This window comes from Sorex araneus, chromosome 5 (assembly GCF_027595985.1).
Source record: "Sorex araneus isolate mSorAra2 chromosome 5, mSorAra2.pri, whole genome shotgun sequence".
Classification (NCBI taxonomy): domain Eukaryota; kingdom Metazoa; phylum Chordata; class Mammalia; order Eulipotyphla; family Soricidae; genus Sorex; species Sorex araneus.
The window spans coordinates 82,153,394-82,293,182 of NC_073306.1; the positions used below are offsets into that span (position 1 = coordinate 82,153,394).

A 139,789-nucleotide genomic window follows, 5' to 3' on the forward strand; every position below is an offset into this window, starting at 1 on the left:
TGAGCACTGGGAGAACTACGCAGCTGGGGCCTTCTATGCCGCACTGGTCCTTCAGAGCCTCAGATCACAACCCAGGCCCCTTTTGTCCTCTAAGCACCAAGGACAAGACATAGAATGATCAAATGATGAAACTGTGCTTCTGGTGGGGACACCCATCCGCCCTCTCACCAGTACTTTCTCTTCCTAGAGCATGGTATTGTTTGACAATTTCAGAGGTGAAATTAGGCCTGGCTTTTATCACTGTTGGGTGAAAAATCGTGGGTCTATAAGTGAATCCATGGGTCTTTAAGTGTCACAGAGTGAGGCCAGGACCCACCATCACAAGTTAGTAAAGTCAACTAAGTACATGTCCCTGATATTAGAAAGCATGGTAATTGTCTATAACCTATGTATATCCTTTAAAATTTAGATCCTCTCTAGATTACTTATAAGTCCTTTTATAATGTAGGCATTATCTAAGGTTGTTATACTGTATTGTTTAGGGAATAATAATAAGGATAAGAAGTTTGTGCCTGTTCAGTACTGATGTGCCCACTGTAGACATTGCTATATGCAGTTTTGATCCAGAGTTGGTTGAATCCACAAACACTAAACTTGAGAATATCAGGGCCAGAGAGATAGTATACCGGGTAAGGTGCTTGCCTTGCATGAGGTGTGTACCGGGTTTGATTCCTAGCACCACAAATGGTCCCCAGAGCACCAGCAGGAGTGATCTTTGGCCACAGAACTTGAGAATGCAGAATGTTCACTGTATAAAGAGACACAATCTAGGGCTAAGGAGGTAGTTCAAGTTACTGGTGTACACGCTATGCATGCAGGAGGCCTGGGTTCAAATCCTTGCACTGCATGGCCCGCCAAGCACTGGGCCAGGGGTAGCTCTCAAAATCCATTGGATGCAGTCTCCCTCCAAAAATAGAGAGACAGGATGAAAAAGTGTGTGTGCACAATGTGCATGTGACATACGAGCATACACTTAAACAAAAATCAGGAAACATTCATCATTTCATGCTCCTAACAAGACATCTGATGAGAGGGACTTTTGTATCTTTCATGTCTTTGTTTCATATTTCACATCAGGGTTATCTGGAGTCACAGTAACTCCAGGGTACAGATCGAAGAGTGGGAATCCCCACAAATAGGAGCCAGCCTGCAGTTGAAATTCTTCCAAGAGGGGAGAGGAAAATCATATCCAGCATCATGTGGGCTGTGCAGAGAGCTGTCAATATCCAGGCAAAATGCACGTGACAGCTCTTCAGTTTTCCCATGTGGTGACCTAGTTTAGATTTAGAGGACCAAACTGAAGTGATCGTCAGTGTTATTTGGTTCTCTAGAACTAAGGCGTCTGCCCCCTCTGTGTGTGAGTACTCTTGGTGCTTCTAGCCTGCCACAGGATGGCTGGCCCAGAGTCACCTGCTGGCCGTGTGCAAGGCAAATACCCTACCCCACTATACTATTGCTCTGACCTCCAGGTCACTCTTAACCCCTTTCCCTTCACTCTGCTCTTGCAACATCAGCCACAGGTCTAAGAATCAACCTATGGAAACACTTTTGGGGCTACCTGAAACAGCTGCCCTTTCTCATTTTATATAGGGTTATAACTTTCTACTGGACTGTTCTAATTTTTTTTTTCTTTTTGAGTCACACCCAGCATTGCACAGGGGTTACTCCTGGCTCATGCACTCAGGAATTACTCCTGGCGGTGCTTGGGGGGACCATATGGAATGCTGGGAATTGAACCCGGGCCGGCCACGTGCAAGGCAAATGCCCTACCTGCTGCGCTATCACTCCAGCCCCTGGACTGTTCTAATTTGCTGAAACTGTGAGGGCTTGAGAGGAAGGGGGCAGAGGAAACTATGAAACAAATTAGTATCTTGTTCTTCTTTTTCAACTTCAGTTAAAATTATTGTAAAAAGCACTCAAAAACACAAAACCTGAAGGGGCCATGTCTAGTCCTAATTTGGACTAAGGGTGTCTGTGTCCATGGTCCCTCCCCTGCAGACCCCTTCCCAGGTACCACCTCTAGAAAGCATGGGAGCGAATTTAAGCCCTAAGAGCACCCAAAGTTCCATGATTTTTACAAGGACTCCTGATTTCGTGGTAGTAGTGCCAGGTGGTTTTCAAAAGTCCCAGGAGGTGGCTCAGTGGTTAAAAGCAGCTGCCCTACAAGCACGCCTCCAGCTCTGTCCCCAGACAAGACACGAGCACAGAACTTTGCTGGCAACTGAAGGTGGGTCTGGGCCAGCATCGGCACCGAAAACAAACATGAGAGATATGAGACCTAGTTCGTGGCCTGGACTGTGCGCCTGTCTAGCAGGACAACCAGGATGTGCATTTAATAAGGGTAACAGCAGGGGACCACCCTCTCCACACTTGTGTGTGACCCCCAGTCATTGCCACAATGGCAGCCAAGGGAAGGAAAAGGGAAACACAGAGATAGCCCCAAATGTGGAGGGCTTAGCCCTACGGAAGGTCCACACTTGACTTGTAGCACTGCCTAGCAGGGGAGGGAGGGGAAGCTGAGTGTTCTGGCGGCTGCAGGGTTGGGGAGGAGCCGGAGGGCTAAAGGCATAGAACTAGCTGTGCTTCTGGCTCCGCTCCCTGCAGTCCATCCTGAGCTGATGGGCAGGTGAGTGGGTCAGAACCTCAAGTCCTGCAGCTACAGCCCCTTTGAGATCTTTGTTGAGGGGCAAGGAGGAAGATTCCCATTCCTGCTCCCTGTCCAGAGTCAGGGGCTGGTGTCCAAGGGTGGGGAAATCCAGTGGTCTGAGGGTGGGTCCAGGCCTCCCTGTAGCCTCCTTCGGCTCCCCTCCCCCCTTCAGAGAATTGGGCTATCCAGCTCACCCCCTTCTCTTAGCTCCACCTTGGCATCTGCACCTCACTGCTTTAGGACAGCCAGTGGGGATCCAGCTGCCTTGCTTTCCAGGCTGACTTCAATATAGGGAGAGGAGTAATTTTGTGAAGTTTGCTTATGTAGGTAGCAGGAATAGGACTGTTTTTTTTTTCCCTCCCTTGGGGACGCGGGGGTGGGGAGAGAGATGAGATTTGGGGCTCATTCCTGGTGATGCTCAGGGGCTATTCTTGACTCTGTATTCAGGAGTGACACCTGATGGGGCAAGAGAGACTATATGTAATACTGTGGATTTGAACCAGGGTCAGAGTTCAAGCAGCAATATGCAAGGCACATGCATTTCTCAGGCCTCAAGACTGATTCTCAAACACATGTTTGTCAGATATTATAGTGACAGCTGATGGGATGTAGAGAGCTCTCTGCTCCTTTGTACTTTCTCTTCCTCTCCCCTTCTTTTTTTTTTGTTTGTTTCATTTTTATTTATTTATTTATTTATTTTTATTAGTGAGTCACTGTGAGGGTACAGTTACAGGTTTAAATATTTTCATGCTTTGTGTTTCAGTCATACAATGCTCGAGAGCCCATCCCTCCACCAGTGCCCATTCTCCACCATCAATGATCCCAGTGTCCCTCTCACCCCCAATCCTATCCCCCACCCCACCCCACCTCTGTGGCAGGGCATTCCCTTTTGTTCTCTCTCTCCTTTTGCCTCTCCCCTTCTTTTAAGAGGAAAGAGACAACTTGAGCAAGTTTCCACACAGCAAAGGATAAGATCAGCAAAAGAAAAAACGTACTGAATGGAGAAGACATTTGCAAATTATATATCTGAGCTATGCTTAAAGCTTAAAATATGTAAGGAACTTAAACAACTCAGTAAAGAAAGAACAATCTGATGAAAAATGAGCAGAATCAAGGACATTCTGAGGGCCATGAAGAGATCTGCAATGTCACTGGTCATCAGGGAGATGCAAATCAAAGCCACAAAGATACAGCACCCACACCTGCTAGAATGACCTTTTCAAAAGGACAAGGGGCGCCAGTGTGAAGAGAATGTGGAAAAAGCACTCTTGGAGGGAATGTCAATTGGTGTAGGCACTATGGAAATAGAACTAACTCCAGATGATCCAGCAATTTTGCTTCTAGGCGTCATAGTGGAAGGCTACAAAAACACTAATTCCAAAGGGTATTTACACCTCTGTGTTGATAGCATTATCCACAGTAGTAAAAACATGAAATCAATCAAAATTACCATGGACAAATTGCTGGAAATGAAGACTATACTGCTTGAAAAAAAAAAAAAGAAGCCAGAGCGATAGTAAAGCAGATAGGACATTTGCCTTGCACACAGCCAACCTGGGTTCAATCCCAGGCATGCCTATGGTCCCCTGAGCCTGCCAGGAGTGATCCCTGAGCTCCACTTAATGTGGCCCCAAAACAAAAGAAAACCTTGGGGGCTGGGCAGAGACAGGGTTTATGAAACATGCCTTGCACTCCACCAACCCAAGTAATCCAAGGCATTGGAGGCCCCGAGTAGCACTGCTTCTTTGAGTCCTAGCACTGAACCACTGATCTGGTTGGCTCCTAAGAACTCTTGGGGTTATCTCCTTTACATCACACACACACACACACACACACACACACACACACACACACACAAAGATGAAATGAGATGTGGCTCTGTGGCAAAGCACTTGCCTTGCAATGTGTGAGGTCTTGGGTTCTATCCCTAGCACTGCACTGGCCCCAAGCAATGCCAGGAACATCCCCTGAGCACCACCAGGTGTGGACCAAAATCAAAAGTTTGGGGTTGGAGATATTTCTCAACGGGTTAAACATGCTTGCAAGTGGGGGGTCCCCAATTTTGCTCCCTGGCACCACCTGGTCCCTGGAGCACAGAGCCGGAAGTGACCTCTGGCACAGAGCTGGGAGTAGTCCTTGAACACTGCCAATTGTGGTAAAACTGAACAAAAAAATGTTTGAAGTTTTTATTTTTCTTAATTTTTAAAGTTTTAAGTGTCTTCATTCTTTAAAGTCTTTTCATTTTTTGATATCTGACAAAGTGTCAAAAGCTAACAAAATTAACTCCTAGGCTCAGAGTAAATAATGGTGGGAACTGAAATAGTTACTACAGTGGGAAGGGCGTGTGCCTTGCACACAGCCTACCTGGGTTCAATCCCCAGCATCCTACATGGTCCCCCAACTTCAGGGTGGATCCCTGACTGCAGAATCAGGGGTAAGCCATGAGCAATACAACATGTGGCCTCCAAACTAAAACAAAACAAAAATAAAGAAAAATTATATAACAGTGGGTACCTGAGAGAAGAGAGGGTGACTGATGGCAGGAGGAATGGAGAATGGGTCTTTTTGGTGGTGGAATTTGGGTGGTTAGGAAAGTAAATATCATACATACATAGGAGTGTGAAGCTAACCCCTTAAAAACATACATTATAAACTAACAATAAAGGCAGCATGCTGGAATGCCAGGACATGCTTTTAAAAATATATAACTAAATATTATTTATTTTTTTATTTATAAAATTTTTATTTATTTATTTTTATTGAATCACCGTGAGATACAGTTACAATGCGTTCATGTTTGAGTTTCAATCATACAATGATCAAACACCCATCCCTCCACCAGTGCACATTTTCCACCACCAATGTCCCCAGTATCCACCACAATCCCAACCTTCCCTTTGCCTCTGTGGCAGACAATTTCTCCCATTCTCTCTCTACTTTGGGGCATTATGGTTTGCAACACAGACACTGGGAGGTTATCATGTTTGGTTCTTTATCTACTTTCAGCATACATCTTCCATCCCGAACGATCCCTCCAACCATCATTGACTTCGTGATCCCTTCTCTATCCCAGCTGCCTTCTTCCCCTGCTCATGAGGCAGGCTCCAGAGCACACTTTTGCTATAGATCTGGGGGTTCATAGTGGCAGTGCCTCTAGGATCTCACTTGGCATGGGGGTTCATGCTAGGGGTCAAATTCAGCCTTCTGGGTGCTAAGGCAGGCACTCCTTTACAAAGTTATCCTGAGGTCATATTAAAAATAATTATTTTTTGTATTTTAGGTGGTGCTCTGATTTTACTCCTGGCTCTGAGTGAAGGATCACGCCTCCTGGTGACTCTGAGGCCCCTAAGGGATGCCAGGGATCAAACCCAGGTTAGCCATAAGCAGTGCATGGTGAGTTCCTTTGCCTGCTGTACTACCTCTCCCACATACCTACAAAAACTTTTTGGGTTTGACAAATAAATTTATGCAATTTTGGGCTTGTTTTTGGGCTACACCCAGTGGAGGTGTTTTTGTTGTTGTTGTTGTTGGTGGTGGTGGTGGTTTCTTTTGCTTTTTGGGTCACACCCAGTGATGCACTGGGGTTACTCCTGGCTCTGAACTCAGGAATTACTCCTGGTGGTGCTTGGGGGACCATATGGGATGCTGGGAATCGAACCCGGGTTGGCTGCGTGCATGGCAAACACTCTACCCGCTCCCATTGTGCTATTGCTCCAGCCCCGCATAGTTTTCTTTTTTTTAAATTTATTTTATTCTTTAATTAGTGAATCACCATGAGGGTACAGATACAGATTCACACATTTTTGAGCTTGTTTTTTCCTCACACAATGTTCACAAACACATCTCTCCACCAGTGCCCATTCTCTACCACCAATAAACCCAGTATCCTTCCCACCCCCCAATCCCATCTCCCCCACCCCACCCCACTCTGCCTCTGTGGCAGGATATTCCCTTTTGATCTCTCTATCTTCAATTGGGTGTTGTGGCTTGCAATAGGGGTATTGAGTGGCCATTGTGTTCAGTCTCTAGTCTACTTTCAGCATGCATCTCCCTTCTTGCGCGGGATCTTCAACCACATTTTACTTGGTCTTCCCTTCTCTATCTGAGCTGCCTTTTCCCCCAGCATGTGAGACCAGCTTCCAAGCCATGGAGCCAACCTATTGGTACTTATTTCTACTATTCTTGGATATTAGTCTCCTAATCTGTTATTTTATATTCCACAGATGAGTGCAATCTTTCTATGTCTGTCTCTCTCTTTCTGACTCATTTCACTTAGCATGATACTTTCCATGTTGATCCATTTATATGCAAAGTTCATGACTTCATTTTTTCTTTTTTTTATTTTATTTTATTTTTTTTTTTTTGCTTTTTGGATCACACCCAGCGATGCTCAGGGGTTATTCCTGGCTTTGCACTCAGGAATTACTCCTGGCAGTGCTTGGGGGACCATATGGGATGCCGGGGATCGAACCCAGGTCGGCCGCATGCAAGGCAAACGCCCTACCCGCTGTGCTATCGCTCCGGCCCCATGACTTCATTTTTTCTAACAGCTGCATAGTATTCCATTGTATAGATGTACCAGAGTTTCTTTTTTTTTTTTTTTTTGGTTTTTGGGTCACACCCAGCGATGCACAGGGGTTACTCCTGGCTCTTCACTCAGGAATTACCCCTGGCGGTGCTCAGGGGACCATATGGGATGCTGGGATTCGAACCCGGGTCAGCCAAGTGCAAGGCAAATGCCCTACCCGCTATGCTATCACTCCAGCCCCTATAGCAGAGTTTCTTTAACCAGTCATCTGTTCTCGGCACTCGGTTTTTTTCCAGATTCTGACTATTGTAAACAGTGCTGCAATGAACATATAAGTACAGATGTCATTTAGATTGTACTTTTTTGCTTCTCTGGGGTATATTCCCAGTAGTGGTATTGCCTTATCACCTCTGGATAGATCGACAAGAATAAAACTCACCAAGGAAATACTGACACTGAAGGAAGAAGTAGAAGAGAGAGGCCAAATAGACCTATACAGGGCTTTACACCCCCAAAAGAAAGAATACACATTCTTTTCCAGTGCACACGGAACATTTTCCAAAATAGACCATGTACTGGGCCACAAAACATACCTCAATAGAATCGAAAAAATAGAAATTGTATCAACTACCTTCTCAGACCACGATGCACTGAAGATAGAAGCTAACCACACACAGACGCAAGAATCAAAGCAAACACCTGGAAATTAAACAGCTCAGTGTTGAACAGTAAGTGGGTCAGGAAGAAAATCAAGGAAGAAATCAAGAGATACCTCAAAACAAATGAAAATGAAGACACAAGCTACCAAAACCTATGGGACGCAGCTAAAGCTATGTTAAGGGGAAAATTTATAGCTCTGTAAGCATTCCTTAGGAAGGAAGAAAGGGCTTACACAGACAGCTTGACTTCACAGCTCAAGGCCTTAGAAAAGGACCAGAAAAAGGAACCCAAACCAGACTGGAGGAAGGAAATAATAAAAATTAGAGCAGAAATTAACGACATGGAAACCCAGAAAACAATACGAAAGGTCAATGAAACCAAGAGCTGGTTCTTTGAGAAAATAAATAAGATTGATAAACCACTAGCAAGACTCACAAAGAGAGAGAGAGAGAACCCTAATAAACCGAATCAGGAATGAAAAGGGAGACATCGCAACAGAAACCAATGAAATTCAAAAGATCATCAGAGACTACTTTGAATGTCTATATGCCACTAAACAAGAGAACCTAAAAGAAATAGATGAATTCCTTGACGCCCCTCGTAATTTTCTTAAAGGTAGGTGATAGCCCTGAACCCAAGCCCCATCCCTGACTGAGGCAAATAGGGTGGTCTTTAAAGCTGACTTTCTTTCCTGGGTCATTCCTGCATCTTCCTCCCAGCCTCCTGGACAGAGGGTCTCCCTTCATTGCTTCTCATGTCCTCCAGCCTCCCTGCAAATGGCAGTGTGGTCTCCGCCTGCCTGAGTGTGGGCTCTCAGTGCTGACAGCTCTCCTGCCGTGAACACCTCCCTGGGGGCGGGCAATAGCCTCAGAGGCAGGGGTTTACTGGGCAGTGCGGCTGGAAGTGACAACTCAAAGGCGGTGAGGGAAGAAGGCTCGGGCTGAGAGTATGCAGCATCCCCGCAGCCTCAGCTGAACCCACAGGGAACTCAGAGGCTGAGTTGGCCCTTCCAAGAGGTGCTGAATGGGAGGGAAAGAATGAGAGCTTGGGCTGGTTGCTGGGTGCAGTTCTCCATGGTGACTACTCGCCACTCCCTTGGGCTGAGAGCAGCTCTGCAGAAGGACCCCCCCATTGCTGTATGTCCCCAGCAGCAGGAGGAAGAGTGTCCACCAGCCACGGACATTCGGAGGGGCTGAGGCTGTGGCTTCTGCTTCCCGCCACTCCCAGTGAGCCTCTGGATCCCACTGTCAGGAAACAGGAGCAGAGGAGTTTCCAGGGAGGAGTTTCCAGGGAGCCTCGAGGCTGTGGGGAAGGAGGAGCATCCCTGGGCGCTGCTGGGTGGGCCTGGGCCTCAGAAGAGGAATCACAGAAGGGGTCCTCACCACCGCCTTCCCCCCAAGGGTAGGGCCAGAAAAGGCGCAAAGGGTTGGGGCCCCCTGCTCAAGCCCCTGTAGCACATGGTCCCTTGAGTCCTGCCAGGTGTGGCAGAAGTGAAAGGTTCAGTTTCTCTCTATACTTTGGATACATTCAATAATTCAACAGAGAACTGATTATTATTATTTGAAATATTCCCCCAACAATCAAACCTGCTGAAAAGGCTTCATTTGATAATTTGTTTTCCATTGCTGAGAATGAAGATTATAGGAGCTCTGCGGCTGCTCTTGCGGCCACGCGGTTTGGGATTTCTGTTGTTTTAGCTCAGCTCACAGTCTAGATGCCAAAATGGGTTAGTATACCTCCTGGATCATAGTCTTTAAGGAGCAGAGGGGCCGGCCGTGTCGTGCGCGGCTGCTCCGGATCTCATCTGGACCCCCCCTCTCTTCTGTCTCTCTCCCTCTTCTCTCTCCCTCTCTCTCTCTCTCTCCCTCCCCCCCCCTCTCCTTCCCACCCTCGCACCCCCCACCCCCCTCTCCTTTTAGGCATTGTGGTTTGCAACACAGATACTGAGAAGTTATCATGTATATCCCTTTACCTGGGGAGTGGAAATTTTGAAGTGTGAGAACTCCAAGGAGGAGAATGCCTGAGAAGTGCTCTGAGAAGGAATGTCCGAAACCAGGAACCATGTCACATCACATATCTTTTTAATCTTTTAATTATGTGTCTTTGCTCCCCCCAAAAACTTGAGTTACCCAGGATGCTTATCCAGAGCCCATCTGGTTCCCAGCTTCCTCTTGTCCCCCAGTTTCAGGACCACATCTTCCTTTCCCCCCTCCCTTGGAGGGTCCCAAAAGCGCTAGGAGAGAAGTTGTCACCTAACACTGCACACCTTTCTCTGGGGGAGTGGGGAAGGAGAGTGATTGGTTGGGGTGGGCAAACTGCTGGTATGGGGGGTGGGGGGAGGGCTACACTCTCCAGTGAAGGGCTCTGGAGTGCAGAATGGTTAGCGCTTCCCCCCCACGCCCACCACATGGCACTTACGATATAATACCAGCTTGTCATTATCTCCCAAAGTAACCTCACGGAGTGTTGGCTGATGCAACCCTTAGCCTGTGACACAGTTAGCCAGCCCCTGGCAACAGTGTTGAAAGTGTGACAAGGGTGAAATATTGCCCCACTGACTGAAAGGGTTTTTGCCATCAACAAAGAACCATCATGACAACAGGCAAGAGTGAAAGCCAGGCGCCTGCACTGTGTAGACAGGAAACGGCTCCCTCCCTCTGCCCTCTGTCCTCCTCCTTCCCCACCTCTCTCCTCTCTCCCTTGTCCCCTTTCTGCATCCATCCTTGACAAAGAGAGGTGTGAACGCTGACTGATGACTGATGCCTGATTTCCAAAACCCTTCACTTGGTTGGTTTTTAGCTCCCTCCCCATCTGGGCACTCAGGAGGGGCCTGGCAACTCTTGACTGCAGGGCCAGCTCAGGGACAGCGCCTGGACCTGTCGCCAAGTTGCTCTCAAGTGCAGGAGGAAGCAGTGCGTGGGCCCCCCGCAGCACCAGCCCCTCCTGGCTGACAGGAGGAGATTCCCTCCTGAAGTGGATGTGTTCTCTGGGGTTTTCATCCCAGCAGCATCAGCTGAGAAGCACGTTTCTCAAAAATCCACCCACCCCAATACTCTGAAAAGCCCCATTTTCTTCACATGCCACTGACTTCACCCCAAAGGATCCCTCCCTCTTTGCAGACAGACTTCTGCTGATCTTTCTCAAACCCTTTCCAAGGGCTCTGTGGCTGCTATCTTCCCCTCTCCTCCCTCCTGCCACACCCCCCACCCTCCAGATCCTGTCCAGCTCCAGGTGCCTCAAGATCCTGCAAATCCAGTCCCCTCTGCACCCTAGTTCAGGTGCCCAGCCCCTTGCCTCCCACTGTTCCTTTCTAGCTCTCCTGCCCTCTCACCTTCTGCCTTCAACCTACTCTCCACATAGCAGTGCTCATTCTCAAGAACAAATATCTGTCTCATTGATCTAAGGGAATCTCTAATTGCTAACATTATTTAACTCGTTCTGCACATCAGTACGGATAAAGTGCTGTGTGCTAAAACTCATTTGCATGTAACGCTTTAAGCAAATGATTTTTCCTCCCATTTCACAGAAGAGGACACCAAGGCCTGGAGAGGTTAAGCCACCTGCCACATAAATCATCAGGCGAGTTGGCTTCAAGTACCATCCTCATGAGCAACAAGTAGTGGTTTCTCAAAGGCTCTCCATAGCTCTCAGGATCAAGACTGACCTCAGACTCATCCATCTGCCGATGAGAAATGCACCCTTTACTCCTCCCACCTCTGCATGGGTACGGTAATGTTGAATATTTGACACTCTGGGAGGCAGGGCCCTGGTTTGTTGCATTTCCTACTAACCCCCCCTCCCGCCCCACCACCACCATGTAAACAGTGTGAGCACTGCAGATGTGGCCTAAAATATAAAAACCAAACAAAGATGAACAGTAAGAAAATACACATACCCAGCCAGCATTCCCAGGGTCCATCCGTTCCCATCCTGCCCCCATGCCCCCGCCTCTGACTCTAACCTGACTGACTGCCCACCAAGGGCTCGAGCCTTGACCTTAACCCAGGCATCAGATGTCAGCCTGGAGGTGAATGCCTCTTGAGCACCACCTCCCGTTGGCATTCCAAAGGCTGGACTGAAGGCCAGGGTCAGCAACTGACCATCAAGGCCGCTGGCCACTCTCCTGACAGGATCCTCTTGTCCCCTGCCTACCATAGCCATCCTTCTCCAGAAAATCCAGACACAGTTCATAGATTCAGAGGCTTTCTCTGAGGGACACCCCTGGGGGTTCCTCTCTCCGCTTCTCCTCTTCTTAACCCCTACACACACACTGTGTGTGTGTTTAACTTTTTGTATTGAATCACTGTGACATAGACCCTTACAAAGCTGTTCATGATTGGATTTCAGTCATACAGCATTCCAACACCCATCCCTCCACCAGTGTACATTTCCCAGCACCAGTGTCCCCAGGTTCCCTCCCATCAACCCTCACCCCCCCATCCCTGCCTGCATCTATGGCAGGGAACTCTCTCTCTCTCTCTCCTCTCTCTCTTTCTCTCTCTCTCTCTCTCTCTCTCTCTCCCTCTCTCTCTCTCTTTTGCATTGTGGTTTGCAATATTGATACTGAAAGGTTATCAGGAAAATCTCTCTCCTTACTTTTAACCCTCCGTTCTTGTCCAGCGTGATCATTCCCAGCTATTATTGTCATAGCGGTCTCTTCTCTATCTTACCTACCCTCAGCCCCACACACACTTGTGGTTAGTTCCAACCACTGACCAGTCCTCCCAACTCCTGTTTTTCCTGGCCATAGGTATTAGTCTTCTACTATATATTATTTTTATATACTAAAAAATGAATGCAGTCATTCTATGTCTGCCCCTCTTCTTCTGACTCATTTCACTCAGCATGATCCTCTCCATGTCCATCCATTTAGAGGCAAATTTCATGACTTCATTTTTTTCAAACAGCTACATTGTATTCCATTTTGTAGATGTGCCATAATTTCTTTATCCATTCATCTGTTCTTGGGCACTCAGGTTCTTCCCAGATTCTGGCTGTGGTGAATAGCTCTGCAATGAACATAGGAGTGAAGATGTCAAACCAGCCACTCTTTCTGGAACCTCATTCCCCTGGCATTCCATGATCATTCCTGAATGCGGGAGTTCTGCTCAGATGCCTCTTACTCAGGGCACTCTCCTTCCCCACTGACCCAACAGGCTGTCCACCCCATCAGCAGAGTCAGGACCCCAGGGTGATGGAGACCCAACAGGCCCTGGTCTCCTCCATTTCTGAACTCCCTGTATCCATGCACACTCTTGCCACTTCTTTCCTGGATCTAATAGTCTTGTTCCAGATTCAAAATCAAGCGACTCCAGCAAGCCTGTTTCTTGGTAACTACCCCAGAACACATGACTTTGAAAAAAATACATGGGCTGGAGTTGGAGCAATAGCACAGGGGGTAGGGCGTTTGCCTTGCACACAGCTGACCCGGGTTCGATTCCCAGCATCCCATATGGTCCCCTGAGCACTGCCAGGAGTGATTCCTGAGTGCAGAGCCAGGAGTAACCCCTGTGCATTGCTGGGTGTGACCTCTCAAAAAAAAAAATACATGGGCAAAAATAGTTCATTGCAGCACTAAGAAAAACAGTCACAATATAGAAACAACCCAATATGATGCAATATACTAACTATGAAATGACAGATGCATGGATGAAGAAGCTGTGGCATGCATACACAATGGAATATTACACAGCACTAAGAAAAGATAAAATTTTTGGCAATTTGCTGTAACTTAAATGGAACTGAAGGGCATTATGTTAAGTTAGAGGAAGAACAAACAGCAAATGGCCTCACTTTCTGTGGTGTTTAAAGAAAATAAGTGATAGACTTTGAAGTAATGACAAACCCTGACCTTGGCTTACAAACCTCAGACTAGGGACGGGGAAGAGGATAACGACAAAGTATGACATTTTCCCACTAGTCATATACCCAAGCCCCTCATTTAATATTTCACTTCATTATTTTAGTTTTGGGGGTGGGGAGGTTTGGATTTGGAGGCAGTACCTGGTGGTGCTCAGTTGTTTCTGTGCTCGGGGTCACTCCTGCTGGTGCTGGGGGACTATATGCAGTGCTCAGTGTTTGAACCAGGGTAGGCCATATCCAAGACAAGTGTCTTATTCTCATAGTATATCTCTGACTCCTTTAATATTTCATTTCATTTGGTGGGGGCGAGGGGACGATTTGGGTCACACACAGAGGTGCTCAGGGGTCATTCTTGGCTCTGTGCTCAGAAGTGACCCCTAGTGGTGCTCAGAAGATTTGAATGGAGGTCAGCAGCACGTAAGGCAAGTTTCTTAACTCCTGTTCTCTCTCCAGCCCCTCACTTAATTTTTTTTTCTTTTTGAGTCACACTTGGCAATGCACAGGGTTTACTCCTGGCTCTGCACTCAGGAATTACCTCTGAGGGTGCTCAGGAGACCATATGGGATGCCGGGAATCAAAGCCAGATCGGCCCCGTGCAAGGCAAATGCCCTACCCGCTGTCCTATTGTTCTAGCCCTTCACTTAGTGTTTTAAGGGAGTATTACACTCACTTGGTTCAGCCCCCTAAAATATAAATTCCCATATAGCAAATTCTTTGTCACAACCATGTCTTCATTCTTCCTACTTCCCACCCTGAACACAATGTAGTTAGACACTGTTTCATTTCTTTTTTATTTTAATTTAATTTTAAAAAATTGTTATTAGTGAATCACCGTGAGGTACAGTTACAGACTTACATTTCTGATGTATCTCTCTGGTTCTTGGTAGATCAAGATAGTCTTCTACCAAACAATGGTGCTCTGGCTTATTCAATAGAAAAGAAGACCCCTCACTCTGCCACACCTTGAGTGTATTGAGCTACCTGCTTCCCGATCTCAGCAGCTGCATAAATTCAGCCCTAAGGCCGGCCTCTCTCTCTCTCTCTCTCTCTCTCTTCTCCTCTCCCTCCCTCTCTCTCTCTCTCCTCTCTCTCCTCTCTCTCCTCTCCCTCCCTCCCTCCCTCTCTCTCCTCTCCCTCCCTCCCTCTCTCTCTCTCTCTCTCTCTCTCTCCTCTTCCCCTCCCTCTCCCTCTCTCTCTCCCTCTGTCTCCCTCTGTCTCTTCAGCATAGCCTTTGTTGTACTTGAATTTTTATCTGAGACACTTCTCTCTAAGTGTCTTTGTTCCAAAGTCCTGAAGCTTAAAGTAGATTGCATTACTCCAGGGCTTAGTGAATTGGCCCTGGTTAATCAGATAAGTACTAGAAAAATTCCCTGGAAATCTTCAACTGATAGGCTTAAAAAGATCCAGCACAATCAGTTTATCATGACAAGATTATGGCTGATACCATCAAAAATGGAAGGATCCTATGGTTATCTAAAGAACTGAGGGGGCCAAGGAGGAGAGCCAGAAGGAGGAGAGAACTCAGGGCTGAGTTTGGGCAGTACCTGTGCTCAGCCTCAGGCTGGGTGAGCCTCACCAAACCAGGACTCCCTCTGGATACCATTTAGGGGACCAAGCAAGCAGCAGGAATGACCAGCATTCCTGCCATCAGAAAAAAAAAAAAACCCTCAGGAAGCTGCTGGCTCCCTGAGTGTGCTTGCCTCTCAGTCTTGCTGACTGGACAGGCAGCTGGTCGCCTGGTCCTTATCAGGACCACGACTGAGATTGTCCAGGATAACGACTGACTAGACTGACTAGATCCCCCGGCCCGACCCTGCTCGCCATGCTGACTTCTGTGCCTTTGATGGCTCAGTTTGGTCTCATGGTCTGATCACACCAGAACTCTCCTGAGCCCCCACAGCCCCATACCCTTTATCCCCACAACCCCACACCCTTCTGCACACAAACACTGCACAAAAGATGTTGACTAGAGGACAGAGACTGCGCCGCAGAACGCAAGATTCAAAATTGCCAAGGAAGAAAGAGTCCCAGGGCCTGCGGGTTGAAGGTGTGGTGCAGGAGAGAGCACCGTGCACTGCAGTCTGTGGACCCCTGCACCCCACTCTGTACGTGCAACCTCTGGGACTGCCAGCAAGTGTGTGAGCCCCGGAAGCACCGCCACCAAGCGAGAGTGAGCAACACAGCGAGAGACACGTCACCCAGCCAACAACAAGGGAAAGGGAAGGGGGAAGCAATCAAACACAGAAAAACAAAGGTGAACAGGGACGGAAAAAGTCACGTTAAAGAAAAAAAAAATGGGGCTGGAGCGATAGCACAGAGGGTACGGTGTTTGCCTTGCACGCAGCCGACCCGGGTTCGATTCCAGCATCCCATATGGTCCCCTGAGCACTGCCAGGAGTAATTCCTGAGTGCAAAGCAGGAGTAACCCCTGTGCATTCCCTCCCCCAAAAAAAGATGAATAAAATATCTATTGAAAAAAATCCGTATTATTTTGATGTACTTTGCTATTTTTTTTTTTTTTGGTTTTTGGGTCACACCCGGCGATGCACAGGGGTTACTCCTGGCTCTTCACTCAGGAATTACCCCTGGCGGTGCTCAGGGGACCATATGGGATGCTGGGAATCGAACCCGGGTCGGCCACGTGCAAGGCAAATGCCCTACCCGCTGTGCTATTGCTCCAGCCCCTGTACTCTGCTATTTTGAACAAAATGACATGCAAGCAACATGCACCAGGATTTGCATGTCACCATTTCATCTTCTGAAATTAGACAGCCGTTAGTGTGTATTTGTTACCTCCCTGAATGAGTGTGGGAGGGCGCTGGAGCCCCTTCATCTGTGCTCTGCTTCCATGTCCCTTTGCTAAAGGCCAGGACCATGGTGGGGCTGGTGCCCTGCAGGCACTGCTGAGGGCCAGTGGGTTTGTAAAAGCAACAGGCGGTGCTGGGACTGGAGGGGGCTGGGGGGCAAGTTGGAGCCGGTTGAGAGTTGGGACTGAGATCCGCAGCAGCCAAGGATCCTGTTCTCAGAGCACTGTGACCCTTCCCCGCCAGCCGCCCTCCCCAAGCAACCAAGTGCCAGGAAGAGGGGCAGCTGGAGGCGCTGACCAAGACAAATGGCACAGGAGGGATAAGAACAGCTGCCCCAAGGCAGGTGTGCGGAGAGGAGGAATCTAATAGCCAGGCAAAGGGTGCAATCAGCACATGAGCAGCCCTGCAGCCTGGCCAGTGCGGTGTGGAGACCTCCAGGGCCATCTGGACGGTGCAGTACCACAGCACGGGGCTGGGGACGTTGCAGAGCTTTTCTGTGTCGGTCTGCTCGTGCCATACAAAACAAGCAGCCTCCCCTTCAGGCGTGGAAGGTCTGCAGCCTCAGCCCAGCTCCATTCCAGCTTCATGCTGGGAGCACCCTGATACATGTGTGCTGTTTCCCGGGGGAGCAGACACTGCCTCCTCCGCCTGTTAGGGGTGGGGGGAGGGGTGCTTTCTGCTTATTTGCCTAAACATAGATTTCTAGGGCCATGGAAGTCATCTAAGGGCTGAGGTCAGGCTTTGCGTGCAGGAGGCTGGGGTTTGATTCGCAGGACTGCATGGTCCGCCGGCAGCGCGAGGAGCAACCCTGAGCACCGGACTGGGAGTTACACCTGCTCACCCGCCCCTTCCCACCACCCAAGTACAAGAAAAATATGAAGGCAGATTTCTGAGGGGGTGGTTTAAATTTTTCTGAAAAGTCTGTGATACGTCAACCTGGGGACTTCTGACATATAGCAGCTGTAGAGCTAGAAGCCAAATGTCTGTCCAGCTGAAATTCTTTGGGAAGTTTCTTTGTCTATTACTTTGCGTTTCCTCCCTCCTGGCACATCTCAGCTAGTTTCCTGCCTCAAAGCAAGCATGTGTCTTGTTTTTTTGCAGGGTGTTGACATTTTCCACGTATTCATCAGGGACAAATGTTTTGCTACTTTGAAAATGTTAATAGGACATAAAATGTCTTCTGTGGACAACAGTCTGCCTGTCATACTGGTGTAAAAACCAGTGCTTGCACTGCAGGGATGGGGACACACACACACACACATCTCTCTGGAACACACACACACACACACACACACACACACACACACACACACACACACACACACACACACACACACACACACACACACACACACACACACACACACTAGCTTCTTCCTCCAGGCAGCCCTTAAATCTTAACTCTGAAAACAATCAAGTGTCCCTCCAGCAGCGGCGGTGACGTTTTATTTCGGCAAACAGGGCGGCTGAGCGATGGGGCTGTGGGAAGTGGCCCCTGGGCCCGAGGGAGGCAGGCAGCCCCCCCCCGCCCCCCCTCTCCCCTCCCCCGCCCTCCAGTGGGAGCTAGCCCTGGAGCTGGAAGCGCGATCTGATTAGGCACGGGGCCCCAGCACAATAAGAGGGCACTGAATGGAGGGGACAGGTTGACGAGGAAAAGGCCGGGAGGAGATTAGGTTTCAGCCCACGACCATCCCTGGGCGCCCGGGGGAGTGGGAAGCGCCTCTTTCTTTGGGGTCTCCAGTTTCACTAGTCTTGGCAGGAGGAGAAAGAGGCGGTGCTGGGAAGAGACAATGCAGGTTCCTCTTCCTCTGGCTCCCTCACCCAGCGCGCTGGGTCACCCGCCAGGGTGTTTAGGGTCCCAGTTCTCCCGCACCAAGCCCGCCTGCAGCAGTGACCGAGCATCCTGGTACCCAGGGGGCCTTTGCGCGCAGGCGCAGAGAGGCCCCCAGCCCCAAGCCTCGGGGTCCTGTAGGGTGAGGTCCGGGCACAGGCGCTCAAGACAAGCAAAGCGCGCAAAGGGCTCTGTAATTACCCCACACGCCCGGGGAGGAGACAGGCCGGCACAGACCCTAGAACTTCCCGAAAAGCACAGCTGGTGAGCACACACCCAGCTTGCAGCTCCCGAGCTAATTAAAAGGCAGAGCAAAGCGGCCTTTTGATTGCCGCATAAGCAGCTCTGCGGAAAGTATGTGGATTGCCTGGTGCACCCAGCGCTCCCTCTACTCTTACCAGCGACAGATTGGGCGATTCAGGTTTCCAGTTTAGCTTTCTGGAGAGCTGTGTTATCCCCTGGGTGAGATTTTAGACTTGGAAGGAGAAAGTCGTGCCCCCCCACCACCACCGTCATGCTCCACCTCGGATGCCCTTCCCCCTGGCTCCCCTTAGAGACAGAACCCATAGACCCAGGGCTCACATCAACAGAACCACAGAACTGGTGTAGCTGGTAAGGGTTAAAATAAAACAGAACCCTCAAACTCCAAACCCCTTGGGGGCATTTTATCTTTTCCCTTAGGGAGGCAGTTTTAACAGCCTAATCAATTCCTGTTTGAGTTTATAAACTTCCTTTGGAGCCAGAGTGGACCAAATCAATATCAATATTTTTTTCTGCTGTGCAAAACTATAAACATTCCTTCTCATTTGTTCCTCATCTTAAAACTCTCCAATTTCAAGAATCTTCCTGGAGCAGAAAGCCGCAGGGCTGAGGTAAAGTGGCACCTGGGGGCCCTTCCCTCTCCCTGCCTCCCCCACATTGCTGAGTGAGAGATGGGGTGTATAGGGAGTAAGGTCTGCAGAATGCCAGAGGGAACCCCCGCTTACGAAAGGGGCAGAGGCAACAGGCCCAGCTCTTTCCTGGGAAGGGCCCAACCAAAGATTGAACTTTGGCGACAGCGCTGGACAGGCTTCGGAGAAAGAAGCAGGTTACAGAGAGAGGACGTGGCTCGCACTGCCCCTGCCTCGCACGTGGCTGGCCCCGTTCAGTCCCTGGCGCCACATAGGAGACCACCCCCCCTTCCCCATCACTGCCAGAAGTGATTCCTGAGCACGGAGTCAGGAGCAAACACCAAAGCACAGTCAGGTGTGGCCCCAAAATAAAGAGAAAAAAGGAAAGGAGAAAGGCTTTTCTGAGCAAGATGCTGTGGTGTCTCAACTGTGTCTGCCCCCAGTGTCTGGGGGGATTGATTCTGAATCCTCAGCAGGACAACCCACTAAGGCAAAAGAACTACTGGAAGATAAAAAGAAGAGGAATGAGGGGCTGGTGTGATAGTACAGCAGGTAGGGTGTTTGCCTTGCATGTAATCCAGGTTCGATCCAGGTTCGATTCCCAGCATCCCATATGGTCCCCTGAGCACCACCAAGAGTAATTCCTGAGTGCATGAGGCAGGAGTAATTCCTGTGCATCGCCGGTTGTGACCCAAAAAGCAAAAAAAGAAGAGGAGGGAGGAGAAGAAAGAGAAGGAGAAGGAGGGAGAGGAGGAGGAGGAGGAGGAAGAAAGAAGAAGAAAGAAGAGGTGCCTCAGGTCTGGACGGCTCTGTGCTTTCTCAGGGGGACCACCAGGTGGGAGGTGTGTCACCCACAGTGGCAGAGAAAATGATGACGGCTCAGGCTTCAGGAGACTGAATGTGTATCTCTTATTCTCAGGATGACTGGAGCGGGGACCAGAAACTGATGCAAGCAGTAGTGGGGCTTGGAGCATGAGTGACACTCCTGGAGGGGCTCTGAGACAGAGGTGCTGTGGTTGCCAGGCAGAAGTCCCTCATCCCTCAGGACAGGAGTGTCGGTACACCGTGAGGGCGGGAATGACCTGTCACAGACACACGTGAAGGATTCCAAAGGTTACCATCAACATATCCAAAGTCCATCTGCGGGACAGACTTGCCTAAGAGGACATGGCACTGTGTGCAACAACGAACAACTGGACCTCGGGTTTATATAATATATATAGCTTCGTGGCAAATAGCATCTGCCTTACCAGCAGTGAGGCCATGGATTCAATCCCTGGTGCCTTCTGTCATCCTCATGATTCAGTGGTCTGGGCCCCCTGCCCCGCTAGGAGAGCACCCTCCCCAGAAAACAGCCAGGCAGGTGCCTAAGCACCACAGCTAACCTGTTTGGCTCCCAATGATGCAACAACTAAACTTGTGCAAGCACTGCGACCAGGACTTCAAGCCCACCCCAACCCACCCCCGACAAGCATGTGTGTGAGCACCACATCCAGAATGTACAGGGACATCACCATGTAAAGGAGTTCAACCCTGGGGTGCGCTAAAGCGTGCAGCCCCTGGCCACCAAGTGTATGATCACCAAAATCAAAAGGGTATGATTCCTGGTTATCACAAGAGTAAAGGAAGGGAGGGGGGAAATGAATTAAAATAAATTATTCAGGGACCGGAGCGATTGTAGAGCAGGTAGGGTGCTTACCCTGTACTGAGTCAATCAGGTTTGCTCCCCAGCATCCCATCCTGAGCATCACCAAGAATAATTCCTGAGTGCAAAGCCAGGAGTAACCCATGAGCTTCGCAGGTGTGACCTCCCAAGCAAAAATAAATCAATTAAATGGGTGTTTTAAATATCAACAAATTGTGTTTTCAGGACCAGAGACAGCAGCAGCACATACGCACCATAGAGGCACGTACCCTGGTTTAGGGCTTCCCTAAGCCCATGGATGTCATCCCTAGCCCTTATGCTGGTCCAGGCTTTCAGTGGAGAGAACAGCAGAAAGCCACCCATTCCTTTAGATCTGGAATGAGAAATCAACTCTCTCGAGTCCTGTCTCTGTCCAGTACCAATGTTTATTAAGTAGTGTAATCTTGTGTTATTATAATTTGATCCTTACAATTACCCAGTGAGATGGATTCTACTACTAGATGCATTTTGTGAAGAGAAAACACTATTACAGAAAGATAAAGTGACTCATTTGAAGTCACACAGGCAATCTATTTCCTGAGTTCATCCTCATGCCCCTGCCCCTACCTGTCATGGCTGAGTTCTGGAACATTGGATGTAAAATGTAGGTGAGATGGTCACTGTCACTGTCATCCTGTTGCTCATCAATTTGCTCGAGGATACCAGTAACGTCTCCATTGTGAGACTTGTTGCTGTTTTTGGCATATCGAATATGCCATAGGTAGCTTGCCAGGCTCTCCGAGAGGGGCAAAGGAATCAAACCCGGGTCAGCTGCATGCAAGGCCCTACCGCTGTGCTGTCGCTCCAGCCCAGGTGAGATGGTAAGAAACATAAATCTTCCCAGGATGCTTTGACTCAAGCAGTCCTCAGGGACCTAGAAAAGCCATCTGGGTTAATGCCATCAACTCAAGAACACTGTTTGCTATTAAGAATCTGCCTTTTCCACTCAACACCTTTATTGCAAACCACAACAGCTAATTAGAAGAGAGAACAGAAGGGAATGCCTTGCCACAGTGGCAGGGTGGGGTGGGGGGGAGATGGGATTGGGGAGGGTGGGAGGGACGCTGGGTTTACGGGTGGTGGAGAATGGGCACTGGTGAAGGGATGGGTTCCCGAACTTTGTATGAGGGAAGTATAAGCACAAAAGTGTATAAATCTGTAACTGTACCCTCACGGTGATTCTCTAATTAAAAATAAATAAATTTAAAAATTAAAAAAAAAAAAAAAGAATCTGCCTTTTGAATGAACCGGGAGCCGAGGCACGAGAAGCAAACCCTCCGCGCCTATTGACTGTGATCCTGAGGTCTCCTAATCCATTTTGGCACCAGAGCGGATGCTTGAGCCATGCATTTTGACTGTGAACTGAGCTACAACCTCGTGCAGCCCAGGGAGGGATTTTTTTCCCTCTCCACCCCATCTTTCTGAGCGAAAATGGCGGCAGCAGCAGCAGCCACGCGGTGAGAGCCACCCTCTAAGACCCCTCCACCAGGAGGTAGGACTCTCTTTAGTGACGTAGCCTGTAGGTGGTCCTGGGAGGGGGGGCATTCCCGGCGCACCTTCCGCCCAGAGATGAACCGGGAGCCGTGCCACGAGAAGCAAACTCTCCGCGCCTATTGACTGTGATCCTGAGGTCTCCTAACCCATTTTGGCACCAGAGCGGATTCTTGCAGCCATCCATTTTGACTGTGAACTGAAATAAAATATTAGAAACCCAAAACCGCGCGGCCGCTATTGCGGCCGCGCAGACTCAAAGTCTTCACTCTTAGCAATGAAAAGAAATTATTAGATGATGCCTATTCAGCAGGCCTGATTGTTGGGGAAAATTTCCAATCAATAATAGTGAGTTCTGTATGGAAATATGGAATGTACTCAATATATATCGAGAATAATGGGAATATCATTAGCTACTTAGATGGGGGGTGGGGTGGGAGGGGGGTGTATTGGGGTTCTTGGTGGTGGAACGGGTGCACTGGTGAAGGGATGGTGGTTTAATCAGTATTTGACTGTGACTTAAACCTGAAAGCTTTGTATTTTTTTTCTTGTTTTCATGGTGGTTCAATAAAATATTTCTTTAAAGAAGAAAAAAAAAAAGAATCTGCCTTTTGAGGTGTAGAGCAACAGTACAGCAAGTGAGGAGCTTCTCTTACATGCAGTCAACCCAGGTTTAATCCCTGCCCACCTATCTCGTCCCACAAGCCCTGCCAGAAGTGAACCCTGAGTGCAGAGCCAGGAGTTATCCCTCTCCTAGTGCTCATATTTTCAGGCTAATCTAACTTGACTTCTTCAGTTATATCATTTGACCTCAGTCCCACAGTCACCCTTCTCTATATGCATTTGGAAAGGTTGGCTGCTCCATGACTGGGGCAGCTATTGACTGAGTACTTACCAGAAAGTCTCTAGGTGCTGAGAATGCTGAGAAAACGTGCAGTCTGGTCTCTGGAGGCGCTGACTGTCTCAGCATGGGAGAAGGGAGGACCCTCAAGTGTTTGGGTAAGTTGTAGGCAGTGCTATGACAGGAGCAAGCCCAGGAAGCTGTACAGGTGCAATAGCTGATAGACAAAGAGGAGGAGGGGTGTGTGTGTGTGTGTGTGTGTGTGTGTGTGTGTGTGTGTGTGTGTGTGTGTGTGTGTGTGTGTGTGTGTGTATTGTGTGAAGTGCACCTAGGGGAAAGAGAAAAGGGCCAGGGGTCATGAGAACTGCCTGAGGTTTGGAATGATTAGAGTCAGGATTATTGTTGGTCAGTAGAGGAGCAGAGGTAAACTGGGGCAGGATGGAGTGGGGCGGAAGGAGGGCCAGATCATGAAGAAGATTGAAGGAGTCTGTATCTTGGAAATAACACAGCACCATCGAATGTTTGTAGCCCACAGAACACAATCAAAATTGGACTTTCAGTTTTGCAGTAACAAGGAATGAACCCAGGATCTCAAACATGGCAGGTATGTGCTCCACCACTGAGCCTTCCTCGGCCTTGATCTTAAGAACAATCACTCTGATTGCAAATCAGTCCAAGAGAAGATTAGGGGCCTGAGCGTGACACTGGAAGTAGGAGATACCAGGGCCAGGTCAGAGCAAAGTCTCGCGAGATTCTCACCTGCCTTATTCCGAAAGAAGAGTTGCTCTCTCTCAGGGCCACCTGTGACAGTGAGTGATCATGGCTGCCTGAGCTGAACTTTGTTCCACATCCAGGGGCAACTTTTATATAGGAAGGGTGATGTCAGCACTCTTGTCAGCATGAAGCTCTGCAACCCATTGTTTAATTTTAATCTCGCTAGTTATAGTCCCTCCTTTTAGGTTATTGATTTTTTCTTTGCCTGTTTTTATTTGGGGGGGGGCGGTGTAGACCCAGCAGTGCTTATGGGCTATTCTTGACTGCTCAGGAGTGACCTCTGGCAGTGCTCAGGGAACCATATGTATTACCAGGGATCAAACTGAGGTTGGCTATAACTTTCTTGACTCCTGCACTATCTCTCTGGCTCTAGACTCTTGAAATCTTTGTGCCTCGTGATTCACTTTCTTCATTTTTATTAAGGTATGGTCCTGAAGGACACACTGGTAATCAGTGGTGAAAACAACAGAGTAAACCCAGGTTTTCTGGCTCCTGAAGCAAGCACCCTGATATTCTCTCAAGGGAACTCATCTTAGGAACTGGTGGGAATCAAGATGGACTGACAGCAGCTTACTCTGGCGAGCCAGCTTTATGAGGCAGGAGGTGGGGACGGTGCTCCAGCCCTTGCTAATATTTCCTCCTAGCAATTGAATTGTGGTGTCAAAAGATCCAAGTCTGACTCCAGAATCAACAGGGATATTTGTTTCTGTCTTCTTTCAGGCAGCTAAAGGTCAGGCACCATTGTCCAAACACGATCATTGTGGCACTTGGATGGCCAATGTTGTGAGACTAGAGGGAATATCACAGAGTGAAAAAAAAAACACAAAACTCTTCAGAGGTAATAGAAGATTATGTTTAGCCAAAGCTCCTCTCTGGACCTGAAGAGCTCAGAAAAACCAAACAGGTGGATGGGAAGGCAGGAAGAGGGGTCAGAGGCCCCAGCACATGGAAAGCCTCCCTGAGTGAGTGCCCCAAGAATCAGGAGTCTGGTCAGACGTGGACCTGGTACACTTGGTATGAGAACCAGAGAACCAGTGTCCTGCCTCCTGCTGGGGGCTCCCCAGGTCCTGCTCTCTAGCCTCTGAGCAGCTTTCCCTTCCACTCTGAGAATAGACAGTGCGTGGGGTCTCTCAGCCCTGCTACTCTGGCAGGGGACCTTAGTCAGCCCATTGGTGGTGGGGGTTAGACCAATGGGACCCTGGGCCTTCCTTAGCTCTTTTCCTCTGCAGTGATTTGTCTTCACTGTTAAAGCTTTTCTCCCTCCCTCCTCCTCGTTTTAGTTTTATTTTCAACACAACAGCCTCTATCAGACCAACTCCCTCTCCGTCTCCCACAGTGAACATGGAATCCCCCTCCTCCTTCCTGCAGCATTCCAACCACACCAGTCCTCCCCAGAGCCCCCTGAGTGCAAGGCTTCCTTAGTATCTTCTGTTCATACACCAAATGTCTTTATGTCACCCAGACCTGTCAGATGTTCCAAGACTTTTTTTTCTTTTTGGGTCACACCTGGCGATGCACAGGGGTTACTCCTGGCTCCACACTCAGGAATGACCCCTGGCAGTGCTCAGGGGACCCTATGAGATGCTGGGAATCGAACCCGAGAGTCAGCCTCGTGCAAGGCAAACGCCCTACCTGCTGTGCTATTGCTCCAGCCCGGTGCAAAGACTTTTGATCTCTGGAAAATGAGCACGGGCGTGTCTTCCAGTAACTTGATTGGTCAAAGTTCTCAAAAAGAGTGAGCCAATAGGGAGAGGTGAGATTGGAGCTCAAAGGGCCAGCACAGATCCCACTAGCACCTGGTGCCCCCACCCCCAACCCCATACCAAGCAGGGAGTGAGCCCATTAAACTGCCTAGTGTGGCCTACAATCAAAATAAAAAGAGAGCCAAATGGGGAGCAACTCGAAGCTGCACTCTTCTAGGATCTTCTTTTTTTGGGGGGGGGAGGGGCGGGGCAGGACCTACATCCGGCAGTGCTCAGAGGCTACTCCTACAAACTGAGCGCTTGGCGGGGGTGGGGGTAGGGGGTCACTTACACGGTGCTAGGGGAATAGGTATCAAAGCATACATGCAAAGCCTGTACTCGGGTTGGTAATTCTCTCTGGCCCAGTCTCTCTCTACTTTTCAAATAACAGGTACCCTGAACCTCTGTTTACAAGGGGAGGTACAAACAAGGCCAGGGATACTTTGCTCTCTCTGAGCCCTGATGCTTCTGGGTCAGTCTGGAGAGTAAAGGCCAGGCAGTGGACTGGCTGGGGGGGGCTGACCACATCCCAGGCTCTGTCCCTATTCCCTTACAAAGCTCTTCTCTCTGCAGCCATGGTCCCAAATGATCTGCCTCAGGAGATCTGATGGCAAAAGCTGCAGAAAAGCCATGAGCTAGTGAATACTTTTCTAAAGCACATTTTCTATAGTTCTATCTGGTTTCTCACACATCTTCAGTGACACCTGAAAAGCTTTGTTGAAGTGAAATGCATTTGTCTGTGTCCAAGTTACTCATATTACCTCTCTTCCTTGCCAGGAAATTCCCCTTTCTGGCAAGGGGAGATGCCCCGTGTAAAGTCCCACACAGCAGGAAAGGAAAGCCCGCTGACACAGGGGACTTAGGGAGGATTAAACTTAAACCACATTTAAAAAAATAAATAAAAAGAATACATGAAATAAAAATGAAAGCTCACTCTGCATCCTTACATAGCACTGTAGGTTAAGAGGTGGTTTAACACCTCTTGTTATTGTAGAGGGTTCCATCCCTGGTAGCAGTTTAATGTCTTTTTTGAAGGTGGGTACTCAGGGTTTACTCTTGGCTTTTTTGCTCAGGGATCATTTCTAGCAGTGCTCAGGGGACGCTTTGTGGTGCTGGGATCAAACAGGCGCCAGCTGCACTCTCTCCCCATATTTCAGTGTCTTATCCTTTTTCTTTTTTAGTTTTGGGTCATACCTGGCGATGCACAGGGGTTACTCCTGGCTCTGCACTCAGGAATTACCCCTGGCGGTGCTCAGGCGACCATATGGGATACTGGGAATCGAACCTGGGTCGGCCGCATGCAAGGTAAACGTCCTACCCGCTGTGCTATCTCCAGCTCCACAGTGTCTTATCCTTAAATATCCCCAACTGGGCTCAGCACCCGCCACGCCAGAATCCTTCAAAGCCAGCAGTCTTACCTTAACTACAGTAGGCCGGTGAGTTTGGTACCCCAGTGGTGCCTCACCTGGAAAATCACAGACCACATCTGAGTCTGGGCCACATACATCTGGCCAGACCTTCTCTGCAGAATCCCTCCCCCTCAACCCCCTGGAAGCCAGGAAGCACCTGAGCCCCGACTTGCAGCTGCCCTGCCACTGGTGAGTTACAAAGTGATGTGCATAGGTTTGGAAGGTTTGTTGTGTGTGATCACTTTATAGCACAGGGCAGCTCCCGTCCAGAGGAGGAAGGAATGAGCAGTTTTCATAGGAGATGCAGATTTCTAACAAAATTCCTTTGCTATGTGCGTACAAGAATGTATATGGCAACAATGGGGGAAAATGCTTGCCAGTTAGGGACTGATTGAAATTACTGCATTTCCATATAGTGGGTTGAGAAAGAGGATCTGTATTTACCACTACAGTATTCTGCTGGGGGAAGGGGGTGGCAGGGGGCGGTCTACTGAGCAGACAGACTCTGAAACTCCCACCAGTGGAAAAACCCTGGCTGAACAGCGTGCTTCTCAAGTTTTCTAAGGTAGGGACTGCAGAGTCAGTACTTTAAGGTGCTTGCTCATGGCAGTGGCTATTGGGGCCCCCTAGGGCCACACTCAGTAGGATCTATGTGGTTCCAAAATTCAAACTCAGGTCCTTGGACATGCAAGGAATATATCCTTGATTATGCATCCAGAAATTGGTCAAGAATCTCTTTGTGTGGGCCCAGAGCCATAGTACAGTGGGTAGGGTGCTTGCGTTGCATGTGGCCTACCCAGATTTGATCCTCAATATCCCTCATGGTCCCCTGAGAGCCACCAGGAGGGATCCTTGAGCACAGATGAATACGGTCCAAAAACAAGAAGGAAGAAAAGAAGGAAAGAAAGAAGCAAGGAAGGAAGGAAGGAAGGAAGGAAGGAAGGAAGGAAGGAAGGAAGGAAGGAAGGAAGGAAGGAAGGGAGGGAGGGAAGGAGGGAGGGAGGAACTTTTTCATTAATTCAACATTAGAAATTAACTTTAAAATACCTTTACAGGGTTCATTGAGATAATATACCTCTCAATGAAGGGTAAGGTTGCACACGGCTGACCTGGATCAATCCCTAACACCCACAGGGTCCCCCAAACACTTCCAGGAGTGATCCCTGAGCACAGAGCCCAGGGCTAAGGCCTGAGTAGAGGCTGGCCCCCAAACTAAAAAACAAAACAAAACAAAAATACCTTCAGGGCTGGGTTCAATTCCCCAATACTGCATGGTCCCCAAATACCACCAGGAGTGACCCCTGAGCACAGAACTCCGGGACTTCATGTGTTCTAATAACAAAAACAAACAAAAAACCTTCATACGTTTCAAATTAGTTTAAAAAAAAAAGAAATCCCTTATGCCAATTCTTATTCAATCCCAGCAACACATATGGTTCCCCAAACCCCACCTGGAGCAAGCCCTGATTGCAGATCCAGGAGTAAGCCCTGAGCACCAGATGCAAGCCCAAAACAAACAAAAAGAATGCTTTTATGTCATTAAATATCTAGTATCACTTGTTGCTCATCGTATCACTGTTACTCATCGGTTTGCTTGAGTGGGCACCAGTAACATCTCCATTTGTCCCTGTCGCTTGCTAGTGTAGCCCAATGGCATCTGCTTGCTCCAGGAACACGGAGAGCATCACAGCCTCTCCTTACTTGTCCTTTCCAATGCTGCCTAATTGGGGCCTCTTTCAGGGTCAGGGGAATGGACCCATTATTGTTACTGTTTTTGGTATATCAAATATGCCACGGGTAACTTGCCAGGCTCTGCCGTGTGGGCGGGATACCCTCGGTAGCTTGCTGGGCTCTCTGAGAGGTTCGGAGGCTTTTAGGGCGGCCTCTAATCGTCCTTACAGGTGCTCCCAGTCTACCAAATGCAAGCAAAATAAATTTCTCCTCCTTCCGAGGGGACCCTGGTGAAGACAGGCTGGCACAGGGGCAGGAGGTTCTGCCTCACTCTCTTCCGGGAGCTTTATTTTATAATCTCTGGATCTTGGCTGCTGATGAGATTACATGGCGCCAGGGGCAGTTTGTGGGTGTGACTGTCAAGCTACTGGAAAATAGGGGATCTGGGTGGAGGAGGCCCAGTCCTGATCTGACCAGGCTTGGAGATCTCAGCCATAGGTCCCACATACCTGGGTTCCTCTGTCGTTTCCTTCATGTGTGAGGCTCGTCCGAGCATGTGGAGAGGGGCCTTGAGCATGGCTGTGGTTGGGTTCTGAAGTGTTTTGGCTGCCGGGGCTCTGCTTGGGGCAGGGAGGGAAACTCAACCCGCCCCACTCCAAGGTGCCCCGGTGAAGACAGCCTGGTGCGGGGGCAGGAGATTCTGCATCACTCTCTTCTGGGAGATTGCCCCCGTGCCAGGCTGTTTCCCTCCCCGCCCCAAGCAGAGCCCCGGCAGCTGAAAACCTCCAGAACCCAGCTGCAGCCATGCTCAAGGCCACTCTCCACATGCTTGGACGAGCCTCACGCATGAAGGGACTGACAGAAACCCAGGTATGCGGGACCCATAGCTGAGATCTCCAAGCCTGCTCGGATCATAAAATATCTAGTATATATTTAAATTTCCGAACAAGATCTGGATGTTCTAGACACTGTATTTGTTCACAGTGTCTGCTGTATCCATTTTAATTTACAGACCCCTCACCTTCAGATTTTTCCTTGCAAACTGTTTATTGAAGAAACCCTGTCAGTTGTGCTGGAGGTTTCTGCACTGAAAATATTGAGCATTGCCTGTGGTAGTTTTGTTTGTTTGTTTGCTTGGGTTTTTTTTTTGATTGTTTGTTTATTTTGAGCATGTTCCTCTCTCTATTGTTGTCTGAAAATAAGTAGTTTAGAATAGACTTGATCAGATAAAATCATTATTGCCCATAATCATTCTTCCTTTTCTGCCAGGAGGGAGTGAGGCTGTACCTGGCAGTGCTCATGGAAAGGGTGAGAGTCTTCTATGGATTGTCTGAAATACTGCAGTAAGCGTTACCCTGCCCAGAGGGAGAGTCCAGCAGGCTGGGTGCAAACTTTGCAGGTAGGAAGTTCCTGGCACTGCAAGGAGCCACACCAGGTGTGGCCCCCCAAATAAAACAAAGAAACAAGAGGCTGGAGCGATAGCACAGTGGGCAAGGGCATTTGCCTTGCATGCGGTGGACCTGAGTATGATTCCCAGCATCCCATATGGTCCCCTGAGTACTGCCAGGTGTAATCCTTGAGTGCAGAGCCAGGAGGAACCCCTGAGCATCGCCAGGTGTGACCTAAGAAACCATCGGGGAAAAAAAGAAATGTCCTCTCCTCATCTATTTGGCTATCCTGAGGTTCCATGTACATGGTAGAGGTTGAATTTTTATGCTTGCCTGTGATTCACCAGCATGCTCCAAATGGAACAATGATATCTATTTTCTCTTTTTTTTTTTTGTGAGCATCAGAATAAACTTGTGAGTTTTCAACAGGGTGTGGGGCACTTTTTCAGTTATTCAGTCCTACCCAGTTCATATTAAAATTGGCAAGTGGGAGCTTTGACAAGTCCAATTCTGAGTCCTGGACATGATCCAGGCATTTCTGGAATGTTGTGATGTTCCAGGCACACAGAGTGCAATTTCTGATTCAGACCAGAACCATCCATTGCTCCAAGGAGCTCTGATCACGTTCAGGAAGAGATACTATTCTGTTGCATACAGGTTTGCATCTGCTCAGTTAGCAGGTAGAACTAAGAGATCAGTTTGGCCCTAATGTCCAAAAGGAAAAGGAGAGAGAGAGAGCAAGAAGGTAAGTGTCTCCTAGAGAGGGAGGCTGAGGGTGGGGAGTGGGGGTATTGAGAGATGGCGGTAGGGAAACGGGACAAAGGTGGTGAGAAATGTACACTGGTGGAAAGATGGGTGTGGTCATTATATGACTGAAACCAATAATGAACAGCTTTGTAATGTCTATCTCATGGATATTCAATTAAAAAAAAAGTAACGGAGTTCATGCCCAATTCAACCAGCTTAATCAATAGCAGTACTCCTGCATTTAAAAAAAGAAAGAAAGAAAGAAAGAAAGAAAGAAAGAAAGAAAGAAAGAAAGAAAGAAAGAAAGAAAGAAAGAAAGAAAGAAAGAAAGAAAGAAAGAAAGAAAGAAATCGGTTTGCAGGGGGCTGGAGAGAAAGTACAGTGGGTAAAGCACTTGCCTTGCACACCACTGTGTGCACCTGGGTTTGATTCCCCGGCATCCCATATGGTCCCCCAAGCCACGGCCAGGAGTAATTCTTGAGTGCAGAGCCAGTAACCTGTAAGCATCTCCAGATGTGACCATCCACTCCTCTCCCCCCAAAAACAATAGAGAAATCAATTTTTCCAAGACAAATGTATCTTCATTTCTTGCTAATATTTTTTTTTCTGCAGTGTCAGGGGTGAAACCCAGGGCCTCACACGTGAGACACATACTCTACCACTGAGCTGCATCCCTGATTCTGACACCAACACTTTCTATTCAAATTTAAGATTATAAGATGTTTACTAAATATTTGTATTCTGCATGTGCATTTCTTTGTTTCTTATGGTAAAATTCTTAATTAACATTAGTGATTTGACTCAAGTCTATAATATACAGCTAATCAATTCAGAAAAACACCATTATTACTAGCATACATATAAAACATCTGAATTGGAACAAGCTCAAAATTGTAAAAAAAAAATGAAAAAGAGATAAAGAAAAATATTTTTGCACGTTGAGTTTACTGAGAATGTGGTCAATAAATATTTTTTTTTTGGCTTTTTGGGTCACACCCGGCAATGCACAGGGGTTATTCCTGGCTCATGCACTCAGGAATTACTCCTGGCAGTGTTCAGGGGACCATATGGGATGCTGGAATCACACCTGGATTGGCTGCATGCAAAGCAAACCCCCTACCCGCTGTGCTATCACTCCAGCCTTAAAAAAAGTTTTAACTAAGTTGTAAGTACCCACTAGTGAAAGTTATTCTAAGATATAAGATAACTCTCCCATAAATTCTTTAGATTTTTTTGTTTTAGAGTCCACACCCAGCACTGTTTAGGACTTATTCCTGGCTCTGAACTCAGGAGATCACTCCTGGTAAGCTCAGGGGACTATATAGGGTACTGGGGATTGAATCTGCATTGGCCACAGGCAAGGCAAGTACCTTACCCATCATACTATCATTCTGACCTCTCTTTTTGTTTTTTAATTTTAGGGAGTTTCTTTTTTCCCATTTAAGGGCTGGAGTGATAGCGCAGCGGGTAAGGCATTTGCCTTGCATGCTGCTGACCAGGGTTTGATTCCTCCGCCCCTCTTGGAGAGCCTGGCAAGCTACCAAGAGTATCTTGCCCCTACTGCAGAGCCTGGCAAGCCACCTGTGGCATATTCGATATGCCAAAAACAGTAACAAGTTTCACATTGGAGATGTTACTGGTGCCCGCTCGAAGCAACGGGGTGACAGTGATGATTTTTGTGTCAAATATTATCATGAATCCCAAACCAAATCTATAGAATAAGTCAGATTCAGAGAAATCTAGTTTGTAAGTCTATCTTTCCCATTTTATCCCTCCCTCTTTTGTCATTAAAATTATGATGTAGGGGCCAGAGAGATAGTTCAACAAGCTGGCACATGTTTTGCATGCAAGAGGTCTTGGTTCAGTCACTGGCACTCATCATCCCCCCAAGCACCACTGGGAGAAGCCAGAGCCAGGAGTAACCCCTAAGCAACCCCTAAGCACTGCCAGGTATGGCCCAAACACCAACATTTAAAATAGATATACAAATATTTTTCTATTGATTTTTAAAAAAGAATAAAACAGAAACAATGTCCTTGCTCTTTGATGTCAACAAGTACTTCCTTTAATAAAGGTATACAGCCTGATGAATATATATACAACATATATATATGAGCCTGGCAAGCTCTCCGTGGCGTATTCGATATGCCAAATACACTAACAATAACAGGTCTCATTCCCCTGACCCTGAAAGAGCCTCCAATCGTTGGGAAAGATGAGTAAGAAGAGGCTGCTAAAATCTCAGGGCTGGGACAAATGGAGACGTTACTGGTACCTGCTTAAGCAAATTGATGAACAACGGATGACAGTGACTGTGACAGTGATATATATATATATACATATATATACACATGTATATACTTTTGTAATAGATACAGATAAATTATATTTCTATTATTCCAGACAGTCAGCTTGTTTCACCCCCAGAGGCAGTATTCTGGAGGTAGGGAACAGTGTTCTGGAATAGCTACTACTTTAATTTCTAGACCAGAGATTCAGTTTTTCATTCTTGGCTTTTTCACAAATGTAATCACACAGAGCAACTTCATACAGAATGTTCAACTGACATAGTGCTCTTGGGTAGTGATCACACTCCTTGCCAAATGTGCCTGCTATTGGTTACTCACTGGTTTTTATTGCTGAGCATATTACACAGTGTGAAAACAATTTGTTGGGGCCAGAGAAATAGTAGAGTGAGAGTGAGTAGGGCACTTGGATAATAGAGTGAGTAGGCCAGGATTTCCCCAACATTCCATATGGTCCCTCTAACACAGCCAGGAATAATTGCTGAGCACAGATCCAGGAGTTACCCTTGAGCATTGCTGAATGTGGCACAAAAACAAAATAAAACAAATTAAAAACACATGCACAACTTGTTTCTCCCTTTACCTTTTTAGAGACTTTTGGACTATTTCTAGTTTTTGTCTCTTTTGAACAAAGCTGCTATGAACACTCTCATAGGCTTCACCTCTTTGTGGAAACACACACTCGCTTTTCCTGGGTGATTAGTACTGGTTGAAATGGTCATAGGTCTGGGTAGATCGGGGCAGTTCTTACCCCTGAAGCAAGACTTGAAATCTCTTATTTTTCCGATCCTACACCCAGATCTGGACTGACATCTGTGAATTTTGGTCCAAAATAACCTTGTCTGGGGGCTGGAGAGGGTGAGGTCCTTGCCTTATATGTGGCTGACCTGAATTCAATCCTCAGTATTGCTTTGAGTTCTCTGAGCACAGAGCCAGGAGTAAGCCCTGAGTGCTGCCAGGTATGGCCCCAAACGAAAAATAAAATAACCTGTTATTTCATTGTGGCAGCAACTGAAAGGACTTCTGCTATTTACTTATTTATTTATTTGTAACTTTTTTATTGAATTACTGTGAGATAGACCCTTACGGGCTGGAGCAATAGCACAGCGGTTGGGCGTTCGCCTTTCACGCGGCCGACCAGAGTTCGATTTCTCCGCCCCTCTCGGAGAGTCTGGCAAACTACCGAGAGTGTCGAGCCCGAGAGGCAGAGCCTGGCAAGCTACCTGTGCGTATTGGATATGCCAAAAACAGTAACAATAAGTCTCTCAATGAGAGACGTTACTGGTGCCCGCTCGAACAAATCGATGAGCAACGGGATGACAGTGACCAGACTCTTATAAAGCTGTTCCCGATTGGATTTTATCACACAGTACTCCAACACCCATCCCTCCACCAGTGTACATTTCCCAGCATCAGTGTCCCCAGGTTCCCTTTCATCACCCCCACCCCCTACCTCCTTCCTGTTTCTATGATACTCTCTCTCTCTCCCTCCCTCCCTCCCTCCTCTCTCTCTCTCTCTCTCTCTCTCTCTCTCTCTCTCTCTCTCTCTCTCTCTCTCTCTCTCTCTCTCTCTCTCTCTCTCTCTCGCCTTTTGGGCATTGTGGTTTGCAATACTGATACTGAAATGTTATCAAGAATATCCCTTATCTACTTTTAACTCTCAGATCTTGTCCAGGGCGATCATTCCCATTCTGCTGTTTTCTTAGACTGGTAAGTTGGGTGGCTCGCAGTCTGGGATAATTCCTGGCATGGAGCATGCCCGGAGCCAGGAAAGGAAGGACAGAAGTCCTAGGCAAGGGGGAGTGTCATCCTGGTGATGATGAGCTGGTGGGGGGGGGGAGAAAAGCCTGAGCCCTAGAGCCCTAGGTGCAGGCTTCAGTTCCCTGTCTCTGAGTGCCACCTGCCATGTGCACAGCACGCAGGAGCACTTCCTCTGTGGCAGGCACTGTGTGGCCACTGTCTACCGCCTGAACCTCAAATCCGCCTGCAGTTCTCTCTAACAACCAGGAGACAGCGCCTCAAATGGACCCGAGCACTTGAAGGTGCTCCTCACGAAGCCCCCCCTTCTCGAATCTCAGGAGCTCTCCTTAATAAATCATTTCACCTCTGCTCAGCGAAACCCTCCCCACACTCTGCTCAGATGTCCATCCCTGGGGACAGTCTTCGAAGGCGGCTTCTCTGGACCAGGAAAGCACACACCTAGTGACCCGCAACTCAGACTCTGGGAGAGGAGGGCTCGATGGATTATCTTAGTTCCTGAAAACCCCAAGGCTGGGTATGAACTCATACAGTCCCGAGTTTCTAACCCAAATCCCAGGTTCTGGTATTTTGGACAACAGTGGGGAAAGCATTTAAGGCGCAGGAGGAGGCTTGGGGACTGCACATGATGCGGGCAGAGGCAGGGAGTGGTCAAAGCAAACAGCAAAGTTTCTCGCAATCAGATTCAATTGTTGTAGATGTGGAGGGCTGGGTGAGGTGCTGACCGTTGCATGATTCCTTTTATAGGAGGCATGGTGAAGAAGCCAGAGGTTATCAGACTTAGCTGTAGCCAAGTGCCTGTGGGAGGAGTCCACAAGGACACATGTGCAGGCACTCACTGTCCCTTTATTTGTTCCCGGGCTTGTGTGAACACTGCTCGGGGCAGGCCATTCTTGGGACCGGGGCCGAGAAGAGAGGCTGGTCCTCCTGGGCCTGGTGGCACTGAGATGGTCACTCACAAATAAGCAAATACAGGACGTGTGGGGCCGACCACAGTGCAAGGAAGCATACAAAGTGGGGCAGGAGGACACAGTGCTGGGAAGGGCTGCTGGGTCCTCTTGAAGCTGAGAGTGTTCGTAGGTTGTGAGGGATGAGAAGGAAAGCCCGCTACACTGCTACCTGGATGCCCAGCAGGCATTCCCTCAGAGTTAGTCACAGGGACAGAAGGTCACCCGGAAATCCGAGCCTCTCCCTTCTGTGCTTTGCAGTGACTGGGAAGTCCTGAAGTTGCCCAGTGTCTTACACCAAGGGAGTAATAGCTTGTGGCACAGTCACATCTGTGGCATCCCCCACACTCCAGGTCCCCAGGCTGCTGACGTCTCCTCCACTCCCTCCTCTCCTGCCCCAGGACAGTTGGGGGCAGCTAATACCGGAGTGACTCAGGTTCCTGCTATCCCTGGCATTCACCTGAGATGCAGCTCCACCCCCAGTCTCCTCTCTACCTCATCTGCTCGGAGCAGGTGCTCCCCTCCCCCTTTCCCATTGTAGCACCCCTGAGATCCCCTTTCTTCTCCCCCCACATGTCCTTGGCCCTGGAAGGCAAAAGCTGCCTCCTCTCACAGCCTGCTGAAGCCATTTTAATAACATTTAGCACTGAAAGTGTCTACAAGGTAGAAAAGTCACAGAAGGCTGCTCCCTCCCACATCCTGAGTGCCCAGCACTGGTCCTGGGGCCCTGGTGGCTTCCGTGTCCTCATTCATGAAAATGTCCTTGGAGGGTCAGGTTGAGGTTCATTGGTAGCACTCTGAGTGGATCCCCTGCTCTGCCTGACAATGTACCCCAACACTGTTGGGTGTGACCCCGGTGACTCGTGAGCCCCTCCACGGGACACCCCATATTAATAGTGACAACCAAAATATACATACTCTAAGTTCTGAGCCAGCCCCCTCATCTCCCCCCTGATCCACACCCGGACAGAACTCGGGGTCTCCCATACGGTTATCAAGACCTGGGCTCCAAGGGTAACTTCTCCAGGCTCACCATCACCATGAGGAATGGCAGAATCTGGCTGGTGAGTCTTTTAGCACTCCGGCCTCACAATCCTTGGTTTCTTCACATGCAGTGATTCTTTTTTATTCCAATTTTACTTTGGGTCCTGCGGTTGACAAGACTGTCAATGATCAGGTTTCCCGTAGTGACCAGTCACCCGTAGCACCAAGGGGACAAACACAGAGCCAGAGAGCACAGGGGACAGAGCCCCATGGGAAGGACAAGACAAGCAAGAAACCAGGGGGTGGGAACTGAGATCGTCTATTTCTTTGGGGGCCACACCCATGTGTGCCTATTCCCAGTTCTGTGCTCAGGAATGACCCCTGCGTGTGCAGTGACTGGAATATGAACCAGGGTTGGCTTCATGCAAGGCAGGCACCTTTTCTCTTGTGCCATCTCTCAGCCCAGGAGCTAGAAACAAAGCTCTATTTTGTTCCCTAGAAACAAAACTCTATTGTGAGAATAAATTTGATACGTCTTTCAGATGATGGTTCAGCAAGTTCCAGTTTAATTCCCCCCTGACTCCTCCAGGGGCAACCCTTGAGGGCAGGGCTGAGAGTAGTCCCTAAGCACTGAACAAAAACAATACAGATCAAAAACTAAGAGGTCACAAGGCTGGAAAGATAGAGGATAGAGACTGGGTACTTATCCTGTATGTGGCCAACCCCAATTTGATCCCTGGCACTGCAGAAGGCCCCCTGAGACTGCCAGGAGCAACCCCTGAGCTTAAAGTCAAAAGTAGCCCATGAGCACCAGCGGGTGTGACTCTGACCTCAACCCCTCCCAGAAAAAGTCACTCAATCTAATGAGAAACGAGAAAATTGTGACTAAGTGATGATTTTGTCTAAAGAAAATGACTGTACCCACATTACTAATCCTGCAGGAAAGAATAAAAGAGGTGTGGCCGGCCTCAGAGAAATGGCCATTCTCTGCCTAATAGTATCCTTTGCATTTACAAAGCATTGCTGTATGTTTGATTTCATCTTAACTCCAAACAATCTTGTCCAGGCCCCCCTGGACAATGACTCAGGCCCACTGTTGAGTAATTGCAGCATCAGTATGTTGGGTCAACCAAGTCCGGCATGCCCAAACAGTGCACCAGGGCCCAGGGCAGGCCAGGAGGAAAAATAGAGGCATGGAGGACGTGGCTCAGCCCCATAAGGTGCAGCTGACTAAACGATTTGCCTTCAGAAACATTGAGTGAGCAGGAATGGGGTACCTCAGTGTGCTGGCCCTGGCTCTATGCCAACGCACCCTGAAAGGAACTTGTCAGCTGGCATTCTGATCATGGACTGACAGTGATAACAACAGCTGCCAGTGTGGACACATGCCCCGTGCCAAGCACCATGAAAATGCTCTACACATGCCTGCCTCTTACTCTCCATACAGTCATGCACGTTATTCTGCCATCCCTGATTTGCAGATGGAGCAGGGCACTGGGAGGATGATCTGCCTTAGCTGGTCGCACAGCCAGCTAAGTTCGGGTCATTCCCAGCTCTAACCAGCCCACTGTCCTGCTCCTGTGTTAAATCTACTCTAATGCGCCTCTGCATCTCATCTCCCCTCACTTTATTTCCCCATCCTCTTCTCTATCTTCCTGCAGTTTGGCTAGTTTGGGAGGCGATTGCTGAGAGCTGTGGGGGTTGGGCCATACCTTACAGTACTCAGAGACTATTCCTGGCTCGGTGATCATGAATGACCCCTGGCTGAGACTATTCTTGGCTCTGTGTTCTGGAATGACCACATGGTGCCAGGGATTCGAACCAGGATTGGTGGAACGCAAGGCAAGTATTTCAAACACTATGCTATCTGTTGAGCCCATAGATTGGCTGGTTTGATAACTACTTTCACCTTCTCTTTGTTTCCCACTGAAAGATTTATCTTCTCCATGATATAGCAACTGTTAAGGCCAGAGACTTCGGTATTCAACTTTATCCAAGTCCATGAGTTTAGAGCATGGAAGTTTGGGGCAGGATATGGTTTCTGGGGACATCTAGGAACTGTTGGAACCAAAAATGACTTTCCCCCAAAGCCCTGAGAAAGCACTGAATACCAGGACTGGAGAGATATAGTGGTAAGGCACTTGCCTGGAATGCAGCCAATCTAGGTTTGATCCCTGGCACCATATCTGTTCCTGAATCCTGCCAGGATCATTGAGCACAAAGTCAGAGAAAGCCCTGAGCACAGCTGATTGTGGCCTCAAAAATAAAATAAAACAAATTAATGAATAACACCAAATGGAAACCTGATGTGAAATTTAAAGATGAGAGAATTCAGGAAAGAGGAGTGCCAAAGGCCAGGCCATGGGCAGAGCCGATGTACAAGGAAGCAAGATGAAGATGGACAAATAGGCAAAAGAAAAAGAAACAATAAGATTTCAATCATGGTCAGTCTTGAAGACATTGGGCCAGCCTGGATTGAATGATCCTGGTCAGGGCAGACAGGGATAAACTCCTCTGGGCTGCCTCTGTGAACCATAATACTTCTGGGCACTAATGGGCATAAGAGGAGGATGGCACAGATGAGTTCAGATATCACCTAGGGCCAGAGAGATAGTACAGCAGGTAGTGAATTTGCCTTGCATATTGTTGTCTTGGGTTCAATCCCTGGGCACCATGTGTGGTTCCCTGAGCCCTGTCAGGAGTTATCTCTGAGTGCAGAGCCAGGGGAAGCCCTGAGCACCACTGGGTGTGGCCTAAAGTAAAAAAAAAAAGATGTCACATCTGATTAGCTATATATAGATAAAACTCCAAATCAATTCTATTTTAAAAAATTTAAAAAAATTAAAATGGGGAAAATATGTAAACATGCATTTCAAAGAAAATATGTATCAGCAAAAACTAAGAAGTTCAACAATATCAAAGGATGTGAAGTATTTCCATTCTAGTGGAATATACATTGGTTCAAAGGTAATTGTTCCTGCATTAGAGTTGAAACCATAAACACCTTACATAAATACCTATGATTATTCTCCCCCACTGTAGATTCAAGCTAGTGTCTCTGTAATGTGAGGTCTAACATAACTGACATCTTGAACCAGGTAATTTTTGTTGTGGGTGCTGTATGGGTATTATAGAATATTTTACAGCATTCCTGGGCTTCAACTCATTCGATACCAGTAGTAACACCTCCCTACCTTACACAATGAAACCAAAAATGTCTGGGACATTTGCTGAACTTCCCTGACCGTTGGTAAAAATTTCTTCTGGTTGAGTCACTATCAAGAGCTCAGGTGCACTTAGAGTTCTGTAAGAATGGGCAGGCAACCCCAGCTCAAATTCCTAGTGCCTTTCCTGAATACAGAGACAGGAATAACCCCTGAGCACCCAAAAGAAAAAATATTGGGCCAGAACAATAGTATAGAGGATTATTCACTTGCCTTGATCCAGCCAACCCCAGTTCAATACCTGGCACTGCCTATGGTCTTTGAAATACTACCAGGGGCAGTCCCTGAGTGCAGAACCAGGAGTAACACCAGGTATAGCCCTAGTGTGTGAGCCTGGGTTCACTGGCTGGCACCACATGCTTCTCTGAGCACCATTTCGAGTGGCTCTGATACTGCCAAGTGTGTCCACCTCCCCCAAAAGAATGTTCATTGTGCTACAGAAATCTGACCAAGAAGCATGTGCAAACACTTGAGAGATTAGAGGGTAAGCAAGCTTTAATTATGCAGCCAGCCTTGAATTGGCTAATATGGAAATGGATTGAGCTCCAAATTCAGTTAGATACAGGTGATACAGATTCTGTGAAAATAGTTTTCTCATCTAATACACAATGGTTGCTAACATATGTGATGCTTGATACAATCAGTCGTCAATTCATTCTGTTTTAAGTTCCATACAGACATTTACTGATATTTCCATGACCCTATTCCACTCCTGCTCTAGCAACCAGACCAGTCTGGCTCTTCTGATAGGCTCTGGTCATAACTCTATGATTTATGATTGTTCATCTTTGCCCAGGTCCTAGAATGGGTCACTCAGAGTTTCTGCCTCTAGTTTCCCATTTCTGCTCCAAATTTTCCTAGTGCAATAGTGGCAGGGTTCAAAATGACAAAAAGCATAAGCATGCAAGGAAAAAAAGTAACAGGAAACAATGTAAATATCCAACAACCAATGGATAATTAAACTGTGGTAAACAAATGAAAAGAAATATTGCACAGTTGTAAAAATAAATATGCTTATTCCTACAATGTACATGACTCTCATAATTATTGGCATGACATATTTATGGAAAATATATTTAGTATAAATGTTTCTAAGAAGTTAAAGAAATCCAGTGATAGTGTATTTTCTAGGGACACCTACCAAGCAGGTGTGGTAGATTATATTTTACTCAAATAGCTGCAATAATAATTCTGGCTCTACCTACCCTTCCAGAACCTTGTCACTCTCCCTTCAAGAGGTGGAGTCACACCAAAATTTAAAAACAGACCTCTTGGGGCTGGAGCGATAGCACAGCGGGTAGGGCATTTGCCTTATATGCAGCCAACCCGGATTTGATTCCCACCATCCCATATGGTCCCCAGAGCACCGACAGGAGTAATTCTTGAGTGCATGATCCAGGAGTACCTGTGCATCACCAGGTATGACCCCAAAATAAGCCAAAATAAATAAATAAATAAATAAATAAATAAATAACCTCTCTGTAACAACAACATAAAACTATACAATTGTCAGGTTCCAAAACCAATGCACAAAAATACATGCATTTTTATATGCAAACAACAATGTTGAAGAGAAAAAATTTCAATAATTTTGTATTTATTAAAATAAATAATTGTGCCCATTTATATTGTGTCAAAACCCCTCACTCTACTCCATCCTCACCACGTACCAAAGAACAAACTTAACGAAGCAGGTAAAAGGCTTAGTCATTGAAAATGGTATGTACTGCTGGGGGAAAAAAAAGGAGAAATGAGACAAAAGGAAAATTTTTTCAAAAGTTCCATTTTTGTGTGTTGGAAGAATTCACAACGGTAAAAATAACTATCCTATCTGTAGTATTGTGCAGATTGAATGCAATCCTTATCAAAAGTCCAATGATATTCCTCAAGGACAGAGAACAAATACTACTATAATTTGCATAGAAACATAAAATTCCACCAAAGGCCAGTGTAATCCTGAGAAAAAGAACACAGGCAGTATCACATTACCTGACTTTAAATTATACTGAAAAAAAATGGTAAGAAGCAAAAGAGTGTGGTACTGTAATAAAGGCAGATTCTGACGTCAATAGAATGAAAAGTAAATCCTTTGACTTATAAACGGATTTACAACAAAAGAGCTACGATTATAAAATGAAGAAAGAAAAGTCTCTTCAACAAATGGTGGTGGGAAAAATGGGTAACCACATGCGAAAGTATGAAATTAGACCACTACCTCACATGATACACAAAAGTTAAGAAAACGAATCAAAGGCATTGGTGTTAAACCCAAATCCATAACGTTCATTGAAGACAACATAGGGAGACAGAGAATTTTGTGATTTTGACTTTATTGGTATCTTCAGCAATTCTACTCCATTGGTGAATAAAACAAAAGCAAAAATAAGCATATGGGACTAAATCAAACAATTTTCTGCACTGCAAATCAATTCACATTTCTAACATCAGGGAATGAAGTTTCTTTTTTTTTCCACATTTCTTCCAGCACTGATGTGTGTGTGTGTGTGTGTGTGTGTGTGTGTTTTGTTTTGGGAACCACACTCCGGGGTTACTGGCTCTACACTCAGTAATTACTGCTGGTGGTGTTCAGGGGACCATATGGGATGCTAGGGTTTGAAACAAGATTGGCAAGTGTCCTACCAATCAAACTCTACCGTCATTCCAGCCCCAGTGCTGGTTGTTTTTGAACTTCTTGATCCAGACCATTCTCACTAGTGGCAGGTGAAATCATACTATCATTGCTTTCCCCTGATACAGAAAAAAGAGACTTCATTCCCTGATATTAGAAATGTGAACTGGTTGAGTATTGAAGAAAACAGAGTTACTCTAAGATCTAACAATTCTACTAGATTTTTGGTACTTATTATGAGATTACAGAAACACTTATTTGATAAGCTAAATGCAGACAGTGTCCACTGTAGCACTATTTATGATACCCAAGGTGTGGAAGTAACACAAGTAACCAAGAGATGAGTGGGTGAAGAAGTCATGTTCACTGGGCTGGAGAATTGCTCAAAGCATTCTTTGCCTGCTGGAGCCCCAAATTCAATCCCTGGTGCTGCATAGTTGTTGGGCACCACTGGGATATACCCCCAAGCATGAAGCCAGAAGGAGCTCCCAAACACATTGGGTTTTGGTTTAAAACAAGAAACAGGGGCTGGAGCAATAGCACAGCAGGTAGGGCATTTGCCTTGCACACGGCCGCCCTGGGTTCGATTCCCAGCATCCCATATGGTGGCATGACATATTTATGAGCACTGCCAGGAGTAATTCCTGAGTGCATGAGCCAAAAAAAGCAAAAAAAAATTAAATATATATATATATAAAAACAAGAAACAAAAAAGGAGGAGGGGGGAGAGGAGGAAGAGGAGGAGGAAGGGGAAGAGAGGGAGGAGTAAGGAGGGGAAGGGGATTGAGAGGGGGAGGCGGAGGAAGAGGAAAAAAGTTGTGCTAGGGCAAGAGAGACAGCTCAAAAAGCTAAAGAAGCATGCTTTGCATTCAGGAGACGGAGTTTGATCCCTGGCACTTTATATCCATGAGCACAGCCAGGAGTGGTCCCTGAGTGCCACTAACGTAGAGATAAACATGAGAAAAATAAACAAAAACTTGTGTTATGGCCAGGGATATGGCTGATCCGTAGAGCACATGCTGCACATGTCTGGCTTCCCTCTCTGCCACCATCCTCTGCCAAAAAGCAAAAGCAATTACACGCACACAGTGAATACCACCCAAGTATAAGAAATCCTGCCTTTTGCTACAACAAGGATACAAGTAGAGCTGCTCATACTAAGTGAAATAAGTCAGAAGGAGAAAAACAAACACCGGATGATCTCACTCCTGCATGGTATATAAAGAAACAAAGTCAGGGAACAAACAACTCCAATAAAAACAGACACTTAGGCACAGACAATTATAGGGGAGAGGTTACAGGGGAGGGGGAGAAGGAGGGAGGGAGAATGAATTAGCGAGGGATGGAGGGAGGCTGACACTTGATGTGTGTGTGAGGGGATGGGGGGATACTCTGGCAGAAACAGCCACACTATTGCAAACTATGTTACCTCGATCCAATTGAATTCAAAAAGTGGTGTGGCCAGAGCCCCCAAAGTTCAATATTCTTTGTCCAGATTTTAGATTTCTCAGAGCCCCCTCTGTAGAGTATGTGCCTTGCTGGAGTCAGGCCCAGGGTTGAATTCCCAGCAGCAAGAAAGAGAAAAGACAGCAACCCCGAAAGAGGAAGAAAGTACCAGTGATGAGAGAGGGCGTCCCCAGGTCCTGCCTGTCGTCCAGAGCTAGGCATACCCGAAGCTTCCGAAATGGGCCACTCTACAGAGCCTTCCCTGAAGCTGTTTTGGATAGACCAGCTCAGCTGGAACACCAGAGCCTCCTACAAGCTTTGCTGCCAGGCACAGCATGGCAGGCCCAGGGATTTCCAACCAAGTCAACGTGGCTGAGAGACTGAAGGTGACTGCGAAGTTTCTGCTCACATGCACGTACCCGCCTCCTTCCATCTGAAGTACTTTCTCCCCAGAGTACAATCAGGGAGAAAGTCTGCCTGGAAGTGAGTAGCTGCCTTTCCCTGTGTGGGTTCACCCACTTCACCCTGGACAAGGAACCGGTGCTCAAGGACCAGATCCAAATGGTGGCCCGTCCTAAGGACCTCATTTGCAGGATCATGGATTTTTGAATCCTGACCTTCTTAGAATCCTACCTTGCCTTGGATCACCAGAATCTCTTGCCCACAGTACCTGTGAGGTTGGGTCCAGCTCAGAAAGCTCAGGTTGGGCCAGCCTGAGGCTGCCACTGTTAAATTTGTCTCGTCAGCTACATCAGGATGGTCTTCAGTGCTGGCTGCACACAATCCTCACCAAGATACTTGCTGGCTCCTGACGTGTGCTCTCCCCACCACAGTGGTATTATTCTCAGCTCGGAACACCTGTTCTCAATTCTACTGTTGGTCTGAAAAGACACTATTTAGAACAGTTTTACTTAGTAGCAGAGATTCTTTCTTTGCTTTTTTTCATTTTTTTAAAGATTCATGTCAATTAAGCATTTTTTAAAAAAAATAAACCGCTGTAAGATACAAAGTTGTTCATGATTGGCTTTTTTTTTTTTTGCCTTTTGGGTCACACCCAGCAATGCACAGGGGTCACTCGTGGCTCTGCATTCAGGAACCACCCTGGCAGTGCTCAGGGGACCATATGGGATGCTGGGAATCAAACCTGGGTCGGCCGCGTGCAAGGCAAACGCCCTACCTGCTGTGCTGTTGCTCCAGCCCCCATGATTGGCTTTTTTAAAAATTAAAAAAAAATTTTTTTAATTGAATCACCGTGAGATAGTTACAAGCTTTTATGTTTGCGTTTCAATCACACAATGATAAAACACCCATCCCTTCATCAGTGCACATTCTCCACCACCAATGTCTTCAGTATCCCTCCCTTTCCAACCCTCCCCCTGTCTCCATGGCAGACAATTTCCCCCATACTCTCTCTCTACTTTTGGGCGTTATGGTTTGCAATACAGATATTGAGGGGTCATCATGTTTGGTCGTTTATCTACTTTTAGCACACACATGATTGGCTTTTGATCACACAATATTCCAATACCCTTCACCAGTGTACATTTCCCACCACCAATGTCCTCAGTTTCCTTCCTTCCACCCCCCACCCCCAGTCTGCCTTTACAGCAGGTACTTTTCTCCCCCTCCCCCCTCCTTCTTTCTAGGAATTATGGTTTGCTGTACAGATAGCACTGCACTGTAGCACTGTTGTCCCGTTGTTCATCGATTTGCTCGAGCAGGCACCAGTAATGTCTCCATTGTGAGACTTGTTACTGTTTTTGGCATATCGAGTACGCCACAGGGGGCTTGCCAGGCTCTGCCATGCAGGGGGGATACTCTTGGTAGCTTGCTGGGCTCCCGAGGAATCGAACCCGGGTCGGATACGTGCAAGGCAAACGCCCTACCTGCTGTTCTATTGCTCTGGCCCACTGTACAGTACTGAAAGATTATTATGTATATCCGTTTACCTATTTCCAGCATTCAGTTCTTGTCCAGAGTGATCATTTCCAACTCTCATTGTCACAGTGGTCTCTACTCTATCTTTTCTCTAACTCCCCTCTACTCCCAAAATTGTGGCCAACTTCCAGTCATGGACAGTCCTCCTGGCCTTTGTTTCTACTGTCCTTAGGTGTGAGTCTCATACTATGCTTTTATATATCCCACAAGTGGGTGCAATCATCCTATGTCTGCCCCTCTCCTTCCGACTCATTTCACTCAGCATGAAGCTCTCCATTTATAAGCAAATTTCATGACTTCATCTTCCTGATGGCTGTATCCTGATGGTAGTATTCCACTGTGTAAATGTATCATAGTTTCTTTATCCAGTCGTCTGTTCTTAGGCACTCAGGTTGGTTCCATATTCTGGCTATTGTGAGTAATGCTGCAACGAACATAGAAGTGTAGGTTGTGTTTCTGCTGGTTTTTGGCCCCCAGAGTATATTTCCAGAAGTGGTATTGCTGAGTTGTACGGTTTGGATTTCTCGGTTTTTGAAGCATGCCCATATTGTTTTTCAAAAAGGACGGACAGTTGGCATTAAAATACCTTTAAATTCCTTTCTCCTGGCTTTCATGCCAGCACTGTTTATTCTTATTCTTTTTGATGTGTGCCAATCTGAGGTGTGAGATGATATCTCAGAGTTGTTGTACCTCCGTGATGATTAGTGTCGTAGAGTATTTATTCATGTGCCTTTTGGCCATTTGAGTTTCTTCATTGAGGAAGTTTCTGTTCTATTCTTCCCCCAATTTTTTGATAGGGTTGGGTGTTTTTTTTCTTGTAAAGTTCAACCAGTGCCTTATATATCTTTGATATTAACACTATCAGGCAGGTATTGGGTAAATAATTTTTCCCCTTCCATGGGCTCTCTCTGTATTTTGATCACCATTTCTTTTGAGGTGCAGAAGCTTCTTATTTGTTTATCTTTGCTTCCACTTGTTTATCTTTGCTTCCACTAGCTTGGTCAGTGGTGTTTCATCTTTGAAGGTACCTTTAGCTTCAATGTCATGGAGAGTTCTGCCTACATTTTTCTCTGTGAACTTTATGGATTCAGGTTTGATATTGAGGTGTTGAATCCATTCTGATCTGACATTTTGTGCATGGCATTAGAAAAAGTCTGAGTTCATTTTTTTGCACGTAGCTGCCCAGTTTTCCCAGTTTTGTTGCAGTCTTCCTTTGCTCCTCTTCATATTATTTGCTCCCTTATCAAAGATTAAAAGATCATATATTTGAAGTCTGATATCAGAATATTCAGCTCTATTCCATTGGTTGTATTGGAGGCTATTTCGGTGTCAGGTGAATGAGGCCGATTGTTGTTACTGTTATTGGCATATTGAATACACCACGTGTAGCTTGCAAGGCTCTGCCATGCGGGCGGGATACTCTCGGTAGCTTGCCGGGCTCTTCGAGAGGGATGGAGGCTTTTAGGGCAGCCTCCAATCACCCTTAGAGGTTTCACCATGGTTCACACCATATTTGAACCCCATTAAATGTGGTGCGGGAATAATGGGTATTAAGTGTCTTATGGTGTGGCATGCAGTCCAGAGAGCAGCCTGGAGCACAGCGGTGGCTGGGTAGTAGATGTAGTGGGGGTCGGCCAGTGAGGTATTAATCTGGCTTGGCTAGGGTGGGGCGTCTGGGTTTGACCCCCTCCCTCAGATGCCAGAGATTGGAGGAGGCAGACAGAGGATCTTGTTTCCAGGTCTCGTTGAACCTAGAGTTCAAGGTCGCAAAGTTCTGCTTACCTGGTTTTTTGGGGCTTCACTCATGCGTGAGGTTTGGCCCAAGTGCCCGGAGAGTGGCCTGGAGTGTAGTGGTGGTGAGATAGTGGATGAAATTGACCACATCATATTCAATAGAAGGTTTTGCCTGACCGATGTCGCTGTTGTCTCCAAATTCCAAATGGGATTAGACCACTGTCTCCTTCGTGCAAAATTCTACTTCACAGAGTGGGGAGGAAGGTCTGCAAAATTTAAGTCTAAGAAGGTAACTCCCAGAATGACCACCAACTGGGAACTTTTTGGCACTATTGCAGCAACGTGGGAAGATGCCGTCCTTGACAACATCAACAAAGAATATGATCAACTGGTTCAGCACCTCCATGACTGTTCGAAGAATGCTGAGAATGAGAAAACCACAAACAGACATCTGTCTTCGGAAACTCTTGAGCTCATTCGTCAACATGGTTTGGTGCGAGCCTCAGGCAACCACAACCTAACATCGGAGCTCGAAAAGCTGTGCAGAGATGCGAAAAAGGAAGACCTCAAAGAGAGAAGAGCAGCAGTGTTGGCTGATGTGGCAGAAGCCAGGAAAAGTATTCGCAACACTTGCCTATCCTTCGCCAACTACAAGACCAAGATGCTCCGACGTCCTGATGGATCTATCACATCTTCCAGAAAGGCAATGGAGAGGATTATTCACGACTTCTACTCAGATCTCTTTGACAGCACGTCCACCTGCCCACATACCAAATTCCACAGGATGGATATGTCATCTCCAACGTCCTCCCTTCCGAAATCTGACACACCATTTCATTGGTAAAGATGAGTACAGCACCTGGTCCGGACAAGGTCAGACCCAAATACCTGAAGAATCTGCCGCCAGTACTCATCAATACACTGGCTCGGCTCTTTACACGCTACCTGTCTGAATGCAAGGTTCCATCTCAGTGGAATACCAGTAGGAATGTTCTTTTATACAAGAAGGGAGACATCCACGACATCAGCAACTATCGCCCAATCTGCCTGCTGTTTGTTGTCTACAAGTTGTTCACTCATGTCATCCTGAATAGAATAGGCAGAACACTAAACGAAGGACAACCATGCTAGCAAACCGGGTTCCGAAGGGGATTCAGCATGATAGACCATATCCACACAGTGACCAGACTTATTGAAGTTTCGCAAGAGTTCAAGATGCCGCTCTGTCTAACGTTCATCGACTTAAGGAAGGCCTTCGATTCTATTGAGACTGAAGCAGTCATCGAAGCCCTAGCCAAACAGGGCGTCCAAAGTCAGTATATCAAAATCCTCCGTGAGCTATATTGTGGATTCACCACCAGGATCTCACCATTCTACAAGGAAGTGATCACTGATGTAAAGAGAGGGGTCCAGCAGGGTGATACCATTTCACCTAAACTCTTCAGTGCCACCCTCGAGAACATCATGCGATGACTGGAATGGGAAGGAATGGGAGTGAAGATAGGCAGTCGGCAATTACACCACCTCTGCTCGCTGATGACATCGTTCTCATAACACCAAACATTAGCCAAGCGGCACAAATGCTGGTCGACTTCGACCACGAGTGTGGAAAGGTCGAATTGCAGCTGAATCTCAACAAGATGATGCTCATGAAAAACGAACTAGTCCCTGAAGCTCCATTTTCAGCTCTCCATTTTCAGCTCTATTGCTCTCAGTAGAACGAACATCTCCGAATGCAGCAGCTATGTGTACCTGGGTCAAGAAATCAACATGAGGAACGACCTGACACCAGAACTGTGTAGGAGGAAGAGAGCAGCATGGAATGCCTTCAAGAGCATTGAAGAAGTGGTTAAGAGGATGAAGAACCTCTGACTCTGGGCACATCTTTTCGATTCCACCGTTCTTCCCGCACCAACAGAGACCTCAGAGACCTGGGCCCTATGCAAACAGGATGAGAACGCTATTCAGGTATCCCGAAGAGGAATCAAAAGAGCTATGCTAGGAGTATCACATCTCACTCAAGTGAGAAGGAATCTGGAGTTCTGACCTCCATCGATAGTCAAGAATCAGGGACGCTGTCTCGTTTGTCAATGCATCAAAAATCAGATGGGCTGGTCATGTAATGCGATTCAGAGACCACCGCTGGACTAGAGGTGTTACTGACTGGATTCCACGGGACATCAGAAGACCGCATGGTCACCCACCAACTAGATGGTCAGATTTCTTCGTCAAATCCCTGAATGAACGGTTTGAGGCTCTTCCTGTTCCTGGAGCGAGCAGATGTCATTGGGCTGCACTAGCACTTGACAAGGACAAATGGTGACGTTACTGGCACCCGCTGGAGCAAATCGAAGATCAACGGGATGACAAGTGATACAAGTGATTCCATTGCTTAGCAGCAGAGATTCTAAAGGGAACACAATTGCAGACCACTGTTGAAAAGACTAGCTGAAAAATGCACTGACTGCTATTTTGTGACTTTGTATTTATGAGTGCACATTGGAAAATCAAAGAAGCTTTTTGTCATCTTGGGTAAAAAAAATGTCTTAACAAGGGGGAAGCTTGAGAAAGATGAGGCAGAAAGACCAGGGGTCAGAATCCGTGTTGATGCTGCTAGTCACTCTGCACATAGGAAAGTCACTCCCCGAGGTTTTTACTAAAAACCAGTTTTGGGAAGCCAGATCTGATGTCAGATTCTTTAGGGGTTTTTCTGATTTTGTTTTTCATTGGGGTGGGGTGCAACGGGCAGTACTCAGGGCTTACTCCTGGCTCTGTGCTCAGGGGTCATTCCCAATGGGGCTCAAAAGACTATATGGGGCGCCAGAAATTGAAATTGGGTCAGCCATGTACAAGGCAAGCGCCTTACCACTTTACCCACTGTTCTATTTCTCCACCCCCATGGATTCTTTAGTTTTCTTTAAATCACCCTTGGGGTGAGCTTTTCCTCTCTGGAGAAGACCCTGTTCTGTTTTGAATATAAATATCCTCCTTTTTCCCCATTCACACTTATCTCAGTGAATTTCTTTCAATAAAAAATCTTGCTTTGGGGACTGGAGCGATAGCACAGTGAGTAGGGCACTTGCCTTGCATGCAGCCGACCCAAGTTTGATTCCCAGCATTCCATACAGTCCCCAGAGCACCACCAGGAGTAATACCTGAGTGCAGAGCCAGGAATAACCCCTGTGCATTGCCAGGTGTGATCTAAAAAGTTAAAAAAATATTTTTTTTGCTTCACTAAAAAGAATTTCAAAAATAATAAACTACCACTGGGATTTTGAATTATCCTTATATATATTTTATCTTATGTAATTTTCCTTTTCACTTTGAGTAAAAAGGCTCATATCTTGCCTGTGTTAAAAATAGTTCATATGGTGGAGAAGGAACAATGGGACCTTGTTAAGGGCTAGTGAGTCTCTGGTTCATCTCTGGTGGTGGGGGTGATGAAGTACCGTTGCAAGCATGACACAATAATATGGGAACTGTTGTCAACCACATGTCTCAATAAAAATGAGGGAAACCAAGGGAGAACTTTTTACTTCTAGAGTTAATATTCTAAAACAAATTTTAAAAGTACTCTTCTTTTGTTTTATTTTTGGACCACACTTAGTAGTGCTCAGGGCTTACTCTTGGTTCTGCACCCAGAGATCACTGGCAAGCTCAGGGAACTACATGGGGTGCCAGGGATTGAATCCAGGTCTGCTGCATGCAAGGCAAGCATCCTACCTGCTGTACTATCTATTCAGCCCCAATACGTATTCTTTTTTGTTGTTGTTGTTAGCATATACAGACATGGATTTATAATAATGTGTAGCTGAAATTTATGTAATTTATGTACACTGAAACTTACCTAATGTTGTAATGCACTGTTATTTTCACTGTCACTGTATCACTGTCATCCCATTGCTCATCGATTTGCTCGAGCAGGCACCAGTAACGTCTCCATTATGAGACTTGTTGATACTGTTTTTGGCATATCAAATACGCCATGGGGAGCTTGCCAGGCTCTGCCATGCAGGCGGGATAGTCTAGGTAGCTTGCTGGGCTCTCCAAGAGGAACAGAGGAATCGAACCCGAGTTGGTCACATGCAAGGCAAACACCCTACCCGCTGTGCTATCGCTCCAGCCTACAGTGTTATTTTACTAAAATTATTTTTAAAACAAAACCAAGGTCTGGAGACGTGGTACAATGAGTAGGGTAGTTACTTTGCACACAGTTGACCCAGATTCAGGCCCAGGCACCACATAGATCCCCTGATCCTGCCAGGAGTGATCCCTGAGTGCAGATGCAGGAGTAAGCCCTGAGTACTGCTGGGTGTAACCCCAAGACAAAACTATTTAAATTAAAAATAAACCCTCCAATTTTTTTAGTTTAAGTCCTGAGCACATCCAGATGAGGCCTCAAAAAAACAAAATGAAATCAATACCTATTTTAGAGATTTTTTTTTGTTGTTACTTTTTTGGGTCACACGCGGCGATGCACAGGGGTCACTCCTGGCTCTGCACTCAGGAATTACCCCTGGCGGTGCTCAGGGGACCATATGGGATGCTGGGAATTGAACCCAGGTTGGTTGCATGCAAGGCAAACGCCCTACCTGCTGTGCTATGGCTCCATCCCCCAGCAATACCTATTTTAAATCTCTGTTTTGGTGAGTTTTTATGAAAGTATATGGCCCTACAAATATTGCCTCAGTTTGCTTATAAAACATTTACATTATCTCCTAAATATATTTGTCCCATCACTCCTACCCCAAGCAACTATTAATCTGCTTTCTATCATATAGCTTATTTTTGCCTATTCTGTATTGCACATAAATTAGAATAATATGTTATGTTCTTTTTTGTATATAGCTTCATTCATGCAGCATGTTGATTCAATTCATTAATGTTGCCATGGTACCCCTAATATGTTCCCCCTTATTTGTTTTATTGTATAAATATACAACAATTTGTTTATCCATTCATCAATTGATGGACATTTGGGTTGCTTCCCATTTTAAGTTCTGTGCATAGAATAAAGTTGTGATGACCATTTGTGTACAAAACTTTGTGTGGGAAAATATTTTCAATTCTCTTGGATAAATACCTAGAAGTGGAATTGTTGGACTCATTGGTAAGTATGCTTTAATTTTGTAATTCATTTTGGAAAAGTGTTTCCATTTTGTTGTAACAGTTTTCATAAATTATTGTAAATAAATGATCATGGGTTTATGTAAAGATAAAGTGACTTGGACATTCTTCATGTTTGTTTATAAATTTATTCATTAATTAACATAAATAAATTTAAATGACATAAACCCACACTGAGGAAGATGGCAAAAAGGAGGCAAGCAGAAGACAGATTCCAGCAAGGGTCTTGTGAATGAGTCTGAGAATATTCACTAAGGCAGCAGGAGGAGTATGTTGTGGGCAATGAGGGTTTGTCTGTCCACACATACAGAGGGATGTCTCAGCCTGGAAACCGGAAGGATCCCACAGATTCCAATGGATCCCAATGGATCATAATGGCAGGAACAAGGAACAGGTTGGAAGTTCCCAAAGTTCATGGAAGCAGCAGCCACCTCCTCTGCCCAGATTTGCAGGCACCAATTGCTCTCTCTGGTGAAAGCGTTGGAGGGACGGACTCCCTGGGGTAATTGGGACACCCGGTGGAGGTTGGAAGTCCAGAGTGGGAGTCTTCTGATTTCCTGCCTTAAGGGACCCTTAAAAGAACAATAAAAAGTCTCCCCAGAGAGAGATTTGATGGTGGACAAGCCCTGGCTTTGTTCCTCAAACTTCTATTCAGCTTCTGTAGTACCTCAGTCTTAAATAGAAATGAAAAACCAAGAGTAAACAGACCTGGAAGGAAAATCTGCAGTTAGAAAAAGTGAGAAAACAGAGACCAGGAGGCTAACGTAATTCTAGAGGAAACAGGCACAATTCGTGGAGCGGAAGAGGATTAAACAAAAACTTGTAAAAACTTCAGAGTCTGCAGGAAAAAACCTATCATGACGGTAAAACAAGAAAGAGACAACATGAAATGAAAGGGCGATGAAAAAAAAAAAGCAATCCAGGACAAGAGTTCTTTGACATTGAAAATGTTTATCAATTGACCTGGGGTTGGGGGCTGGCAGGGCATTTGCCTTGCACCTGGCTGACCTGGGTTCAATCCCTGCATCCCATAAGTTCTCCTGAGTAATCCTGAGTGCCAAGCCAGGAGCTCACCTGAGCATCTCCAGATGTGGCCCCAGAACAAACAAGCAAACAAACAAAAATAATTTTTAAAACATTGACCTGAGGTTGGTTCAAGTGGTAGAACATCTGCCTTGTAGGCTTGAGTTCCACTCTCTGCATTGCGCACTGCCACGTGAGCAGTGACCTTTTTGCCCCTGCTCTTTGGGGTCCCAGATCCCACAGCCAAATACCATCGTCAGTGCTATGTGATAAAGGCTGCATCCCTACAAATTTGGCAATTAAAACGTGTGCCACCCACAGTTATCGAAAAAGACACAGTGAATGGAAGGGGAGAAATGAAATTTTCATGAATGTAAACAAAATTTTCCAAATTAATCACTAGATTAGGTAATATCTACCAGCAAATCTACCAGCTATAGGCATTAGAGCAAATATATTAGACTAAACTGAAACAGAAAAGACATAAAGCAATGATCAATTTAAAAAATAGGCATCATTCCCACCCCTCCATCCCACAAAAAAAGAAAAGGTCAAAACAAAGTTTTAAAGGAAAAAAAGTGGATTCTTCTCCAAAATTAAGAGGAACATGTGTCTTTGATTACTGGGGCCTATGTACTGTTCAGAACAATAGAAAAGAGCCAGGCCTAAACCCATCATCAGAATCTGTCTGAACACCCAAAGAAAAGAAATTCTGCTTAAGAGATATGTATGACCTAAAATTTAGACGGGCTGGAGCAATAGCACTGCGGGTAGGGCGCTTGCCTTGCACTCAGCCAACCCGGGTTCGATTCCTCTGCCCCTCTCGGAGAGCCCAGCAAGCTACCGAGAGTATCTAGCCCACACGGCAGAGCCTGGCAAGCTCCCCATGTCGTATTTGATATGCCAAAAACAGTAACAACAAGTCTCACAATGGAGATGTCACTGGTGCCTGCTCGAGCAAATCGATGAGCAATGGGATAACAGTAACAGTGACAGTGATAGAATTTAAACACATCATTTTATTAATCAAGTAAAAAGCCGAATAAAGGCATTTTCCATCAGAAAAGCAGTTATACTCCCAGGGAGTTACCTGAGGACATGTTCCAGCAAAACAGGGAAATAAGGGAAGACAGAAGCAGCAATTGAGTCTTGGGGAGAGAGTCTGCTGTTGAATGCAGTGCGTGGAATGCATTGAGACAAGGTGGTTCAGATGCTGAGACAAGAGTAGGAAGAGAAGAGTGACCCGCTGCAGGGAGACATTTTTTGGTTTGTTTTCCGATTGGAGAGGAGATGTAAAGGAGAAAGCTGGGGGCATGGGACATCTTACTGCTACGCGTGTGCCAACCCCAATTTCATCCCTGGCACCACCACATGGTCTCCAGTACAGTCCAACACCCCATCCTGGAGGAGGAAAGCTGAATCAATAGACTAGTGAGGATTGAGAGCATGGGAAACAAGATGTGAGTAAAAGATAAGGAAACTAATATGGGGGGCTGGAGTGATAGCACAGCGGGAAGGGCATTTGCCTAGCATGCGGTCGACCTGGGTTCGATTCCCAGCATCCTATATGGTCCTCTGAGCACCACCAGGAGTAATTCCTGAGTGAAAAGCCAGGAGTAACCCCTGAGCATCGCTGGGGTTACAAAAAGCACAATAAAATAAAATAAAATAAAATAAAGGAAACTAGTACAATGTCCAAAAAAACAGAACTTAAATTTGTCCAAGAAACATTCTCTATTGAATAGGAGGAACGCTGGTACCATTAAAAAAGAAGAAGAAAGAAATATATAACTCATTCACTACTTTGATCCACTGTGAACTGTTTCCAGAACCCCAATAAAATATTGTTTTCTGGCCTTCACCTCTCAGAATCAATTTTAGAGAAACATAAAGAGTAACAATGATTTCAGAACAAAATGTAAAATGTGAAGATGCTGACAGGATTGGGAAGAGGGAGGGAGGGAGGTGGAGGGCAAGGTGGGAGGCCCGTCCTACCTCACCAACGGAGGGTAAGAGATAGCATCAAGGGTTGATGGAGCAGGAAATGAGAGTTTAGCTGTGTCCTTTGAAGTTGAAAAGGAGTCCAGGAAAGCTCTAAATATAGTTTAAGAACAGAGCTTTAACTGTATTAGGGAAGTGGGGGAGGAGATAGGAACGAGATCAAGATGAACTAACTCCCAGTCCATCACAGTGAGAAGTCAATAGACAGTTAAAAAGTTGCTGTTAATAAATAGCATCTTATTTACAAGTATGGAGGGAAGGACCAAATAAATTCTAAGTAGAAGTGATTACAATTCGTCTCAGAGAGCAGGACGGAGGGAGAGGGCATGGGGCAGATAGCCTCTGTCTCCCATGAATGGATCTTTGGTATTATTTGATGAGACCATTGGCATGCACTGACCTATTGAAATCTTTAATGAGGAATTTTCAATATATGCAGTTTATAAGACTGTACGGAATACAGTGCCAAGTGAAAGTTAGAAAGATGACAATCAAACTGGGATTCAGAGCAATCTAGGGGTGTAAATGATGTCATCTTTTCATAATGCACACATCCGCAAATCTTCTAAAGACGTCAGATGTTTTTACTCTTAGTATTAAAAACAAAACTTTCAAAGATTAATGCCTTAAGTTTCTCCTGGGTGGTAAGAGCTGATTTGAAGTGCTCACCCCTCCAAGGCCCACCCGCCTCTCGAAGACTCACATGGGCCAAGGGGCACAGGGCAGTCCGAGGCAGGGTTGGGGTCAGGAAACCCAGGACTCCGTCTCAACTTCCTCAATAGTTATTGAAGCCTCACTGAGAGCCAGAGAGATGGTGCAAAGGTTACGCTGCCTACTTTGAATGTAGCCAGCCTGGGTTCCATCCGAGGGGCCACGTGGGAGTGAGTCCCCTGTGCAAAACTGGGAATTGTTCCTGAGCTTTCTGGGAGCAACCCTAACCCCCTTTCCCAATGAATACAAAATAAAAACTTCCCCTGCCTATTACACCTCTGTCTCCATGCTGGGACCACCACCAGCAGGCCCTTCTCACTGCCTGAGCTGAACCACTGCTCCCCACCCCTGGCTCCTGCACCCAGAGAAGCCAGGGGCTCCTCTAAGCAACAGGCCTCTGGCTCCTACGGAACTAGGGGACGTTTCACATAACCTTTCCGGCATTGGACACACAACCTAGAGCCGGACATCAGTGTGGGATTCATCTCACTCACCTGATCATTTTATGACAAGGAACCAACAGTTTTGACCGAGTCGAAACTCAGATCTGATGCCTGGGGTTTGTTGGATTTTCTATACTAAAATTTTGATTTGGGGGTTGGGAGGGAAGGGGCCTTCCTAGCAATGTCAGCTGGCCCCCTACCCCCGCCCAGCAGAAACCATTCCCCGGAATATCTGACCCAACTGTTTGAGCCTGATGGTTCAGAACTTGGGTCCAGTAGGACTGGTGACTACCAGGACCACACTGGGCAATGCGGGGCAGCATGTCCTCTAGGACGGAACTCCAGGTCTCATGCATGCAGTGTCTCCTGGGGCTCTCACTGGGTCGACTCAGATTCTCTGGAGCAGTTCTCAGAGACAAGAGGCTGAGCCCACACCAGGGCAGCTAAGCCCAAGTGGGGAAGGACGTGGCTCTAAATGCTTTGGCAGGGGAGATGGGAGAGGCAGAGGGTGGGTGACACTCTGACAAGTATTAAATGCTTCTGGCCTATGCATCCTGCCAAAGACATATTTAGCATTGTCTATATTTTGTAGTCAACGGGTTGGAAGCTTGTATTGGAGATTGTACAGGGATAAAGTGCTTGCCTTGTATATTGCCAACCCCAGTTCAAATTTCTGGCACCGGGGCTGGAGCGATAGCACAGCGGGTAGGGCATTTGCCTTGCACTCGGCCAACCCGGGTTTGAATACCAGCATCCCATATGGTCCCCTGAGCACTGCCAAGGGTAATTCCCGAGTACAGAGCTAGGAGTAACCCCTGTGCATCACTGGGTGTGACCCAAAAAGCAAAACAAAACAAAACAAAACAAATTTCTGGCACCACAAGGTCCCCTGTGTATCACCAGGGGTCTCGCCTGAGGACAGAATAGTTCTTGAGCATAGCTGAGTGTGGTCCAAACCATTTCCACACACTCCCACACACAAAAGAGCCAAGGGCTCAGTGTACAGATGGGCATAAGGCTGCTCAGAAATAGACTCGCAACTGGTGGGAGTTCCTTCCTTTGTGGAAAGCTTTGCTCCTGCCTTCTTCTCTCTGATGAGAGCGTAGCCTCTGGGGACAGGGTCTGGGCACAGGCCTCGGCTCTCCCACTTGCTGTTCCTCAGGAGGAATGGTAGGTAGTAAAGTGTCACTGTGCAAAGTCATCGGTCCAAGGGCTGTTCTCTGCATCCCTGGAACAAGCCTGGGAAGTGACTTATAGCATCTTGCCCTAGGAGTGCCATCCTTCTTCCTGGTGTGGGGTTTCCACCTGGAATCCACAACAGCCACTGCTCACTGGCTCCTAAGAGCTGTGGCTTGAGTCTTCGGAATTTTGCAAATTGGCTGCCATCATGTGTGTGTGTGTGTGTGTGTGTGTGTGTGTGTGTGTGTGTGTATGTAAATTTTAAAAATTTTATTGAATCACCATGAGATAGTTACAAGCTTTCATGTTTGGGTTACAATATAACAATGATCAAACACCCTTCCCTCCATCAGTGCACATTCCCCACCACCAATATCTCGGGTATACCTCCCCTTTCCTACCCTTCCCCTGCCTCTAAGGCAGACAATATTCCCCATACTCTCTCTTTACTTTTGGGCATTATAACTTGCAACACAGACATTGAAAGGTCATCGTGTTTGGTCCATTATCTACTTTTGGCATGCATCTCCCATCCCAACTGGTTTCTCCAGTCATCATTTTCTTAGTGATCCCTTCTCTATTCCATCTGCCTTCTCCCCTCCGCTCGTGAAGCAGTCTTCCAGCTATGGGGCAATCCTCCTGGCCCTTGTATCTACTGTCCTTGGGTGTCATGTGATGCTATCCCACACTCCACAAATGAGTGCAGTCCCTCAATGTCTGTCCCTCTCTTTCTGACTCATTTCACTTAGTGCCATCATGTATATTGGTTGCTATATATAAGCTAGTGGATGTGTGGATTGTGTGCGTATACGTGATTATGAGTGTGACAATGTGATTGTGCATGTCTGTGGATTACAGCACGGAAATCGACAAGTGAAACCAGGCCGCCTCTCCTCACCCCCGTCAGCTCCACATTTCCCAGCACAACACTCTCTGCCTGCACCCGCTTCCCGCCCGCAAGACTGTCCCAGATGTTCATGTGAAAGCTCCCACTTAACTTTCAATTATAAACATCCTTTGAATATGTTTAATGGGTTTTTAAAATATCTTTGCAAATGTGAGTGCTTCTTGTCAATTTCGGTAGTAATGCTAGGCCCGAAGCCACCGACAACAAATGGAATCTTTGTGTAACGCAGTTCCCCCATTAGCTGTGAGTCTTAAACTCCCCTGTTCTCCTTGCTCTTACCTCACACCCTTATCTCAGTGGAGTGGGTGGCTGGGACTTCCTATCTGACTCCACTGGCCCCCCAGACCCTGTCCCTCCCGCTTTCTCTCTGCTCAGCCTCCTGAAAGCTCTGCCTCTCTGGCCTCTACCATAAGCTCTGCATGGACCCCAAACATTTCAGATTCCTGGGTCTTGGTCTCCCACCTACCCTCGGACCCCTTATTCTCCCAAGGGATGAACCCAGTTTGCACCTTGTCTTTGCACACCTCCAGCTTTCCTCCCACCTCTTCTGAAACCCAGTCTCAGTGGTGTTTCACCTAGACCACTCCTTTTTTTTTTTCTTTTTGGGTCACACCCAGCAATGCACAGGGGTTACTCCAGGCTCTGTACTCAGGAATTACTCCTGGCGGTGCTCAGGGGACCATATGGGATATCAGGGATCGAATTGGATTGGTGGCATGTAGGGCACACCCCCTCCCCTCTGTACTATTGCTCTGACCCCTCAAGGTATCTTTTTACATTAGTATTTTTCCCTGGGAAGTGGACAATGATGAAGGGATTGGTGTTGGAGCACTGTATGCCTAAAATCCAATCATGAGTAACTTTGTAATTCACAGTGATTAAATTTTTTTAAAAATCGCCCTGCTGCCCCCAATGTCAGTGGTTTGACCATCTGAAAGGGTTACCTGGGCGAGGCCATGGGTAGGGGTTCCATCCGTGCCAGAATTCTGTGTTTCATCCCTTTCTGTATTTGGATTCTGGGCTGGGAAAGAAAGATAAGCTGTTAAGGAAGGGAACTGCTTGGGATGTGACTCTGAGCTGTCCGTCCGCCCCCTCCCACTGCTTTCCCCGCGGCACGGAGCCGGGCATGCGCCGGTCCTGGGCGTTGTTGAAGGGTTCCAGCCGTTCCTTGTACACTGTGCCCTGAATGCTAAGCTTTTCTAGTGTCGCGGAAATATATCCAGACCATCTTTTGGTGGTCTGGATCACAGGAGGTGATACTGCATCCGTGGCAGGGTAGCTCACGTAGAGTCCACAGTGCTCCCCTGCCCCAGGCCGGGAAGGGCTTCTTGGCGCTCTGCCCAGGCAGGACACAGCCCCTTTGTGAAGGCTGCCCTCTGCTGGCTCTTTCCCACATTACAGCAGCTCTGGCTGACCAGAAGCCAGGAGTTGGCCTGGCCAGACAGAGACCCTGGTCACTTCACTGACTGTGAGACCCTGGGGACATTCTTCATTCTTGCTGAGATTCGGGTTCCTCATCTGCAAAGTGACAGTGAGATCCCCTAAACTGCTTCCCTCTTAGGGGTGGTTCAGTGTGAAAGATTCCAACCAAGGGAGGCGTTTTTGAGCTGACATTGATACTGACTGCTGTACCCAGAGGTGGCTGAGTGCCAAGGCTGTCCCTCAGGACTCACGTCCTCTTGCTGCAAAGTCTCCAGTGGGTTCCACATTTTGGCAGAGCCGCCATGTTGAAGAAGCCTCATAGGTTCCCATAGGGGCATCTGGCCTTAGTGCCTCCACCATGGCCCCCCCAGGAGAGCACCCCAGTCTATTGCACCAGCCCCTGCATCTCAGCCTATTGTACCAGCTCCCACTGCTGCTCCCCAGCTGGCAATGCCAAAACAACCATCATAACTCGGCCAAAATATTCAGGAACGCAACAGGAGTGAGGGCAGAACCAAGCAAAATCCTCCAAGCTCTCTTGGCTGTAATTATACAAACAGGTGTTCTACTGTGTTCTACTGAGGTTCTGAAACTGCCTTCAGGGCCAGTTGGGGAACCAGCACGGAAGGAAGGAAGGAAGGAAGGAAGGAAGGAAGGAAGGAAGGAAGGAAGGAAGGAAGGAAGGAAGGAAGGAAGGAAGGAAGGAAGGAAGGAAGGAAGGAAGGAAGGAAGGAAGGAAGGAAGGAAGGAAGGAAGGAAGGAAGGAAGGAAGGAAGGAAGGAAGGAAGGAAGGAAGGGTAGCTTCTCTGCCTACATGCAGTGACATAATCCCTACCAGGACGCCTCAGCCATCTTGCTTGCTTCCTGTTGGCCCTCCTCATTCCTCGTCTCCCCCCATCCCCATCCTGTTGAACCAACACTGTCCTGGGAACGGGGTCCCAGCTGCGATTTCCCAGCGTGCCTGCCATCTTCAGCAGTTTTATTCAGCATTATCTGCAAGTGGGCACTTGCACAGGAGGAAAGGAATGAGTGCCAGGGCCTCAAAGCTGTGGTTGAAAGGGACACCCCCGCACCTTGCCCAGCCTGGCATGCCCTGGCCTTTGTTCCCAGCTCTTGGGGCTGAGAGCCAAACATTCCTGTGGGTATATTCCATGGTTTTAAACAGCGACCATTTTTTTTTTTTTGAGCACCATGCTAAGGGGTTGGCATATGTTACGGAATTTTTTCACTCGATTAACTTCACAGCTATGCAGTGATTTTCCCCCTCACTGCACAGAGGATGAAATAGAGCTCCAGAAAGGTTGAGTGGCTTGTCCTTTCACAGACTGAGAGGAAGCAGAGACTGAATTTGAACTCTGGCTGCCTCTAAAGCACCTGTGCTCTGAGGCATCAGCCATCCCCAACCTCAAGGGCTGCTGCTCTCTCCTGTAGGACTGATTTTCTGGTCCCCTGGTCTGGCCTTTAGCCATGCGCCCCTTTCTGATTCCTCGATGCCACCAACAGTGCCGTGTAACTTTTCAGAAGCTACCACTTTGTCTCCGTTCAGTCAGAAACTCTGAGCATCCATGTCTCTTGCACTATTTCCCTGAGCCAGTAGCTCTGTAATTTGCACATGAATCCAGTTTGGTAATTGCCTGGTAACCCGGGAAAAGCATCTTGGATGACTACTCTCAGGTTTAGGGTTCTTTCCTGAAAGTAAGTCTTTATCAGACACCTGTAGTGGCTCCTACACCAGCCCGATACCACTCCCCCCTGCCCCCTGGGCTAGCAGAAACCCTCTTCATAATCAGGAAATGTAGCCCAGCTGGCCCTGTGCTTCCTGGCCATAAGCATGGACATGCCGTTGCCTTGGCAGCAAAAGGAAGGGACTCCCAACCCAGACCCCTGAGGACCAACAGGACCCTCCCCCTCCCTGCTATCCATTCCTAGGGAAGTGCTGTGGAATCTGGGGACACTTGTGGGACAGAGGGGGCAGAACTGAGGGACAGAGGGACCATGGAGGATGAGGGAAGTGTCTGAGCATTGGTTCCCGGAAGACTGAACTCCCCTGATCTTCCTGGTCAGGGGCTACTTGTTGATGAGGATGATAATTGTAGGCTAGAAAGTGGTTCACGGGGCTGGAGAGCATGGCCAGCATGCACAGCGACCTGGGCTTCATCTGGGGCACCCATGGCCTCCGAGTACCACCAGGTAGGCGTGGAGCACCGCCCCCCACCCCCGGCACCCCTGGAGAAGTCCCTAAACAAACCAAGGAGATGATGATTATCTCTTGGGCTCTGCTACCTAAACCATCATTTTCCTGTTTCTTAGGAGACAAAACAATAGAATCAAAACTCTCATTTTTGCATTTGTGTGAAGGGGTCATACCCGGCTGTGAGCTCAGGGATCACTCCTAGTGACAGGATGTGGTGGCGGGAACTGAGCCGGAGTTGGTTACGTGGAAGGTAAGGTGTTTAGCTTACCCCCATACTATCACTCCCTTCCCAATAAGAAAGCTTTTCAAATGACTCACATGACAACGTTGACATGTGTGAAGCTTCTCGGGTGTGTAGGAAGGTGAGCGGGCAGGGCTAGTGTGCTAGAAAACAGCTAGAAAAAGTGGTCTGTCCTGGATGCACCAGCTCAGAAGCCCTTAAAGACTATTGTCTACTTTGGAAATGCCGGAAGAAACATATGCTGTGCTAAAGTCATGGCAGACGCACAAAACGACGGTTTCAGCTCTGTGGTGGCTTCCAGAGTGGGGAACACTGGCCCTGACCAGCCTCCATCTGACTGAGAAGCTCGGATGACTGAAAACAGTCTGTTATCACACCCGAAGCATCTCATTGTTCACTCATCCATCACCTCTGACTAGCAGGGTCACTTGATCTAGGAGAGCCGGGACAATGGCTTCTTGGCTCTGTCCTAGGAGGCTTCTGGGCCAGAAAGATAATACAGGAATTAAAATACTTGCCTTGCATGTGGAAGCCCTGTTTCAATCCCCTAAGCACTGCCAGGAGTGGCCCATGAGCTCAGAGCCAGGAGTAAGCCCTGAGCACTGGAGATCGTGGCCTTAATGCATGCCCTCCCCCACACACACACCCGAATTGACATCACTATAACGCACATTTGTGGAAGGGGAGACAGTACGGTGGGTAGGGCACTTGCCTTGCTCATGGCTGACCCAGGTTCCAACCCCAGCACCACATTTCCCTGAGCACCACCAGGTATGATCCCTGAGCACAGAGCCAGGAGTAACCTGTGAGCACTGCCAGATGTGGCCCCCGTCCCACCCTAAAGTCTAGGACAACAAGACTTATCCTGTGAATAAACAACACCCCAAGAATAGTCCTGCCGGCACGCCCAGGGCAGAAGCCTCTTTAGTCTTTCTGCAGAACTCCCAGGCGCTGCCACCCTCTGGAGGAAGGGTCTGGGGCTCCTCATCCTCCCCAGGTCCTGGGAAACCCACCCTGAGGGCTGGACTGGGCCCTGCTAAGGAACCAGGGCCAAGAATCCAAGAATCCCGCAGCAGCTCTGCCCAGCCACCAGCGCCAGCGGTGCTCAGCCTGTGTCCCCGGGCTCTCCTGACTCCTGCTGTCCGCCTCCTTCTTATCGGAGCCCCTTTCTCTTTTCTCACTTGACTCCTCCCTGGTTTCCTGTCACCCTGACATCTTGTCTCCTCTCCCCACCCCTCAAATGACTTTTCTTTTTCTGCTGTTAGCCCTAAGCTGCCTGCAGGGCCTTCTTCCTCCTTATTTCTGCAGAAAAAAAAAATTAAAAGTGTTGGCTTGATATAGAGCACAGGCCTCAGGGTCCTTCCTCTGAGTGCCTGGGGGCCTGGGAGGGAAGATTCTGTAGGGAGGCGGCTGGGTCCATCTGTAGCTCCAAGCAATGCCACACTAGGCTGTGCTCCTGGCCCTTCCTCCTCCCTCCAGCCACCCTTCAGCACTTGCCGAGCTCCCGAGGTGGCCTGAGCACTGGAACCTGTCTTCTGGGTGACAGGAGTGGCTCAACCCCCAAGGTCAAGTTAGAGCCAGAACACCCGGAGCCCCACTGCTTGTCCCCAAGTCCACCTGGGGATGATGGGACTTTTTCAGGGGGTTCTTTTCACATTTCCAGGGGGTTCTGTGCCAGAGCCTGCAGTGTTTTGCATGTTCCTCTCCTTCCCACCTGCACACACCGCCGCCCCGCCAGGCAGCTATACAATCCACCCCACCAGCAGCCCGCCCAGGAACTGGTCTTGACCCTTTTCTGCATTGCATTTAGGAGAAAAGTAACCTTCTCCCTGGGCAGATTCTCCCTCCTGCTACCTGGGCGAGGTGACGAGTGTTGTGGGTCTAAGGGCCCCCCTCTCCCCCATGCTAGAGGAAAACAACCAAAGCATTTAGCAGGTCCGGTTTCAGTGCTAGAGGAGGTGGCTCAAGCACAGCTTGGCATGTGGGAACCCGGGTTTGGCTCCCCAGCATCACTGGGAGTGAGCACCAAGCTTGAAGTCACCCCCAACACCAAATGAAATAATAATAATAAAATGCAACAACAGTTCTGGGTCCTCCAGTCAGAGAGGAGCGGAGGTACCTTGGCAGGAGACGATTGTCTGGTCGCCCTTTTGCAGAAAACAATGAGGATTTGTTTTTGTTTTTCTGTATTTCTGCCCACCCCTTCCAATGGTGAGGTGCCGTTTCTCTCTGTCCCTGGCCTCAGTCTCCCTCTCTCTCTAGGACTCAAGCTCTGAGGGCTGGAAGGAGAGCTGATAGCCCTAGTTCCCAGCCAGCTGAGGAGAGGGCCGGCTTTACAGGTGGGAGCCAAATGAGAGGGCCCTCCTCTCTCTTTGCCTCAGTTCTGTTCCAGGCAGCCCAGGTATTCTGGCCCTGGAAACTAGTGCTAACTGGAACTCCAGCCAGAGCCCTGACTAGCAGTGGGTCCACAGGCCAGAGACCCCTATTTCTTCTTTTAAAAAAATTATTAGAGAATCACTGTGATGTACAGTTACAAGCTTATGAACTTTGTGTTTGCATTTCAGTCATACAGTGATCGTTTACCCATCCCTCCACCAGTGCCCATTCACCTCCACCAATGATCCCAGTATCCCTCTCACCACCCCACCCCATCCCCCACCACCCCACCCTGCCTCTGCAGCAGGGCATTCCCTTTTGTTCTCTCTCCTTTTGGGTGTTGTAGTTTGCAATAGAGGTATTGAGTGGCCTTCATGTTCAGTCTATAGTCTACTTTCAGTTCGAATCTTCCAACCCGAATGGTTCCTCCCAACATCCTCTACTTGGTGTTCCCTTCTCTATCTCAGCTGCCTTTTCCCCCAGCATGTGAGGCCAGTTTCCAAGCTGTGGGGCAGACCTCCTGGTCCTTATCTCTACGACTCCCACTCTGTTATTTTATATTCCACAGATGAATGCGATCTTTCTATGTCTGGAGAGACCTCTACTTCTATCATGCAGCTCTAGCTTCTAGTTTGGAGCTGTCTTCAGCTTTCAAAGCTCCTGAAAGGAAGTGAGAAGGAAATTCTTTCCAGGATTTCCCATGTGGAAGGAGCTCAGCAAATAGCTGGAAAAAATGAAAATAAAGAGGAGAGGAGGCCTTCTGCCCAGAGATGAACCAAGAGCCGCGGCACGAGAAGCAGAGCCTCCGCGTCTACTGACTGTGATCCTGAGGTCTCCTAACCCATTTTGGCACCAGAGCAGATTCTTGCAGCCATCCATTTTGACTGTGAACTGAGCTAAAATATTAGAAACCCAAAACCGTGCGGCCGCTATCGCGGCCGCGCGGACTCAAAGTCTTCACTTTTACCAAGGAAGAGAAATTATTAGATGATGCTTATTCAGCAGGCCTGATTGTTGGGGAAAATTTCCAATCAACAATAGTGAGTTCTGTATGGAAATATGAAATGTACTCAATATATAGAGAGAATAATGGGAATATCATTAGCTACTTAGATGGGGGGTGGGGTGGGAGGGGCGTGTATTGGGGTTCTTGGTGGTGGAACGGGTGCACTGGTGAAGGGATGGTGGTTTAATCAGTATTTGACTGTGACTTAAACCTGAAAGCTTTGTATTTTTTTTTCTTGTTTGCACGGTGGTTCAATAAAATATTTCTTTAAAAAAAAATAAAGGAATTTTGATCGAAAAAAAAAAAAGAGGAGAGGAACGGAGGAGAAACGAGGGGTGGTGGCAAGGAGAGGGGGCTGATTTGTGAGGGCTGTGCTACAAAATGACGTCTCTCTTCTCCCTCCCCTCCCACCCCCCTCCCTCCTCTCCTCCTTTTCTCTCTCCTCTAAAGACTCATACCCTCTACCATGGATCCAGACCTTTCTTTCCACCCTGTGTCACTCTGTGAGTTTGTCGACATTTCTACCTTCGATGCGGCTGATGCAAGTGTCCACGGGCATCGCCTTGTCGTTGAGCAGTAGGGGCACTGGTGAGGTGGAGAAGGCTTCTCGGCTCCTAAAAACATAGTTCCTGCTAGATCTGCACTTGGTTTGCTCCCGCAGGAAGTGGGCACGCTTACCGAGAGCTGCTTGCTCATAAGAGCGGCAAATATGCTGCCAGGCCTGAGAGAGACCCTGGGAAGCCCATGACCTACACAATCGTCACAACCTTAGTGTCTTCGGGTCAAGGAAAGGAAGCCTGGTGAGGGAAAGCTTCTGGTCTTGCATATAAGAGGCAGCTGAAATGTCAGCCTGGGCATATCAGCTGGTTCCACACCCTGTCCCTACCAGACTCTCTGCTTTTGACACGCTCATCCCAGGGCCTGGAGCAATCATGCAGCAGGTATGGAAGTTGCCTGGCACATGGCTGGCCCTGGTTCAATCCCTGCACCACATATGACGCCCTGATTCCCTGAGCACTGCCAGGAGTGATCCCTGGCAACTACCGGGTGTGTTCCCCCAATTAAACAGCTTCATTCATTTAACATGTCTTTAGTGGTGGTAGTGGTGGTGGTGGTGGTGGAACGGGGGGAATGTTTTTAATTAGTATAGCAGCACATGCTTGGTCTTCATGAGCACAAACTCAAAAAGTTTCAGGGTAAGAACACCCAATCATTTTGTGATTTTTCCCCCCCTGCATGCTGTCTTGGATTATTTGCTTCTTGTTTCATATGCATCGAAATTTGAAGTCTCACTGAGAGTAAGGTTTGTGTCTGAAACTACTTTTTCTCGACAGAAGACCCAAATCTCTCCTTCTTAAACGCACACGGAGTGGAATTAAACTGGCACTCCAACAGCCTTCTCCTTCTGCAGAAAAGCAACACTAATGAAAGTGCATAGAAGTGAAAGTAGATTCCATAATTTGGGTGAAAGCTAAAGGTACCCCCAAGTACTGTAAACAGAACATAGTAACTTAAAAATAATCCTGCTGTGCCAATTTGGGAAGGGCTTGTTTAGACTTCCAGAGATGTATAATTTGAACTTTAAAATACCAAAATGAAGAAGTATTTAATTTAGGGCTTTGCAGTCTCTAAATTGCAAATTGCAGATGGGTGGAGCTGCCATGGCAGCAAGTGGTTATAGTCTATGCTTTGGCTCCCTCTATCGGCAGGGAGGGTGCATTTTCCCCCTCACTTAAGGAATTCTTGGTTCAAGTCTGTGGTTGCTATTGACTGTATGTAGTGTCCAAGAACTCTTCGGTTTATAAAAGGGAGAAACAAAATCTATTGGACCCTTCTACTCAGATGGTAATTATACCATTTTAATTCTCTTTACAAGATAATGTTGCTACCTCCAAAGCCAGACTCCGTAAAAAGCGTTTGTTAATGGTGAGAAAACATGCAGTGTTTGACCTGAGGTTGCTTTACTAGTTTTCTAACACTGTAAGAGGTAAAAAGCACAACACGGGGACTCAGAGATCATACACTGTCTAAGTGCTCACCTTGAGTGGCCAAAACTCAGGTTTAATTCCAGGCATCACATTTGGACTCCTGAGTATGGTGAGGCATGATCCCTGAGTGCAGACAAAGCCAGGAGTGAACCCTGAGCACAGCCAGGTGTGGCACCAAAACAAAACAAAACAAATAAATAAATAAATGTAAAAAAGTACAATGCTGATTTCTCAATCTCTCTCCTACGTCTGTTTTCCCCCATACTTTGGCTAATCCTGTGTTCAGCTAATGTTTTCCATGACCCAGATACAGACAAAGGGGTTTGGTTTGAACTAGTAAAAGTGACCAAGTATCTAAAAATTCTTTGTTTCATCAAGTGGAATTAAGGACGGTGGGTGCGAGACAGGATGTGCGTTGGTGAGGCACGCTCCTTGTGTGCAGTCAACCTGGGTTCCATCCACAGCCTCACCAGGAGTGATTCCTGGGCAGAGTCTAAAGTAAGAGCTGAGCACTGCACATCGTGGCGGGGGGCAGGGAGAGGGGACAGCAAAACAAGTGGAAGGAAGGACATACACACATTTCCTTTGCATGCAGGTTTACCCCAAATCCCTCTTTCAGAAATTTGAGCCAGAATCATCATGTCAACAACACATATTTGGGGATTTGGCTCTAGTCCTCCTTGGTACATTTCCTTTCATGGTGCTGCCAGGGCCAGTGGAGAGGGAGGAGACAGAGAATCTCTCAAAGCCTGCTGGGCCATTTGCAATTCTAAGGAACAGTGGAGAGGTGCCACCCATGTCTGACACATTGAATTCTATTCTTTATTATTCTATTCTTTATTTTTGCAGCAACACCTGGAGGTGCTCAGGGGCCCAATATGTGGAATGAGGGGATCAAACTTGTGCTCTCTCATGCATAGCGTGTGTTTCCACCCTTGAGCTATCTCTCTGGCCCAGTGGATTCCTCTAGAAATAAATACAGTTTAAATTTAGATCCTAAGTTAAGGGCTAATTTTATACTTGTGAGAATTTCCCCTCCATGAACATGAGGACATTTGTTTAATTTTACTAATTTTAAAGGAGGTGTAACTTTGTATGTTATAATTTTGCTATACATAAAATGCTTGTCATTGAGGAACTTCATTGTCAATGCTGGTGAGATGAAACAGATGGACCTGTCAGCAATTGCAGCTCTGTCATTTCCTCTTTGAAGAAGCAATCCACCATGGACCTTGGCACCCTCGCTGATCTTGCTGGCTTTGTCAAGATACAGCTCCTTGAGGGGACAAAGTCCAGGCTTATTTATCCCCTTCTGTGAAAGGGTGTCTTCTCCAAGCTCCCAGTCTTCTCCTCCACTATAACCCAGTTTCTGTGCAGTCATCCATCAGGCCCACCTGTTTCATTTTTGTTTGAACTGGGGCTCAGGGAGACACACACACACCATACACTGACACTGTTACTTACTTTCGCCATTATCTCTAACCCAGGAGTCTGTGGTACCCTCTCAGCAAAGACCAGCGGACAAGTTAGCATGCAAAAATCTCAGCATTCTTTATGGTTCCGGACACTTACTATCTGGGTGACCCTAACACAAATTAACCAGCATCTCTTTTCCATATAAGGGGGACGATAGGACTTGCCAGATCACAGCTTGACTATGAGTTAAATTCAGTAAGAAGACAACGACCCTTACAAGTTAGACTCTCGCCGCTTTAGAGCATTGACAGAGGCTGCTTTGCTTTGATACCCGACGACACCGGTAGAGAGGGAGGGAACAGGATGCGGGCTGACCTTGTGGACCTTACACTGGCCTTAAAGGATGCGCGCGGCCTCAGCGCCCAGATCCTCGTCGGTGGGGCTCGAAAGCGGCGATCTGATTGGAGGAGGGAAACAAGAGTGGTTCGGCTGGAAGTAGCTGTTGCCTAGCAACCCCGTCTTCTGAAAAAAATATTCTAGTTTGTCTATTTCGAGTGGCTTCGGGGTAGTGTTGACGGGGATTACTGGAAACCCCATAATCCACCCCTCTGTTTCCCGGGGGTGGGTGAGCAGCGCCCTACCGAGTATCGCCAGACCCTCTGCCCGTCTCCACCTCGCCCCGCCTGGTCTCGGGAACTTGGCGGGCGCGCGCCCGCACACGCGCGCACACGCAGAATCCGGCGCGCACACGCAGGCCCCGGCGCGCGCGCGCGAGCCGTTTCCTCCCCCCCTGCCCCCCCGCGCCCCTCCCGGCTGCTTCCCACGCAGCCGCGTGCCCCGAGCGTGCGGGATTGCGGGTAGCGCCGGGCTTTCGGCCACGCGGTCGGCAGCTGCCGCGGCGCGAGGTGCGTCGCCCTCCTCCCTCCGTGCACCGTCACCCGGATCTCTCGGAAATTCGTCTCCGGGTCTGTGTGGGCGAGAGCAATGCAACCCCAGTCCGTTTTCCCGACCCCTGCGCCAATAAACACGCATAAGCACGCACACAAGACGTCGCCGCCGCCCGCGTTCGGCCCCGGGACTAGCCGGGAACCCGGGAGGGGCTGCGGCCTCCGAAAGGTGCGACGGGAGTGCCCGGAGCTACCGGCCAAGGGCCGCGGGCCGGAGACACCCGGTAGGCGGGGACGGTCGGGGCAGGAAGGGAGCCGGGGGGGAAGCGCGCGGGCGTGGACGGCGGTGCCCGCTGGAGACCGGGCTGCGGAGCGGGCGGCCGCGGCGCTTTCCCCGGCCCGCAGGACCCGGCGGGGTTCGCCCGAGTCGGGGACAGGCGGCCGCCGGCGGGGGCAACGGGGGGCGCCCGCAGCCCGCTGCCCGGCTGGCAATGCCCGGGCCTCGGCAGCACGGACGCGGAAAGCTGCAGGGGCGCTGGGGAGGGCGCCCCGGCCGTTGCCTCTGGCTTAACACGGCAGATGCGCCGAGACTCCAACAGGTGGCTCCGTGGCGCAATGGATAGCGCATTGGACTTCTAGAGGCTGAAGGCATTCAAAGGTTCCGGGTTCGAGTCCCGGCGGAGTCGCAGTTTTTTTCCTTTTTCTTGCCCCCTCTTTGCCCATCACGTAATTTCCTTCCGACCCCCATCGTTTCTCTCCGTCTCTCCTTCTCCCCGTCTGCCCGTCCCCGCTTCCCCGGCTCTCCCCGCTGCATTCAGCGCCTGCCGCCCCCTTTGTCTTTGCCGTGAGCCGTTTTCTCCTTCCCGGTTCCCAGGTGGCTCTGGGCCGGTGTCCGACCGCCTCCGGAACCGGCTTCCAGACGGAGCGAGGCCCTGAGGTTTTAGCCGAAACGAGAGCGCGCGGGGTCGGGACCCGGAGCCCGGGGACTGCCTGCGCCCCGCGCCCACTCTCCCCTGGCCCGCAGCGCGGCGGTGTCGGCGAGGAAGGGGCGCGCCGAGCGCGAGCAGTCGCCCCCCGCGCACCCCCCCAGCGTGGTCTGCGCGGAGATTGCCCCGTGGGATCGTGCCTGGAAAGCAGATTTCTGGGCGTCGTTCCGGAACGCTTAAGGGTCGGGCCCGGGAATCTGCATTTATCTGAGGACACGCCCTCCCCTTCCGTGTGCCAAGCGACTCCGGGCCTGCAGGTGGGGACCCATTCCTGCAGGCGAGAAGGACGCGGCCCTCCCCGCGTCCGGAGCCAGATCAACGCTCCAGTTGAGTGCAGAGGCTGAAGATTCACCTTCAGCTTAAATCACTGCAAACACCCCCCACACTCAGGAAAAAAAAAAACACTACAGTTGATACTTGTTCAGCATTTTTTGTTAAACAGGTACTTAAGTCTTTAAAGGTAAGACCTATCTATGCATTAGGTTTTAGCTATGCTTTGTTCAGTTTTTTTGGGGGGAGACACCCACTCTGCTTGGGGCCCAATATCTTGTCTTTAGCTCCTGTTCTCACCACAGCAGGAAGATTACAGTCTCTATGACTCCACACACTATGCCAAATATCCTGCGGATGAAGTCTTTCACTTGGCACGTGATTTTCAAGATTTATTCTTGTGGCATGAATCAGTACTTCATTCTTTTTTACTGCAGAAGAATATAATATTAGCACAAATATACCTTCTTAGATTCTCCAGTAAGCTGAATGACTTTTGGATTTGTCTGCTTTCTGGCTACTATAACCAGTTGTATAAATTTTTGTGCAATGATTTTTTTATACAATGTACAAATTTTTATACAATGATTTTTGTACAAATGAACCTGTGATTTCATGCTTCAGCCAGTCTTATTCTACCAGTCTTCCACCCCCCCCCCATCACACCTTTTTTTGGTTAGTCAATGTGGACCCATTGGTCACGCTTTCCTTTGTTTTGGCCATACCTGGTGATACCTGGGACCATCTAAACCCGGGATGCCACATGCTCCGGCCCTTCCAGTCATCTTCTGGACCCCTACATAGCTCTTCTGTTGGCATGAAGTACTTCTTGCATCCTAATTAAGCCCTAAAATATTCAGCAGAGTTTAATAATAAACCAGTCATTGAAGAATTTTGTGTTTTGGGCCACACCCAGTGGTGCTCAAGGCTTATTCCTGGCTCTGTGCTCGGGAATCACCACTGCCTGGGCTCAGCAGACCCTATCAGGTGTCGGGGTTTGAACTCTGGTAAGCTGTGTGCAAGGCAAACACCCAACCTGCTATACTATCTCTCCAGCCCCATTTAAAACCTATTTAAATAGAGTTGCTTTGCTTTAGAAAGCAAGACAAATACAAAGACGGAAAGGAACTAAGACTTTCATCTGACCTTTACAATATTAACTTGATACTCTACTAAACTGGCTTACTAAAAGTGCACATTTTACAAAAAGGAATCCAGCAGAATGAAAGTCTAATTATTGAAAATAATGTGAGAACCTCTGAAGTTCTGAACCAGAGCTGGACCTGGCAGTAAAGTAGTGTTCTTTTTCCCATTGATGCCTTTATTCCAGAAAGCTCTTGCGTGGCTATGGAAAAATTAAGTGGTGGCTCACCTGGGTTTCCTACAAAACGTGCTAGTTTTTGTCAAGTATTGGCCTCAACTGCAGGTTTGAGTCAAAATATTCAGCCTGTTCTAGTATTCATGTGTTGGAAGCCAGCATGAAAATCAGATGCCTTAAGCCTGAGAAAAATGTCTTTGATTGTCTGTGGAGAGTAAAATGAAGTAATTGGCAACTTTTGTCTATTAACAGAAGCCAAAGAAACATCTGAGGGCTGAAGTGATAGTAGGGTCTTGCGTGCAGCTGACCAGGGTTAGATCCCGTGTCCTGCATAGTCCCCTGAAGTGATTCCTGAGTGCAGAGCCAGGAGACACCTGAGCACCAATGGGTGTGTCCCCCAGCCCCCGAACAAAATTAAAAAAGAAATGTCTGTTGTGTTTTCTGAAAATTCTAACAGGTTCATTTACCCAGCAGAGGCAAAACTTAATAGTGTTGAATATTTTTCTTGCAATACCAGGAATTGATCCAGGGTTTTCCACTTACCTCATCCTAAGTGCCCTACTGCTGAGCCCCATCGCCAGTCCCCAAGTATTTCCACAAAAAGCCTAGATACGTATACTTTCTTCACTCTACCCATGAACAGCAATTCTTCTACTACATTGTTTTTATTCCTAAATGAACCACAAGATTAAAATTATTGAAATTTTAAGGAAGAAAGGGTCACCATATAGGGTAGAGGAAGCAACAAGAAATGCCTGGTACTCCTTGTGTGCCCCATAATAGCTTAGCCAGCTGCACACCTGTGCCACTTTAGATATGCTGTGGCACTGCTTCCTGGTCCAGTTAAAATATTAATTTAACAGTAGTTCACCTGGAACACAATACTGTGTCTCGATATAATCTGTATTTCTTCCTATTCCAACTGTCAAGGAAGAAAAAGATCTCCTTTGCTGCTTCTACATTTAACTCAAACTTTCTTAGCCTGTCTTATAGTTTAAATCTTTTTCTTCGTTGTAGCTTTGTCAAATATTCAGACTATTATTTTTATGTTGGCAATAGGATCCTAACCTCTCCAATGACCTACATCTGCACTTGAAGCTAGAAAAAGGGCATTTCCTGCCTAGTTTCTCCACAAAACACATTTTACACATTGAGCACAAGATTTAGATATCTTGGATTATATTTCTTTTCTGAGTATGTCAGCAATCTTTGTATTTTCCAAATGTAGTGCAGTGGTAGAGCACCTGCCTTGCATGTGTCAGGCCTTGCGATCAAACCCCAGTGTTACGGGAAGAACCAAAGGTCTACCAAGCATGACTGGGTCTTTTGTAGACAGACTTATTTTTGTTGCAGTGGGCATGTGACTGTCTCAGTCATCTTTTCCCCAATAAAATTTCAATGTAAAAGGGCCGGTATATTTTAATTTATGTGATGGCATTAGTCTTCAAAAACATAATTAGTAATAAATAATGATGAGACTGTGATTTTGCTTGGCAAAGTTTAATTTCGAAATTTCTTCTTCTTCCGAAACTTCTTTCCTGCAGCATTTGCTGTTTTCTCAGCCATGATCTCAGAGTATTTCCTTCGGTTATATCTAAAATGGAAAACCAAATGTTTCAGTTCTAATGAATCACACACCAGACAGGAGATGTTAAGGTGGCCTCTGTGTGTATATTTATGTCTGAGAGAGCCTGTAAACAAGCTTCTAAATCTATTTACCACTTTTGGAAGTGGAGCCACTAGAGACCCACACACTAGACTGTTACCAGACATCGTTAAAAGCTTTTAACTTTCGGTAGAAGTGTACAAAGACTTAGCAAAACCAAAAAGCTAAAAATTACCTGAAAACACACATTTATTTCTTAGAACCTGAAGAAATATACGAGTGGCCAATGATTTTCAAAGTCTGGGATATATATGAGAGCCTTTCAAGGGGTCATTATAGGTAAACCTATTTTCATAATACTAAGGTATCAATAGCCTTTTCACTCTCATACACAGTGAAGTTTTCCAGAGGTAATTATTTGTGTGGTCTCTTAGAATAATGTAGAAGCAAATCAACAGGTTCCAAATGTCTTTAAGTCAAACAGTTAAGAGTATTATTTATATTCTTGTTCACGGAAGTATTTGCTAACATTCAAAATATTTTGAAATGAATATAAAGTTCCCTCATCTGAATTTACATTAGGATATTGACAACTAATCCATGAAACAAAAATGCCTTAAATCTTTAATATTTTTTTTTTTTTGCTTTTGCGGTCACACCCAGCAATGCTCAGGGGTTACTCCTGGCTCTGCACTCAGGAATTACTCCTGGCGGTGCTCGGGGGACCATATGGGATGCTGGGAATCGAACCCGGGTATGCTTTGTGCAAGGCAAACACCCTACCCACTGTGCTATTGCTCCAGCCCTCAGATGTTCAATAATTTTTGGTTTGTTTTGGGCCATACCGGGTGAGTGCAGTGGGGTCACTCCACTCAGGGGGAACCATGTAGTAAAAGAGACAGACCAGGCTTCCTAATGTAGTGTATATGTTCAGCCCTTTGAACTATTTCTTTGGCCCAGACCTTCAATAATTCTTTACGCATTTCAAGCCAGATAGAGTACAGCTTGCCTTTCACATGCCTGATCCTGATCCCCAGCATTCCATGGCCAGAGCCAGCCAAAACAAGAAGCAAGCACTCAACACAGCTGGATTTGGCCCAAAACACAAATCAAAAGCAACATTTTTTTTTTTTTTACTGAGAGTTTAAAAGAATCCTCAGAGCAAAGAATTGTTACCACATACTGCACTTTTCTCCAGTGGGCTTAGAAAAATCATAAGCATAATTTATTACAGAAATGATGCAGTGGTTAGAACTCTCAGTATTTTAAAGAAGGGCCATCAGTAAATGGAAGAATCAAACATTCCCTAAACTGGGCTGGAGAGAAGTACAGCCAGTAAGGCACTTGTCTTACACATGGCAGACCAGGGTTCAATCCCCAGCATCCTATATGGTCTCCTGAGCTCTACCAGAAGGAATTCCTGACTGCAGAGCCAGCCCCTAAGTATTCCCAGGTGTGCTCCCCTTCGAGCCCCCTGCCCCCCAGTCCCTAAACGGGCCCACCAGAGTGACAGTACAGTGAATAGAGCACTTGCCTTGCACCCTAGAGCCAGGAGTAAGCCCTGAATGTGTGGCCCAAACCCCTCATCCCCCAAATTCCTTAAACACAAACAGCCTTTATTCAAAAGCATTTTTTTTGTTATATAATTCAAACCTGCACTAAAGCTAAGAATAAGCTCATATTCGAAGTGTCCACCAAGTAAAGGATGCTTGAAGGGCCCACTATGGAGGGAAGATGTGGCTGAAAGTAGACTATAGACCGAGCATGATGGCCACTTAATACGGGTATTGCAAACCACAACACCCAAAAGGAGAGAGAGTAAAAGAGAAATATGCCTGCCATGGAGGTGGGGTGATGAGGGGTGATAGGAGGGATACTGGGAACATTGGTGGTGGAGAATGGGCACTGGTGGTACTCGATTATTGTATGACTGAAACGTAAGCATGAAGGTTTGTAAATCTGTAACTGTACCTCATGGTGATTCATTTAAAAAACTTTTTAAAAAATTTAAAACAACAACAACAATGAGATATCATCTCACACCACAGAGACTGGCACACATTTGAAAGAACAAAAACAAACAGTGCTGGCATGGATGTGGGGAAAAGGGGATGCTTTTTCACTGTTGGTGGGAATGCTGACTGGTCCAGCCTTTCTGGAAAACAATATGAACAGTCCTTCAAAAACTAGAAATTGAGCTTCCATATGACTCCGCAATACCACTTCTGGGAATATATCCCAAGGATGCAAAAAATCACAGTAGAAATGACATCTGTACCTATATGTTCATTGCAGCACTGTTCACAATAGCCAAAATCTGGAAACAACCCAAATGCCCTAGAACAGATGACTGGCTAAAGAAATTTTGGTACATCTACACAACGGAATACTATGCAGCTGTTAGGAGAGATGAAGTCATGAAATTTGCTTACAAATGGATAGACATGGAAAGTATCATGCTAAGTGAAATGAGTCAGAAAGAGAGAGACAGACATAGAAGGACTGCACTCATTTGTGGAGTATAGAATAACATCACATGAGGCTGACGCCCAAGAACAGTAGATACAAGGGCCAGGAGGATTGCTCCATAGCTGGAAGCCTGCTTCAAGAGCGAGGAGAGAAGGCAGATGGAATAGAGAAGGGATCACTAAGAAAATGATGGCTGGAGGAATTAGTCGGATGGGAGATGTGTGCCGAAAGTAGATAATGGACCAAACATGATGAGCCCAAAAGTAGAGAGAGAGTATGGGGAATATTGTCTGCCATGGAGGCAGGAGGAGGGTGGGAAAGGGGGGGTATACCGGGGATATTAGTGGTGGGAAATGTGCACTGGTGGAGGGGTGGGTGTTTGATCATTGTGTGATTGTAACCCAAACATAAAAGCTTGTAACTATCTCACAGTGATTCAATAAAATTTTTTTTAAATTGAAAAAAAAAAAAGAATAAGCTCATATTCTTTCCTATTTTTGAAATTATTTGCTCTGTCTCATACCGGGGGCTGGAATGATAGTATAGTGGTAGGGCATTTGCCTTGCACAGCTGACCTGGGTTTGATTCCTAGCATCCCATATGATCCCCCGAGCACCACCAAGAGTTAGTTCCTGAGGGCAGAGCCAGGAGTAACCCCTGTGCATAACCAGGTGTGACTCCCCCCAAAAGTATGATACATTAAATACACTCAGTGAGTTAAACTATTAAAACCTTTTGAGGATGTTAAAAAGGGATTAAAATATTTTTACAGATGGATGGGTTTTGTGTTTCACATTGGTGGTATATACATTTCTGTGGTAAGTAGAAAATATGAATTTTATTGAGTCAATTTACATAAACAAGACAAAAATAAAAGTTATAGAGTCTCAAGTTGCATTAAAGAAGCTAGCAATATTTGTATATTTGTTTCTCGCTTAAAATCTCTGAGTAATAACCCATGATGGTTAGTTTTATGTATCTATATTTTCTAGGACTGTTCCACAGGGGGTTGCAATGTCATCATTCTGACTAGTTCTGTGAGGATATCTCAAAAAGAAATTAATATCCCTTTTGGTCACATCCTACAATGCTCAAGAATTACTCCTGATGGTGCTCCTGGATCCATACGGGATGCCAGGGACCAGCCTGAGCTGGCTGTGTGTAAAGCAAGCAACCTACCTGTGGTACTATCTTTTTGGCCCAGTAACATCTGAATTTTTACATGGAGTAAGGCAGGTTGCCCTTTGCCCTCCACAATGATTCATCAAATCTGTTGAACATTTGAAATGTAACCAGCCAATGACCTCTCTCCAACCCTTTCCCTACTCTGTCTCAGTCTTCTAACAGACTCCTCTTCGAGTTAAATACCTTCATACTTCCCTCTGAAGCAGAGGGACTAAGTGCTACCCTGGGATTCATCTGTCCTGCAGGGCACACTGGGAAATGTCTGTAACATTTTTATGGTCATGAATGCGATGGGAGAATGGCTCTACTGACAGACAGTGGTGGACAGAGGTCAGAGGCTAGAGATGCTGTTAAATATCCTACAGAACTATACCCCCAATAAATAATTATCCCATGCAAAATGTACACCATACTGCTATTAAGTAATGATTAACGGCTCTTCAAGCCCATGATCTTTCTTAAACATGTATGTCACTCACTTGTCTCTATGTCTTGGTTTTTTCCGCTCTGGAGAACCCCGATATTCTCTCTTGAATATATACTTTCTCTCCCCTCACATCTTTCTAAATAAGTTTAAATTAAAAAAATAAAATCTACTACAAATGGACAATGATTACTGGAAATAAACCCTTGGGTTCTGACAACAGAACTGAGGTTGATGTTGGCTGTGGAACAGATGGACAGGATTGTGGTGAGCAGAAGGGGTGGGTGTGGCGGGGAGACAACTACTATAAAACAACAAAAAAAGAAATTATGCTAAATCATTTTAAATATGCCTTACAGGTGCTGGAGTGACAGTACAGCGGATAAGCAGCTTGCCTTGCACGTGGTGGACCCTGGTTCAATTCCGGCATCCCGTATGGTCCCCCAAGCACTGCTAGGAGTAACCCCTGAGCATAGCTGGATGTGGGCCTCACCCCACTCCCACTCCCCACTAACCCTTATAATTGAAAAAGGGCAAGTAGAAAAAAGGTTACAAGAAGCCTTGGTCTAAAGGAAAGTGTGCATATTAAAAAGTGAAACAAAGTCTGATACCTTCTGAACTCAGAATCAGCCAACAGCTCTTCCACAATAGTTCTCTTCCTCTGTTTCTTGGGAATTCGTGAATGGTAGAAGTCAGCTGGATTGTCAGCAATAGTTCCAATCTATAAAAAAAAATTCAAATAAGTCACTGAGCAGCTGGATGACAAGTTGGTTTATTTCAGGGAAGCTGTAAAAAAGATATTCACAGAAAGGAACAGAAATGAAAAATAAGCTTGTATTATCACTGTCATCCCGTTTCTCATCGATTTGCTCGAGCGGGCACCAGTAACGTCTCTCAATGTGAGACTTTATTGTTACTGTTTTTGGCATATTGAATACGCCACGGGTAGCTTGCCAGGCTCTGCCGTGCGGGCTCAATACTCTCGGTAGCTTGCCAGCCTGTCCGAGAGGAGTGGAGGAATCGAACACGGATCTGCCACATGAAAGGCAAATGCCCTACCGCTGTGCTATGGCTCCAGCCCAAGTTTGTATTATATCAGTATAAAAATTAGGCATGCCATCTTTTAAAACAAAAGTAGCCTATTAGATCTGCACATTTGGTCCCACTAATGACATTTCCGCATTAGGCCTATAGTAGATTCAAAATTCTTTATATAATTTAGCAGCAGCAGAGTAAATTCTTGATGAAAAGAGTAATTCATAGAAAACCAAAACATGTATTGTTTTGCTTTACTTTCACAATTCAGTAAAATAGGCACAAATTCTACCACATACCCATTTGAGCTCTTGGATCAATGTACTTGTAAATACTTAGTGACTCTTTTGCATTTGTTTATACCTGGAACACAGTGTCTACCAGGCAAACATGCCAGGTGTCAAGGAAATAAAAACAGCTCAGGGGGCCAGAGAGAGTACAGTGCGTAAGCGCCTGCTAGCACAAAGCCAACCCAGGGACCCAGGTTCAATCCCTGATATCCTGTATGGTCCTCAAGCTCTTAAGTGAAGAGCCAGGAGTTTTCCCTGAGCACCTCAGGGTGTGGCCCCCAAACAAACAAGACAACAATAACTAAAACCAAAGCCCATCTGGTCCCAGACAGTAAGGAACCCAGTACTATGGGAGATCCACATACAGTAAACTAAAAACCTACCTAAGGGGTTTTGCATAGGACGACATTTTAATTTGGATTAGATTGGGTAAATTTTTTTGTTTTTCTGGCCTACATTCAGTGGTACTCAGGGCTTGCTTCTGGCAGGCTCAGGGGATTGAACCTGGTGCTGGGGATAGAACCCAGGTAGGCTACATGCAAGGCAAGCATCTTACTTGCTGCACTATCATTCTAGCTGCTGAGTGGGTAAAATTTCTTAATTTTTTTTTTTTGGTGCCACATCTGATGATGCTCAAGAGGTTATTCCTGGCTCTGCACTCAGGAGTCCATAAGGAATGTGGGATTGAACCTGGGTAGGCCACGTGCAAGGCTAGAACCTTAGCCACTGGTACTATCTCTCTGGCCCCTAAGTAAAATTTCTTTAAGCAAGCATTGCAGGGCCAAGTCCATGCAAAGAAAGAATCCCCTTAGTCTGTTTATTCTGAGAAGACCAAATAGTGAAATGTACTAGAACCAGGTCTCTCTACATTGAAAACTTTTACGAAACAGGGTCTGTCTAATCAGGTTTTAAACTAGGCAACTAAAGAAAGTCTGATGAATCACCAATCATGATGATTCATATTAGGTGTTTATAGGCCCATAAAGAATCAGTATAGGTATCACTAAATGTGGCACCCAAACTGATTCTCTATGATATTCATGATATCAATGAAAAATATAACAAGAACAGATGTTTTATGCTTTTTTTTTTTTTTTTTTTTTTTTTGGGTCACACCCAGCGATGCTCAGGGGTTACTCCTGGCTTTGCACTCAGGAATTACTCCTGGCAGTGCTTGGGGGACCATATGGGATGCCGGGGATCGAACCCGGGTCGGCCGCGTGCAAGGCAAACGCCCTACCCGCTGTGCTATCACTCCGGCCCCAAGAACAGATGTTTTAAAACAGACAGCTGGCTACAATGTGGAGGATGGATAGAAGGAGGGGGAGACTAGAGCAACAGCACAGCAGGTAGGGCATTTGCCTTGCACGCGACTGACCCAGGTTTGATTCCCAGCATCCCATATGGTCCCCTGAGCACCACTAGGGGTAATTCCTGAGTGCAGAGCCAGGAGTAACCCATGAGCATCGCCAGGTGTGGCCCAAAAAGGGGGAAAAAAAAAAAAAAAAAGAGGGCAGCCCCAGAGGCAAGGACTACTGAATAATTCAGATGAGTAGTAAAAAATGCAGTCAAGAACAAAATGTACTTAATGAAGAGGGGCCGGAGCGATAGCACAGCGAGCAGGGCGTCTGCCTTGCATTTGGCTGACCTGGCTTGGATCCTGGTTCCCCATCTAGTCCCTGAGCCCACCAGGAGTGATCCCTGAGTGCAGCGCCAGGAGTGTAGAGCCAACTTCATACCCTGGGTGGGCATAGCTGGGTGTGGTAAAAAACAAACAAAAACAACAAAGACAAAAACCAAAGAGCTACTAGAGTATGAATCAACTAGATTTTCTTTTTTTTTTTTTTTCAACTAGATTTTCTTTTGAATGCACACTGAAAATCAATTTTTAGCACTTTTAGAATTTAACTGAGGATTTTAATTTAATGAAATAATTTATTTCTCTATCTTGAATAAAAGTTTGTTACAAATGATTCTCTCTTTCTGCTTTCATTATGCAAGGATTCTGCTTAAGTAAGAACTATTCATAAGCGGTACATTATCTTGATATGGAAATTCAGTTGATATGGTAACCCAGTGAGAATTTGCAACCGTCTCTCTACACTGAAAATCTTTATAAAATAGTGTCTAACTGGACTTTACCCTAAACAGATAAAAACCATACTAGACATTTGCATCATAAATGGTCATCTATTTTAAGAGAAAACCGAAAGCTCTTTCTAAACTAAAATCCATAGAATATGACCACTACAATTCTGTGTACTTCATACCTGGAAGTATTTGGGGAAGCCATCCCTGTCATTTTTCTTATAAAACCTTTTTGGGTCCATGCTAGCTCTCATCTTCAGTGCTTTGAGATCATTTTTTAGTTCGTCTGTCAATTCTGGAGCTTTCATGCCAAACCAGCCATCACCTGCTGTTTTTTGTTTTTCTTTCTGAAATTCAGATATTAAAAAAATAATTAACCACCAGAATATAAATTATACAGCCCCCCCTCCCCTAAAAACACAGAAACTCCCACGAATTAAAAACATGATTATGAGCTAGTGGGACATCTCAACAGTTTCAATCCTGGGAACTACATGGTCGTCCCTCCCCCCTCCCTGCCCCGCCAGAAGTGACCCCTAGCCCTAAAGATACACAGGATGGTAGTAATAAAGATCCAAAGGCAACATAATGGGAGAACTGGTCTACATAACTGATTTGGGGGGAGGGGGATCCTGACTGTGGGGGTCCTTAGGACAGGGAGGAGGAACACTGGTGATGGGGGTGGTGTGAGAATTACTTGCATAAGGTAAACTACAGAACCTCAATTTTAAAATAGTAACCCCTGCAGAGTGCTGCGTATACCCCCAAAACATCACCTCCCCCAAAAAAGTGAGGTTATTTATTTTATAGTATGGGTTAGTCTCCAGAGTCATTTTTCATATAAGAAATGAAATAATGAGTGCTTTCTATGGTTTTGCACAGCATCATCAGCTTCATATATGGAGGCTCCTCAGTCTTTGATATTTTAGTAAAATGTACAAACTTGCTGGGAAGTAACTCATTAGCTTCAACTTTTACTGTGCAAACCAAGTTTATACAAAAGATAACATGGGAGAATGTTTGCAGTGGGCCGGGAAGTCAGCATAAAGGCTGGAGCACACATCCGCATGAGGTAGACACAGGTTCAATCACCAATACTGCATGGTCCCCCATACCACCTAGAGTGGCAAACTTGTGCAAATGCTTTCACTTTGAAGGTTCATCTATCATAGTTGAACCCCTAAGTGACATTAACACTTTTATTAGTTACACTCATAGTACAGAAATTGGTATTTTTAAAATTAAAATTGCTTGTTTTGGAAATTCCTAGAAAGATATTTGTTTGCGTCATTCATGGGATAAATACTGAGTGTCTGCCGTGTGCCAGAATGTGCTATGTTAGTGACCAGGCATTATCTGAGCACTACCCTCATTTCCTACAAGCTCTTGGTAACTTCTTTATGGTTACTAACTGAAACAGCAGATTTAATAGATGAGGGCAGTGACTGTAACCTTTGGTGCATTACAAGTCAAGAAAAACACCACTATTCAATGCATCCCCAAGCTGTGAAGTCTCCAAAAGCAAGTTTATCTAAGTATTCATCAGGAATCCCTCGTAATCTATAGTAATTTTCTTTTACGATGGAAAATAAGTAATAAAACAACGTTAAGTAAGAGTCACCATACTCACCCTGCGTTTTTTCTGAAGTTGATACTGTGATTCACGGTATGGTGGGACAGTGTAGTTTTTCTCAAAATCAGGTGTGATGACAGCTTTCTGCAGAAGCTATTAAAACATTAAATCGGCTTTTAAAATAACATCAAAATATCATTTAAAGTATTTTTGCCTTATAGCAGGAATCCCCCTCCCCCCACTGAATACTACTACAATTACAGTAAACTTTGCTTGTGTAGGCTAAGATCCTCAGATGCTGATGTGGTCTCAGCCTTAGTCACCTAACTCTTGAAAATACTGCTGAGCCTGCTAAACAGCTGCCACACAGAAATTCTGTATTATAGCCAAAGTTGTCAGACTTCAGCCTAGTAAAGGTGTGTGTTATAACTTATACATATAAGCTGTTGTTGACCTGGATTAGTAACACTTGGGGGGCTAACACCCAGTTCTAGAACACCACTGAATAAGCCACGTGAATTACAACAATGGCTCCTTTATAGCAGGTTCTTTCTCTGACGAAGGACTACAGCTCTTAAAGTACACTCCAAAGTACTTTTTGGAGGAATCATTCTGCTTTTAGTTGAAAATAATGCCACTGGTGCACTGTATTCTCTCAAAAGCTTTGGATGCCGTGTTCAAAAAAACTGATGATCAAGCAAATAGATTCTCTGAAACCAAAACCCTAGAGGAATGAAAAGGAACAACCTAAAAACTGTGAAGCAGGGCACTCTGAGCTGGGAGGAGTCCTTGAGTACTGCTAGGTGTGCCCCACTTCCCCCTCCCCGCACCCTGAAAAAGGATCAAGACCTAGTCATGATCTACCTGTAAACATCATTAGGAGACCACTGTGAAACAGTATCTGGGAACATCAGGTATGATCCCTGGCATTCCATATGGTACCATGAGCACCACTAGGAGTGCTCCCTAAGCACAGAGTCTTAAGACTGGACCCAAAAACCAAAAACAATAAATTAAAAACCTGGCTCAGGATGGATGGTTCCCTAGATTAACACCTTTGAGCAAATAGCAGAGTTAGCCTCTCTTGGGCTTTAATGTTCAGCCTATCAGAGAGTAACCTGCAAAAGAACTTCCTGCCTTTTCCTAAGGGAAGGTGGTATTAGAATGAAATCTTTTTCCTGTTTGCTACACCCAGAGATGCTGGGGAATAAAACGGTTCAAACCTAGGGCTCCTAAATTTAAAGCATGCACTCTAGCTCTTTGAGGTATCTCTCCGGCCCCAGTAATTTTCTTCTTGTCCCACCCTCTGACTATAAAAATCTTCAATTTTAAGCACTGCCCTTGCAGAACCTTTCTACTTGCTAGAAAAGGATGCTAACGGATTTGGTAATCATTAATACAGCCAATTAGATCCCTGGTGAACATAAACAAAAAGTAGAGCAATTTAACACAAGAAACACAACCTTGTGATAACTGGTGGGTCCAAGGGCAATAGTGATCCTGTGTTTTTCAAGCTTTTTTTTGAAAAGAGGGCTTGCTTTTTGTTTTGGGGCTTCATGCAGAGGTAATGAGAAGCTATTCCCAGCTTGCTGTTGAGGGACCACGTGGTGACAGTCTTAAGCCTGGTCCCCAGCATGCAGGGGATAAGTGTCCCACCTCCATCCCCAATACCAAGGGGTGTGGCCTGAGAAAAATAAAAAGATTTGCAAGGGAAATAATTGGAGTACCTTAAGCCACCACAGTGTAGAAAATTCAGTTTTGTTTTTTTTTTTATCAAGGACTAATAATTTCTGGAAATGATTAGGTTGGCACTGTGAAAACCAATTAGGACATGTAATATAATTTACCTCATCTTTCTTTTTTTCCTTAATTTGTGTCAGGGTTTTCTTATTTGACTGTAGCTTATCTGCATTGATACTGATGTATAAACCACCCAGTTGCTTGATACTTAGACCAGGGTCTATGCTGCTGCTTGTCAACTTCAGGCTGAAAGAGAAATGATTAAAGTAATTAGATAATGAAGTAATTAAGTGATCAAGTAATTAGATAAAACAGAAACAAAGAATGTATACAATTTTTGTTTTAGAAGAGATGCAACTTGGGACCTCATACAGCAAAGCATGTAAGCTATAATCCTAGTCAATTAAACAAATATATCTTTTTTATTGGTAAGGAACATGGAAAGGGATATGGCTCTGTAGTTAAAATGTATGCCTTGCAACCATGAGATCCTCAGCACCATATATACACAAATATATTGCATTTAAAAAATCATTTAGAATTCTGGGATGAATAAAATATAAAAACAAACTTTTGAGTAACACATGCAAATGTATTCCTCAAATTTCCTTAAAAGACTAAGATTTCATAAAGGATTCTGATGGAAAATTACAGAGGGGTACTGGGCAACATTTGGCAATTCCTGCTACCTCACATGTAGTTAGTAAATATACATATCTCCAAAACAAAAGAGAAAGACAGGTTCTCCTTCCTATACTGAACTTTCAAGTTAACCAAATTTAGGTTTGAGGTTTTTTTTGTAAATAAGGGCAACTATTAATGCCTATAAATCAGTGAGTTGTTTTTGCTTTTTTGGAGGAGGCCCAGAAGTCACATTTATTTTTTTATTTTTTTTTTTTTTTTTGCTTTTTGGGTCACACCTGGCAATGCACAGGGGTTACTCCTGGCTCTGCACTCAGGAATCACCCCTGGCCGTGCTCAGGGGACCATATGGGATGCTGGGATTTGAACCCGGGTCGGCCGCGTGCAAGGCAAACGCCCTACCCGCTGTGCTATCTCTCCAGCCCCCAGAAGTCACATTTAGCCAATAGAGCTTGTGGCTGAATGCCAAAACTTGAGGATGCTTGGGCCCTGAGGTGCACGGGTGCCTCCAGGGTCACACTCAGTGAGCTTGCGCAGCCACTAGGTGCTTCGTTCCTCAGGAAGGATGCCCTAATTGTGGCTCTATCTCCTGGCCCAAACATTACCTCTTTTCAACCAGCAATAGAGTGCCAGAACAATAGTAGAGTAAATAGGGTGCTCGCCTTGCATAAGGTTTAATCCCTGACATCCCTTAAGGCCCCCCAAGCACCACCAGGAGCGATCCCTAAGCACAGAGCCAGAAGTAAGCTCTGAGCAGTTAGGTTTGCCCAAAACCCAAAAATAAATGAACAAAAAATAGGTGAGATTACAGGTAAGCCCATGGCAGTATCTTCAATTATAATTTTTTACAACAAATAACAACTTAAGTATGTATCAAAGTTACTGGGGAAAAGGGGGAAGAACTTACAGTTTAGATTTTGTGTTATTGAGTAAGTCATCTTCATCACTAAACTCACTATCTTTACTTTGTTCATGGTCTGATGATTCTTCACTCTTTTCATCCTCATCCCCCTCTCTTTCTTCCTCATCTCTTTCTTCCTCAGTGGCAACAACCTCACTTGCCTTGTCTTCCCCATCCAAGTAAAAATTTTTACCAGAACTCAATCCAGGAGTTTTATCAATTACAAATAAGGCATTGTCACATGACATATTTTCAGAGTCTCTAGTTAATGATTCTTGCTGACCACAACTGTCAACAAAACACACAGTATCCTCTTCATCCTCACTGTCTTCAGACTGCTGGCTTTCATCACTGCTGAGAACTAATGAAATAGAACCATCTTTATTCTGAGGTGTGTCCAACTTCAAATTATGGAGCTCAGCATCACACTCAAAATCTGTATCCCTTTTTTCATATGTGGCTTCACCAACATCTATTATTGTACACTCTTCTTCATCACTCCCATCCTCCTCCACTTCTTTATCATCCCTACCCACTGCCATTTCTTCATCACTCCCACCCTCGTCCACTTCTTCATCACTCCCACCCTCGTCCACTTCTTCACTCCCACCCTCGTCCACTTCTTTATCACCCCTACCCATCTCCATTTCTTCATCACTCCCACCCTCCTCCACTTCTTCATCACTCTCACTCCCATCCATTTCTTCATCACTCCCATGCTCATCCAATTCTTTCAGGTCACTTGATTTCACAGTGGTCATTCTTTCATCAGACCCTCTGTTCATTTTGGTTTCAAATGTTTTAGCTAATGACTTCATTATTGTAGTACAGCTTGAATTTGAGGGTTCTGGTGTGATTTTGCTATCTGGGGGGGTTGAATGCCTTTGAGAAATTAACTGTTGCAAGTTAGTATTGTTAAGTTCAGACTGACTCTTTAACTGAGAATTCTTCACAATCTCTTTTTTACCATCTATTACTTCTTTGGCTTCTTTATCTAAAATCTTAGAATTCTGACTTGTTATTTCTTTAAGAGGTGCATCATTAGCTTCTTTTCCTCCTCCCATAATAAGAAGTTGGCATTTTTGTCCTGTTAGCTTTTCCCCTGAATTTCTGAGAAACTTGTTATCAGAGGCACAATCATGAGATGTTTGTCTGGTATCTGAATCTCTTGAATTCACAGGTATTTCTTTGTTTGGCTTTTCATTTCTTAGTACTGTATTTTGTTCCTCAGGCTGTAATTTCTGCATACTCCTAGTTGATCTCCTAGTTGCAATTCCAGAAAATGAAGAAACATCTGAGCATGATGACTCAGCATCAGAAATTGCTTCCACATATGATTCCTGACTTGGATTTATTAAGGATTTGGCGTTACTTCTTCTAGTCCTTGTAGATTTTACTGTGGAGGTCACAATTCTAGAGATACCTGAAGTATGTGATTCTGCTTCAGAGACGACTTCCTCAGTATTAGACTGACTTATAGGAGCATCTTTCACTTTTTTCCTCACGCTAGGCGTCCGGGGGCATACAACTAAAATCTGCCTTCTCCTAGTTATTCTTAAAAATGTCTCCTGAACCTCAGACACAGAGGAACAATCGGACTCTGCTTCAGAGATCTCTCCTTCAATAGAGGGTTTGGTCCTTTCTAGTTGAGAACTTGTATTTCTGCTCTTTCTCATTCCGGACCTAGGAGGACTTTTTCGAATTGGACTTTGTTTCTCAGTGGTCTGAGCCTGCGATTCAGCAGTTCTTGGATCATTAGACTTAGTTTCTTTTCCACCTTCTGGATGTACTTCATTTCTTTTAGCTGCAGAATTCTGTAAGCCAGAAGAAAATACTGATCTTCAGGGAGGGGTTAAATGAGTGTGCAAGGTCAAAATTAGCATACAGTGCTTCAGAAGCAAGTTAGTGTCCAAGCATTGCAACTAACTGTATTCAAACCTTGGAGCAGTGCTGCTAGGTGTTTGAGCACCACAGACACATCAACCACCACCACCAACGAAGGTTAAGGGGCTGTTAGCATTGCCCTGTAACCCTCAACAAATACTGAAAAGGACACTTAAATAAACGCAGTAAACAAAACACAAGTGCAACCACCACACTAGACATGGGGGTAGGGGGGTGGGAAAGTCCTCAACTTAAAATACTGGATCTGACTAGCTTTTGCAGGACTCTGTCTTATTCGCCCTGCGTAATGCCGGGAAGCAAAACCAATCGCTAAAAAAGGAAGTAATCTTCACCTCCAGTCAAAATATATTCAGCAGCTCCCCTCCCCGATCTGAGTGGCGGGGAACTGCAACCTGAGATCCAAGATACTGCAGAATCGCCGTCTCAGGACAATGTGGAAGAACTACAATGAGCCCGCTTAAGTCTAAAGACTGACACCGAAGGGTTTTCACCGACACTCATTTTTTTTTCCCCCTTTTTGGGTCACGCCCAACAATGCTCAGGGTTACTCCTGGCGGACGATACGGGATGCCGGAGATCTAACCCAGGTTGGCCGCGTGCAAGGCAAATGCCCTACCCGTCTCTACCGATACTCCTGAGTTTACACCCTGCCATCAGAAACAATCAGCGACGGGCGTCCTGGCGGTGTCCGCCTAGCCAAGGCCTGCGAGTCCCGCGTGGAAAAAGGGGCGTCTTTCTCCAAACACACTGGTTCACCCACGGTGGCCCAAACCCGCCAGCAGCAGCAAAGTGAAAGGCGACGGAGCCCAAGGACCCCAGGCCGTCACCGCCGTGGTTTCCACCAAGTGCTGTCTGCAGACCCCACAGTGCAGAAGCCCGGGCCGGTCCCGTGCAGCCCCGCACCGCATGCTCAGACCCTTCCCGCGCGCCCGCCCGGATCCTGGTGTTGCTTCGTTTCCTGGCACCGCTGTAGGAGCAACGAGTAGAGAAGGGGGGACCTCCCGGCTCCTACCTTCTGCCTTGAGTTTTCCGCCGGCGTTTTCTGGATGCTGGCCCGTGGCCGCGCCGACCTGGTAAGCACCATCTTGCCGGCTTCCCGGCAGCTGACCCGGCTGGCGGCCGGCTGTGCTGGCGCCCCGGAAGTGCGTCGTAGCAGCGGCGCGCGGGTTTTGCGTGCAGTATCGGAACTCGCGAGAGTTTGTACTTGGCTCCGCCCCGCCCACTCAGGCTCGAGTTGTGTGGTTTCCCCCGGATCCGCTCTCGGAGGCTAGTGCAGAGACCGACCTGCTGGTGTGGGTGGTCTGTGCAGGGATGCTCGGGCTCACAGAGGACAAGGGATGGGAGAACGGCATCTCTACCCCACGGAGCTTGTCTTCTCTTGTGTATAGCACTTTTTTTTTAATTGAATCACCGATCGAGCATTACAAAATTGTACAAAACTGATTGCGTTTCAGTTACAGTGTTACAACACCCATCCCTCCACCAGTGTAATTTCCCAGTTCCAGTATCCCCACTTTCCTTCCCACCCTCTCTCATTTTGGGCATTATGGTTTGTGATACAGATGCTGAAAGATTATCATGTATATCCTTTTACCGGCTTTTAAGACTTAGTTCTTGTCCAGAAGTTACCATTTCTAATTAGTGTTGTCATAGTGGATCCTCTAGCTTACCTACCATCCATCTCCCACGTCATTGACCAACCATTGACCAGTCCTCCTGGCCCGTTTTCCTTGGCATTGGGTATTAGTGTCATACTGGTACAGCAATTCTTAAGGTAGCAATGGGTGTGGCTACATGAGACGTGCATTATTTTATAATACTTTATTTCCCCCAAAGTACTTTTGTTTTACTTGTGATGTTAAATATAAGTAAAGGCTTAGTGGAGTTAATGGTTAGGTCTCAGAAACAGACACTAAAGGCCAAGAAAGGACAGCCTCTAAAGGGTGAGATGTGGAGTGGGGATTGGAAATAAGCAAAACAGAAATGTTCAAGTGTGAAGGAAAGAGATATCTGTATTTCTTTATATGTCTTGTATGTTTGATGTAAAGGGAAGAGAATGCCCAGCATGAGAAGTCTTTTTATTCTTGTTTTCATTGAAGGTTGGAGTGCTGGAATACTCTGTATTGGTTACTTAAGGGAAGGAAAGTTACAAGGGATACTGTTGTAGGTGGGTAAAGACAGTATCTCACCAAATCTTTACTTCTTTGGTGGAAGGCTAGGGAGCGAGTGGGATGCATGTGGTGTCAGGATTCAGCTAACACCTTACCCATTCAGTAGTGCTTTGTGATCTCCAGGGCTAAACCTGGTGATGCTCTGGGGGCGGGATGCCATGCTGGATCCTACAAGTGGCCCACTCAGGCAAGATATGCTCCCTAACTCTTGTACTATCTCTCTGGCCCCAGTCTTTTGTTTGTGTGTTGGAGGGCCACATGCAGCGGTGCTCAGGACTTAGTCCTGGCTCTTCGCTCAGGGATCAGTCCTGGCAGGGCTCAGGGGACTCTATGTGGTGCCAGGGATTGAACCTGGGTTAGACACATGCAGGACTAGGACCTTACTCTATCTCTTCTGCCCCTATATGTTCATTAACAGCTGATGAGAGAGCAAAATGGGCTGAGTGTATGCTTTGCAGCTGGAGGCCATCTCAATCCCTGAGAATCCATAGTTTCCATGAGCACTGCCAGGAGTAACCCTTGAGTATAGAGCTGCCCTTGACCACCTCTCCACCAACCAAAATAGTGTCTTTCAAAGAATGTGGATTTGAGGGGGGTTTGCTGGGGAAGTGGGGGATTGCACCAAAGAGCTTTGTAGGTGGGCCAGAGAGATAGTACTGAGGCTAAAACACTTGCCTTGCATGCCATGAACTCAATTCAATCCCTAGGACTGATCCCTGAGTGCTGCCAAGTATGGGCTCCAAACCAGATGAAACCAAAATCAAAGAGAAGTTTTGCAGATGGTGCAAAAGGCCAAGTGAATGTTTGGGATGTGGGAGACCTGGGCTCAATTCCTACTACTGCATAGTCTTCCAGAGCACTGGTACTCTTGAACCAAGAGGAACCCTGAGTGGGGCCAGAGCAGTAGTACAGTGGGAAGGGCATTTGCCTTGCACACAGCCAGCTCAGGATAAACCCCGGACACCCCATATGATCCCCCAAGCACCACCAGGCCACCAGAAGTAATTCCTGAGTGTAGTGCCAGAAGTAACTCATGAGCTTTGCTGGGTTTGACCCAAAAAGCAAAAAAAATGTAACCCTGAGCACGACTGGTGTGGCCCAAAACCAAAAACCAAAAACAAAATAAAGTTTTGCAGTTTGCAGCCAATTTTAACTCCCTACACAGGAAAATAAATTGAAAAATTCACCTTAAAAATGAAAACAGAGGCTGGAGTGATAGCACAGTGGGTAGGGCGTTTGCCTTGCACGTGGCCGATTCCCAGCATCCCATATGGTCCCCTGAGCACAGCCAGGGGTAATTCCTGAGTGCAGAGCCAGGAGTGACCCCTGAGCATCGCTGGGTGTGACCCAAAAAGAGAAAAAAAAACTCAATCAACCAGAGGAAAAGACATTATTTCTGGGAAAGGAAATCCAGCTTTTCATCAGCTGGGAAGCTAATGGAATAGCATCTGCAAGCTGCTGAGGCAAAGTGGAAACCTTTGAATTTCGTAAAGTCAAATAATCATTTTAGATTGAGAACAAAATAGACATTTCTAGACAAACAGGATCCTGAAAGTGCCCAAAGGCTTGGGGCAAAATAATTACTAAAAACATACTGAATAAAAGAGTGAACTTAAGTAGAGTAGGATGCAAGAATCAACTGACTGAGCAAACAGGGGAAACAAGAGCACAGCCCAAATGTGCCCTGTGGGTCTCAGAGGAACAGTCTAGTACCCAAGTGTGTCTGCCTTGTAAGCATATGGTCTTGAGTTCAAATCCTCAGTGTCCCATGTGTGCCAGGTAGGAGCCTGGTAGCTCTGCTGCCTGCCATCACCAGTGCTCCAAGCAATTTCTACCCAGACCATAGCCTTGTGTAAGCACCATCAAAAAAGGTGTGACTCCTGGTGGAGCACAGAGAACCCAGCTAAGCCCCACAGCCATACCTGTGTGCTTTAGCCAAGAGTGTGACCTACAGGGGAAAAAAGTGCAAGCACAATTAAAAGGAGCACAAACCTTGGTGAGCACCATTGCTAGGTGTGTGAGCACACCACAACCTGATGTGTGACATCCCCCTCCACCCTTCCAGGCACCAAAGCTCAAGGTACTGCAAGTCCCACAGCCCTGAGTGTTCAATCCCCAGCCATCCCATCACAACAGTGTTAACAACAAAAAGAAAAGGGGGAGAGGGCAGGGAATGAGAAAAATAAATCGTGTGTTGCAATATATGAACATTCTTAGAAAAGTGGGTCAACAAACACACCAACATCTTGTGACTTTTTAATCCATTTATTCATTGCTGAGGGATACATATAAATGTTTCGTTTGACTTCTCTGGTAGTGAAACACCTTGGACAGTACAGCTGTACTGTAATTGTTTAAACAAATAATTGTTTAAAAATGACCTTTTGAGCCATCCTGACACTTTAGGGTAGTTTGGCAAGTTCTAGTCTCTTTCAGCCCAATCTATTCAGCAGAAGTCATTATCTTATGATATCGACCAACTCTTGAAATGTCCTTATTCAATTCCTAACGTTTACATACAAACTCTATCATTCACTGCCTATGAACACACTAGGCAAACAACAGCCTCTGCCTGGAGTCCCTACCTGTGCTTCTGATTTCTTTTCTAAGACTAATTTCGTCAGGACTTTGTCCTGCTACTGCAATTCAACCCCGTTCCCTTCCCACAGAGCCCCATCTCTGCTCACATCTACTTCTACAAATGCAGCCTTTCATGCTCTTTTCACATATATATTGTCTCTCTCCTCCTCCCAGTGATAAGCTTCTTGAAGACGGGTTGTTTTTCATCTCTACCTTCACGCACCTTGCAGTGTCTGGCATGTAGGAGGCATTCAGTAAATCTTCGCTGACTGTGTAAATAGCTTTATGGCTTGGATATTTAAAGTTATCCATACTTTATTTTAAATCATACCCAGTCTGAGATGAAGTAGTTAAAAATATATATATAATGTTTCAGGATCCTTCCAACCATTGAAATTACTACACATACAATTTCACACACTAAATTCATAATATAGACAAATTTAAAACTATTATAAACATGTAATGCTTTATATTTGGCCACTACAGATGCATAAAAGTAGAATTACTTAATTAAAATACGTCCCTTCTAAGTATATTTCTAATTCTAAAAAATGTAAAAAATTTAAGTTATCTTATATATATTTCAGAAATAAAACCAATATCCCACCACCAACTTTATGGGAAAAGTTTTATAAGTTTGGTACATTAGTAAGTTAACTAGGAAGGAAAAACAGATTTATGATCATAAACTGGTATATTTGAGTATGAAGACACAAATGGTTAAAATTTTCTAAATTTCTCTAAATGTGCATTTGGCAAGGAGATGAATTGTTGGCCAATATATTACAAGCATATCAACTCCTTACTGTCCCCAATATTGAAAATATTGGATGAAAAAATTAGGAAGAAAATCTGTTATAAAAAGACAGTAATTAAAAGAGTCTCAGACCTTTATCACTAAAAACAGATGCTATTTTAATTATTACTTGGCTCTGGAATGGAAAACTCAAAGCCATTCATCCAAAGTCAACTAATTTTATTTTCTGTTCCACACAGAGTTGTCCAAGTGATTGTGAGAACTGAAACAGAATCACCTGTTCTTTGAGATTTCAGTTCTAACTCTGGCCATTTTTAAACAGATCCTTTATAAGCACATTGGCAAAATGTGGTCTTCAGAATTTACACCATATGAACATATTTTGTAAAAACATCTTTGTCTTTCTGGTGACTATAATTTCTTAAATGGGAATTTAAGATAAATGCATCACATAACAAATTCCATGTTACAGTACAGTGTGTTAAAAGTAAGGCGTCAGTGTATTTCAGAAATGCAATAGCAAGCTGCAGCTTCTTTTCATGTTTACTGGAAAAAACAATTCAATAAATGCTTTCTACCTTGGATAAACAGAAACCCATCTCCTTAGAAAAATCATCTGTTACATACATTCCTGGTAATTTAGCATTCAACTTTAAGCAACTATTTAAACTTTAAGCAACTATTTAGTCATATTACTGTTCTTTGTTTATGGCTTTTTAAACATTAGGTCCTTAAATATTTGAAAAATATGGACAATATTCTGATAAATTCATGAAAAAAGTTGTGAAACCAGCTTGAAAAATATAGAGACCCATGCCCCATTTTTTTTCAAAGGTTATTCAGTAACAGAAATTTAATGTAGAGAAGTTAAAAAAAAATGTAAAAGTTCCTTACAGGATCATCTTCATAAAATAAATCTACAATCTTGCTTCTTTGTCAAGAAGCTCCTGCTGAAGTTTGGATACTTTCACATTCCCCCTACACACACTTTCAAGAATAACCTTTTAAACAATCCATTTTGAAGTCCAGGGTTTTGAAAGAGTTCCCCAGTTCCCTCAATATACTGATCAATTCAATGTATAGGCTTAAATTAAAATGAGTATTTGTTTAAAGATTTATATGGAAAAATTGTGCATTTATATAATCCTAGTTAAAAATTAACTACTAATTTCATAACATCAGATAAAATTAATACAAAAACTACATAAGGCTTTAGGAAGCTCAGGATCTAAATAAGGTTTAGCAAGAAAATTATTTGCCTTCATATTATAATTTTAATCATCAAATAATTCAGCCAGTAATTATAAAAAACCCTAAGATAGGAAGAGTCTAGAGTACTTATTTTGAGTTCCTTAATCTGCAAAACTGGGTAGTGGGAAAGAATTCATTTTTGCTGAGATTCAAGAGATTTTTATTTTCAATACAAGGGATCAAACCCAGGGCCTCATATATGCAAGGCAGGTGCCCTATTATGAGACTATATGAAAATTTAAAATATTTTTTCAAACTATTTGAGCTATAAATACAAAATTGTGAAATTAAGGAAATATCTATCAAAGGTCATAGTTAATATATTTGCTATTTTATTTTTTGTTTTCTTTCTCTTTCTCTTTCTCTCTCTCTCTCTCTCTCTCTCTCTCTCAACAGGGGGAAGCCCCTGGGTATTACTCAAGGTCTATTCCTAACTCGGTGTTTGAGAGTCAGTCCTGGTGGTGCTAGGGGATCATGCAGTGCTGGGGACTGAACCTGGGCCTCCTGCGTGCCAAGTATGTGCTTCAGCTGTTGGGGCTATTTTCCCGGCCTATTTTCTGATTCTTTTTTTTTTTTTTTGCGTCACACCTGTCGTTGCACAGGGGTTACTTCTGGCTCTGCACTCAGGAATTATCCCTGGCGGTGCTCAGGGGACCATATGGGATGCTAGGAATCGAACCAGGGTCGGCCGCGTGCAAGGCAAACACCCTACCCGCTGTGCTATCGCTCCAGCCCCCTATTTTCTGATTCTTAAACCAAGGAGGACTTATACTAAATGATCTAAAGTTTCTTCAAGCGCTATACTTTTATTTTGAAGGAGTTAAGTTCATATCTCAAAGTTATTTATATAGATATCATTGTTCCTGAATTAAAAGTTGTTTTCATTCCTTTTCTGGCTTTCAGCCCCTTGTAGTCAATTATTAGTGAGGAATGAAAATCACAAATTTTATTTATTTGACTTTAACCTCTGGCTCCGTACTGCCTCTGCTCTCTAAAGCCCACACATTACCTAGTATGTGCAGAACACATAGAAAATGCTCAATTCTTATGAAATACTTTTAAATGAGTAGAAAAATATTAAGGATGGATAATTTTTAAAAAATCTATTGATGATAATGCCTTCATAAAGCCCCCAAGCAATAATTTCTAAATTTCTGATTTTTTCAGATTTACTTTGGTATGTCTTTGTAAATAAGAGCAGAAAAATATAGCACAAGAATACAAGGCTAAATCATGATAGTAAAATACTAGTAAGGACACGTAAAAAAATGTTAAGTTTCCATTCATGTTATTGAAGAAGTACATTTTTATTTACACTACTAGTAGAACCCGGCTACTTCAGTTAACTCTGGTATATAATCATCTAACCAATGACAAGAAAAATATCTTCCAGTATTTCAGTTTTAACAAATGTAATTAAATTGCTCATTCTATAGAATAAGAAGCAATTAATGGGTATTTTTGGAAATAAAAAAGTGTATATACATTACCCTGATATATAGCCAACAAATTTACTTGATTTCTATTGGTCATAAAAATAAAGGAAAAAAATATATTGCAAGTATTTTCTTTATAGACAATTTCAATTAGAAAACAATAGTTTAATGGAAACAATACAGAGGTTCGTGTGAGTGATGTGGAGGCAAGAAAATTATTCAAAACTTGACAGTAACATATGTCAGCTATCACTGAGAAACACCCGCCTCGGTGATACCACATGTAGGCAGTTATTAGATTTTTTTACCTATCTCAATTGTTACGTATATTCAGGGAAAATAGGACTGGGAGGTGATGATGCTGACTGCAGTTAGGAGCCCCTTCGTTTAGCCTGGATGATGTAGCCTTTCGATTTGATGATTCCTCTGCTTTTAACAATGACGGAATAGCGCAGCAGCCACAGGGGCACCCACTCTTGGGCCTGGATGTCAGGGATACTTTCTTGGAGAGCTTCTTGGAAACTTGCTTCCGAAAGCAGTTCTTTAAGAAAAAAAGGAACACATGAAAACCCAAAGTGTCAACTATGGAAACAAAAGCCCTTCACTATGCAGGTGAGTATTTAAATACAAGCAAGACAAGCAAGTGGCCTTTGCACAAGGCCGACCTGGGATTGATCCCCAGCACCCCTTTATGGTTCCCCAAACTCTGCCAAGAGTGATCCCTGTGCACAGAGTCAGGAATAAGTCATGAGCACAGCCCAAACTGCATGTGTATAATATATATAGTATAAAATTATATATACATATAAATTATATATGTTTTGTTTTTTACAAAATACATACACTGGTTCCCCAGCTTATTTCATTCGTAATTCCTGTTAAGTGGAGTCTGGGTATTTTGTTTTAAGGACCTCCAGAAATTCTTTTGTTTTTGTTTTACGGGACTACATCTGGCAGTGCTAAAGGCTCAGGGTTGACGGTCAGAGGTGACAGTGCTTGGAGCCCGGGCCTCCTGCATGCCCAGCATGTGTTCAGGCCCCTGAGCTATCTCTCTAGCCAGTTCCAGGTAAATCCTAAAGTATAGCCAGGACGAATACAGGATGGTACAAAGAAAATTTTTTGGAAAGTTGCCTGTAGTCCCATCCAATCAGTCTTTGCTCTCTCTACAAATCTGGAAATCTTACTGTAGTTTGATTTACTTATTTCACCTTCTATTCTCAAGGTTTAATCTGTTTAACCAACTGAATTGAAAAGCTTCCACTGAGGTCATGACTGACCTAACAGGTAGTGACTAAAAGGCTGCCTATAGACAGTGCAATTTGGTGGCACGCACAGGACCCACCTACCCCAGGTGAACTGCTGCACCACTGGAAAAGCAGCAAGAGAAACGCACTATATGTTGGCTGTTAATGCAAGCACTTTTCTGAGTACTTTACATGTCTGAGCACATGTAATACATATCATAACCCTGTAAGATATATATTTTCCTTTCCATGGGGAAACTGAGGTAGAGACATCAACAGTTTACCCAAGATCAGACCACTAGTTAATGGTGGTTTAATTAGCAAAATGCAGGTGTTTCTTTGGAAAAGTAACACTAATGTGGATTCACTTTTATTAGACTTTCTAACTGAGAAGAGGACCTGAGGGAATGAGATTAGATTTAATGGGCGTTAGGGGTGGGAAGCAACAAATCAAAAGGAGAAAGTTCTAAAGTCAGCATCATCAGTATCCTTTGATCCTGACTACTTCCACAGTTACCACAACTTAGAGGCTAAAGAATAATAAACCCTTTCTGAGGATAAGAGAATTTTGGAACATAGGTAAGCCTTCAGCAGACTTAGAAACAAAGTTCTATTTTTAGGTAACAATAAAGTTAAATGCTTAACAATCTAATTGCTTAAAAATTTAACAACTGCCACAAAACCAGAGAACTATGTTATTTATTAACTACATACTTTTTTGGGGGGGGTATAGTCCCGGCAGTGGTGGGGGGAGAGGGAGCTACTTTCTGCATAGTACTCAGGGAACCAATTACAGCTGGGAATTGGAGTCTGAGCTTTCTGCATAAAAAGAATGTGCTCTAGCTCTTTGACTCATTTTCCCATCACTAACTACATACATTTGATTAAGTATATTAACTCTTCTTGTTTGTTTTTTGTTTTGGGGCCAAACCCAGTGATGTTCAGGGCTTGCTCCTGGCTCTGCACTCAGGAATTACTCCTGGCTGTGCTTGGGGGACCATATGGGGTCCCAGATTGAATCTGGGTTATCTGCATGCAAGATAAACACCTTACTTGATGTACTATCTCTCTAGTTCCTCGAGTATGCTAACTCTTTAAAATCAGTAAGCATGAGAAATCTTCTCTTTAGAAGAATGCTTACTATAGATCAACATTTCTGAAGATTAATGGTTTATGCAAAATCAGCCTTTCTATATATTCTAATAGAAAGGTTTAGAATTCAAATCGGAGAGACAACCAAGTATCAAAGTATACCAGTAATAATAATAATTTTTAAAAAAGGGCTGGAGTGATAGTCCAGCAGGTATGGCATTTGCCTGGCATGCAGCCAACACAGGTTCAATCCCCTGAACATCGTCAGCAGTAATTTTTGTGTGTAGAGCCAGGAGTAACTCCTGAGCATTGCAGGGTGTGACCCAAAAATCAAAAACAAGCAAACAAACAGCCCCCCTCCCCCAAAAAGTATACCAGTAATACAAAATATACCAAAAAAAATTATATCTGCTTTCTCTTAATATATATGCAATATATTTACTTTCCCATAATAATCATATACTATTAGCACATACTCTGTAAGTCAAAATTTAGATAATATGAAAACAAATACTAGCCACCTTAGTCTTTTCCTTTCGTCCTGTAACAAGAATAATTTTATTTTTTTATGTGGAGAGAGAATAGGATACAAGTTCATCCATCAGCTGCTTGTAATGATTACTGTTGGAGGAGCCTTGCCAAAATAAACAGAAATATGATATACTATCTACCAACATATAGACAATTAAAATTTAAAGTCAGTTGATTGATCTTGGCTAGCTTCCTAAATTCTGAAGCCCTGTTTGCTCATCAATAAAATGCCTACTTTAATTGGCTATATTAAAGATCAACTCTCTGAGGCATCAAGCAAAATGACTGTCATTTAAGGGGAAATAACTATATAACTCTTCCTCCTCTCTCTATGGGAAAGCAGAAAAATGAAAATGAAGACCACTGCTAATACCAATAAGCAACATATATTCTTCAGAGGCTACTGTAACTATGCTGAAAATAAGTGGAATCAAGTCATCATATCTTGCCACTTTTTTAAGACATGGAAGTAAAAGCTGAATGCTTACTCCAGGAGTTGTCTATAGAACATAATTTCCTCTAATATTTGTTAGACTAAAATTGGTATTAAAATGTCATGGAGGGGCTGGAGCGATAGCACAGCGGGTAGGGCATTTGCCTTGCACGTGGGCGACCCGGGTTCGATTCCCAGCATCCCATATGGTACCCTGAGCACCACCAGGAGTGATTCCTGAGTGCATGAGCCAGGAGTGGCCCCTGTGCATCGCCAGGTGTGACCCAAAAAACAAACAAACAAAAATGTCATGGAGCAGCGGGAGAGATAATACAATGCATCAGCATTTGCCTTGCACAAGGTCCAACCCAGGTTCCATCCCTGGCATTCCTCATGTTCCCCCGAGCCTGACAGGAGTGATTCCTGAGTGCAGAGCCAGGAGTAATCCCTGAACAGGTATTGTCTCAAAACAAACAAAAATGTCATAAAAATTTAAACTTTTCACAAGACTTTCCCATATCCACTACACCAAATACACCATTTCATTTAGCCTGTTTATTAGGTAAACTCCTTCTCACCCCATGAAAGAACAAGATAAAATGAGACAGGATTTTCTATTAGCGATAGTTTTTCTTAAGCCTAGATGCTGGCTTTCTTGACCTGTTATTTAGAGTCTGTAATATAGCTTTATTTTCTTTTATACTTGGTTATATGACCATTGCTACATAGTCCTTAAAAAAAAAGAACATAAAACAACAAAACAAAAACAACAAAAAAAAGAGACAGGAGTAGACTCAAGATAAATAGTACAAAGTGTTAAATATTTTCTTCCCAGCTAGCTATTTATAACACTAGTTATTTTGCAAAATGTTGGTAAAAATTTATTCTGCAGAAGGTAGGAAAGTCATTCGTTAATCAAAGAATGTTTAACACCAAACATAAGACTTGATAGTAATGATTAATCAAATAGGTATCAATTACCTATCCTAAAATGTCTAAGTTTTAAATTAAATTTTATCTGACTCATTTTCCAGACATTTATGCTCTTTAATTCAGTAGCTCATTGGTGTACTATTTGCTGTCCTACTGTTCTAAACAATATCATATATACTGTTTACTTAAAATATCTTTTTGTATGTTGAGGATCATATGCAAGGCCTTGCATATGTAAAACTTGTGCTCTGCCAATGATCTACTCCCTTATCCTAAATATCGTTATTGTTTTTTGATTTGGGGACCACATCCAGTAGTGCTCAGGGCTTATTCCTGGTTTAGTTGAGGAACTAAATGGGGCACTATATGGGGATCAAACTCAGGCCGGCCACATGCAAGGCAAGCACCCTACTATCCACTGTACTATTTCTCTAGTCCTTACACTAGAATATCTTAAAATACCTTTTTTGACCCAAAGAGATAAGATAGCTCAGCAGACTGAACACATGCTTTGTATGCTGGATGTCCAAGTTCAACCCACAGCACTGCAAGTTCCTCTAGCCACCACTGGGTGATCCCAGCACCGTGTCAGGAATAATTGCTCAGCACTGCTAGGTGTGACCCCAAACCAATAAAAACAAAAAGAGTATTTGCTGCATAGCTTAATATTTATAAACCTTCACACACCATATGTTCAGCTATGATCATTTCACTTTTCTTCCCACTGGTACAAAGACAAAAATTAAAGTTTTCTGAAAATATACTCACACATGTTTTGAATCAACCATTTAAAAATAGTTCTAGATTTAAGTATTTATCACTGTAAGCACTGTAGCACTGTCGTCCCGTTGTTCATCGATTTGCTCGAGCGGGCACCAGTAACATCTCCATTGTGAGACTTATTTTTACTGTTTTTGGCATATCGAATACGCCACAGGTAGCCTGCCAGGCTCTGCCGTGCGGGCAGGATACTCTCGGTAGCTTGCCGGGCTCTCTGAGAGGGACGGACGAATCGAACCCGGGTTGGCTGTGCAAGGCAAATGCCCTACCTGCTGTGCTATCACTTCAACCCTTATCACTGTAAACAATTAAAAACTGACGTTTAACAAGCAGCTTCTTATAAGATAATCAATTTATAAATAAAAATGCCAAGCATACCTTTTGGATCATTGTGAGTTAATAGCTGTATGTCAAATTGTTTAGCAAATGCAGTCAAATCAGGTGGCATCACGCAGCAAGAGGCAAGGTTAACTTGGTTACTATTTGGTTTTACCTAAAAATAAAAATAAAACCATGATATCGCCAATTAATGCAAAACATCAAAAGTAATGAATCCTAAATTTTAAACGTATAAAACATGTACTATAAAACGTAGAAGGTTAAGAGGTCAGAGAGACAGTACCGGGGTTAAGGCATTTGCTTTGCATGCAGCTGATCCCACTTTGAGCCCAGCACAAGGATGACCCCACAAGTAGTGCCTGAGCACCACCAGGAAAGATCCAACACCTGTACCCCTACACCAAAGAAAACCCTTGAAATTTTATTAAATACACTTACAGAAATAGAATTACTACATATAGTTTTCTAATCCATATTAATTATATCAGGAAAAGGAAAAATAATTCTAGTTGAAGAAGAAAAGTTATTATAGTACTACACTTGAAAAAAAATTACTAGAACCTCTAACCTAATACAGGTGGTTTTGGAAACAAACATGATTCTAAGGGTATTGGTTCCAGCAACAAAGGGTTTTGTTTGTTTTTCAGTGGTGGGATCAAATCTTTTGAGCTAAATCTTCAACTAGGAATAAATCTTAAAGGTAAAAAGGATCAAGTACAAAAGATAAATAATTACAATACAAAACTTGATTATGAATCAGACACACTTTGAAAAAAGAGAAGAATAGGAGAAGAGAATAGAGAATAAAGATGATACAGAGAACAGAGAAGAGACAAAGGAAGAAGAATCAGATAGAGATTAGGAAAGCACCTTACCTCCTGTACTCGTTCTAAGACCAAAACATATATTTGAAAAATAATCCAGTACTTTAGATAATGCCTGCATCTAAATTTCCACATTTACCCTAGAGATCAAATGCACAGTATAGTGAATAGAGACAAAACTGTATTATAATCATCAAACTTGCTAAAGGAACAGAACTTAGTTATCCCAACAAGCAAGAAAGGCAAAGTATGTCATGTGTACGGAGGTGCTAATTATGGCTACTGTGGCAATCACAACGTGTGAATGTATCAAATTAACTGGTCATAGTCCAATAAAAGGATTTGTGGGAAAAAACTGCCCCATGTTTGGAACCGCCACCCCGCCGTGAAGAGTCCTGCATGTCTGCTGCCCAACTGTGCAGCCAAGACTGTTGAAGCTGTGCTTTTATGTGTTCACACACCAGGGGTCCTTTACCTGTGCCCATTTATACAGCTGCTCCAACTGTGTTTTGTCGAGATCAGAGGTACCTATAGCTACAATCTTTTTGCTCTGAACTAAATTTTCTAATTCCTCCCAGTAAGGCTGCAAATGCTCCAGTGACAGGTTCACTCCATCTTCAATAGGAGGTGAAGCAATGATTACAGAATCCAGCTGCGCCACTCCCAGGACTGAACAGGCTGGTGTGAAGAAAAACAGGAAGACAAACATTTACACAGTAAGGACCAGTGTTTCTTGTATCCTTGAAGTATCCTGTTGAACTCTGACGTACGGCTCGTTAGGATCCGATATAACAAATCATTTCATCTCATCACTTAGAAACATTTTCATTTACAAGATTGTGTCATTTACAATATTTCTATCTTTTAAAAAATGAATAAATACCGATCCATCCATCTACTGGCTCTGGACAGCTGACAAGTGGGTTTATTTGACCTCCCTGCTTTCTAGGGAGCTCATGGGGATTGCTAACCCTTGTTTCCTGGGCTCCAGGATTATTATTATCATTATTATTATTATTATTATTATTATTATTATTTTACAGCAGGGGATAGGGATGGAGCCCACATCCAGTAGTGCTTGGGAGAAGCATACAGTGCCAGGGATGGAACGTGGGGCTCCTGCTTGGAAAGCCTGATTCTAGCCCTGACAGTCATCTCCCTGGCCCAACCCCAGGATTTGTTTTGTTTTGTTTTTTTGTTTTTGGGTCACACCTGGAGATGCACAGGGGTTACTCCTGGCTCTGCACTCAGGAATTACTCCTGGCGGTGCTCGGGGACCATATGGGATGCCGGGATTTGAACCCGGGTCGGCCGCATGCAAGGCAAACGCCCCACCCGCTATGCTATCACTCCAGCCCCCCCAACCCCAGGATTTCTTGTAGCTTTCCTTATAATCATAACTTTTTCTTCTCTAGCTCAACTTGTTCACTAGTATCTCACTGGGATAATTACAAGAACGCTGACCTGACATTCTTTAATTAATAGCCATAGCAAATACACCTGAGACTTGTCACTTCACTTGTATCACTTGTCTTCCCGTTGAGCGGGCGCCAGTAACATCTCCACTTGAGACTTACGAAAACTGAATGTACAGACTTCGTGAAATATAGGCGTTAAGGTACTTGCCTTGAATGGGACAGAACCCTGAGCACTGCAAGAGCAGATCAAGAGCACAGGGCCCAAAGCAGCCTACTGCTCTGCCAGGTGTGGCCCCAACCCACCTCCCCAAAGTCACCTCACTGATGTCTACTATGAAGACTAAAAAGTTCAATTTCCGCTTACCCATGTCAACTGCATTTCTAGTTGATGATGAGGAATTCGTTCCTACGATGAACAGTTTTGCTGCATAACAACAACAAAATACTGATTACTACATTTGAGTAACATTCTGTTATATAGTATTAACATTGCAATAGTACTAAAATGCTGATGATCTTGAACATATTTCCTTTTCTAGTGGCATAATTTTATAGCTTTCATTCTAAGACATAAAAGTTTTTTAAAATTATATACTGTCAACAAGTATTTGTCAAAAAAGGAGCAAAATTAGTTTCTTATTTTTCAGAATGCAGGTCAGATAGGCATAAGATTTAAATTATTCAACTTACATACTTTTGAAAAATGAGGCATTAATGAGACATCTTACTTTTCCCTATAAACTAAAATCTATTTTAACTAAAAATTGCTTTGAAATACAAGAAAATGGTGTGTGTGTGGGGGGGGGTTGGGGGGTGGGGGTACGCCGCAGAATCAAAATTCTATCTTATACAATAATTTTTTAGACATTTCCTTTCAGTTCTTCATCATATGAAGCAGTGCATAAACATTTTCTATTTCTACTGGGTTTTTTTTTTGGTCACTCAGTGATGCCCGATGCCCAGGGATCTAATTTTTAAAAAGTAGATGAATTTATAATGCACAGGGATATAAAAATTTTATTACATAAAGCCATCCACATAGGGGCTAGAGAGATAGTACAGTGGGTAGGGCATTTGCCTTGCATGCAGCTGACCCAAAGTTCAATTCCCAACATCCCATATGGTCCCCAAGCACCGCCAGGAGTAATTCCTGAGTGCAAAGCCAGAAGTAACCCTTGTGCATCACTGGGTGTGACCCAAAAAGCAAAAATAAATTAGTTAAATAAATAAAGATTAAACATTTGCCTTGATTTAAACTAATTTTGTATATACCTCTTTACCTCTTATAAGCCACTGTTCAAATATGTGAATTTAGCCCACTGACAGACAAGTGGAATAGGAGAGAAAAAGTCAAAGTACCAGGAACGTAGAGAAAAAAGGACTAAGGAAAGGAGACCCTTATGTAAAGCATCTGCCATTTCAGCACATAACAATGCCATTCCTGTTAGTCTCATATGTGTCCTCTCCTTTCTCCTGCTGGAAGACACGCGGCCTAAACACTGCTTTCCCACAGACTTCTCCATTGAGAAGCACCTTGGCTTCCCCTGCAGGTGAGAGTCCATCTACACACTTCAGTGCAAACTCAGCAACTATGAATAAACTGTGAAAACCCTCCCCATCATTGACTCCCTGTAAGCATAAATTAGTGGTTTCTGATAATGGTCTTCTCTCTCTCAGGAAAATAAAGGCAGAGAGGAACATTATTGTATGGGAAGAATTTTGATACTTATCAAAAATCTCGGGGCTGGAGAGATAGTACAGCGGGCAGGGAGTGAATTGTGCATGCAACTTACTTGATTTTGATCCCTCAGACCCCAGATAGTCTCCAGAGCCCTGCCAGGAATGATCCATGAGCACAGAGCCAGGGTTAATTACGCCCTGAGCATTGCCAAAACAACAAACAAACAACAACAAAAATCTCAAGCACTCCAGAAACTGAGGACAGAAACTGTGAGAGCCCCAGCCAAGAGGGATGCGCACCACAGAACCACAGGAAAAAATGTTGCTTTTATTTCCTTTCTAAACACAAGCAGCAGTGTGCAATTCATAGAGAGAAATGGGTTTGGTGTCAGACAAACCTGGATGGATTCCTGCTTAACTACTTACTGGCTGCTAACAACTTTCAAATCATTTATAATAGACCTATTCTACAGTTTTAAGAATTATATTAGCAAATGTAATCATAAAGAGCCCAGTTCAGTGCCTGGTACAAAGCAAGACTCAATAAATGACAGTTACTATAATTAGTGAGAGAGAGAGAGAAAGGGGGGGGCTGGGAGGAGGAAGGGAGGGAGGGAGGGGGGAGAGAGGAGAGGAAAGGAGGGAGGGAGATATATATATGGACTGCAGCAATAGCACAGGGGTAGGGCGTTTGCCTTGCACGTGGCTGACCCAGGTTCGATTCCTCCGTCTTTCTCAGAGAGCCCAGCAAGCTACCGAGAGTATCCCACCTGCAGGGCAGAGCCTGGCAAGCTACCTGTGGCGTATTCGATATGCCAAAAATAGTAACAACAAGTCTCACAATGGAGACGCTACAGATCCCCGTTCGAGCAAATAGATGAATAACGGGATGACAGTGCTATAGTGCAGTGTTTTATATATATATATATATATATATATATATATATATATATATATATATACACACACAGAGAGAGAGAGAGAATTACCACTCAATAACTACCACTGTGACAGAAACAAAAATAAAAATGACATGGTTAATAAGGGTTAATAGTAATAAATAGTAAGTTGTTATGCTCAACAGAGTTCTTCTCTTGTTTTTTTTTTTTTTTTTTTTTTTTGCTTTTTGGGTCACACCTGGTGATGCACAGGGATTACTCCTGGCTCTGCACTCAGGAATTACTCCTGGCAGTGCTCAGGAGACCATATGGGATGCTGGGAATCGAACCCAGGTCGGCTGCGTGCAAGGCAAATGCCCTACCCGCTGTGCTATCGCTCCAGCCTCCAGTTCTTCTCTTGTTATTACATCTAACTTACATAGAAGTTGTGAACAGATGTATCCCTATTTTATAGATGCTTATGCTGAGGATCAGAGAGATTAGTGGAAGTAGTCTCCCTGTGGCCTCAAGAAAATATACCTGTTCAACAGATGCCTTGAGTAGCTACTGCTTTGTAGAAGACTGGCTAGTTTTGCCCTTAACTTATAGTCAGCAATGTCACTGTCACCCCATTGCTCATCGATTTGCTCAAGTGGGCACCAGTATAGTCATCAAAAGCTTGAACTACATTGAAATTTCTGGGTGTGCGAATTACTGCTTGATAAAATCTTGAGCTAACAAATCAGCTAATCTCTCTGATCCTCAGCATAAGCATCTATAAAATAGGGATGCATCTGTTTAACCCTTTTCTTTCCATTTCTTCTCCCTGAATCTTCCTATTGCTGAAGTCCAGCAGAAAAAAATCCACGACTAAGCTGGTAAACAGTGAAGTGAACATGCCTGAACTGGCTGGACTGAATTAGTTAATGCTGACCTCCTATAACTCCCTCTTTGAGTTGACATTAAAATTATGTTAAAATAGAATATTTACATTTCCAAAATTTTGTACTTTTTACACTGAGTTGCTTTTTGCCAGAAGCAAAGAAACTCTTATTTCCATGCCTGACACAATTTCACTACAACAGAATTAATTGGAGAGGCTGGACATTACCAGAAACTTTCATTTCTTCTCTTTCATCCGGGTTAATCTTTTCTACTGCATGAGATACAGTACATTCCAAGACATCTGGAAACTCCTGTAATAAAAACACAATCCATACCACAAATAGGAAATTAATACTTCTGATTACTTAGATCATTACCATGTCAAAAATAGCCCTCTAGAAACAGAAAATGTTTAAGACATTAGGTCTCTATACCTAAGATGTGCTATACAGGTCTTTTTTTTTAAATTTCATTTTTATAAAGTTGCTCACAGTAACTGATTACATTTAATATTCGAACACCAATCCCACCACCATACACCTTCCACCGCATTTCGAATGTTTCCATCCTGAACCCCAAACCCTGTCCCCAAAATAGAACTAAAGTAATATTGTATTGCTTGTTATCAATAATTCACTAAAAATGATCCAAAAAGTTTCCTTAGAGGAAAGTGTGTGAAGATTGTTGTATTTTAGCCTGGAGCCATTAAGTGCTTCAATAAGAGAGTACTAACATGTTGTTAAAGGTTGAGCCTTGTTATACAGGTTTGTTAAGCTTTGGGATAATGGTTAAATGCTGTGTGAGTCCATTTTCTGGAGAGAAGTGCTGCATTTTGATTAACTACTCAAGGATGTGTGAAGAGCCAGAAAGATAGCTCAATAGGCAGAGTACATGCTTTGCATGTGGGAGATCTGAGTTCGATTCCTGGCACTATAATCCTCTTAAGCAACACCAGGCACAAACCCTAAAGCACTAAGCCAGGACTAGTCCTGCAAACTGCGTTTGCCCCCCACCCCCAGAAAAAAATAAACCCCCAAACAAACAAAAATAGTGGTAGGAGTGGGGTTATGTGAAGTTACTTACACAGTAGGTAATTTTACTTCGGTAACAAACCAATGAAAATTATCTATTCCAGAGAACAACATATAAAGATTTTTATATATATATATATATTTTTTGCTTTTTGGGTCACACCTGGTGATGCACCTGGGTTACTCCTGACTCTGCACTCAGGAATCACCCCTGGCAGTGCTCAGGGGACCATATGGGATGCTGGGAATCGAACCCAAGTCAGCCGCATGCAAGGCAAATGCCCTACCCGCTGTGCTATCGCTCCAGCCCCCAAGATTTTTTTATATTAACCACAAACATTAACCAAAATTTTTTTGAGTGTAATAAAACAAACAAAAAAAAGTTAAGGCCAGGGATTTGACTCAGTAGTAATGCACCTTCTTTGCCCAAGTGAAATCTTTGGTTCTATACCTAGGAGGGGAGAAAGGGGGGGTACTTCCGGGAAGGATATTGTACAGTAGGTAAGGCATTTGCCTTGCATGCAGCCAACCGGGTTCAATCCCTGGCACCACTATGGTTGATCCCTTGATGATCCCAGGGTAGAGAGCAAGGAGTAAGCCCTGAGCACTGCTGGATGTAACCTTCAAGCCAAAAAAATTAAAGGGGAGAGGGATTATTCCTATGCATAATAATGAGTAGTCTGGGCTGGACCACTAGTTCAGTGGGTAGGCCATTTGCCTTGCACACAGTCGACCTGGGTTCAATCCCCAGCATCCCATATCCCCCAAGTACCACCAGGAGTAATTCCTGAGTGCAGACCCAGGAGTAACCCCTTGAGCATCACCAGGTGTGTCCAAAAAGAAAAAAAAAGGTTAAGAAAAACTGAATAGTTTACCAGAAAAGTGATATATAATAAAACATAGAACAGAAACATGAATTCACACTTATAAGATAAAAATAAAGAATGAGGGGCTGGAGCAATAGTACAGTGGGTACTATTTGCCTTGCACGAGGTTGACCCGAGTTTGATTCCCAGCATCCCACCTGGTTCCCCTGAGCACCGCCAGGAGTAATTCCTGAGTGCAAAGCCAGTAGTAACCCCTGTGCATCGCCGGGTGTGACCCAAAAAGGAGAAAGAAAGAAAGAAAGAAAAGAAAGAAAGAAAGAAAGAAAGAAAGAAAGAAAGAAAGAAAGAAAGAAAGAAAGAAAGAAAGAAAGAAGCCTTTGTCAAAATTTTTGAGTACATTACAATGCCTGGCACATTCACTGCTCAATAAATACTTTTAAGTCATACATAAATAGTGAAAGGTCATTTCAGAAAAACAAACTGACAGATACTAATGTCTGCCTAGCCGTGACAGTTATAGATTTACAGTGTGTTCAGAGGAACAAGGTAAAAGCAGTCTGCAATTTGTTATGAGCTTTTAGCAGACCTGGATTCCAAAGAGAGAGGGAGAGAGAGGGGGAGAGAGAGAGAGAGAGAGAGAGAGAGAGAGAGAGAGAGAGAGAGAGAGAGAGAGAGAGAGAGAGAGAGAGAGAGAGAGTGTGTGTGAGATCAAATGGTGGCTGGCCACAAGCATAGCCAGCACCCTACCTTCTGTCCAATCTTGCCGGTCCCTGGTACTATGTATATTAACGTGAAATAGAATTTTACTATTTCATCAGCCAAATATTTTAAATTAAATAGAAAATTTAATTTAGTGGCTATGTATTACTGGAGTGGTGATCTTCCAAATCCATCTACCCACCAAAAATATCTGATAGCCCCTCTTTTGTTAGAGAAAACAAACACAGGAACTAAGCATTATGAGTAAACTGGTGGAAATCAAGCTTACAAAAGCTGGCTATCTTGTCTAGATGAAGTGTTTACTACACTGTCCGGTTTTCTGTTTTATGCTTATGCCTGCGGGTCAGACTGTCCTTACAGCAAATTAGTCATAGGGTCTTTTATGCTAATAGCCTGAATTCCCTAGCAAAATTCCGGAAATGCTGACTTACTTACATTTCCCCTTTAGCAGAGATAGTTTCTTTATTCATTTATTACTCACCCTGACCGTATCCGGGCTGATTTGGGAACTCCACTCATTCAAAGTCTTTTGGATACAATCTCGAAGCTGTAAAAAGAATGTGATTTGAAAACTGTTTATTAAATTCTAAACACTTTTTTTGGGGGTAAATCAATGGTAAGAATGATTTATTAGTCTGGTAAGTAGAAAAAAGGATGTTAACAGGACAAACAAGAATTTTAGTTCTGCAAGGTTCCTGTTTTCTTCAACAAATATGTAGGCCTATCAGGGCTATTTTTGTCTTACTCTGAATTCTCAAATGCTTCTGATGGAAAGCAGTAATTATTGTTTTTGTATGGGTATTCTGTGCTGCGCATGCATGCCCAGGACCAAACCCAGGACCTCCTGCATGCAAGGCATGCAGTCTACCTTTGAGCTTGCCCTAGGATCAAGTGGTATATTTTGTTTCGTCTTTCATTTTTGGGCCACAACCCGTGGTGCAGGGGAGAGGGAAGGAGCCACTCCTGGCTCCAAGCTTGGGAATCTATCTTGGCAGTGCCTGATCAACTATCCTGTGCCAAGGGGCCTTGCATGTGCTCCAATCCTCTGAGCTCTCTCTCCAGTCCCATTATTATTTTGGTTTGGTTTTGGTTTGTTGGTTTTGAGGCCTCACCTGGTGGTTGTGAGGGGTTACTCTGGTTTGGTGATGGTGCTCTGGGGTCGTTCCCTGTGGTGCTCAGGGGGTCATGCCATGCCAGAGATCAAACTGAGGGCTCCAGCAGACAAAGTACATACTCAAGCCCTTTGAACCATTTCTCTTGCCCAGTTAATTATTTTTAAAGTTCCAGGGAAATTTAACTAAATTGGGGCTGGAGAGATATAGTGTGGGCAAGACATTTGCCTTGCATTTGCCAACCCAGGTGCGATCACCAGCACCCCATATGATCCCCTGAGCCCACTAGGAGTGCTTTCTGAGCACAGACCCAGGAGTAAGGCCTGAGCACTGCCAGGTATGATCACAACAAACAAATAAACAACAACAAAAAACCCAAAATGACAAAACCCCAAAAATTTAATTACATTTTTGAAATAAAAAAGCATTCATAAACAAAATTTCTTTTTCAAAAAGTTTTTAAAAATTAGAAAAAAAAGAACTTGGATTCAAATCCAGGGAGTTTGGACAGATTAACACTAACCCTTATGCTATTTTCCTCAAAGATAAATAATTTTTAATGTATGGCCAGAGGGACTCATACATCAGATTCGACTGTGGATTAAAAAGTTAAACTCCAGAGCCAATCCTTGACTTATTGACTTGTTTTCTTTTGTTCTTTTTCTTTTGGTGCCAGGGATCAAACCCAGGCCCTCATACATGCAAGGCAAATTCTCTACACAGCTACATCCCTCGCTCTTAATCAGTTTCTAAGGGCAGCAGAACTTGAATCTTTACAAGCTTCACAATAACTCAACCATACCCTAAAGCCTAAGATTCACCATCGTCATATCTTAGACGTCATCTTGCATGTCAGTCTGTAAATCATTTAACACTTGTCTTCAATGTTTTCTTGTAAATAAACAAAAAAAAGTACATGAATATTATAGTATGTTGCAAATTCATTAAACTTTTCACCTTCCATTTCTTAGGTCAGTGTATTTCAAGGGTTATTTTATTTTACAGTGATCCAAAGTCAGACATACATTCATAGAGTGAGCAAGAATATACACATATATAACAAAAACTGTTAAAAAAAATGAATTGATGTTCACTACACACCAGGCATTCTAGTAGCCTCTATTCTACTAAGAAAAAACGAATTGCCCCATGATTCACTAAACTTATTTAAAACTAATGGGAAACATGGACAATTTGAAACCACTGCCTTATAAATACCCAAGGGCAGAAAGTTTTGCATTCGATAGGCAATCAATTAAAAAAATTAACGAGTAACTAGAAGCAAGTCCCTGAATTGCAAAAGCACTTTCCTAGTAATGACAAACTTCTGAACTCACTCTATGATCTATGACTGCTTATAATTAAAACTGATACTGGTACTTTACTACTATATTTTAGTATAGACAATTTGAAGGAACAACCAGTTTAGCACTTATAGTCACCTGTAATATTTATAATACACAGAATAATTTATATACTATTCACAATAATCCACATGAACTTAATTTATAAGGCTTGTATTTTTATGGAAAATATGTTTATAATCAAGGTTACATTTGGTAGGAAAAACTCAGCTGATAATCACCTTGGAAAATTGAAAGTCAATACTCCTTTAAACATGAAGTAAAATTAGGGTTGAAAAATAGCTCAGTGGTAAAATGCATGTATGAGACGGAGTTCACTCCGTGGCACTACAAAACAAAAAGTAAAATTTGAAGAAGCAGGACTGACTAGAAGTTAATTCTGTCAGGAGAATTTTGGCTCAAATCAAGGTAGAAGTTCAAGAAATTTTCCTCTAGGAGGGTGGTTTTTCTGCATACTGAATGCTTCAGTTCAGAAGATATATTTTCAAAATATTCACCCTTCCTTAAAATGATTTTACCCTGGCTTCTCAAAAATGTCAGGACAAAGTGTGGAACACGTTTTAGTAATATTAGAAATTCATTGGCTTTGTCATAAGCCTAATGACTTTTAATATTTAAAATAATATATTTATGCTTTGAGGCCATACCAGAGGTACTCCAGGATCACTTCTGGTGGGGCTGGGGGATCCGTACAAGATGTGGGGGATCAATCCTGGGTCAGAGCAAGCACTACCCACTGTACTAGCCCTCCGGCCCCTGATTTTTAATCTTTCCAATGTTATCTATAGTGACTGAACATTAACCTGACATTTTTCTGTTCTCTGATCTCCGCATTTTTATCATACATACATAGGATCATTAAGGTAGCATCATCATGTATACTATGAGATCTGCAGTTGTTAAAGAGTTTATAAAAATACCAACATGACTCAACTTGTGGACCAACTGGTGGCACAGAGGTAAAGTACATTCTTCTGCATGAAGTGCAGAGTTCAATTCCTGGAGCTCCTCCCACCCAAATAAAGGTCACTTGTTCAATAACCTTAAAGAACTCGACAATGCATCATAGTCCTACAATGGCCCATTTGAAAAATGATTTCATAAAATTCAAATGAAACAAAAAAAATCCGAGTCAAGGTTATAGGACTTTTTAAAAACACCAAAGAATCCTTTAAGTACCCAAACTCACCACTCAATGTGCAATTTTTTTCAATAATGAATGATTTATTCAGTTTCTTTATTCACTGAGATCAAACTACTTCCAACTGCATATTCTGATCTGAAGCTCAGCTCTAACCATGACATCACACTTTTCTTGCACCACAATGCCATAGCTTCATATTCTTCATATGTTTCCTAGTTTTGTCCCTCTTCTGCAGCACTCAAAACACACAAACCAGAATTAGTCCCTGGAGTAATATTTTTTAAGCTGTAGGATATGACTCATCACTGCTTTAAGGAATCAAATGTAGCTGTTTAGTAGTGCCAGGAATTGAACCCACAACTCCATACATACAAGGCAAGAGTTCAATTCCCAGTCTAGAAATCAAGCTTTTAAAAAATTAAAATAGAAGAAATTAGAACACACAACATATGGTTCAAGCTACTATCTTCACATAAAACCTTTGTTATATTTATGGAACTATAAACTGGATTAACAAGATAAAATGCATTTATTACTGGCCATGTGATTAAAAAAATTCTGAAAACTACTACTTCAGAGTATGTTATATATAGAGATAAGAGAATATTTTGCCCAGTATTATTAATACTCATGCACAACGTTTTATTTACTCATCAGTACTGGAGGAAATTAAAGGTCGAGTACTAAATACAGAAATCTTTATATTTGGGAAAAACGTTCAAGCGGGGGAGCTTTAAATAGCATATGAAAATGAGCTAGAAGCTATACATAAACTGCAACAGGAATTCTGATGCCAGTTAAAAGTTACAGCCAAGAGTTTTTGTTTCCTGAAGGGCATCTGCCATCCCCACACCAGGTAGGATGTGTACCCAGAGGGATGCTATCTGCCACAAAGTGTAACACCAACATCTTACAGAAAGGGGAAGAAAGTCCCTATGATCACAGTTGATAACAGGCTAGAGATTTATCTTTTTTTTAACATAAAAGTTTATTTATTTCTTTCTTTATTTGCTTTTTGGGTCACAGCCAATGATGCACAGGGGTCATCCTGGCTCTGCACTCAAGAATTGCCCCTGGCGGTGCTCTGGGGACCATATGGGATGCTGGAAATCGAACCTGGGTCGGCTGAGTGCAAGGCAAACGCCCTACCCGCTGTGCTATGGCTCCAGCCCCGAGATTTATCTTTTTAAATGAAGGGTTTCTTTTCTTTTCCTGACCAAGAAACCAGATACAAGAGACAAATGTATGGTTGACAAGTATTTTCCTCCTTTTTTTCTCTTTATTTGGTCCACTCTCTCCAATGCTCAGGGTTTACTCCTGGCTCTGCACTCAGGGATCCTGGCGATGCTTGGGGGATAAAACCCGGGTCAGCCACACTGTGTACCCACTGTGTATCTCTCCAGCCCTATACTCTTTTCTTCACCCTCACAACGACCCGAATGCATCATGTATTATCCACTCTGAGTCCAGGTCTGTTTAATCAGCAGGTAACTTCCCCCAAGGCCAGAGTTCCTAACGTTTGCTTTATGTGATGTGATATTCAAAACCTTCCTCTACCAGCCATAAGCCTTGGCCGTGAATTCTCCCCCCATCCAGAGGGGGGCTCCCTCCTCGTCCCCCCCACCACCTCCAAAGCGGGGATGACCAGCTGTGTTGACAGCGAACAAGTGTATCATCCCACGGTCCATCTCTACCGCTTCCTAACAGTCGCGATGCGCTTCGGGCCAATCAAACCAAGGCCGACTCATCTGGGGTGAGAAAACCGGGCGCTGGATTCCCACAGCCCGGCGGGAGAGGCTCCGACCTTGGCCTGAAAGCCAGCAACAGCCGCGACCGTGTCAACGACCCTCAAAGTTACGTGTCCGGTTTCACGGGCCTTCCTCCGGGGGCCCGACCGCCTTATCTCTCCGGAACAGCGGCGAGGAGGGCAGGGAGGGCGCCCGCCGCGGGGCGCTGGGCTGGCCGAGCCACTGGCCGGTCCCGGGACCCTCTGAGCCAGGGCTGAGCGGCGGGGGGTGGGAGTTGGGGCTCCCCGGGCTCTAACCGTGGCGGAGCTCGGGGGTCGGGCGTGGGGGGACGAACGCGTAGCAGCTGCCAAGTTTGCGGAGCGGTTCCGCCACCCCCACCCCCCGCCCAGGGCTGCAGGGGGGCAGCGGGGCCCAGGGCGCGCCTCTCCCACCTGCCCCGGCGCGGCCCGGCCCGCCTCACCTCCTCGCTGTGCGTGGACGGGCACTTCTTGCGCAGGCGGCCCCAGTTGAGCAGGTTCCCGGTCTGCAGGTGCAGGGTGCTGGCCCGCGCCAGGAGCGCCCCGGCCGCGCGGCTGTCGGTGCCCATGGCAGCGGCCGGCGCCGGGGAGGGACGCGGCCGCAGGCGGGGGAAGGAGGCCGGTCCGCAGGGGACGCGCCGCCCGGGACCGGACCGCCGAGCGCGCGGCTGGCCGCCCCGCGCGTGGGGGGCCGCCCTCGGCCTGCGCTCGGGCCCGGGACGGGCGGGCGGGCCGGGAGTGGACGCGCCGGGGGCCGCTGCGGGAGAACCGGCTGGCCGCCGCGGGAGCCGTTTCCTGGAAGACAATGACTAAGCAGAAATCGGCGCCCAGAAAGTGCTTCGTAACCGTTACCCGTCCCGCGGCGGGGCGGGGCGGGGCGGAGAATGGGACGCGGGTCGCCGGCGGCCCGCGGGGAGGGAGGGGAGCACTGGCGTGCAGCGGGCGGGCGCGCGCGCGAGCGGCGGCGAAGCCCCGCGTCGAGGGCCGGGCCGGGCGCGGCGGGGCGGGGCGCGGCGGCCGGGACCCGCGCTCGGGAGGGCGCCCCCTGTCGGCAGGCCGAGCGCCGCGTGCAGCCCCCCCCCCTCCCGCCTCCCGCCACCACCCCGCGCGTGCGCTCCGGGCCTCCCCTCCCCGCGCGTGGGCCCCGTGCGTCACGCGGGTGGGTTCCCCGCCCTGGGCAAGCACCAGCCTGCTGCCCCTCTCGCAGTCAGGTGTCGCTCCCCAGGCGCACCCGCTCCTTCGCTTCTCTCTCCTTTTGGTTCATTTCCTTCTTGAGCACTTTCCTTCCAAGTTGCTCTTTTCTTTTTTCCTTTCCCCACCCCAAATCAATGAAAAGTCAGTTCATTTTCCCTTATTTGTCGGGCAGCGTGTGAAGTCCAAGAATACAACTTAATCTTTGCCCGCGAGGCACTTACGCACTTACATCCAGAAACGAGGTCTAAGAAGGTGAAGCAATGATGATGATCGTGTGAGGATACTGTTTTTTTTTTTTTTTTGGCTTTTTGGGTCACACCCGGCGATGCATAGGGGTTACTCCTGGTTCATGCACTCACGAATTAACTCCTGGCGGTGCTCAGGGGACCGTGGGGCTGGAGCGATACTGTATTTTAAGCTTAGTTTCCAGATTTAATTAAAGAGAATGCTTAAGCCATTAACACCAGAGAAGACTTTATTCCTGATTCCCTGATGTTGTTTTCCTTCTATTAACTTGCATTTAGCCATAGAGTTAGGATGAGCCTCATAAATGATGGGTTTACTGTATTGAGAGTAATGTCACTGGTTAAAATGTCACTAGAACTCATGATTCTAGTTGCTGAAAACTAGGGGAAGGGTGAAAAAAGAAGCTCCTAGAAGGTTAGAAATTGAACCTGATCTTGTGTAAATATTTGTTGGCTGAACAAAGGTCAGTAAGAATTCATTAAAGATAAGAGTTATCCCAGAAGCAGGTACAAACACACACTATTTTTGTCCAAACTTATATACACACTTAATTCTGAGGCTGAATTCAGTATGATTGCTAGAATGCTGATTTGATCATTTTCTTGACTTTTTTTTTTAACATAGTCTGTAATGTGTGCAAATAAACTCAAAACTTAAAGGTTGTACTTCTTAAACAATCCAAACTGCCTCTATGCTGGGAATTTATAGCATGTTGGTCAAGAATGTTGACCACAACATAAACTGTGTAGTTCACAAAGATGGGTTTAGTCAGGAAACGGCAAGACACTTTATTTTATTTCTCCAGTTTGGGCAGATGATGGTTTCAACCACGGGAAATAGCTGTTAATGGACTTTTTGCTTTGCTTGGGTCATACCTGGCTCAGTCCCCAGGGATATCAGGGGGCACCATGCAGTGTTGGAGACAAGACCAGAATTCCCACAAAGTATGTTCTCCATGCCCTCTGAGCCAGATAGCTCCCAAATTCATAATCCATCATTTTTTAATCTACAGAAATGGTTACTACCCAGAGTTCCACCTAACTTTCACATTGGGTATGCAGAAGGAATTAATGAGAGGATTTACCGGACTCTTGTGGGGCTGATGGGGGTTTGGGTCACACCCAGCTGCGTTCAGGACCATTCCTGTCTCTGCCCCGAGTGAGCCTGGATGGTGGGCAGGTTCCAGGGGTCAGAACCAGGGTGAACAGAAGCAGCTATTGGCAAAGCATGTACCTTACATCCTGTACTATCTCTCTGGTCCAATCCAGCAAACTCCTTTCAGGGTCCAGGAGTGTAGCTCAGCGACAGAGTGCTTACTTTGCGTGTCTGAGGCCCTACGTTGAATCCCCTGCACCTCCAAACAATAACCAACTCTTAACGTACTATGTAGCTCATTATAAATTGTTCAGTGGAAGCCCTGCAAATCCTGTTCTCATGACACTGGCAAACTCATGACATGAATTCTCAGTAGGCATCCAATTATGTTTTTTAAATTAACACACGTCAAAACATTTACTCTTCACAGCAACTCAGATTAGTAACTGTGTTGAAAACCTCACTATAAATAAGTGTTGGATCCCACCCACCCCCATCAAAACCTAGATCCTTGATCTCCAAACTCCTTCCTCTTCCCCTTCACGGCTACTGTTTATCACACATGAAGAGTATTTTGGGGAAATGGGAGTTTGGGCCTAGTGGGTGGTGCTGGGCTCTGTGCTCAGAGTTTGCTCCCTGTGGTGTCAGCTCCCCTGTACGAACTCTGGTTCATGAAGTGATTTAATACTTATTAAAGTGATTTAAAGGCCAGGGAGTATGGGGACAAGGCACTTGCTTCGCAAGCTAGCAACCCTGGTTTGAATCCCCTATGCAATATATGGTTCTCTGAGTACAACTAGGAGTGAGCCCTGAGCACATCCAGGTGTGGCTGAATATTTCATATATATTAAATGTCTTGCCCTGCTCTCTCCTATTCCTTTATCTCTGTTGTTGACTTTTTTGCTCTGATGACCAGGGGTCAGCTGTCTGGCAGTGATGCTCATGGTCAGTTGTGATGCTCCTTACAAGGCGGACTTACACGTGTGCTCACTGGGGGGTCACACTCTTACCCAAGGCACAGAAGTTATGGTTGGCGTGCTTGCCAGGGGTTCCCTCAGTGCTCACCTCATGCCATTGTGGGCTGAAAACCCTGCCTGAGGGGCTGTCACCCCTTTTCTGTTGTGATGCTCTCTGAGACTCGAACCCAGCCTTGTTCTGTCTTTGGCACCAAATGGCTGTGATGAGGCTGGAAAGTACTGGCAGTGCCAGGAATCACACCCAGCAGAGTGGCCAGGTTCCACAGCAGGCTTGTTGTATCGTGCTCAGCCCATGAGGTGCAATGGGAATCTTTGGCGGGTGGGGTGTGGGGGGACGGGCACACCCGGCGGTGCTCAGAGCTGTTCTTGGCTCTGTGCTCGAGAGTGATCCCTGGAAATGTAAAATTCAAACTGCGCCTTACTCCTCTGGCCCCCATACTTGAACTAATGACCCTATGCTCATAAGGCAGGTGCTCTAAGGCCCTTTAGTCTCCAAAAATGCAAGAAGGCATTTTTGGGGACTAGAGGACCCACAGCAGAAGGGGCAAGGGAGGATGACTGACATTTATCCCGTTCATGAAGGTGCTGCCTCCCGACCTAATCACCAACCCTAGGCTTCTCCGCTTAGCAGCATCAAACGAACATTCACTAGGATAGTTAGGATTTCAACAGAGAAGTTTTAGGTGGACACAAACACTATGGCCTCTTCCACAGTTTGATTTACCCTCAAATGTTAACTTTTCTCTTTCCCTATTTATTCAGCTGATGAAGGTTTCGGTCAGTCATGTGACTCAATAAAATAATGCCAGCAGAAGCTCTGGGAGGGCAAACCTTACATGCGTTAGGGTGTGCCCTGCTGGCCCTCTGCCACGGGCACCACTTGAGTGGGCAGCTGCAGCAGCTAACTGATACCACATTCTGAACATGCTTCTGCTGCAGCGGTTTATTCTTTTACTAGGAGCTGCAAGAACTAAGGAAGTGGTTGCTTGTTTAGTCTCATGTCACATTTAGTTTTCCTTCCAGCATTCTCTTTGTTGTTTTTGTCACTGGTCTGTTGCTGTGTGAAAACTTTTTTATTTTGTGATAGCCAAATCTCATATCTTTTTCTCTGTGGTTTCAGCCTCTGATGTGCTTGGACAGACCTTTCCACCTCAAGACAGCAAATACCACTTCAGCTTTACAACTTTTTTTTTTCTTTTTGGGTCATACCCAGCAATGCAGAGGGGTCACTCCTGGCTCTGCACTCAGGAATTACCCCTGACAGTACTCAGGGGATCATATGGGATGCTGGGAATCGAACCCAGGTCAGCCGTATGCAAGGCAAATACCCTACCTGCTGTGCTATCACTTCAGCCCCTCAACTTTACAACTTTGCTCCCTTTGAATGGACAATAGATGTCATCTACTTCATAGCTACACTCTGGGTTTGATTCTCAACTCTTCCTTTGGTCTGTCTTCGCTTCAGTGATGGACTATCCTCTTATTTTATTTCTTAAATTTCACCTGACAGTCTGATTTTGTAGTTTATGTTGATAAAACTATGCTAAACTCTTTGAGGACACAGAAGCGGGTGTTAAATGTAGAAAGTAAAGGAACGAAATAGCCATCACCCAATTCAGCAGATGGCTCTTCCAAGGGTGAGGAGGCAGGGATGAGCTGGGAGGTGCTCCCAGCTGGCCGCTCACCAGTATTTTATATCCTGGCCTTGGGGAGGTCACCCAGAGGTTTGCCTTATAATAATTCCCAAGGCTGCACCAAAATATTTTGCTTGCCTTTTCCATGAGGATGATACACCTCACAATTAGGAGATATTACAACACCCAGAGTACCTTTCTGGTGTGTGGAGAGAGTAGGCTTTTCAAACAGCCCTAGGGTGGGTCCTGACACTTGGAATGGTGATAGTAATAGAAACGGTTCACTGGGTGTGGGAGCTGAAGGTCTAGGAGGGTGTTGGTCCAAACTCCAAACCTTCTCTCTTTCCCTCATGCAGACTTTCCTGTCAGGCCATAGATGCCTCTCAGGTCCCCTCTCTAATCCTCACAGGTAGACTTCGACATCAGCTGCCTGTGCTGCTCCCTCCTCCTTTGTCCAGCTTTGCGGACTTGCTCTGACCTTTCCCCCACCGTCCTTATGACTGAGTGATGGGTCAGCAATAAGGCCAACTGCTGCACAGTGGCATTATCACTCCCAGTGTCCTTCAAGCATGGTTTCTGATCTTGCCAGTCTCTTATCAGCCACTTCCAGGGAGGCTCGAGGGCTGTTGGGTGAAGTCCAGATTCTCTCCAGGCTCCTGTCTGCCACATGCCACTCCGTCTGCCATGGAGGTGGCACCTCCCTGGTCTTGCTCTCCCATTGCCACCTCCCAAAGTGTGCCGTCCTCAAGGCCAGTCTCACACACATGGTTTTTGCAAAGTTGCTCTCACCTCTGTACTCATAGGCTCCCTCAAGCCTCCTCTGCGTGCAGGGATGGACAGGTCAGCAATCTGGTCTCCTCAATGCTCATGACCTTTTCTATTCAGAATTCCTTCGGGAATTGCCAGTGACCTGCATGGTGGAGTCTCAAGGAGATTAAGGGGTGAGTTCAAGTGTGGATGAGTTCAGTGGTAAGAACTGCTTCCCAGGAGCAGCTGAATGAAGGAACGAAGGAACATGGCCACAGGATGGTTGGTAATCAGTGACCCTTTATTTTTATTTATTTATTTATTTTGCTTTTTGGGTCACACCTGGTGATGCACAGGGGTTAATCCTGGCTCTGCACTCAGGAATTACTCTTGGCGGTGCTCAGTGGACCATATGGGATGCTGAGAATCAAACCCGGGTTGGCCGAGTGCAAGGCAAATGCCCTACCTGTTGTGCTATCACTCCAGCCAAAAATCAGTGACCCTTTATTCAAGTCTCACACTGTAAGTTATATAGAAATCATGAAGGGGGCTGGAGCAATAGCACAGTGGGTAGGGCATTTGCCTTGCACGTGGCCAACCTGGGTTTGATTCCCAGCATCCCATATGGTCCCCATATAGTCAATTATTTCACTTACATATACAAAATCCAGAGCCCTCAGAAGAATTTGACTTTCAGGTTACAGGGTCTGATTTGGAGATATTTGTGATTAACAGATAGGGGAAGAAGAGCACAAAGGAGAGGTTAAAGCTACATATAGAGGATTGGGATTGCCTCGGGAGCACTATGGTGGGAGTAACTCAATAAACCTAAGCTCCCTACAGGAGAAGCAAGGACAAACCAATGTTATCCAGCATTAAGGCCCTCAATCCCATGCACCCCTTTTATCTCTGGCCACTCTGTGTGAGAAGAGGTCTTTTCCACGTCATTTTAAAAATTTAATTTGTTCACATTAATTGATTACATATGATATTTCAGCACCAATCTCACCACCATTATACCTTCCCACCACCATTATTTCGAATTTTCCTACCACTACTCAAGCCTGCCTGCCAGGGGCAGAGCTGGATAACTTATTTACTATTGCTTATTATGACTATCATGAGAGGACACACAGCTGCTTGCACTTCTGGATTCTAAAATTGTAAATGGCTGGAATCCAGAGACATCTAATTAGTAGGGAGCTAATCCATTTTGAGATTCATTTGGGAGTCTCTGGATCAAGGCTATTGATGTGCTGAGATTGTGTCTGGAGGCAGTTCGTGGGTGTGACAGCCAGGACCCCAAGCAGGCAGGGGGATGGGAAGGGACGGTCCACGTGCCCTGGGATCTTAGTCCTTGAACCTGCATACCTGGGTTTTTCTTCTGGGAGCTTGTGGCCACCGGGAGTTCATCTGGAGTGGGCGGAGAGGACACACCTGCTCTATCTGAGGTGCCCCTGTGGAATTGGCTTGGGACAGCGCCTGGAGAGATCTCCAGCAACCTGCTGTCTTCGGGGATTCACTGCTGTGTTTCTCTTCTCCATGACTTGAAACATTTTGTGGCACCCATGCTGATCATGTTATACCTCTAAACTAACTTCCCTCTCTTTTATTTGCCTTTTGAAATCCAGCTTGTCCTTTCTATTTGGTTGGCTTTTGGGGCTACATTTAGGAGATGCTCAGGAGCTACTCCCGGCTCGGTACTCAGGGGTCACTGGGACCATGTGGTTGAGGGATGGAACCCAGGCCTGCTCTCAGTCGCTCCAGCCCTCACCTTTTCTCTTTGTTTATCTCTTATTTTACTTCTTCCTTTCCCTTTGTAGTGATGACCAGGGGGAGTCCCGCACTTGTCTGTGGTGCTCGCATAGGTGGGATTGTTATAAGGGTCAAACACTTTAGTTGTGGTGCTCACACACCCTTGGTTGCAGTGCTGGGGATCCCAAACCTTAGTGCCGCTGGGATCACACTTGGCACTGTGAGTGGTGCCAGGGATCCAACTCATGCCCTCAGGCTGGAGCTTTGCCACTGAGCTAGCCTCATGGGATACTGTATGGGGACTGAACCTGGGCGGTGCAGAGAAGGCCATGTTCCCGATTATTCTTTTTCACTAAGTTTAGATGGCACCTCTTCTCCACAGACTGTTTCCTCATCACGCCAGCTCACTTGGTATTTCCTATCACTGAACTTTTTTTCTTTTTGGGTCACACCCAGTCATGCACAGGGGTTACTCCTGGCAGTGCTTGGGGGACCATATGGGATGCCGGGGATCAAACTTGGGTTGGCCATGTGCAAGGCAAATGCCCTACCCGTTGTACTAACGCTCCAGTCCCCCATCAGTGAACTTTTGTGACATATTATGTCTAATAATATTTGTCACATAAACCCATACAATTTCATTTCTTAAATCTGCAGGTCTAGGGGCTGGAGAGATAGCACAGCGGGTAGGGCGTTTGCCTTGCACGCGGCCGACCCGGGTTCAATTCCCAGCATCCCATATGGTCCCCTGAGCACCGCCAGGAGTAATTCCTGAGTGCAGAGCCAGGAGTAACACCTGTGCATTGCCAGGTGTGACCCCCCCCAAAAAAATCTGCAGGTCTAGATAATTCATTATCAACTCCTGGAGCTCATGTGCCGCATCTTATATTTTCTTATGTTTCCTTTATGTAGGTTGGGAGGGGCGCCAAGTAGTGTTTGGGGGACTTCGGGGCCACTTCTGGCTTTTCTTGGCTAGTTGTGCCAGATGGTTTGATGCTAGGGGCTGAGGATGCTGTTGTGCCAGGGCCATATCTGGTTATGCACAGGTCACTGTGATGTCAGAGATCTAACCCAGGTGAGGCATATGCAAGGCTTGCATTCTAACCCCTGTACTTTCTCCCTGGTTTTCAGAATTCTTCTATTTCAATCTATTCTGACCCAGCCAGACCCCCCGCTCCCCCGGTGTTTTTTTGTTTGTTTGTCTTTATGGTTTTGGTTTGGGGGCCACACCCAGAAGTGGTCAGGGCTTACCCCTCGTCCTGCACTCAGGAATAATTTCTGATGGACTCAGTGGACCTTATGGGATACCATATGGGGATTGAACCCAGGGCAGCTGCAGAGAAGGCAAACGCCCTACCCACAGTGCTATCCCTCCAGCTCCTACCCATCATGATTTTGACTGTTATGGCTCAATGATGCACTGACTTGTGAAGACACATCGCATGAGTAACCATGTACTTAATTAAATTCCGAGGCTTAGGCGACCTTTTTTCCCTATCTTTCTGTTCTTGCCAAATGGGGATTATTTTATGCCAGAAAAGAATGGGCCAAGGCTAAATTGGACAGAATGCTCTATACTTTGCAGTGTTGTGTATTTTTATTAGGGCTTAACACAAATTAGATGTACTACATCCTAATTCAGATGTAGTAGAGGAAGCCAATTTCTCAGGGGTGTGACTTCCTTCCCCAGCGAACTTGTGGTAAGAGTTGATAGTGTTTGCGTTTTGACTAGATAGCTTGGGGGGAAAGGAGCAGTGCACATTTTTAGTTTGGTTTTGAAGAGGGCCCAGACCAGCCATGTACACATGGCAGAAGCTGTATATGTGGCTCCAGGGGATACAGAAGCCACCCTGTGCCTACACTCTGCTCACTTGGCAGGCCCCCTAGCACCTCATACACTTATTCTCCTCCCCTTCCCATCATTATTGTTCCCTTCATTGACTGGGGGTGGGAAGGGCAGGTCACAAGCATACGCTTGGCTGTGTGTGTGTGTGTGTGTGTGTGTGTGTGTGTGAGACATCACATACTTCAGCTGTGGTGCTTCATGGGGTCGCACAGATGTGATCCCCACACACTCGGCCTCAGTGCTCACCGGGGATATGCTTAATTGTAGTTCTGCTTGTTTGTTCATTTTGGGTTACACCAGCAGTACTCAGGGATCACTTTTGGCAGGCTTGGAGGACCATATGGGGTGCCAGGAATTGAACTCAGGTCAGCTATGTGCAACCATGCACTTAATTAAATGTGCAAGACAAGTGCCTTACCTGCTATACTTTTCTCTGACCCTAGTAGTGGTTTTTACAGACATTTTGGTTGTAGTGTTGGTGCTGTGAGCATCTTGAATTCTTGAAAAGTAAAATTGACTTTTTATCTTTCTCTTTCAACTTAAAAAAAAATTAGGGGGGAGGGGCTGGAGCGATAGCACAGCGGATAGCACAGCCTTGCATGTGGCTGCCCTGAGTTCGATTCCCAGCATCCCATATGGTCCCCCGAGCACTGCCAAGAGTAATTTCTGAGTGTAGAGCCAGGAGTAACCCCTGTGCATTACCAGGTGACCCTCCAAAAAAAATTGGGGCTGGAGCAATATTACAGTGGGTAGGGCGTTTTTCCTTGCATATGGCTGACCCAGGTCCAATCACGGACATCTCATGCAATCCCTCGAGCCCACCAGGAGTGATCTTTGAATGCAGAGCCAGAAGCAATCCCTGAGCAGGGCCAGGTGTGGCCAAAAACAAAACCAAAAAAAACTTGGTTGTTGGCTCCAGATTTCAGCAGTTTCCCAGGAAACTAGAGCAGCCCTCTCATTCTTTATTTCTGTATCTCCAAGCTGATTTTTCTTGGGAGCTCTTGTTGTCTTCCATCTTCCATTGTTCTCCTCCCTCAAATGCACACCTCCTTGTGTGGATTCCCGGGACCTCCATGTCTTTCCAAACTAGAAATGAGCAGCTTTTACTGCTAGTGTTGTATCCATAGACCTGGTTATTTAATTGTGGGAGCTATTCCCAGTGACGCTGCTGAGTCTGGTGGGGCCAGGTGGGGCCAGGGGTTGAACCCAGGGCCTCCAACATGCAGCGAAAGGCATGAGCTCTTCCACTTAAGCTATACCCCAGCCCTTCCTGCCAGCTCAAGACCTATTTCTGTTCTCTCTGAGAAGTTTGCCTCCTCTTCTTTCTGCCTGCTGCCTAACTGCTTGGATTCTCCTCATGGACACCATTTCTCCTGGGCATCTGAGAGATGCCCCCTCTCTGCTCGGCATGAGTAGCCACCCCACAGCCCCAGAGGGTCAAACTCACAGGCCTTCTAGTTAGTTTGCAATCTCTCTTCTAAATCAGGCTTCCTCCTCCTCCTCCTCCTCCTCCTCTTCCTCCTCTTCTTCCTCCCCCTCTTCCTCCTTCTTCTCCCCCCCCACACCCACCTGGTGCTCAGGACTTACTCCTGGCTCTGTACTCAGTGATCACTCCTGGAAAGGTCGGGTCAGGGGACCATATGTGGTGCATGGTTGGCCACGGGCAAGGCAAAAACCTTACCTGCTATATCATCACTCTGATTCTATCAGGGCTTCTGAGCTACTGACCCCTTTATGGTCAATACATTTTTATAGTTATATAAAAGGAATATAAACAAAAAATTATTGATAATAAATATCAAGGATGTTTAACATGACCCCACATCCTGTCACATCAGCATTCTCAACCAGGGGCCATAGGACCCCCTACAAGTCCCTAGTATATTCCAAGGGGGACACTGTTGAAAAATCACATAAATGGTGGGCAAGGGCATAAAACTAGGATGGGGGGGGACACAGGAAGGAAAGAAGGTTGGAAGGGGGCTGCAGCCTGTATAGTTGAGAAAAACTGAGTTTCAGGCATACATTATGGGGTCACACAAACCACAGTATATTTTTCAGGGCTACATCAGGCAATGATCAGAGGTTCCTTTTTTTGTCTTTTTGGGTCATATCCAGCAATGCTCAGGGGTTACTCCTGGCTCTGCATTCAGGAATTACTCCTGGCAGTGCTCAGGGACCATGTGGGATGCCAAGGATCGAATCCAGGTTGGCCGTGTGTAAGGCAAACTCCCCCTCAGGGGTTACTTCTGGCTCTGTGGTCAGAAATCATTCCTGGTGGTACTTGGGCAACCATATGGAAAGCCAGAAACTGAACCTGGGTCGGCCATATGCAAGGCAAATCCCTTACCTGCTGTATCTATCTCTCTGGCCCCAACAACTCACAGGTTAAGAAGCTGGGTTCTGTGCCAGATCTCAGACATCTGTGATTTATTGGCTTCTCTACTCCTGCATGCTGCTGCCTTCCAGCTGCACATGCTCAGTTAATGTCTGTTGCCTTTGTTGACTTGAATGTGCAAATACATCATTGCAGGATGTTGATCCTGCAGAAAGACAAGCCGTGCTGTCTTGTTGCTCAGAAAGTGTCTTGGAGCTAGTGCCATCACACGACCTTGCCCCACTCATCCCTCTGTCTGTCTGCTGGTGTCAGCCTCCTTCTCTCAAGCTCCATCTACTTCCTCCCCATCCTCCCCTTCATCTGAGTACCAGGAGCGAGTTGTGCCCTGATTTTTCTGGGACAGAAGCTCCTACCTTGGAGGCCCTTGTTCTCCAGATCTCTTCATCTGACTCTTCCTTTACATACACTTGGTATAAAAAACTGTGGTCATCAGCATAAATTTCTGAGGCGTGTGTGTGTGTGTGTGTGTGTGTGTGTAATTCTTGAATATTATCAAACCTGAAGAGGGTTTGTGGGAACCCCAAATTTAGTAGTCAGAGTTACAGAAATTCAAGGGGCCTGAGTCCCCACTTGGTGCTGGCATGTGAAGGGGACATCCTTGGGGGATGGAGATGGGTGGGTTACTGAGTGCTTCGCCTGGAGGGGGAAGTCTGTGCTAATTTCTAGTAGTTAGTGTCAGAACTGAAGTGAATTGTTGGTGCCTTAGAATCAGAAAGCTTATTGTCATGGAAAATGATACACATATATTCTTGGAAAAATCCTGGCACATAGGTGGCATCAACTAATATTTGCTAAGTGATTGAATGGATGACATCTTCCATATTCAGGATTGGTATTAAAGTTCTCCTATTTCAACTTTCCTCTTCATAGGCATTGCCATTTCCTTCCTAATGGCTTTTCAACCATCCAACCCTTTTTTTGTGGTGCCAACATGCATGAGGCCCTCAGGGCCACCATTGATAAAGCTAGATAAGCGGTATCAAGAAAGCCACTTAACAGCTAAGATAGAGAAGGGACCACCAAGGAAAGGATGCTTGGAGGGCTTGCTCGGGATGGGAGATGTGTGCTGAAAGAAGACTATAGACCGAACATGATGGCCACTTAATACCTGTATTGCAAACCATAACACCTTAAAGGAGAGAGAGAGTAAAAGGGACTGTGCCTGCTACAGAGATGGGGGAGGGGGAAATGGAGTCAGAGTGGTGGGAGGGAAACTGGGAACATTGGTGGTGGAGAATGGGCACTGATGGAGGGATGGGTACTTGATCATTGTATGACTGAAACGTAATCATGAAAGTTTGGAAGTGTGTAACTGTATCTCATAGTGATTCATTAAAACTTTTTAAAAAAATTAAAAAAAAATAAAAGCATATATATTTTTTTTGCTTTTTTTTTGGGGGGGGTCACACCTGGTGATGCTCAGGGGTTACTCCTGGCTCTGCACTCAGGAATTACTCCTGTCAGTGCTCAGGGGACCATATGGGATGCTGGGAATCGAACCTGGGTCAGCCGCGTGCAAGGCAAACACCCTACCCACTGTGCTATCGCTCCAGCCCCCAAAAGCATATTTCTTACTGAAAAAAACATTAGAAGCTTGTTGTCTGTTAAGTAAATAAATAAATATGGGGCTAATAGCACAGCAATAGCACAGCAGGTAGGGCGTTTGCCTTTTACTCGACCGACCCGGGTTCGAATCCCAGCATCCCATATGGTCCCCCAAGCACCGCCAGGAGTAATTCCTGAGTGCATGAGCCAGGAATAACCCTTTGCATCACTGGATGTGACCCAAAAACAAAACAAAACAAAAAAACCTAAATAAATAAATAAATAAATAAATGCCACTTGAGAGCTGAAGAGATAGCACAGTCAAGGCACTTGCCTTGCATACTGTTGACCCCAGTTTGAATTTCTGGCACTGCATATGTGGTCCCCTAAGCACAGAGTCAGGAATCACCCCCTGTTTGGCTCCAGACCCCCAAAATAAAAAACAAAAAAGTGTCACTTGAGGGTCCAGGGCTGTAGGGCAAGTGGTAGATGACATGTCTTGCCTGTGGGTGGCTCTGGTTTGATCCTCGGGACCGCATGCTCTGCCCCAGCACCCCACTCCAGTGGCTCCACAACAATCCAAACGACGAAAGAAGGAAAGGGATGCTGCTGAGGGTCTGGAAGCTCCTGGTTTCTGGCCCACTTCCCCTAGCTGGGTGCTGGCCTCATAGACAGCAGAACCATGGCCATCCCTTAGGTTTACTTCATGTGGTCCACAGAGATTCTGCAGCTTTGCCTTCCCATGCTCCGTCAACAGCCCCGAGCACATCCCTTTGAGCCTCCAAAGCCTGGGCCCCGTCACACCGGAAAGGCTGACTCTGAGAACACAGGATTTGTGTGTCCTTGGCAGGAAGCAGATGGGACTCCAAGCTGGCCAAGAAAACAATCCTGTGTGTTTTCAGCAAACAAGCTTCCCCCCTGGGCAGGCCCCCCCCAACCCCCGAGCCAGCTGAGTCACCCATTCCATCCTCTCTCCTAGCTTTTGGCTTCTACACCCAACCTGATGGAGAATTTTAAAGAAATTCCACATACCGTGTGATGTCCACAAGAACAAATTCCAGATGGATAAGAAAGTTTAACTTCAAATTTTAACACCTGCATTGCTAGATTAGAACATCATTATATGTTTGGATGGGAGAGTCCTTTCTAAGCCGGAAGGAAGACACCCATTCTTCCCTCCCCTGATACCTTGGTTCTCTCCTGCAGATTCCTACAGATTGTCCCGAGCCCTCCACTGGGAGAGGTGCTCCCAGAACACCCGGGGCAGCCACTGATGTTGCTGCTATATGGGCTGGTGGCCTGACCACATGCCTGGGCATCCTATGTGCTGCCAGGGGCAGGAGTAGCAGCACAGCAGCCCACAGAGCTCTGGGGACATTCACTGAGTGAGTCTGGGCATAGCCTGGTCTTCCAGGACTCCCCGGGCCAGGGCCACTGCAATGCTCACTTGGGAGCTCCTCAGAGATCCTGGGGGGAAAAAAAGACATGGTGACACGTAGCTGTACCTACTGGTGCCCGGACTCAGAGCTAAATGCCAACAATGATCAGAGGGACTGCAGATCTCTTGAAAGAATTCTCCAAGGGCCCAGGAGGACAGGGTAAAGAGTACAGTGAAGAGCTGGGCTTGGCAGGGCAGAGGTGAGGACATTGGGAACTGGAGTGCTAGCTCTGACCCATGCTGCTGGCACTCTGGGCAAACGCCTGCGCCTCTCAGCCCTCTGCCCTCTGGGGGGAAGGGAGGTAACAGGTTGGCTCAGGGGCTGGCTAAGATCCCAGAGGGAGGGAGGTGAGGAGCCACCACTGGGGAAAACACTGTGGTTGGGCTTTACCCAACCTTGACCTGAGCTCTGAACTAGGCCCAACTTAAATCCTCCTGCTCCAACAGTCTCAGTGGGGGCCCTGGGATGACTCAGCCTCCTGGAGGTGCTGCCTTCACACAAGCCCTTCCAGGGCAGACATGCCTTTCTTTCCGGAGGTCTGGAGTCCTGCTGATCCCTGTTGGCCTATCTCAGGAAGCTGAGATATGGTGCAAGGGGTAGACATATGCCTGGTATGTGCAAGACCCCATCTCCGCCCCCTCCCCTCCGGACCCTGACCACCACCCTGTATAGCCTGGGGGACGCCCAGCACTGTAGGATAGGAAATAGCAAACCATCAGGTCTGGCCTGAGGATCCCCAGGTGTAACCCCTATATTAAAAATAAAGGAAGACACATATGTCCCTGCACCCCATTTCCATGTCACAGGCTTTGCTTGGAGCTTATCTGTACCCAGACCAACAGAGAGCAGCCCCCCTCCCTCTCCCTGCTGGACTATGTCCTCCAGACATGCACTGCTGGGGCATCAGCTGTGGAGGTGAATCTATAGCCCTTCCCAAGGCGCTGCTGTTGCCTGCGGCATATGTGGTTATAAGAAAGAGGTGAGCACATGAATTCCCGCTGAGATTAAGGAGTTTGGGCAAAGGACAGGCTCTACTCTAGGCAAAGAGCTGTTCACCCTGGGTCAAGTTTCTTTTCTAATGCTTTGACTTTGGGCCATTATTAACCTGTCCACATTTCAGTTTTGAATCTTCTGAGTTGGGAGAAAATACCTGCCCTGATGGCTGACTTTCACATGGATTACTCTGAAGATTAAAGGAAACGTCCAACACAGTACGGGGGCGGGGAGGGGGGGAGAGAAACTACAGAAACTAAAGCGCTTTCCTTGCGCACAGCTGACCCCAGTTTCATCCTGAGCACCACAAGAAGCAATCTTTCATCACCGCCGGGTGTGGTTCAAAAGAATACCGGCCCTCCTGCACCCCCCCCCCCCGGGCCCCCTGCCACACACACACCACGCACACCTTGCACAGGCTAAGTGCTTAGCAAATGTCAGCCACTATGAACAATCTGTAAATGTCTGGCACAGAGCAATGGCTTATGTTTTAAAAAGGATTTCCCCAAGGATCATGATTGAATCATGCCCTAATTTCATGTTGTCCACCATCCTTACCCCACCCCCTTCTCTCCGTAGTTTCAGATGCTTTTGTGGGGGGCACACCCGACTGTGTTCAGGGATGACTTTGGTTCTGTGTTCAGGGATCACTCCTGGTGGGGCTCAGGGGTGCCAGGGATCAAACCACCACAGGCCTTACCCCTGTACTGTCTCTTTACCTGCCAGTTGCTTTTGCTGACACATCCGTGAAGTCAGAGTGCAGAGATAAAAATCCCTGCGCAGTGGCTGACCTCATCTTGATGCCAGGGTCAGGCCCAAACACAGGAAGTCCCGCTCAGCTCTCCCTCATTCTGGCCTGGCAGTAAAGCTGTGAGCTCGGGCTCCCCCAATTTGAGCCTGACTGAGCCTGTGGAGCCTAGACAGCTTGGTTCACTCATCACAGGACATTTGCAGCACTTACTTCTTTTTTTTTTTTTTTTTTTTTAATTTTTTATTGTGGAAAGTTACAAAGTTACAAAGTTTTCAGGTTTAAATCTCAGTTATACAATGCTCGAATACCCATCCCTTCACCAGTGCTCATATTCCACCACCAAGAATCCCAGTATAGCTCCACCCCGCCCCCTCACACCCCAAACACCCCCACGCCCCTAGCCCCCCCACCCTTACTTCTTAATCTCATTAAAAAAGTCCCTGCTGCCTGCTTTCAGGGAGCAAGTACTGGGAAGCGGGAGCACCTGGAAAGGAGAGGCAGAGCCCAGCCTTCCAGCTCAAGACCAATCAGCTCCTTTGCTCTGTTCGGTTTGGCTTTTGCTCTTGTACTTAGATAAAGCCAGCAGATCAAGACGAGGCAGGCAACGGGCAGAGCAGAGACTAAGTCCCAAATGTCTCGGCCCAGCTCTGCCTGGCTGGGTTAGTGAACCATGCAGTGATGAAAGCTGCAGCAGCACATTCTTTCCTGCTGGCCAGGAGCCCTCCCCCTGCAAGGGAAAGAGGTGCTCAAGGAGGACACTCTTTCTGTTGCATGTGGTGAGTGACCACAACATCTTCAGCCACAGTCAATTTGGGGTACCTCGAGGTTCAGAGAGGGCACAGAGGCAAAGGGGGAGGGTATTGGGGCCTGATGAACAGAATCAGCCCAGCAGGTCATGGTCCATTGTGCCAACCCCTTTATGTATATCTCTTCAGTTGATTCTCCAGATGACCTCACACAGCAGGCCCGGTGAATGGGATAAACACCCAGAGAGGTTCATTAGCTGCCTGAGGAATTGGAGCAGCTCCTTAACAGCACCCCTTGATGTGGGAATGTACCCTATAAAACTGCCCTGACCGTTTGGCTTCATACTGCAAATGAGGTCAGACTTCTAAAGCTTGAGAGATTCCTGAGTAGTGGAGTTACTTGGGAAATCTCCAGGGAAAAAGGGAGGATTTGGAGGGACCCAGAGGGCAAGGAACCCATGACCTGGAGCAGTGGAGTCCCATACTGCACAGGCCCGGTTGCAGCAAGACCTGCTGACATCCCTTCCTCGAGTGAAAGCCTGCCCCAAACCCCGATGAAAGGTGGCCGCTCTCGTAAATGCCTCCTCCTGTGCTCTGGAGCAAAGGGCGGCAGGGAAGTCCTCAGTCCAACTGTGGCAGAAACGCTGTTTCCTCCGTGTACTTGCCAACCAGAAGCCGCCCAGGGCCTTCCTTGGCACAAGCTCGCAGCATTCAGAAACCTTTGTAAAAGAAAGTTGCTCTTACTCTGTGCTGTGGGAATTTGTCCAGATGGTTCTGCCAATTCAGTGCCTTCACTTTATGGCATGGAGACGTGTTGGTTTGGTTTGTAACAGACTTGAGCAAATCGAATACATATGATGTCTCTTAAAACTGAGGTCATCTGGGGGACTAGTTCAAGATCCAGAACAAGGTAGCTTGCAGGCTGTCCTGGTACCAGCAGAGACTGTAGTCTCTGTGGTTTACACCGGTCAGCCCCTGCTTCTCAGAGCATTTGTGCAACACCAGTCTCTGCCTCCTGCTCAGGCCTCTGCTCTCATCTCTGTCTCTCCTGAAATCTCTGCCTGACCCCATTTATAGCCCTCTGTGACCATGCCACAGTGCAGGGAGTTTCTGCAGATAAGTGGAATATTTCATTCACTCTTCCAACAAGTAGAAAGAATGCTTTCAGACCAGAGAGGTAGTACAGAGAGTAAGGCTGTACTTGCACACAATCCATCTTGGAGTACCAGGTATGGTCCCCCAAGCACTTCCAAGAGTGGTCCCTAAGCACAGAGCCAGGAGTAAACCCTGAGCATCACTGGGTGTGACCGCCAAATAAAAATAAACACATGTAAAAATATATAAAAATCAGTGCTATCTTAGTGCCAAACCAGTGTCTAGACTTTGAGCAAGACTGTCCTGATTTGATAAACTGATTATTACTTTGGGGTTTTGGGGTTTTGGGGAGACACTCCCAGTGGTGCTCAGGGGCTATTCTGGGCTCTGTGCTCAGGTAACACCCTCAGGGGACCATATGTAGTGCTGGTGATCAAACTAGGGTCAATGCATGCAAGGTAAGAGCCTTAACCCCTGTACTATCTCTCTGGCCCTGAGCTAATTGAGGAAGTCATCACGGAGCCTGTACAAGAGTGCTGGAGTTAGAATCCCTGCTCTGCCACTTGCTAGCTACATGACCCTGGGAAAGTCACTTACTTCTGTGCATCTCCACACACATAATGTGTATAATACATAATGGAGATAATAGCAGCACCTCCCACAATGAGAAGATTAAGCGAACTCATGTTTCTGGTGAGTACCCAGTGAGTACTATTACTAATTACTATGACAGACTGTAGTGATAATGAAACAGATTGCTCCAGTGCAGTGTCTGTGCTAATGCAAGGGATGGGGCACAAGAAATTTTAGGAGGACACAGAGGGGTGTGTAACCCGGACTTAGAGAATTTCTCAAGAACTCCACACCTTGACCAGAGACTTAAAGAATCAGTTAACCAAAATTAGGGGAGACAAGGATAAGGAGAAGAATGTTCCAGATGCAGGGAGTAAAACATACAAAGACATAGGAATTAAAGTATTCATTTTCTTTGATGAATTAGCTTTGTTTATTTTGTTTGGAGGGCTCCGAAGTGATTTTCAGGGGGACACTGGCCACTTCTGGTAGTTCTTGGACAATAGGACTAGAGGTTTGGTGTGAGGACCCAAGTATGAGGTGGTCATGGACTACCTAATGCTGGGGACCATTCCTACCACCCCTGGTGCTATTCAGGGGTCTCAGGGTTGCAGGCAGTGATACTCAGGGGACCATGTGGTGTTGATTGAAGCCAGGTCTCAGAGCATTGCAAGCATACACCCTAATCCCTCTACTATCTTTTTGTCTTTAAATAAACAAATTAAAAATGAAACAAACAGGGGCTGGAGCGATAGCACAGCGGGTAGGGGGTTTGCCTTGCACGCGGCCGACCGGGGTTCTAATCCCAGCATCCCATATGGTCCCCTGAGCACCGCCAGGAGTAATTCCTGAGTGAAGAGCCAGGAGTAACCCCTGTGCATCGCTGGGTGTGACCCAAAAACCAAAAAAAAAAAAATGAAACAAACAGTAAATCAGCCAATAAATTACAGTTAGAACAATTTATACAGTACCTTTATCCACTGAGCCATTAATGTATAATCTGCAAACAATCACATCCCAAAGAACAAGTCTGAACAATATTCAGTTTTGAAGGTTATACCAACAAGGTCAAAATGATTCACAAGTTCTCTTTTTATTTCCAGCCAGAAGCAAACATTTGTGAACCTCAAAATTAAATCATTTGCCTCTGGCAATTTTTCCCTCATTAAAAAAAAAAAGAAAGAAAACAAACGGTAATTGAGTTATTTCTTGCTAATGGATTAGTGTTCTCATTCAAGTATCATTGCCGGGATCAGCCAGGCTTTCTGCTATAGACACATTTGGTCTTGGTTCTCACTCCCACCACTGCCCGCAGCACAGCACTCACACGTGCTAGGGGTCCAACAATGATTTCTCCCTTTTATGCTTGAATACACTGAATTTTAGTTTGCATCATTTTTTTGTTACAAATACTTTTTAAAAATTTTAATGTAGGAGTAGCACTGTAGCACTGTAGCACTGTCGTCCCATTGTTCATCAATTTGCTCACACAGGCACCAGTAACGTCTCCATTGTGAGACTTGTTGTTACTGTTTTTGGCACATGGAATATACCACAGGTAGCTTGCCAGGCTCTGCCATGCGGGTAAGATGCTCTCGGTAGCTTGCAGGCCTCTCCAAGAGAGACGGAGGAAACCTGGGTCAGCCGTGTGCAAGGCAAATGCCCTACCCGATGTGCTATCACTCCAGTAGGAGTATTGCTATTTATTCAGCCATTGATTAAGCTGGTTGAGCTGGACATAAACTTCACACAAATATTTTTAAGATGGTGAGTGTTCCAGCAGAAACGCCATCTGCACTCCTGTGTTCATTTCAGTACTAGTCACTGTAGCCAGAATCTAGAAACAACCCCACTGCCCAAGAACAGACGAATGAATGGAGAAACCATGGCACATCTACACAAGGGAATACTATGCAGCTGTTAGGAAAAATTAAGTCATGAAATTTGCCTATAAATGGATGGACATAGAGAGTATCATGATGAGTGAAATGAATCAAAAGGAGAGGGACAGACATAGAATGACTGCATTTATTTGTGGTATATTAAAAAACACATATAGTATATATATATATATAGTAGAAGACTAATATCCATGACCAGGGAAAACAGGGGCTAGGAGGACTGTTCACACAACCACAAGTGTGTGGGGGCTAAGGGTAGGTAAGATAGACAAGAGAGCAGTATGACAATAATAGCAGGAAATGATCACACTGGACAAGAACTGAGTGCTAAAAGTAGGGAAAGGGATATTCTTGATAATCTTTCAGTATTAATATTGCAAACTACAATGCGAGAGAAAGAGAGAGGAGAGAGGAGAGAGGAGAGAGAGAGAAAGAGAGAGAGAGAGAGTGAGTTAAAAGAAAAGTGCCTGCCATAGAGGCAGGCAGGGGTGGGGGTGTGGGGTGATGGGAGGGAACCTGGAAATGTACACTGGTACATTGGGTGTTGGAAAGCTATATGACTGAAATCTAATCATGAACAACTTCGTAAGCGTGTATCATCTATCTCACAGTGACTCAGTAAAAAAGTAAAACAAATAAGATGTTGAGTGTTCAAATGAATCACTTCCCCAGAAGCACAGGTTTGGACCTGCCTCTAATCTCTTAGAGCAGCAAGCTAATCTCCAAGATGACGTCAAAAACAGAGCTGCGTTTAAAATCCACTAGCAAAGCTCAGTCTTAACTGGAGCTGAAGGCTCAAACCCTGATTGTCAGAGTTCCCCTGGGGATCAGCCCCATCGGCAGCTATCTAGAGCCCTATCTTAAGTCATCACATCAAAATCAATTTGGCTATGAGCATGATGAAGAATGGGGTTCACTATGGAAAAAAAAACAGGGCCAGTTATACCATACAGGGGTTAAGGTACTTGCTTAGTATACTGGCAGACCCGGGTTTGATCCCTGGCCCTATACCCTAACAGAGCCAGAAGTCACTTCTGATACTCTTGGGTGTGGCCCAACTTCTCCCTCACAAAGGGAAGATTAAGAAAAAATAAAGACATTCCTATTAGTCAGGAAATTCCAAGGGTTTTAAAGAACTTGGTGCTAGGAACCAGGGATAAGATCAAATATATATATATATTTTTACCTTCATAAGCTCTCTGCCTTAGGAGGGGACAGTTTGGAAGAAGAAAACACAGACACATAATCGACATAACAGCCAGAGCAATAGTCCAACAGGTAGGGAGCTTGCCTTGCAAGCAGTGGACCAGGGTTTAATCCCCAGCACCCCATATGGTCCCCTGGGCACACTAGAAGTGATTCCTGAGTCAGGGAGTTAGCCCTGAGCATAGCCAGGTGTAGCCCCAAAACAAAAATCAAAGTAGACAAAATAACTGACTTGGTATGTTGGCGGATGAGAAATGCTAGGGGAAAATAGCAGCACTGGGAAGGCTGGTGGTTAGGGGTGGATGATTTTATTTTTTATTTATTTATTTATTTATTTTTTGCTTTTTGGGTCACACCCATGATGCACAGGGGTTATTCCTGGCTCTGCACTCAGGAATCACCCCTGGCGGTGCTCAGGGGATCATATGGAATGCTGGGAATCAAACCCGGGTTGGCCACTTGCAAGGCAAACTCCCTACCTGCTGTGCTATTCTGCAGCCCCCCATTTTATTTTATTTTTTTTAAATTCATTTTATTGATTAGTCATTTGTTCATGGTAATACAGAGTCTGGGGAACATAGTTTCATGCTTCTGTAAGTTATGTTTCAGGCGAAAGCTAGTTTAGTTTTAGACAAGTACTAAAGTGCTGTGATTGTTGCTTTCAATAGAATCATTAAAAAGAAAAGAATTTGCACAATAATATATAAAGCATATGGTTGAAACAAATTGCCCTGATTCATTATACCTCTCCTAATAATGAGTTGGACTGGAGCGATAGCACAGCAGGTAGGGCATTTGCCTTGTATTCGGCCGACCTGGGTTTGATTCCTCCGCCCCTCTTGGAGATCCCGGCAAGCTACCGAGAGTATCTCACCTGCATGGGAGAGCCTGGAAAGCTACCCATGGCATATGCGATATTCCAAAAACAGTAACAAGTCTCACAATGGAGATGTTACTGCCCGCTCGAGCAAATCGATGAGCAATGGGATGACAGTGATACAGTGACAGTGAATAATGAGTTGAATTCTGTGTTGGTGGCTCAGCATTAGATGCTAAGGTTAATCAGGAGCTAACCCAGAAAAAGTTTCTGAATAAATTTGAGGCAAGCTTGGAATTAAGTACTGACCCAAATGTCAGTCTAGTGATGGAACATGTGACT

General features: G+C 45.7%; 2 protein-coding genes and 1 non-coding gene across 3 annotated transcripts; 1 reads left to right on the plus strand and 2 right to left on the minus strand.

Moving 5' to 3' along the window:
* The first annotated feature begins 71,460 nt into the window (after positions 1–71,460).
* Positions 71,461–71,545, plus strand: TRNAR-UCU (transfer RNA arginine (anticodon UCU)). Its single transcript is given in 2 exon segments — positions 71,461–71,497; positions 71,510–71,545. It is a non-coding gene; the product is annotated as a tRNA-Arg (tRNA).
* Positions 71,546–72,292: 747 nt separating this feature from the next.
* Positions 72,293–90,432, minus strand: DNTTIP2 (deoxynucleotidyltransferase terminal interacting protein 2). Its single transcript, XM_055140349.1, has 7 exons — positions 90,304–90,432; positions 87,393–89,200; positions 85,951–86,089; positions 84,161–84,256; positions 82,713–82,877; positions 79,729–79,838; positions 72,293–75,027 (listed from the first exon to the last, which is right to left on the minus strand). Exons 1-7 carry the CDS (start codon positions 90,373–90,375, stop codon positions 74,934–74,936), a joined length of 2,484 nt encoding a protein of 827 aa, XP_054996324.1. The 5' UTR covers positions 90,376–90,432; the 3' UTR covers positions 72,293–74,933.
* A 6,182-nt stretch (positions 90,433–96,614) lies between these two features.
* Positions 96,615–117,407, minus strand: GCLM (glutamate-cysteine ligase modifier subunit). The gene is made up of 7 exons (XM_004619938.3): positions 116,933–117,407; positions 111,586–111,651; positions 108,753–108,837; positions 105,448–105,507; positions 104,141–104,343; positions 102,881–102,995; positions 96,615–98,030 (listed from the first exon to the last, which is right to left on the minus strand). Exons 1-7 carry the CDS (start codon positions 117,056–117,058, stop codon positions 97,861–97,863), a joined length of 825 nt encoding a protein of 274 aa, XP_004619995.2. The 5' UTR covers positions 117,059–117,407; the 3' UTR covers positions 96,615–97,860.
* Between the last annotated feature and the right edge of the window lie 22,382 nt (positions 117,408–139,789).

Coding starts and splice junctions, on each gene's coding strand:
- GCLM (XM_004619938.3), bottom strand. CDS start 117,058: ATGGGCACCGACAGCCGCGCGGCCGGGGCGCTCCTGGCGCGGGCCAGC. Junction 108,838..111,585: donor TCAGCCCGGATACGGTCAGG/GTGAGTAATAAA, acceptor TTTTTATTACAG/GAGTTTCCAGATGTCTTGGA. Junction 102,996..104,140: donor AGCTGTATAAATGGGCACAG/GTAAAGGACCCC, acceptor TTTTATTTTTAG/GTAAAACCAAATAGTAACCA.
- DNTTIP2 (XM_055140349.1), bottom strand. CDS start 90,375: ATGGTGCTTACCAGGTCGGCGCGGCCACGGGCCAGCATCCAGAAAACG. Junction 89,201..90,303: donor CGGAAAACTCAAGGCAGAAG/GTAGGAGCCGGG, acceptor TCTGGCTTACAG/AATTCTGCAGCTAAAAGAAA. Junction 84,257..85,950: donor AGGAAAAAAAGAAAGATGAG/GTAAATTATATT, acceptor ATGTTTTAATAG/CTTCTGCAGAAAGCTGTCAT.